The 124,576-nt window shown below is 38.8% G+C and overlaps 1 protein-coding gene and 1 long non-coding RNA gene across 2 annotated transcripts; both read left to right on the top strand.

Annotated features, from left to right (window-relative positions):
* Positions 1-14,536: 14,536 nt before the first annotated feature.
* LOC140151533 (E3 ubiquitin-protein ligase SMURF2-like) lies at positions 14,537-77,804 on the top strand. Its single transcript, XM_072173907.1, has 16 exons — positions 14,537-14,746; positions 20,730-20,768; positions 24,828-24,936; positions 49,699-49,832; positions 51,247-51,412; positions 53,960-54,043; positions 56,165-56,433; positions 60,157-60,406; positions 60,718-60,871; positions 63,023-63,241; positions 64,280-64,459; positions 66,565-66,701; positions 71,063-71,183; positions 73,191-73,392; positions 74,774-74,858; positions 75,977-77,804. Exons 1-16 carry the CDS (start codon positions 14,695-14,697, stop codon positions 76,074-76,076), a joined length of 2,301 nt encoding a protein of 766 aa, XP_072030008.1. The 5' UTR covers positions 14,537-14,694; the 3' UTR covers positions 76,077-77,804.
* A 19,985-nt stretch (positions 77,805-97,789) lies between these two features.
* Positions 97,790-116,961, top strand: LOC140151532 (uncharacterized). Its single transcript, XR_011858946.1, has 3 exons — positions 97,790-98,148; positions 115,923-116,089; positions 116,706-116,961. It is a non-coding gene; the product is annotated as an uncharacterized lncRNA (long non-coding RNA).
* Positions 116,962-124,576: the final 7,615 nt, after the last annotated feature.

The following is a 124,576-nucleotide window of genomic DNA, read 5'->3' as shown; positions in this document are numbered from 1 at the left end:
AGCGGAAGTATAATGTAGGCCCCCTATAGGCCTGTGAGGCCAAAAAAAGTTTGTTTCCTGCAGCGCGCATTAGGTTTTTGACGGCTAATTTTGCACATTGGGGTTTTTTTCACTTTTCAAAGGATGAAAAAAAAAAAAACGGAAAAATCACAAAAAAATAATATAAAACACTACTGGAGTAAACATTTACACAACAAACAAGCGTAGTGAAAAACTGCTGGAGAAACTATCACATATTTTTTTTAACCTTTTTTAATCTCAGTGCAGGTTAAAAGGGGATCATTGATATTCTTGAATATTGCTACCCACTGTAAATTCCCATTCCAATTTGCAGCAAAATGGTATTTTTGTCATTTGAAAACAAAAAACGCATTTCGCATTTTGACTTTTTTGACCTTTTATAGGAAACAAACATGTTTTTTTTTTTGGCCTGATAAGTTAAGGCATTGCTTGGCGGTCCTCTGTACAAAAGCATCCCAATGGGCACACCTGACATTGAAATCACGTTGAAATCAGGTTGAAATCCCGTTGTATTTGCAAATGGACTTCAACCTGATGGATTTCAACCCGATTTCAACCTCGGAGGTTAGTTAGTTGAAATCAGGTTGAAATTTCAACCTGATTTCAACTAACCTCTAGGTTGAAATCAGGTTAGGTTGAAACTTCGACGTTCAGTGTATCAACGTTGATTCAACGTCGAAATCCTAACCTGTGCCCACGGGGATGTGAAAACTACTGCGGGCCCGCCAATATGCAGGGCCCGTAACATTTAATATTTTGCAAATTGATTTCGGACCCCTGGAATTGGACCTTCATTTATACGTTGCTCATATATACTGGACTGGTTGGCTTGTTGGTAAAAGTAACCATTCTGACAATTGGAAAGACAATGGACAGCTGGGAAAGACCGCTGGCGCCGGGGAAATAGCCGGGTTGATCTAAAGACAGGTTAGCAACCTATAGATCTCCGAGTCATTGCAAATAAAATTCCTATAAAGAAAACTCACCCACGGTCCGTGCGAGAGCGGGGAAGATCGGACCACTAGACGGATATTACGGTAACGACCTTTGGACCTCTCTAATCGACGGAGAAGTTGTTCAGATACGGAGAAACCTGGTGCAACCTGTCCAACTTGTGGAAAGTCGGGTTTAAAGAATGTCAAGCCCCATCAGACAAAATGAAGGTGCATGATGAGCTCATCGCAGCCAAGCTCTTCAAACGAAGGCCAGCATAAGTCGAGCCAGTTGTCACACCCAACTCAAGAGGTGGGAAGACGGGGTAAAACCCACAGCACTTCTAGGATGACAGGCAAGAGCTTTCATCACCCGGGTCATCACCAAAGAAAGACCAAAGAAGCCCACTTGAACTGCATGAATAACACTGTCAAGGAGTACATTAACCCTGTTAACATACCAAATCCATCAGATGACAAAAGCCTTGGATGATCAACGGCTCTATGAGGAACTACCAACTGAAATAGGTGGCTCACCAAAGGAACAACTTACCAACCTTGAGAACCTTGTGTACAAAAGGTTAGTAGACAGGTTTGGTGTGAAGCCAGTATCATCAAGGAAGGCGAGTAATAAACCGAAATCTTCCAGGCAACAGAGAAAGCTGAGAAACCTGAAGAAGGAAACCAAACGTCAGTTCAAACAAGCCCTGAAGAAGGGAGACAATAAAATTCCTAGGGTAGGGAGCTGAAGAAAGATTTTCATAAGCTTATTAAATTACATAACAAAGTAAGGTAGTTGGAACTGAGAAAACTGGAGCATGGAGGATGCCTCAAGCGGCAAAGCTCACAATAATTTTAGAAGGAACCCACACCAGTTTGCCAAGAAACTTCTAAACCAAGATACAAATAGAAACCCAACATTTCAGAAGTCTGCTGCAGAAAAGTACTTAATTCTGTCAACAATGATAAGAAACGTGGCTACAAGTATCACCCACTGAAAGGGATGAAAAGACCGCCATGTCCTAAACCCTTCAATACCAAACCACAAAGTCTCACAGAACTGACCAATTATCTTATGAAACGAAGAAACTCCAGCGCTCCAGGAATCAATTGCATCCCTTACTTAGTGTGGAAGAAGTGCCCTAAAACAACGGAACTCCTCCACGAAGTAATCTGCAACATCTGGAGAACGGGTGACATTCTGATGAGTTGGCTGGTGGGAGAAACCATTCTTATTTCCAAAGATAAAAAATTACATCTGAACCTGCCAACTTCAGACCAATCACAATCAAGAATACAAGTGGTAATCTTGGAATGGGACTCCTAGCTCAGAGGACGAAGCTACCTGACTGAGAATGAATATATTGACAAATCCATCCAGAAAGGGTTCATGGAGAAAATATGTGTAGAACATACTGAGGCACTTTTTGAGATACTCCAAGACGCCAAAAAGAATGGAAACCCGATTGTGACAACGTGGCTTGACCTACAAAATGCATATGATACCGTGCCACACAATCTCATCCAGTTTGCATTAGATTGGTACCATGTTCCCGACCACATCAGAAAGATGATCTTTAACTACTATATATGATGAAAGCTACATATATGTAAAGACTAAGGAATGTACAACAGATTGGATACACTGCAGCATAGGAGTATTCCAGGGATGCCCACTATCTTGCATCCTATTCCTGGCAGTATTCAATCTTTGCCTTGATCTTCTTGATCAACACAGCCATCTGGGGTACTGCATGAAGGAATCACCCATCAAATCTTCAGTCAATAAACCCAGAAGACTGTCAGAAACTGGTCAACGTCGTTAATGACTTCCTGAGGTGGACTCGATCAACGAAGGCAAAGGCCAAGCAAATGTCGAACCTATGCCATGAAGAGATTTGTCCCAAATATTAAGAAACAAAAGCAAGAGGGACATAAAACCCAATATGTGGCATAACAATCCAAAGTTGACAATAGATGGAGAAAAGATTGCGTATATCCACGACCAACCCATGCGATTCCTCGGCAAGCTTATCTTCAAAGATCTGAAAGATAAGGAAATCAGAGAGTCTGTAAAGCAGAAACTAACAGACATGCTGAAAAAGACAGACAAAAGCCTACTCAATGGAATCATGAAGATGTGGATAATAATGCAATCCTACCCAAAATGACATGGGAGTTTACCATCTACAATTCCCAATTACATACATCGAGGGCTTGGAAGCTACCTGCACCAAATACTTGAAAAAATGGGCAGGAATAAGTAGGTGTATCACCAACAGTGCTCTATACAGTAGCAGGAAGAAGTATGGGCTTCACCAAAAACTCACCACTTCTGTAAAATGCATGCAAGTCACCAAGCCAGTAGCGTAGCCAGTGGGGTGGCGCCCCCCGACAAAAAATGAAAGAAAAACAAAATCTGGAGGGCAAAGGAAAAGAAAAGGAGCATGCAAGGGAGCGCCCTTTTCCACCAAAATTCACCCCGATCATGGCAAAAATAGTGATAGTGTAAAATACAAAAATTTGTCACAATAAAGCCCTTTTCATCCCAATCATGGGCAAAAATAGTGCAAAATACAAAATTTTGTAGCAAGATCTTGTAGCCGACTGCGAAAATAGGGGATGGTGTACGCACTATATACTTGCCAAATGAAATTGGAAGCAGAGGTAGTTACAACACATCGCTGACAAAATGCACCGCTGCTCTTGGAGTACCAAGTGGAAAGAGACGTAGCATTATGGATGTGGCTTCTAAAACCGCACTCAGAACATGCAGAACCAGCTATGCTATGTGATATGGTTTAATGCGGGCAAAGCAAAGCATTCCGACAGATAGACCTGATTCAAAGCTGGAAACCGTCTCCATGTGAAGATAATGAAGACGAACCAGCACAAGACACTCAGACCTAAATATGCCAAGTGACACTTATAAATATTCCTCAACGACATTTTTCATAGCTATACACTAGTCCTGCCTGATGCCTTACATCGCCCCGGTTGCTAGTGTAACAAGCTGATTTTGTTCGTTTGTTAATTAGACTGCAACAAGGTGATTTTTCCAATTTTGTCATCTTCCAAGAGAGAACTACACCAGGAGTGCTCATCTTAAGAATGGTGAAATTAGACTCCGAAGATGACCGTGCTGGTGATCTACCAATGGACTACCTCTCCAACTGATAGTAAGACTAGGTTCCTGTGACCAGTCATTATTTTATTGCACATCCCAGGGAACTCTGCCTAGCTGACTCTATAGCCCAAGGGTCTGCTGGGTAATATGGGGCATTGACTTGGCACTCTGGTTTACGCCACTCATACCAGCTGTTCCTAGCCTGAAAGTAGGATGGAGTGCCCAATCTCTGATGATGATTTAATTAAATCTATCTCTGAGGGAAGCGAGACAGTTGGGATCCCTTAAAACCGGTTTAACCCACCAGAGCCTGTCTGGTCCTAAAAGTCCAGAGACCTCAGAGAATTCTCGCTATTCGCAATAAGGGCGCCGCCAGCGGTTTGCGATGTAATCGTGATGTATCATGGGAAAATCGTGATGTATCATTGGAAAAGGTCGACATCAAGTCCGCGCAATACGAATATTACCATGCTATTACATAGGAACACGTGACAATATTTTTAGTTTGTCAATATAACGGTATTACACGCAAATCGATAGAAAAAAATTAATTGTGCACATTTCAAATCACATTATTAAGTATTATTGAGTATCGATTCGCGTGTAACACCTTTATTTTGACAAACTAAAAAATATTGTCACGTGTTCCTATGTAATAGCATGGTAATATTCGTATTGCGCGGACTTGATGTCGACCTTTTCCCATGATACATCACGATTACATCGCAAAACCGCTGGCGGCGCCCTTATTGCGAATAGCGAGAATTGTTTGATGCCTACCCAAGACAAGGAGATATGCAGTTCAAGTAATACTTCCTAAGACACCTTCAAAGAGGCATTATTGAGTGCTCATCTATATAAGGGTGAAATAAGGCTCCGAAGGTGACTGCGCTGGTGCTCTACCAATGAATTACTTCTCTGTGGAACCTGAGAGCACATCGGACACACCAAATTATAGGCCTATCGATATCAAATAAATTTGATTTTTTTAATTCGCGATAATACAACCTTTAACAGTCCTCGAAGTACCGGTATCGGTAAATAAATCATAGTCTAACGATAATGGTGCCAGGGATGTAAGTTTTCAGGATTGATCAGTTGTTTGGTCCAAATTTCCGCACTTTTATTTATTTTCAGCCCGTTTTGGGGCTTTTTAGCCCAAATTTACGTGGTTATATAGGGATTTTTCTCCAGTCTTGCTTACATCACTGCGGTACTTATAGTGTATGTAGGATGCAAAGCCGTCCATCATGAAAATTTTGATCTTTCGTATATCGAAGATAAAGACATGAAATTTGTAGGTGTTTTATAATCAGTTTAAATGGGGTCGCAATAAGGGGTAGTGCAATAATTATGTGTAGGCCTACCCCGATTGGTGAATTAAAGGGGACCGCAGATTTTTTAGCAGGTCGAAAGGGATGTTCCCGGGGGGCACTCACTAAAAATGGGTGACGGGGATATGCGGCCACATTGCCCCCCATTTTTCAACTACCTCTCACCCAATGACCCCCCTTTTTATTTTACTGAAATCCCTCTCACCCAATGACCCCCTATTTTATTTTCTTGTCACCAAAAGACCCCCGTTTTTTCACAAATTTTGGGGACATTTGTCATAATCTCGCACTAAATGACCCCGTTTTCAGTATTTTTCCTAAAATTTTTAAATAACTTGATAAATTTTTGAAAATTTGTTATCAACTTTAATATCTTGACCCAAAATTTTTCCCAGTCTCACTGAATGACCCCCTTTTTTGGCCAGATTTGCCCGGTCTCACGGAAAGATCCCCCCTTTTGGGGGCCTTCTCACTGAAAGATCCCCCTTTTTCAGTGTCTAGGCTCTCACCAAAAGACCTCTTGTTTCGAACTACTGTCCGCACATCCCCGTCACTTCCAAAGTCGACATCATGGTCATAGGGCCGGCCCGGGGAGGCACATCAAAAAATTTGGTGGGTATACCGGTCAGTGCTCCCCCGGAATTTTGAGGTGATGGGTCTTTGGCAGCTGACGGCGTACCGGTAAAAGTGTGTCTTTTGGCTGCGAACCGGGCTGTCAGTGGCGTACCGTGGCCGCTGAAGGAAATTCAATTTTGCCGGCCCTTCCTCAACAGCCCGAAAAAGTTGACCCAATTATTTTTTCGGTCGTTTTGAAGAAAAAAAAAAAAAAAAAGGATTATAAGCGCTAGCGCCCTAAAAGCAACACATTTTGATGTATAGTACAATTTTTCCAAAAATGTTTATAAATTTTTCCGCCCTTTTTTCTTTACTAATTCTTTTTGCCTCCCCTTCTTCTTCCCTTCTTCCACCGCCCCTTCGTTTGCCGCCCCTCGGGCTTCCGCCGCCCCTTCGTTTTGGCCGCCCCCTGCTTTTACCCCGGGGGGCTGGCGCCACCAAAGCCCCCCCCCCAAAAAAAAATACGCGCATGGCTGTGAACAAGTAAAATGGGGACTTTTAGGGATAAATTGTGCGGGAGCGGGGAGGAGGCTCTCCTAGGAAATGAAAGTCTGTCACAATGAGGAAATAATGCCTTGAGCAAATGCCCCCCCAGTCAGAACTCTTGCACCCCCTCCCGTTGCCCCCCCCAATTACGAAAATTTACACTTTTTGAGGCAATTTTGACCAAAATTTGTTGATTTTGCCCCCCCCCTGAAATTCACTTCCCCCCCACCCACCCCGAAAAAGATTCCTGGCGCCGCCACTGGCCTTGAGAAGAAAAAAAGAAAGCGCCAAAGAGGGAGGGAGAGGAAGAACTTGAGGAAAGAATGGAAACAGATCTCAGCAAAAGATAACAAGTTAATACAGGGCACAGTGACATCGCCCCGATATCTTCATAGTAGAAATCGCCATGGTAGGTTGAATCCACAGCCACGAAAGGTCATTTTATTCGGACCTTATGAGATGTATATTATTAGCGAAGTGACCTGACTAGACTAGGGCTACTGACAAAAGACGGGGTAATTGATTTTTCGCTCTGTGAGCAAGCTTGTATACGACATTGCGGTTAATGGTTATACTCTCTCCACTTGAGTGATCGTGAGTGCCGCTATAGCCTGGTGTGCGCTGTAGTCCATATACAGGACCAACGCAATATAAAATTGATAGTTTTGGTGAAATTTCGAGTTCAAAGCGCACGGCCAATTTTCAAAGCGCACCTAACGACTATAATATCTGTTCAACACGTATTTTCAAGTGTATGAGACCACGTCTGGTTTCTTGAGAAAAATTCATTTACGGGAGATATTCATCATTTTCGAACCCAGTATCCGAAGATTTTCGTCTGATATCAAAATCGTGCATAGCAATTCACGTGTATCGATCCCGTGTATTCATTTTAATGTCTCTGCTGCACCAAATAATTATTAGCCAGGCGATGTCGGTGTGCAGGGTGTCCCAGAATGATCTGTACCGGGAAAGATGGAATTTTTTAGGTATGAAGGGCATGTTGAATGGTCATATTGTTTTGCATTTTAAGTTCTACATATATTTAGCTTTCTCAGATTTTTAGATTTTAAAAATTGGACGTTTCTAGTAGAAGTTATAGAAGATTGCGAAAAAATGGTGAATTCTAAGTTTTGACAACGCAACCTATTTTGAAAATCTGTAACATTACTAACCGTTCAGCACAAAGTTATTTGAAAAAAGTTATGCAGGTATTTTAGTTGTGCCCTGTTCATATTTCCACTAAATAGCCGATATCTATCTATTATTTATGATGTTACGAAGCAATCATTATATGGAATTAAGGATTTGTGGCCTAATCCCATTCTCTCTTTGGCGGTAGTTTTAAATATTAGTTATTGTGGTGTGAGGTCCATGTCATTTGAAATGCTTGCAGAGATCGAACTGTTTGTTGTACAGAAAAGACGGCTCCTCAATTTACTGTAGGCCTACAGCAGCGTGGATTTCTTTCAAAAACTTACTGGCAAACCGGCAGCTATGTTGAGACGCAAAGAAGATTCATTAGACGATAGTGTATAACGTAAAGAAGTTTGACGAGCACGGAACTGTCAGGAATCGGCAGAGTGAAGCTTCAGGCACTCGTAAGACTGAGTACTCGAGCGAACATTGCAGCTGTCCGGCAAGCTTTAAGGTGCAACCCCAACAGTAGTTGTCGTCGAAATGCTGTGCCAAACATCCCACGTTCTTCATTTAATCGTATCGTGCCATTTTTCAAAGGTATGCGAATTGTTTTTCATCGATTTTACATTATTGCATGCCAGGCCAAAACAAATAAAGGTAGCGTGCTGAAATTAACAGAATACGTAGGAGACATGTCCAACATTATAATGCTGGTATTAAAAATAGATACACTGCCCGTCTTCTATTTTTAGTTATTTTTGCAAACACGGTACAAATCATTCTGGGACACCCTGTAGGTGAGGGCCGTGAGGCAGTGAAGCTACTGAATGGACTGGAGAGGAAATCTCAAGACACTGGTTGTGCAAAATTTTGAGGAATTCACAATCACTTGACTGTTCAAGAAATAAGAGCCCGCAGTATTGAAAAAGGCCGAAGGTGTATAGGTTAAAGCCAAGAATTCTCCGCGTTGCGGAAATTCCGCGAAAATCGCGGAATTCAGAGGTAAAGCGGAAAACGCATTTCTGAGAAAAAAATATAAAAAATAAGCAAAAATGACCTAGAAAAAGAAGAAAAAAAGAAAAATTGAAAAGAAATAAATAAAATACTAAAATGAAACGGGTCTTCAAAATTCATCAAAATAATAAAATCCGTCATAGATTTACCGTACAACGCCTGTCCTACCTCCCATTGCAGCCATCTTACTATAAATAGGGGAATGTTGTATGTATGTATGTATGTGTGTATGTGGCATATGTAAAAGGCTCTGTCAGTTTCGGTCCAAATGTCACCAAATTCATACGGGAGATCGAGGAATATACGGGAAATGGACTGGACTTTATTTCGTTGAAATCGGTCAAGAATTGGCTGCAAAAAAGAAAAGGCCCATGTAGAAGAAACTAAAAACAAAGAAAGAAGCTAAAATAGAAACGTAGGCCTAAGGATTGTCAGACTCAGATAAATAAAAATAATTTACCTTTTCAATGATTCTACCTGTTCAGTAATTCCTCCTGTTTTTAGTGAACGCTCCCATTTACTCATCTAGCGGGGACCCGCGCGAAGCGCGGGTGTCCCGCTAGTGATACCCAATCACCCATCCCAACAGCTCCCAACTTTGCAACATCGCAATCGGATCGTCACATTGGCCGGGCTGCAAACATGCTGCAATGCGTCATTTTCGCAGAAAATTACAAAGCGGAGAAAAGCGGAATTTAGCATATTTTGTAAAGCAGAAAATTCTAGGCTTTAGTGTAGGTGTTAGAATAACTTGGTAAAAATGCATATTTTGGGAAAATTATAATTCATCACCAGAGGAGGTATTCAATGTAATTCAAGGGGGAAAATTTGGTGAAGGCAGGTGGAAATATAGATCACATATCTGCGGAAATAGGCTAAAGGAAATTCAATGCATCAATAGGCCTACTAAAATCGGAAGTGCCAGTGAGGAGAGGACAACCTGGAAAATCTTCAGGAAATTTAAAGAGAAGAACCATAAAGCGTGTGTAAGTTGTTTTATCCTTAAAAGGATAGTCTTTAAGGAAATTAAGAGGTAGGCCTAAACATACCAATAACCAACCATGGTACCAGAAATGAAGATACAACTGAGGGTCGGCGTCCAGAACAATTTGATGAAATGAAAGGGAAACAAATGGATAAGTCTTAATTAATAAAAATACTTGGAAATGATATGAAGAGCTGAGATGCAAAACGTCCACCCCTGGCCGAAATTGAGTTATTGGTAGGCCTATAACGTTATAGTGTGGGTAGACTTCTCCGTAGTCCACTTGCCCATTTTGCATACTCTGGCTATTAGGCCAAGTAACAAAAATAACATGTATATCGTCCCCGCCCTCACCGATTGTTGGAGATTTTCAAATAGTTTTGTTATTTTTCCTATTTGCTCCCTTACTTTATTTCTAAAATTGTTGTGATGAAAAGACATGTTCAGAAGTTCTTGGTTATCATTTATAAACACATTGCAAACACTTTCTTCAAGCTAGGGGTAGGGCTTTGGGGAAATAACAAAAATATCTGGGGGCCTCCCCGGTTTGATGATTTGTTGACAAACACTTTGCAATTGCAATTTTACACAGAAATGAATGGTAAAAAAATAACACAATAACAAATAATAAATACCTCCTACACCAATTTTTGAAAAAGTCCGGACGATATACATGTTATTTTTTTTTTTTACTTGGCCTTACATTTAAGCATAAAACTCTAATTTATATTGATTTGTGTGCAACTGATAGATTTTCACATCTGTATCTGATCTTTTCAGTCACCGCCCTCCCTCTGTTTGTTAGCCTCCCAAGTGGGATTTTCGGGGTTCGCTATCAATAAACTGGTAGATTCCAAAATCAGAATTTTCCAGTATTAAAGTGAGCCATTATATTTATAATTATGCAAGATAGTGTTGCATTCAATTACTTTTATTGTCACTAATAATCTGATATTTTTAACTCTTTATGACCATTTTACTATTGAATACTTTAATTTTAATAAACATCAGTATAATTTTGAGTTCAACGAAATGGGTTCATCATGACTATAATAATAACACATTTTAAATAAAATTCGACTATGGCATAGTCTATAGTGTGGGTAAAAATACACATTTTGGTGGTTGTTTGACCTTCGTACCACCTTCCCTTCCGGAGATATGGTATATTTTCCCTTCGGAAAATCTTCGGGAATTTTCGGAAATCTGAACTTAAAATGAATATAACATTTTAGGAAAATAGTTTTATTTTAGTTTTTTGATGTTTTATAATAGCCTTGAATGTTCTTTAACTTTTAAAACCAAAAGGAACTGTTTTTGGGTCACTATGTTTGAAAAAATTAATTTTAATTAACAAAAGTTGTACCGTATCTTCGGAAATACTAAAAAAATGGCCGAAAATGACATTTTGGTGAATTTAATTAAAATTCATAATTAAAAAAGTAAATGAGATATGATTGCAAAGGTGGTTTCTAGAAAACAGCTAAATTAATTGTGCTGCAAAAGGGCTTACATCCACAAAAGGCACGATATAAAAGAAATAATAAAATAAATAAAAAGGCTTGAAAATTGTACCAAACCTATTCTTTTAGCCATCAACACTTTATCCAAAACCAAAATGAATCAAATTCGAACAAGTAATAATTGCACAATTAAAAAAAGCTGTTTTTCTCAAAAAGTCAAAAAGTGGATGTAAGCCATTTTGCAAATCAGCTCTTCATATACAAATTTGATGAACTATTGATGCAAAAAAAAATTGTGAAAACCAACGGCATGCTACATGTAGGTGGGATATAGATGCTAAGCAAATAATTCAATCTTAACTTTAATTGTACCTTTCAATTGATATTGTTAGAGAACACTCAGGACTAGAACAGTTACCTCACCATTGCTGGACCACTCATGATGGGGCTTTGTGTGTGACGTGGTAGGCCTATATAGTCTATATCAAAAAGAGACCGACACTTTTGGGCTGAGACGGATACCTACAGCTTTTCAGTTGGGCGGGGTATCAATATTGAGTGTTTTACATAAATTATCTTAAATGCTCCACAACGCCGTTAATGTGGTCTTTTCTCATAAAAAAGTACTTAAATTCATAAAACCTATAATCATGATAATATTCAATATTTTATATTATTATATAATACGAAGCTTTTAGCTATACCACACATTTTTAGTACTGCACGGTAACACCGTGCAAGATAATTTTGATACTGAACGGGTGCGCACACTTTTGCTTGTCGCTCGCAACTCGTAGCGCGTTACGCGGCATACCTCGCGCGCGGAGAACCAAATTGCAAAGCAGCCGTAATTGATTGAGTTACGCAGTTTGTTGGTTTGTACCGCCGGCAAACATGATGAAAATTATTACACTAAACGACTGGATTCCAAATGGCACCCAGCATGTTTAGTTTGATAATTTGGTACTAAACATGCATAGAAAAAGCTTCATATTATATAATAATAATGATATTGGATGGATTTATTTCGTGTTGTATAAGAATATACTGCACTTGCCACGAATGATATTCAACTCGCCGTACCGGCTCGTTGAATATCATTCATGGCGCGTGCAGTATATTCTTATAGGGCCTACAACCCTCAATGCCATCCAATATTATATAATTGACCGATTGGATGTCAGCAGGAACATGTGTAAACACCGTACCAGTGTATAAACATCATTATACACGTGGAAGCTTTTATGCACAAAAATTAGGTTTAAAAAATGGCTTAGGCCTAAAGGGATGGGGTATGAGCGTTTGGACAATATTTTTGTGGGAGATGAGAGCACACCAGAGATATCGAATTGCATTCTGAATATTATGAAGAATGTCCTTCTGATATCAAAGAATTTTGATTGTTTGAAATTTGCATATACATTTTATGGTAATAAGTTGATATTTTTGATAGGCCTACTTAGTATTTAACAGTCCTCGAAGTAAATTCTATAAATCTGATGATATGTACTTAAAGGGTATGTAGCTGGGATGAAGCCAACGATCAATTAGAAAATTTGACCTTTCGTATTGAAGATATGGATTTTTTTCCCCAAAACACCAAAAGAAATTAGGTCTTTTTGAGAAAAAAAATGTATAGGCCTATCTTTAATATGAAAGGTCAAAATTTTGCAATTGATCGTATACGCTTTAAAGGGGCATTTCGTGATCCACAGCCTCATCCCCCACTTTTCTCAAAAAAAGTTGAGATTTTTATATCACTGGATACCTCTGGCTATATAATGTTTATGTACAAAATATTTCTTGCAGGGTGTCCCAGAATGATCTATACCGGAAAAGATGGAATTTTTTAGGTATGAAGGGCATGTTTATTTGTCATATTGTTTTGCATTTTAAGTTTTACATATATTTAGCTTTCTCAGATTTTTTAGATGTTAAAGATTGGACGTTTTTAGTAGAAGTTATAGAAGATTGCGTAAAAATGGTGAATTCTAAGTTTTGACAATGCAACCTATTTTGAAAATCTGTAAAATTACTAACCGTTCAGCACAAAGTTATTTGGAAAAAGTTATGCAGGTATTTTAGTTGTGCCCCTTTCATATTTCCACTAAATATCCGATATCCATCTATTATTTATGACGTTACGAATCAGTTAAAGAATGAAAGTTGTTTGATTGACATTAAATGTACATAAAAAGATCCATGAGTTGATCAAGTGTGTTGTGCCATTTTTCAAGGGTATGCGAGTCGTTTGCGCTGAAAATGAAAAGCAGGTTTTTCATCGATTTTACATTATTCCATGCCACGCCAAAACAAATAAAGGTAGCGTGCTGAAATTAACAGAATAAGTAGGAGACATGTCCAACATTATAATGCAGGTATCAAAAATAGATACACTGCCCGTCTTCTATTTTTAGTTATTTTTGCAAACACGGTACAAATCATTCTGGGACACCCTGTATCGTGAAATTTGAATTTCGTTCTGGTATACCAGAACGAAATTACAACGCATTGTCTATGGAGCAGTGTAATAGGCCTACACATAGTAATCATGCATAACTCGCAAACGCAAAATCGGAATCAACTGAAATTTTGGGAATAAGCTTTTTACGTGGATATGTACTAAAAAATGTCATAAAAAGTTTTGGTTCTCGTCCAGAGGATTTTCATGAATTGATGAGGGAGGGAGGTGTGTTTTTGTTTTGTTTTTTTTCAATGTAAAATTAGCATTGTCAGTAGTTTTCGGTCTTCTCCAACAGTGCTCGAGGAAACGATGAGGCCCTTTTTTTTTCAAATGTGAGATTCTGAGGATAAACCCCTAGAGTACCACAAAAAGACTTGGAAGTGATGCTTGTTCTCTAATAAACTTATTTATATGTATGAAGATTTCATAAATCATTCCAAAGTCTAAAAAATTGAAAAATCTAAAAAAAAAAAAAAATCTGACAAATCCCAGAAATTGAGGAGGGAGGGACGAGAACCAAAATATTAATTTTACACGGCCTTACCGGAATACCGTATATCAAACATTTTAAAAATATCAAATTTTAATAATTTGCCATAAAATTTGTGTTGTATATCAGAAGGACTTTCTTCGTATTCAGAATGCAGTTCGATATGTCTGATGTGCTCTCATCATGTCCCACAAAAAATACTGTCGAAACGCTCATTCCACATGACCCCCCCCCAAAAAAAAAACCCACGAGACCAAGCATGCGTAAAAGTCTACAATTACTTTCCTCTTTGCAGTCAAGCTGTCTGCATCAACGTGTATACACTTTAATTGATTTGCGATTGAGTCTAGCAATTTTCAGCTGACGTCAGTGGTGATTTGCGGTCATGCAGATTCATAATGTCAACGGCGCTCCTTTACCGGTTATTCACCCTGTATAAACCATGATAACACAATAGAAGTATTTCCACGAGTATCAGCAAAATGTATTCTTCCGATCTTTTCATCGTCGGGGGTCACTGGTATTGTATCGGCGATTTGTATACAAAATTCATCCTGTAGTTTTTCGTCTAGGCCTACATTCTTTCGAAATTGGCCGGCCAAAATAAGCAAGAAATTTTGGCCATGCCAAACCCGCCGGTGAGAAGAGATGGGCCCATGAAACTGCGGCTTACAGGTATGTTCTATCCTACTAAACCAAGAAAAATCAGATGATTTAATCATTTAATTTTCCTCATCATCACAACGAACGGGGAATCGCTAATATAATAAATGACTTACATGACTGAGGGTGCGGCAATGTCGTCTTTGTGAATCGTGACATTGGAAAGTCTAGAAAGTATTGCATGTTTCACCTTCAGATGAGGGGGATTGTTTGTTAAATTGCCCTATCCTGATTTTGATATAATAGTAGGTATTCAGGAAGTCGGACAACTAGCGGCGCCGTTCTTACTTAATATGCCAGACTAGTGAGTGGTGCTGTAGCACTGCACAGACAGTACAGCAGTGACAGTGAGTCTGCCGGTCAACATATCATGATATATCTCCCCAGTGCTCTATCCAGCTCCCGTCAGTCATAACCTGACAATCCAGTAGTTCACATGGATATTGCAATAGGAGTTTCTTATGATTGTAGCTCATGAGGTGATACTATAATCTTAAATCTACTACCGGTACTAATTCCAACATGTTTTCATCTCGCAGACTGCAGTTATCAGGTTTGATGACTTCCTTGTTCATGTGATGTTGATTAGGCTTAGGAATTATGCATGCATGGTTTATACTACAACATTTTTGTCAGTGTTACTAGCCTAGCGCTGAGTGTAGTATGGGCAATATACAAATGTAGATGTTGATAAAATTACCGGTACAAAACTTGTGTAATTTTTATGCATTTTTTATGTACACAGTGACTACACACTGACACTGCACTGTTACTGTGCATGTGGTACCCAATGTATTTAGCATATATGTAAAACCTCCCACCCAAAGGATGGCCCCGTCCATCCTCCCTCCCCCATTAATAGCGGGCAGTTTATGCCAAATATACATGCATGTAGGGGAGTTCGAATTTTGCCCCAGCACTCCTTGTCTGACATGCCACTGCACCACTGAGCAGAGCGAATACACAGGAAATCCCACTCCTGCCACCACTTTAAAGGACATTTCATGATCCACAGCCTCATCCCTCCACTTTTCTCAAAAAAAGTTGAGATTTTTATACCGCTGGAAACCTCTGGCTACATAATGTTTATACATGTACAAAATGTAGCTGTACCGGTACCAAATATTTCTTGCTTAAAATTTGTTGAGCAATTTTGTGAAATTTGAATTACGTTCACCAGAATGAAATTACAACATATTGTCTATGGAGCACTGAAATACCGTACAATTACGCAAAATGGAATCAACTGAAATTTTGGGAATACATTTGTTTTTATTGTAAGATGAACTGAAAAATGTTATAAAAAGAAGGATGTTAGTGCTATATATGCATGCATGTGACTATTTTTGTCTCATTGGCGACTAGGTTTTTTTCTGATAGGACTACATTGTAAACCTTCAATCCCTGGTGCCAAGGGCAACCAACTGTTGAAGCTTTTAATCGCCAGCAAATAGGATAGGATAGGTCAAAAGTACTTGATAAGATGGCGTGAAAGCAGGGACTGTCTTTTGAGGAGAGCGAGAGCAATCACTCTATCTAGCTCTCCTTAAATCTCATAGGAGAGTGATTTTTAGCTCTGCTTAGTTGACCATTCTGTCCTTAAACATTCTATTGTAAATGCTCTAAACAGCTCTCCTTGAAGGCTTCAGAAGAGCAATTTAATGCTGCAAATTCCAAAAGACAGTCCCTGCATGAAAGTCAAAAAGAAATTTGAATTTGATGAACTTTTTGGGAACAAGGAAAAGGATACAGGGTGTCTCAATAAAAATAGGCCCTATGGAAAGTGGTGCATAACTTAAAATATCGGCAGTAAAATAAAAAAATTCTTAAAGATTCAAAAACCATGAAGTGTCTGCTTAACAATGGTGCAAAAGTGTGCAATATTGTGCTGGGTGACAATATCATGAGAAAATATTAATTATTGGGATACAATAATTCTTACCTTTCATCAATGAACCCAAAATAAATTAAACAGCATCATGTTTCTACTGAGCAAATGGTTGTGTGTCCAAATTCAGGGTGATGCGAGGAATAAGTAGCAGAAACAGATCAGGTGATTATGTGAGTGAATTTTAAGGTGGTTTTAGTGGTGAATACATGGTAACATTAGCAGTAGAAACAGTTCAGGTGACAATTTTGTGGGGTGACACCGGAAATTAGCCTACTACAATACAGTGCGCACATTCAAAATCTGACCTTGAAGGTCACGAAAACTATTTTCTGGACTTCCGCCTTCTCCTACTTAAAAAGTGGGTAGTGAATTGTGTAACTTAGAAAGGGCCTGATGAAAGTGAGAGGACTAAATGCGGGTGAAGGTGAAAGCGTGGTAATGCGAGGTGCTCGGTATTTAAACATGCTGATAGACTCAACAACTGCCAAATGAAAGCTGAATAAAGTCGCCAACTTGGCGATGATATTTTATTTAAGTTTGCAGTGAGATTTTTACCTTTCTAAATTAACACCTAAAGTAGATAGAAAGTCCTCAGTTATGTAAAGTGTCCTACATGTACACTGAGTGTACCCCTGATCTTGTTATGACAATTTGATTGATACGGTCATGTGCAGAATCTTGTTACATTGTACATGTAGCTCCATTTTGATACCAAATTTGCTACCAAACACTCTAAATTGACAAAGATTGATACCAGTATGAAAGTTGGTGCATTTTCAAAAGTTGCAAATCAAAACGCTGGAAGTGGTCGAAACTTGTTATGATAATGGGAAAACCCAGTTAAAATAAAGTCCATGTTAAAGTTTGAACAGCTTTACCCATGCGAGCCAAATGTGCTCTAGAACTGTTACAACTTTTAACTGAAGTTGCTTTCTACCATTCAAGACAGCATGGTACATAAATTAAAAAGCATTTAAGAAGATTCGTAAAAGTATGTTTTCAGATAAAAACAGTGAAAAACTTATAACTCTGTTCATAACTTTAGATTAAAAAAAAAGGAGAACCAAAAGTGTCATTTGAGTCGTGCTGGTTTGTAGCTGTTTGTAAAAATGGTTCAAATCAATATCTTGTATGCCCACCATTGGTGTTTACCACGGCCACACAGCGGTGCCTCATATATCTTGTATGCCCACCAGTGTTCGAATTTAGGAAAAATAAATGGTTGTCCCACGGACAACCAGATTACAATTTCTGGTTGTCCGTCTAAGTTTTTGGTTGTCCGTAGGCCTACAAATGTGACTTTTGGCTAGATTTATGGTTGTCTGGCGGACAACCGAATCAGTATTTTTGGTTGTCCGGCGACTTTTTTAGTTGTCCCGGGCAACCGGACAACCAAAATTTCGAACACTGATGCCCACCATTGAGTGTTTACCACGGCCACACAGCGGTGCCTCATATATCTTGTATGCTCACCATTGAGTGTTTACCACGGCCACACATCGGTGCCTCATATATCTTGTACATGTATGCCTACCATTGGTGTTTACCACGGCCACACAGCGGTGCCTCATATCATATATCTTGTATGCTCACCATTGAGTGTTTACCATGGCCACACAGCGGTGCCTCATATATCTTGTATGCCCACCATTGGTGTTTACCACGGCCACACAGCGATGCCTCATATATCTTGTATGCCCACCATTGGTGTTTACCACGGCCACACAGTGGTGCCTCATATATCTTGTATGCTCACCATTGAGTGTTTACCACGGCTACACAGCGGTGCCTCATATATCTTGTATGCCCACCATTGGTGTTTACCACGGCCACACAGCGGTTCCTTATATATCTTGTATGCCCACCATTGGTGTTTACCACGGCCACACAGCGGTGCCTCATATATCTTGTATGCTCACCATTGAGTGTTTACCACGGCCACACAGCGGTGCTTCATATCTTGTATGCTCACCATTGAGTGTTTACCACGGCCACACAGCGGTGCCTCATATATCTTGTATGCTCACCATTGAGTGTTTACCACGGCCACACAGCGGTGCCTCATATATCTTGTATATCACCGGTGCCTCATATATCTTGTATAGATCTTGTATGCCCACCATCGTAGTGGATGCCGGCATCCACTACTCAAAATATTGGCCAGCCCATCCATTATGACACGATATTTGATATATCTTTTATTCTCTGACATTAATTGTGATAAACATAAGTATAATTTTGAGTTCAACTGAATGTGAATAATAGCTGGTATAATATCTTTCCGCATTTAAATCGCCCCATGGTGGAGGCATCCTAATCGACGCCTTGCATTGAAAACCGAAACATTTTTTAGGGGTGGGGACGAACATATTTTGTTTTCCCCCAACAGACCTGAAATTTGTCCTCTTCCTTTTTTTATGCCTGAAATGCCTCCACCGGAGGTATTATGTTTCCTGGTTGTCCGTCCTGTCGGGGTGTGTCCGTCTGTCCGTCCGAGCTTGCGAGTGCAATTTCTCGGAACTGGTAAGGCGTATAGTGATGCAATTTGGTGGAGGGGTGGCAATTGGTGGTCTCCAATATATGGTAATTAAGGTACCTAATTTGCATAATTTATGCATATGAAGCAAAATAACCTTGTGCACAGATTATCTGGAGATCTGTACGAGTTACAGTGATGAAACTTGGTGGAGAATAGCACAGCCAGAGGTTCTTGACCTGATTTGCTTTTCAGCGCAAAATTTGTGTAATCGCAAGGTCATTGTGACGTCATTTGGGGTCATCCGGGGTCAAATCGCCATATATTGTTGCAGGTTCATGAAATTTGGTGGGAACGACTACAGTAGGAAGAAAATAATGTCCAGGTCATTTTGGGGTCATCCGAGGTCAAATTGCCATAGATTGTCGCAGGTTCATGAAATTTTGTGGGGAAGACCACTGAAACGAGGCAAAATGTCAAGATCAGTTTGGGGTCATCTGGGGTCAAATCACCATAGACTGCTGCAGGTTCATGAAATTTGATGGGAACGGCCACCTTAGTGCGGCAAATAATGTGACGGTCATTTTGGGGTCAAGTGAAATTGCACAGGTTAAAATGATGGGCGTCAAGGTGGAGGCATTATGACCCGACGCTTAAGCCGAGAACCGCATAAAATTCTAGTTTAAAGTATTTTCCTCTTTTTTCACAAATGTGACACGATCAAGGGAAATGAGTCGGATGTCGCTAATATTGATTTTGAGATATTGGCAAAGAAAGTGTTAAAATTCTTTTGTTTTATATTGTTTTCAGCAATTGATAAATTGACGTAACTTCACAAGGAAGAGTCGTATCAACATGGGGTTTTCAGTTTCTGAAAGCTCTAAATGTCCTCTTTAGAAATGTGTGTAAAACTCATTTTCGGCCAGAGCCGACATGTGACTCATTCCCCTTGATCATGTCACAAATCGTCTGTCGCAACACATAGTGGCGTAGAGTGATTTTCAAAACTTTCCGTTTCACATAGTGGCGTATAGGTTTAGAGCTAGCTATTATCCTATAATATTTATTCCTTGTTAACTATTAAAGATATTAGATATATAGTTTAATAGTTCGAACCTTAAACTTCAATTACAAATGAAATCGGTACACTGAGAGATAACAGTGGAGGAGTATCGACTCCGTTATTAGTAGCATATCCTTCAAAATCGTTTTGATCATAAACGTATTTTGTCCTTCATGTACGCCACTATGTGTTGCGACCGACGAAATGTTCAGTGGATCCAACAGAAATAAGCTTCAAAGAGGCTTTCTCAGGTTTTCCAGGGATGTAATTCAAAAGCCAATGAAACTAAATCACATGTCCTCTTGATGACAAGCGTTAAGCATACCTGGGTATGGTATAATTTGCACTATTCTTTTATTCCTTACATTTTTAAATGTTTACCTGCAGAATGAACAAATCATCAGACCTTCGTCCAGTTTTCGGTCAAAGTACATGTCTGAGTCTGCGAAGGAAATCAAGTCCAGACGGCTTATAAAAATTGGCGGGTCAATGAGGGCATCACTCTCATTCATAGCTTGACATTGTTGTTGATGATTGTTTCTTTCTATTCTCATTTTATTTACAGTTTTGTGTGCCAAAAATTTATCCAAGAAAGACTTTTTCAGTAAGTATGAGTAATTTCTTGTTTAATGTTTGTTTATGCCAAGCTCTAGTGTTAGGACTTTGCAGGCAAAAACAGGTTTTTGCTCGTAAAAAACAAACCCTGGTGCATGAATTAAGTTTTTTTAAGTAGCTGATTAGTCGCCACCAAATAATCACAATTGTGGCAGAGAAGATATCTTGCATTTCCCACAATGCATTTCTTCCCTGTTCTACTGATTTGCTATTCTTTTCAGAATAGCAAATCAGTACAGGGAAGAAATGCATTGCAGGAGTGCAATATATCTTCTCTGATTTGGAGGTCAAAATCTGAATTAGAGCTCAAAGTTTTGCATGCACATAAACACTTAAAAGGGGTGTGCAATTTAATTGTCATGGAGACAATAAACAGTGAGTTATCACCAGGTATTGATGTATGGTAAATTGTAAGCATTCCATCACAATCTTTGATTTCTTTTTTTGTACACAAAAGCCAAACACTTTTTTAAATTGCTAAATAGACAATTTTCTCACTGTATGATCTACATGTACCTTAAGATTTCAAAAACTGCAAAAATTTAATTTAAGCAAATGTGATCAAGCAAAATCAGTCGGGAGTCAGATATTGATTTTCAGATATAGCCAAACAAAGACAAAAATTTCTTTTGTTGCATTTTGTTTTTAAAAGAAACACTTCATCTGTTCATATCTTTGGAAATTTAAATGTTCAATTTCAATTGGGTTTTCTGCAAAATGTAGCTTTGCAAATGCTTTATTTATAATGTAGGTTCATAAATGTGTATCACTTGTTGGGAGTGAAATTGTACAAAATAATGAACACATACTGAGATGTTGATGCGTCTAATACACAAGAAAAAAAAATCACTGGATTTTAGCTATTTTATAACAAAATTGTCACTACAAATGTTGGAAAATGCAAGCAAATTTTATGCATCCACCCACAAGGAAAATGAACACGTCCGAAAACACTGCGCGTACTACGCTGAGTGTGCGCCCGTGCAAATTATACAATATTTATGCACAGCTACTCGGCTAGTAATTTACTAACAGGTGCTCTGATTGGTTCTTACTATCTATAGAGTGGAAACAATCATCAAACTGAAAATTGAGACTGATTTTGCTTGATCATAATGTACCATGAATAATGAAAAGTGACCACATAGCTCCAATTGATGTCCAACAGGAAACTAATTAATACTTTCATCTGGCCTATGTATAGTGAGTAGGCATTAATCACATTGAAGAGACAAATTCAGACAATAGTCGGCAAAGTTTAGACAATTGGGAGAAGTAATAATGAGTCGGCAAAAAATGAATCAATCAATATGACTTGTGCAACTGTCTACAGCAAATTATACCTGTATAGATTGCAGGTATGGATACAAATCCTATATTTCAACAATTGATGTTTTGACTAGGTATTGTTTTCAGCTTGTCTAGACACAAATGCTTATTGTTACTACGTTAGAAACAGATTTTTTTCTCACTCCTTCCCTGTGGACTTATCATGACAGAGGTGGGCAACCTTTCTATGGCTACAATGAATAATAATCAAGTTGGGCAAGAAATAAGAAAGACAATAACAACAGGGGCAAGTGAATCAGTGGAAATTATTTATAAGGTTGGATGGCCCAATGTATTTGTTATCTGTTTCTAGTTTTAATTGTGATTTTATTTAAAAAAACTTGTGACAATTGGAAGCAAATGGGATGCCAGTGCATAGCAGTCTGTCATCAATTGTGTGTGCTTGAGACAATATGTAGAGCTGAGTACACAAACTTCTTTGGTTAGTTTATTTAAACTTTATTGCAGGGTGATTGGAAAATAACTGAACCCAACTTCAAGATGAAAAATAAAATACTTGTCTGACATTTAAATCATTTCTTAGGCTGTACACTATAAAGGATAGTATGTCTCCTATTATTGGTGAAAAAAAAAAATCTTGTCTTTACCTCTAATAGGTTTTACGATGTTGTACACGGCCAAGTATTTTAATGACACTTCTGTTCTGCAGCATTTTGTGCTCACTCATTTGATGTCTCACAGTTCAACATAATATAATTTATGCTTTTAAATATTTGAATATAAAAATGTTAGTAATTGATGTTGAATAAATAAATTATTCCGAAACAGTGAAAGCAGAACTTATTTTGACTGTATTGGCTGTTTGCTGTGACTTTGATTGTACTTTCAAATGGTACAATACTTGATACAGTAATTATTTTATAAAATAATGCATGCAGAGACAGAAATCCACCAATACCATTAGCAAACCTGAAATTGTAATTGATCAGTTTTGACTAGGAATAATAAGTGTGCATATATGTACAGAATAACAGCATTTAACTTCAGACCTATCAAAATTCATAAATTTGATTTAAAAGAATCTTACAGTGCCCCTACACAATTTACAACCTCAAAACGGTACCCCTGAAAATTCCATAGTTTAGGCAAAAAAAAGGGGCACATTTTCTGGTTTTCCCCGGTGTCTGCACTGAGGTCACTGTATAAGAGAAATTGTGTTCTACTATAGTTTTTGTCTCGCCTGATAAGGCAGGAGACTATATGATCACTTTTCCGTATGTGTGTATGTATGTGTGTGCGTGCGTGCGTGTGTGTGTGTGTATGTGACAAATTTGGTTAAAGTTTTGGTTAAAGTTTGCCTTCCGCCTATTTTCTCGGAGACTAGGAGTCGCACATTTCTCAAACTTGGTGGGTGGGTGCACCTTGACCCGAGACAGAACCAGTTTGTATTGGTTAGTGGTTCAAAGTCACTGAGGTCATCCAGGGGTCATCTTAGGTCAAATTAGTAAAAACTGTCGTATGGGTATGAAACCTGGTGGATACAGTCAACATTTAAAGCCAAATTTTTGGAAGGTCATTTCGAGGTCACCAGAGGTCATCTGAGGTCAAATTAGTAAAAACTGTCGTATGGGCATGAAACTTGGTGGGTACAGTCAACATTTAGAGCCAAATTTTTGGAAGGTCATTTCGAGGTCACCAGAGGTCATCTGAGGTCAAATTAGTAAAAACTGTCGTATGGGCATGAAACTTGGTGGGTACAGTCAACATTTAAAGCCAAATTTTTGGAAGGTCATTTTGAGGTCACCAGGGGTCATCTGAGGTCAAATTAGTAAAAATTGTCGTATGGGCATGAAACTAGGTGGGGACAGTCAACATTTAAAGCCAAATTTTGGAGGGTCATTTCGAGGTCACCAGAGGTCATCTGAGGTCAAATTAGTCAAAACTGTCGTATGGGCATGAAACTTGGTGGGTACAGTCAACATTTAAAGCCAAATTTTTGGAAGGTCATTTCGAGGTCACCAGAGGTCACATTAGTAATAACTGTTGTATGGGCATGAAACTTGGTGTGTACAGTCAACAATTAAAGCCAAATTTTTGGAAGATCATTTCGGGGTCACCAGGGGTCATCTGAGGTCAAATTAGTAATAACTGTTGTATGGGCATGAAACTTGGTGGGTACAGTCAACATTTAAAGCCAAATTTTTGGAAGATCATTTCGGGGTCACCAGGGGTCATCCGAGGTCAAATTAGTAAAAACTGTTGTATGGGCATGAAACTTGGTGGGTACAGTCAACATTTCAAGCCACATTTTTGGAAGATCATTTCGGGGTCACCAGGGGTCATCTGAGGTCAAATTAGTAAAACTGTCGTATGGGCATGAAACTTGGTGGGTACAGTCAACATTTAAAGCCAAATTTTGGGAGATCATTTCGGGATCACCAGGGGTCATCTGAGGTCAAATTAGTAAAAACTGTCGATTGGCATGAAACTTTGTGGGTACAGGCAACATTTAGAGCCAAATTTTGGAAGGTCATTTCGGGTTCACCATGGGTTGTTGCAGGTTCATTTACTTCTATCAACAGTAATCGCGAAAGCAGGCGGTTGCGAAATTCATTTACTTCTACTGAAAGTAATCGCGAAAGCAGGCGGTTGCAAAAGCAGGCGAGACTCGTGGTTCGAGAACCGCCTTGTTTCATTATAGGATTGCATGTCACTTTTGTTTACATCACGATCATCATTGTGTTCTTTGTTTGTCTAGGATTGCCGGACCCATTTGCCAAAATAGTTGTAGATGGCTCAGGACAGTGTCATTCCACAGAATTCTGCAAAGGAACATTAGACCCGAAATGGAATCAACATTATGATTTGTAAGTATTCAATTCAAAATAATGTCTCAACAGAGTACAAAATCCACCAATACCATTTTCGCCCTGATGTGGCAGTGACGCCAACATGTTGAGGCCGCTGTTTCATGCACACATCCATGCAGCGTTTTTAAGCCTATGCGGGTGTACGCCAACACTTTGAGTGAACGCTAGCGATTCGAAGCTGCACCTACATTTAATGAAATGTGTACTGATGTCACTGCCACATCAGGGTGAAAAATATATGGTATAGACTGGAAGGAACCGTACCTGGAACCGGCTGGAAAATGTGCATGACACATATCTGCCCCTGCCCCCCTAATTAAAATGCATTACCCATTTGCTGTTGGGAATGCTCAATTCAGGCAAGGTTACAGCACCATTGGTGCTCCTGTTGAAATTCCTCAGTACCAAAATGGGCCAAGCAATGATGGAGGGTGATTTCATACATGTATGCTAAAAATCTGAAGGAGTGAAGCAGAAAGTTTTGCTACCTGGGTACTATTAAGGAACTTTTGAGACTCAAAACGCAACCGGCAGTGACATGTTTTCAGGATGTCTAGCGGACAGGTAAGTCAGCAAAATAATGAGTCCAATGACAAAACAACTCAGCTCAGACATTCGCCATTTCCCACACTGTCACATACAATTTGATTACTTGCTTCATATTTAATGAGACTTTATAACAAAATTTTAAAACATCTCTTGTGATTTCTAGAAGAAGCAATAAGAATGTAACAACTGTTTTATCACATTTGTTTGATATGATATGATCATTTATTATATTTTCTAACAAAACATTAATTTTCTAATTTTTAATTCTAGACTTGGACAATTTACCAATAGGTTTCACACTGTACACTGATATTTTTAGCTATTTTTAACATTGATTTTCCTGTCTTTGTAAAATTATTCAGCTTTATCAGCTTTATTTGTATGCAAATTGAGGTGCATACAAATTTATATATTTTTTATTAGATTTAACCAGATAATTTGAGTTGTTCCTTTCATTTCATGATAAAATGTTTTAGAAAATTTCCTTACTATTTGTTATTCATTTTTGTGATGTTTACAGTATGGTATATACAAGTGTCTACCCCTTGTAAATATGCAAACAAGATTTAAGATAAATTGTGCCATCAGTGTTAAAATCAAAGTGCAATTACTTTTTGGTATTTTGACAGCGTAAATGGAACAGTTTGGTGTGGGGGCGTTTAAGGGGTGACTTTTAAAATTAGAAGAATACGGTACATAGTGTTGGATGCTTGGATTGACAGTAAAAATAGATCTAGCAAAACCAATGAAAAGCATTTGAATGTTCTATGTACAACAACTGTCCAACACTTGAATGTTCATGTTCATCTTTTGAGTGAATAACAATATAAAAGTCCTTGATTCTGTCCAAATTTAAGGTTTCTTTTAAAAAAGTGATTGAAAAAAACAAAAAAAAACGACCCAAGATTTCCAATTTTTTGGGTTGGTCGGTTGAGGGCAACCAAACATTTTTTAAGCCTTATGTCACGATGTCCTATAAACTTAAGGTAACAAGTTTTGTTTCATAGCTGACCCCTGCCCTCTCCATCTGCATCGAAACTGGAAGTCAGTCAAAATATCATTGATGTTTTATAAGAGCATTTAAAGAGAAGAGTAATTGACATTTTTTACCCCATCTCTCCTTTCTACGATGTTATTGATCTTAGTTCCATAAGTTGGACAAGATTTTACAAGGATGGTTTGTTGGAGCAGGATGAGTGTAAGAAAATCCCTCTGAAAATTGTTTCCTGTCTTGATGTTAACATGGATAACAGCACACTTTTCACATTCTTTTGTTGGCAGCTCCTTACTTTTTTAAGAAAAAACACACATTGACTGTTGAATAGGCAATAGAGCAAAACATTCCATTCCCTGATCTCCGATATGGCTCACAGCTCCTAGTGACGTAATACATGACATTGGGACTTGCGTTTTTCTGTCTTGGTAGTACAAAAAAAAAGATGTGTGAAATATTAATTTGTTAAGTGGATCTAAAAATACTTAATGATAACAAAGAGTATTTGAAGCATTTATATTGAACCAAAAGTGGTTACGTTTGTTGGATCTCTCTTGCTCATCTCCCAGGGGTAACATAATAGAAATTCAATACATGTATGCTATTAACATTAACATTATAAGTTTATATTTAAACGCAAATGCGATGTTGTTGTTTTTTGTGATGTCATCAGCTGTGCCATGGAAAATGAGACCATTACAGCTTACGAGCGCTTTCTTTTAAAAGGCAAAGAAAAAACATTTGGGTGTCTTCCACAATAATTTGTGATACGGCAACAAAAAAAACACTCTGCTTTACGGGCAGACAGACTTTTAAGTAGTGTTGGTCGGTTGGCATTTTTTTTAAAGCCTAAAAATTATCACACAACACAAAAAGACCACTAAAATGCATCCGATTTTGAAATAAATTTATAACACTCACCTCTTTGACAATGGGATATTTATTGACATAGTTCCTCAGGTAATTCTTCACCCTCTCTGAAAAAAATGAATATATGAAAGTGTCAGAGGATGATTTAAGGAAGCCCCATCATGCACTGTAAATGTGTTATCACTAGAGTTTCAACTGCCACTTTACTTTTCAAATCCCATTGAACTCTGTGCAAAAGATGTTGTTTTAGAATTGCCCGTGTGTCGTCATTATTTGGTCGATTTCAGATCTAAAGTGATGTATGCATGAATGATAATTCACACCTTCTGTAGATAACTTAAAATGTGAAATCGACCAACTTTTTGAAGGTGTATTTATTGTAAATATATCTGTCCAAATTTATATTTAACCATGCACGTGTGTATGCAGTGGGCGGGCAGTGGTGTCATGTTTACGCACACAGCTGTGCTAACCGCAAGACTTGCTGGGAAGTGCTTAAATCATCCTCTGTGAAAGTGTAAGGGGCTGTGCAATAATTATGAGTCCTGGGGGAGGGTGAAATTGTTATTAGGAAAAGAGAGGTTTGTCTCAGAAGACTGCACATTTGTAGTTTTTAAAACTTAAATTTCAGCGCATTATTATTTGAGCATTTTTTTTTTCATTAAGATTGAAAAATCTGACAAAAATTTAGATTTTTCAAGACATTTTCAAAACATATCTTGAAAATGTTTTGAATTTTTTTTAATAACCTTTATATCAATAAATTGCTGATTTTACATGGTTTTAGCAAAATTTTAAAAACAGTCTCCCCAAATCTCCCCAAATCCAGGTCAGTCGGGCCCGTAAAACAAGACTATTTTTTAGGTTCCACTTTTCATAACTTTTGAATGTACAATGTATGCTATGCTAAACAACTGGAAACTAAGAATGGAAAGAGAATGAAACTTTTCACATTTCAAACTTGTTCCTAAGATAGACAGAGTGTTTAATACCGAAAAAAAAACCCAAACAATATGGAAAGAAAAGAGAAATTTTGGATATTACATGACTTATTTTAGTAGCCGTATGTCTCATGTTTAGTCCATTGTTTTAAATAATAAAGCATAAAACAAAAACAAAAACATTTTTGCATTGTTTGGAAAATTGAGATGTGTTTTCCTCCTGGACTTAAGAGAGATTTTCTGAGAAATACTGATGCCATGGGAAAAAGGTGGAAGATGGGGGTCAGCAAATTTCAACCATATTTTGGCAATTTAATAAGTTTGGATAAGTGTTCATAATAATCAGTATAAAAAAATCTGCTATGCCCCCTCCTGGGAAATATGGGCCCCCTAAAATATGCCCCCTACCACGTATTTCCCTGACTTGTAAAATGCTGTTTTATGCCATTTTTGAACAAATTTTTGGCACCTAAGACAAGCATCTATGAAAGTAAATTTTTCTACACATCGTCTTTCATCCTTTGTCTTTATCAAAAAATATAAAACAACAAATGTTTATATTGGGATGTTCCATTTATGAACAGGGTTAGGGGACAATATTTCACATTTTACAACTTTTGAAAAAAAGTGAAATATCCCTCTACTTTGTGACGTCATTGTAGGAGTTCCTCAATCTTTCTCAAATTGTTCATTACAGGAGAGAACCTCTGTACATAGGTCATTTATATAATGCAATAAAAATCATGGAGACTTTTTTACTTTTCATAGAACACAAACATGGATATTCCCAATATGTGAGATTGGTATAATGATGCTGTATATAACGCCAACATCAAATATAATATCTTTTCACTGTAGCAGTCCCTTTTCTTGAGCCAATAGTCAGTTATTCCATTGAGGAGTTAAGAACCACATTTAAGAATGCAAATCAAGGGGTAGGTGTTTCTCTTTTACAGCATATTGGTAAAATCGGCAGTAGATAGGCCTAATGCTCCTTGAATATGAGCCCCTCTAATGTCACAAGCTCGTATTCATACATTTTAGTGGTATTATGATTATTATGAAAATCACAAGCTCCTATTCTGATTCTTAATCATTTCACATGCATCAGTACTTAAGCTATAGGAACTAGGCCTAGTAGGGCCCCATACCCCAAAGTACTAAATCCTAATAACCTGGGGTGGAACTTAATGCTAGGAGTGGGCTATAAATGGGACTTGTTTTGTTTTGCTTCGGGATAAGTTTTTTGTATGTTCTATTTAACCTAGGCTTATCTCAACATGAAATTACAAAATGTTAAGCCTGTGTTTCAAAAAAGAATGTGCACAGCAAAAATCCAAAATGGCCACATTTTCCCCTGAAAATCACATTTTTAGCCATAACTTTGTCATTTTTGGGTCTTTTTACCAGGTTCTGGTGTCTAGTCTATGGGGTTTTTTTTGGTCAATCAATCTATTTATGCAGTTAGAAGTAGTCTCAAATCTTCATGTGTTGAGTTACGACCATTTCTGACCCAATGCACCTTTTTTACCCAAATTTTGAACCAGGCCCATAGACCTCATATTTAAATTACAGAAAAAGCTAGACAACAGGTAAAAACTTCCATAACACTATAAATTGGAAAAAACGAAATAGACACACAACATACGTTACATCAAGTAAAAAATGTAGATTTTTGCATTGCAGACTTTTATACAATTTTGATAGTTTAATGGATTTTATTGTATTTACATTTTTAGCAATTTCTTGCATTACAAAAGTTACACTTTATATTACTGATTATATGAGGCTTCTTTAATTGTGAGCTAGGATAATTCAAAGAGAAGGCAGTTTCCATGGCAACGCCATATATACTAATTTTAAAGCAAATTTCCCCAGTAACATTTGACAAATTCCCTCATCATGTGAACATGACCTATACATTTTACCGAATAGCCAGTATCAGGGATAATAAATTCTCTTTTCCTGGTCTCTTTTTTTTAAACTGTCAGTATGGAAGAGCTCCAACTAAGCCATGTGTATTGACCCTTGACCTTCTCACGGTGACAGTGGTATGTTAAAATAAGATGAGGAAAGAAAATTTGTTATCCCCAATACTAACTATTTGGGAGTAAAACTTTAAGGACATCTCCACAATATGAGGTAAAATTTACAAAAAAACCCATAATATAAATGGCTACTTGTTATGTTGCTACGGAAACTGATAAGTGTCACAGGCACAATCTCAAACTGCTGCATGATAGTGTCCTAGATATCATCATCAGTGCCATGTTGTCGCTGCTAACTTTCATCTCCAGTATCAGTACCAACGCGCATCAGGTGATCCACTCAAAGGTTTTGTCCCCCCGCGTTTCATCCCCATTATCATCAAGGAAAAACCCAATATACCAACTTTTGTTGCCTCCCTCATCCCAGATGACAGCAACAACATTTTGAGCAATTTGTTGCATTAAAAAGTTTGTATTACACTTAATGAGTATATTATTGATATATGGATTCTTTAATTTTAAGTTACATGTATTAGGAGATTTCAAAGGGAAGGCAATTGCCATGGCAATGGCCATTTATTCTAATATTTAAGCGAATTTCCCCAGTAATCTATGATCTTTGTATTTTTGGGCAGTTTGGCCCCAAATTGACCCATTTTCTTCATTTTGAGCAATTTGTTTCATTAAAAAAGTTTGTATTACACTTTATAAGTATACTATTGATATACATGGATTCTTTAATTTTAAGCTACATGTATTGGAGATTTCAAAGACAAGGCAGTTGTCATGGCAATGGCCATTTATACTAATATTTAAGCGAATTTCCCCAGTAACATTAAGCAAATTCGATTTCACAAGAAAAGTATAGGCCCTCTCCGAATAACTGCTAACAGAGCCCGTTTTAGTACTAATTTCGATGTTGAAATAGCAGCATCACTTTCTAACATTTGTTAATAAAAACTGAACCTTACCTGTAAAGATAGACAAAATTGGAGCTTAAGTGAAAATTTAGGCTTTATTTAATACAGCTAAAAATAAAGAAAACTATTGTCATGCGTGGTAGAATTGCCGCTTAAAAATGTTGATTTTTACATGCTTTTCACTATGATGGAGAGGTTATTTGGTGGTCTGCCCTTAATAGACAGAGGTCACTCAGATGAAAGAGAGCAGTTTACTAGTATATTGACCATCAAAGGATCCTCAATACAAACCCCAAAATCCATATAATATGTCGGCATTTTTGGTATTTCAAAATCGAGAATCATAGATACATAAGCGCTTTTATGTTTAACACAATAACACCCCTACTTGATCAATGTAGTGTTCCAATATATTATTGTCTTTGTTGTTAACTACATAGTGATAGAAAATAATTATTGTAGGCCCTACCTGTGTTCCTTGGAAGAAAAAGGTAATATTCATTTGAGGGTGCATAAAGCATGATGCAAAAAGGTTATTTTTAAATCAGCACAGACAGAATTTTAGTACTGACTCGGGGTACTGAACCCCTTTATAGAATAGTCCTGTTCTATAAGCATTTATCCAACATAATTTAGGCCCCAATTTATTATGTAATAGTTTTGTTGATGATGTTTACTTCTGATAGGCTCCCTTTTCATCAAATTTCATTTTTAAACTTAGAAAAATCACCGTACCTGAGTTTAGCATGAAAATATCGCAATTTTGCACTTTTCTGAAAAAAGAGCATAAAGTAAGATGTGCTCATTTTAAAACGGAAAAAGTCTCCACGATTTTTATTTGCTCAATTGTTCAACCTATATCTACTTTATCCAACAAGTAAATAACTTTGACAAAAATATTGAGGAACTCTCACAATCATCTTGCAAACTTTGCTTCAAAATTAGTATTTTGCACTTTTCTGAAAAAGAGCATAAAGTAAGATGTGCTCATTTTAAAACGGAAAAAGTCTCCACGATTTTTATTTGCTCAATTAATCAACCTATATCTACTTTATCCAACAAGTAAATAACTTTGACAAAAATATTGAGGAACTCTCACAATCATCTTGCAAACTTTGCTTCAAAATTAGAATTTTTCACATTTACACAATTGCTGAAAAGGGCATTACACCCCTCTCTGAATATGGAACAATCCAAATGTTGTACAAAGAATTTTTAATTGTTATGTCGAGACAAAATGTGTATTATTACTGTGAAGTATAAATAAAATGTCTGCAGATGCGCGTTATTACGTGGCTCTAATCAAAAGTTTGTGCACATTTCAAAGTTTTTGTGTCTGAGAAGACAATCATGGGGGTCAATTTGAGGGGGTCCAGTATCTCCCAGTGGGGGGTCCTCAAAATTTTTTAATACCTCCACTGTAAATACTCATGGACACATGTTTGATTGACAAAATATGAACAAAATTTGCTGACCCCCATCTTCCACCTACCATCTGAGTCTATCGGATAAACCCTCTTAAAATTAAATTCACACTACTGTAAGTAATTACACATCTATATAATAATACGCTATTCTCTGTCTGTAGATCTGTAGATCTGTCTGTCTGTCTGTGACTGCTAATGTGAGGCCGCCGTAGGTCATACGGGGCTCAAACTTGGTGGGTGGGTGCAGCTTGGTATGAGACAGAAGGAGTTTATATTTTTAAAGGTCAAAGGTCAAGGACGGGGTCAAGTTCAATTGAAGTCAAATTTCAAATACTTTAAATGGCAAATCTAGCCATGCCATTGTGTTGACCTTGGACTGTCAAACAAAAGTTTCCACGGTGACCTTTTCGTCAGACCAACGGTTAAGAGGTCATAGGTCAAGAAAGGTAACAATTTCAAATTGCTCCTATGGAGCTCAAACTTGGTGGGTGGGTGGACCTTGGACTAACAAACAAAAGTTTCCACGGTGACCTTTTCGTCATACCTACGGTTAGGAGGTCATAGGTCAAGAAAGGTAACAATTTCAAATTGCTCCTATGGCGCTCAAACTTGGTGGGTGGGTGGACCTTGGACTAACAAACAAAAGTGTCCACGGTGACCTTTTCGTCATACCTACGGTTAAGAGGTCATAGGTCAAGAAAGGTAAAAATTTCAAATTGCTCCTATGGCGCTCAAACTTGGTGGGTGGGTTGACCTTGGACTAACAAACAAAAGTTTCAACGGTGACCTTTTCGTCATACATACGGTTAAGAGGTCATAGGTCAAGAAAGGTAACAATTTCAAATTGCTCCTATGGAGCTCAAACTTGGTGGGCGGGTGGACCTTGGACTAACAAACAAAAGTTTCCACGGTGACCTTTTCGTCATACCTACGGTTAAGAGGTCATAGGTCAAGAAAGGTAATAATTTCAAATTGCTCCCATTGAGCTCAAACTTGGTGGGTGGGTGGACCTTGGACTAACAAACAAAAGTTTCCACGGTGATCTTTTCGTCAGATCTACGGTTAAGAGGTCATAGGTCAAGAAAGGTCAAAATTTCAAATTGCCCCTCTGGAACTCAAACTTGGTGGGTGGGTGGACCTTGGACTAACAAACAAAAGTTTCCACGGTGATCTTTTCTTCAGACCTAAGGTTAAGAGGTCAAAGGTCAAAAAGGTAAAAATTTCAAATTGCTCCTATGGAGCTCATACATGTACTTGGTGGGTAGGTGGAATTGGACTAACAAACAAAAGTTCCATTGTGACCTTTTTGTCAGACCTACGATTGAGAGGTCATAGGTCAAAAACAAAGATTTCAAATTGCTTATGGAGCTCAAACTTGGTCGGTAGGTGTAACTTTGGCCAAGGAAGCCCAGGTTTGAGATCTACAAAAGCCAATAACTATGACAGCCGAGAACCGCGAAATACGGGTAACCGCCTAGTCTATATAATAATACGCTATTCTCTGTCTGTAGATCTGTAGATCTGTCTGTCTGTCTGTGACTGCTAATGTGAGGCCGCCGAGGTCATACGGGCTCAAACTTGGTGGGTGGGTGCAGCTTGGTATGAGACCGAACGAGTTTATATTTTTAAAGGTCAAAGGTCAAGGACGGGGTCAAGTTCAATTGAAGTCTAATTTCAAATACTTTAATCAGCAAATCTAGCCATGCCATTGTGTTGACCTTGGACTATCAAACAAAAGTTTCCACGGTGACCTTTTTTGTCAGACCAACGGTTTAGAGGTCAAAGGTCAAGAAAGGTAAAAATTTCAAACTGCCCTATGAAGCTTAAACTTGGTCGGTGGATGGGACTTGGAATAACAAATAAAAGTTTCCACAATGACCTTTTTGTCAGACCCACGGTTAAGAGGTCATAGGTCAAGAAAGGTAACAATTTCAAATTGCCCCTATGGAGCTCAAACTTGGTGGGTGGGTGGACCTTGGACTAACAAACAAAAGTTTCCACGGTGACCTTTTCATCATACCTACGGTTAAGAGGTCATAGGTCAAGAAAGGTAACAAATTCAAATTACTCCTATGGAGCTCAAACTTGGTGGGTGGGTGGACCTTGGACTAACAAACAAAAGTTTCCACGGTGACCTTTTAGTCATACCCACGGTTAAGAGGACATAGGTCAAGAAAGTTCACAATTTCAAATTGCTCCTATAGAGCTCAAACTTGGTGGGTGGGTGGACCTTGGACTAACAAACAAAAGTTTCCACGGTGACATTTTCGTCATACCCTACGGTTAAGAGGTCATACCTGTAGGTCAAGAAAGGTGAATTTCAAATTGCTCCCATTGAGCTCAAACTTGGTGGTGTGTGGACCTTGGACTAACACACAAAAGTTTCCACGGTTACCTTTTTGTCAGACCTACGGTTAAGAGGTCATAGGTCAAGAAAGGTCAAAATTTCAAATTGCCCCTCTGGAACTCAAACTTGGTGGGTGGGTGCACCTTGGACTAACAAACAAAAGATTCCACGGTGATCTTTACTTCAGAGCTACGTTTAAGAGGTAAAAGGTCAAAAAGGTAAAAATTTCAAATTGCCTATGGAGCTCATACTTGGTGGGTAGGTGGAAATTGGACTAACAAACAAAAGTTCCATTGTGACCTTTTGTCAGACCCACGGTTGAGAGGTCATAGGTCAAAAAACAAAGATTTCAAATTGCTCATGGAGCTCAAACTTGGTCGGTGGGTGTAACTTTGGCCAAGGAAGCCCAGGTCATCCATGGTCAACGATTTTGAGATCTGCAAAAGCCAATAACTATGACAGCCGAGAACCGCGAAATACGGGTAACCGCCTAGTTTGTAATAATACACATTACCATAGGGATTAGTTGTAATGCACTGAAATGCTATCATCATATGCCAAGTTTTAAGAACAGATGTTAGTTTGAATGTGAGATGACTAGACTCAGTACACCGGTCGATCTTACCGTTTCCGATGTTGATTAAGATACTTCTTGCATCGATCCCGAGATGCGGAAAAACCAATAGTCATTTTGTCCCACATAAATGAATAAATAACAAAAACCCCGATCCCCGGTGGACTCACCCAAAAGGTGACGTCACACCATATGATAAATCCCTTATCCTCCTTGGTCTCCGACTGACACAGGCGTGCCTATCGATTGTTCATAGCACTGTGTATCAATTTCTAACCAAAGGCGAGATATACTGGTTGTAGTTTCACACCTTAGGTAAAACCAAACCGGTATTGTTCGGCTGAGGATAGTTTTGACGGCATTTTCTGGCTTAAAAAGTGACAAAAACGATCCAAAACTTAGCTACATATCGTGCCTCCGTTTGTATACGGGACACACGAGCAATTCAAAATGGCCGCTCGTTGACGCCATTCATTTTGTTTCCCACGTAAAACAACCATTGCAGCCTGTAAGTTACAATAGATGTTTGTACATACACATTGTATTTCATGTACGGTAGGTTATTGTTGCTATGTTAGGGTGATTACTCTATCGTTATGTCTTCATTACCGTCCAATAAAGACGAGTTAATCAGATATTCATACGGTGGGGATTGGTAGGGACCCGTCTGACATTTTAGTAATAAAGTTAGCCAGTCCTTACTTTACCACTAACGTTAGCGACCAGCCTCCGTGCTCAGGTTTGCTTACTGGGCTTGAGTCGCGTGTTGGGGGGGGGTAGTGCCCCCTCCCTTTTCTCCTCGCTTCGCCTCGGCCCTGTCGGGCTTGCCCTTCCCTGGTGACGGAGCGGGACCCACACCCGCTCTGTTTCACCCACAGGAGTGCTCACGATCTTCTAGATGTCTTTCTTTTGCTTAGGACTCTCCGAGTTCCAGCTTGACGATTGGGATAGGCTCCGTCATCGCCATAAGACGAAGAAGAAATCTACCAAGGGCACTGGTAAGGTCGGTACGGTGGATGCTGGGGTGACAGCCCCTATGGGTCATGGCAGGTCTGCTTAAGGGGCTCCGGTCCCCGGACAAGCAGGCGGTTCCTTCGGGACTGCTAAGGCGTCCAAAGGCTCAGCAGCCAGCGAAAGCACTGACTATACGTCGGAGCAAAGTAGCAGGCAGCAGAGCGGTAACCACCAGCGAAAACCCTAGCGGGTTTTGCAGCAGGAGGATACCAGTCGACACGGTAGATTCTGCTGTGACAGCCCCTATGGGTCATGGCAGGTCTGCTTAAGGGGCTCCGGTCCCCGGACAAGCAGGCGGTTCCTTCGGGACTGCTAAGCGCGCCCAAAGGCTCAGCAGCCAGCGAAAAGCACTGACTATACGTCGGAGCAAAGTAGCAGGCAGCAGAGCGGTAACCACCAGCGAAAACCCTAAGCGGGTTTTGTAGCAGGAGGATACCAGTCCTCTAGCGAAAACCCTCACGGGTTTTTAGCAGGAGGACACCCGTCTGTTGCAGGCATATCTACGGGCTCAAACAGCCACAGTAGTAGCCAGCAACGGGCAGCATGCAAGGGTACCCCGGGCTTGCCTGGGTTGAACCCTAGCATGCATGGGTTCAGCAGAGACGATACCGCGGCTAACGCTGTGGGTGTAGTCTTAGCAGAACCAACTGGGGTTGTCACACGGCAGCGTTCCATGGCGGGACCGCCGAGTGATACCCTGGGCCCTAGAATAGCTGCTGGCTGTCCACAGGGACTGGCTGGCGATTATTCAGGGGTTGGGCTGGCAGTCTCTCACGGGACAGCGACCCAGGTGCATTCGGTGGCAGCTACAAAGACGAGCTACGGCTTGACTTCAGTGGTAGCCGCTATGCACCCGCCCATAGCTGCCGTGAGTGGTCCGCCACACACAGCGACCTTGGGCGAAGCTCTAGAGGGTACAGTAAGTAGCTTGAACAGCCTAGCTGATCAACAACCCACTTATGTCCTCGAGAGCCAGCGGAGCGTGGGTGATCCATTACCGTCAATGGGTCAATTACCCTCTCTTGATCGATCACTGTCAAATCAACAGGGCATAGCTCCATTGATTGACGCTGCCTATTCAGGTGGCGAGGTGATTGATTGGGGGTATGCACGCTCAGCTACCCGTGGTACTAGGCAAGCTCCCTCTAGCCAAGGGACAGCCGGTATAGCGGGGTACCCATACACACGGCTTGATCCCCTTGCGGGGAACGCAGTGAGGCATGGGTACAGTGGTACACAGCCGGGAGCCCTCACGGGCACCTACGCTGGACCCACGCATACAGCGGTACACAACCGGGAACCCTCACGGGTACCCATGCTAGTACCGCGCCGGTACCACGCCAGCACACAGCTTGATCCCCCAAACAGGGAACGCAGTGTGGCGAGGGTACAGCGGTCCACAGTTGGGAACCCTCACGGGTACCACGCTGATACGCGCACCGGTACCGCAGCACGCTTTAGTCGCCACAGTCTCTGTGGCAACAAGGGGGAGGCGGTGCTGGTACTGCAGTACCATGGGGTTACCCTGGTGGCGGATCCTTTCAGGGTCAGCTGCCGGCTGGGTATGCCCGTGGTACCCGCCGCAGGGTGTTTCTTCCACGGCCTAGCACCGTGGCAAATGTCGCCTAGCGCTGGCCACGGAGTACCAACCTCAGCTGTTGCCCAGGCCAGCCGGCATGGGGCTAACCCAGATCTTGATCAGGGTAGGCCCCGTGCTGCGAGCCCTAGGACGACGGCTGCGAGAGCATGCGGACCCAGTGGTGCCATGGCGGATACCTCAGGGTCTTGCGGGAGTACTCCCTCTTCTGCTGGCAGGTAGTCGGCGAGCCACACAGTGGTTATGCCTTCTTACCCGCTTTCAGATGCCCGTCCTCAGTTACCGTCATCATCGGAGCATGATCACGGATACTGTGGGCGAGGGAAAGGAGTCGGAAGCTGAGTCCGTAGTGACATCACTACAATCTCCTTCCCCGCTGCCCGCGAGGGGAGCAACAGCACTGATCTTCCTCCGGACACCCCCTAAGGGGGAGTCCATGGAGGAGGACCAGGGGATCCTTTCAGTAGGATGCTCAGCTGCTGCTTCCTCACAGGGGACGCCTGCACTCTCATTCCCGGCAAACCTCGTCCAAAGGCTCAGCAGCCAGCGAAAGCACTGACTATACGTCGGAGCAAAGTAGCAGGCAGCAGAGCGGTAACCACCAGCGAAAACCCTAGCGGGTTTTGTAGCAGGAGGATACCAGTCCTCTAGCGAAAATCCTCACGGGTTTTTAGCAGGAGGACACCCGTCTGTTGCAGGCATATCTATGGGCTCAAACAGCCACAGTAGTAGCCAGCAACGGGCAGCATGCAAGGGTACCCGGGCTTGCCTGGGTTGAACCCTAGCATGCATGGGTTCAACAGAGACGATACCGCATGCTAACGCTGTGGGTGTAGTCTTAGCAGAACCAACTGGGGTTGTCACACGGCAGCGTTCCATGGCGGGACCGCCGAGTGATACCCTGGGCCCTAGAATAGCTGCTGGCTGTCCACAGGGACTGGCTGGCGATTATTCAGGGGTTGGGCTGGCAGTCTCTCACGGGACAGCGACCCAGGTGCATTCGGTGGCAGCTACAAAGACGAGCTACGGCTTGACTTCAGTGGTAGCCGCTATGCACCCGCCCATAGCTGCCGTGAGGGGCCCGCGACACACAGCGCCCTTAGGCGAAGCTCTAGAGGGTACAGTAAGTAGCTTGAACAGCCTAGCTGATCAACAACCCACTTATGTCCTCGAGAGCCAGCGGAGCGTGGGTGATCCATTACCGTCAATGGGTCAATTACCCTCTCTTGATCGATCACTGTCAAATCAACAGGGCATAGCTCCATTGATTGGCGCTGCCTATTCAGGTGGCGAGGTGATTGATCGGGGTATCACGCTCAGCTACCCGTGGTACTAGGCAAGCTCCCTCTAGCCAAGGGACAGCCGGTATAGCGGGTACCCATACATGCGGCTTGATCCCCTTGCGGGGAACGCAGTGAGGCATGGGTACAGTGGTACACAGCCGGGAGCCCTCACGGGCACCTACGCTGGAACCACGCATACAGCGGTACACAACCGGGAACCCTCACGGGTACCCATGCTAGTACCAGCGCCGGTACACGCCAGCACACAGCTTGATCCCCAAACAGGGAACGCAGTGTGGCGAGGGTACAGCGGTCCACAGTTGGGAACCCTCACGGGTACCCACGCTGATACCGCGACCGGTACCGCAGCACCGCTTTAGTCGCCACAGTCTCTGTGGCAACAAGGGGAGGCGGTGCTGGTACTGGAGTACCATGGGGTTACCCTGGTGGCGGATCCTTTCAGGGTCAGCTGCCGGCTGGGGATGCGCCGTGGTACCCGCCGCAGGGTGTTTCTTCCACGGCCTAGCACCGTGGCAAGTGTCGCCTAGCGATGGCCACGCAGTACCAACATCAGCTGTTGACCAGGCCAGCCGGCATGGGGCTAACCCAGATCTTGATCAGGGTAGGCCCCGTGCTGCTAGCGCTAGGACGACGGCTGCGAGAGCATGCGGACCCAGTGGTGCCATGGCGGATACCTCAGGGTCTTGCGGGAGTACTCCCTCTTCTGCTGGCAGGTAGTCGGCGAGCCACACAGTGGTTATGCCTTCTTACCCGCTTTCAGATGCCCGTCCTCAGTTACCGTCATCATCGGAGCATGATACGGATACTGTGGGCGAGGGAAAGGAGTCGGAAGCTGAGTCCGGTAGTGACATCACTACAATCTCCTTCCCCGCTGCCCGCGCGAGGGGAGCAACAGCACTGATCTTCCTCCGGACACCCCCTAAGGGGAGTCCATGGAGGAGGACCAGGGATCCTTTCAGTAGGATGCTCAGCTGCTGCTTCCTCACAGGGGACGCCTGCACTCTCATTCCCGGCAAACCTCACGGGTAGATATCGTAGGGCTGTCGAGCTCAGTAGAGCTATGACGCGCGTGCGTGCTTGCACGCTTCCTCTGCGTGTAGCGGGAGGACCACGGGACCTACCTGAGGGGATCCGAGAGGGACCCAGATGTCGTCAAGCGTATCACGCTCAGACAACATCTGAGCTCTTCCGCGAGGTGAGCCTATTAGCGGTGCTAACAGCTAGCCTCAACGAGAGCTCCATGGGCCTAGCCCATAGGGTGTCCACTCAGCGCCGGGGAGGGGCCTGCCACTCCAATCGCTCAACGCGATGGAAAGGCAGGGTCCTTTTCTCTTTGGATGCTTCTGCGCCACGGTGGAGGACCGTGCAAAGAAGCTACCTACGGGAGCACTCTGAAGAGGTCGGCAACTCCCCTTGCCATGGGTAGGAGCTCCGACTTCAGCAGGCCGTGCACCACCAACAGTACCCGCGCCCACTACCTCTGCAGCACCCATTTCTGGGAGGCGCAAGGGTAGCACAGGAACAGCTGGCAAGCCCCGAAGAAGAGCAAGCGCTCTTCCAAGGGAAGCTAGGCAGAGCATTCCCTGGGGGGATCTCCCAGTGGACGACCGCTTATGGCTTTCACCCAGAGGTGGGAAACCATCTCTTTGAGCGCCTGGGTATGGTCAGTGGTGAGTGGGGGTTACAGACTGGCAACCCAGTCTCCCCACATTCGTCTGCACATTTCAGAGGTCCACAGTAGTGCCGTCAGACGGCCCCCAGCGTCGGGCACTACTGACAGGGATCACACAGCTTCTCACGAAGCGGGCGATTGTCCCGGTCTCACCCGAGCGGGTGACGAACATGGTGCGGTGTGCCTGACTCTTGGCCGAGTCTCGGGCAAAACCCGCTGTGGCATGGATGAAGGTGGTAGGCCTAATGGCCAGTATGGTAGACCTCGTACTGTACTGCCGTTTCTACGTTAGGCTTACCCAACTACACCTTCTAGCCTGCTTGCAGGCCCAGTCGTCACCAATATCCCTCGCGGTTCCGTTGTCGGAGATCGCGAGAGGAACTCTGGTGGTGGACCCATCAGCCCAATTTGACCCAGGGTGTCAGGTTTCCTGCACCCCGGTATGTCACGTAGTGGCGACCATAGCGTCAAAAGCGGGGCTGGGGGTCCACATCACGGAGACTCCGTCTCGGGCCTATGGGGCCATAGAGACAGAGTTTCACATCAACCTCCCTCGCTTACGAGGAGGTGATCGTGGAATCACATACCGTTGTCCTGACGGATAACACACCCGTGGTAGCCTACCCCAACAGACAAGGGGACTCCGGGCCACCACGATTGAGCCTGCATGCACGACACCTGATAGGGTGGTGCAAGTTCAGGCAGATTACGATGAGAGCGATACACATCGCGGGCGTCACCAGCATCCTCGCGCACAATCTGTCACGAGGAAGGGTGTCGGGACCAGCAGAATGGTCCCTTGCTCCGCGAGGTCGCTCAGGCGATCTTCAAGGGATGTACCACCCCTCGAAAGATCTGTTCGCATCTCATCGCAATCATCCACTGCCGGTGTACTGCTCAAGGGTCGCGGACCCCCAAGCATTCACCGTGGACGCTCTGTCCATAGACTGGGGAGGGATGACAGCTTATGCAGTCCCTCCGATCTCACTACTCATGAGGGTGGTGGCCAAGATCGGGTGGGAAGACTGCATTGTCATTCTGCTAGCGGCAAGGCCGCTGGCACTCCCAGTACCAGATCTACTCCGGATGCCGGAGCGGAGGTACCAGTCTATCACTAGAGCACCTGCAGTTAGCTGCATGGCCCTTACCAGGGAACACGCTTTGGCGGAGGGATACTTTTCATCAGAAGCTGTTTTTCTCATCGCCGGGGCTAGGCGGAAGTCTACCCTCCGTGCGTATAGCCAGAGTCTGGCTCCATACTACGCTTGGTGCAATGAGACAAATAGCTCTCCCGCTAGAACCTCTGTGCTGCTAGTTCGGAGTTTCTGACAGAAAAGTTCCAAGCAAGACTTCAGCGGGCCACTGGGGCCAGCTATACATGTAAGTCAGCTGTCCTCTCCATTCACCGAGGTTTGAGGCGGATTCGACTATCATAGCCGATGGTTACCTTATTAGTCTACGCCTCGACGGTATGTTCAGCAGTGTCTACCAAAAGGAAAGTGATCCTCCTAAGGATCCCAACACAGTCTTAGATTACTTTAAGGGTCACCCTTTTGACCTTCCGTCAAAAGCGGCGGCTTAAATCGTAACTCTCAAGATGGCTTTCCGGTTTGGCGTTGGCTTCGGGACGGCGGTGCTGAGTTGCACACGGTCTCGAGGTTAGCTTCCGTGTTCACAAACACTGGAGCGACACTGTTTGGCGCTCTGTTCTCGTGACTACTGAACAGGCGCGGTGCATACCGACATTCGTCCCTCTCCAATCCCCAGGGTTGGGCAAGGTTCGCTGAAGCCAAAGATAGGCTGGGGTGTCCGATAAAGGCGCTGCAGCACTATTTCTTCCGAACACAAGCCTTGCGAGGGACTCACAACCGCATTCATCACCCTTACAGAGCCTTTCGGTCCAGCCGCTGTCGCAATGGCTGGTCCAGGTGTTGGTGGGGTCCGGGGGCTCGCGAAGGTTTCGCGTCCCACGACCCACTCGACTGAGCTATCTCATCATCTTGGGTATACCGTTCGGTTGTCCCTTGAGGAGATCTAGCAGGCGGTGTCCCGGAAGCCACCTTCGCCCTTCTCTACGATACTTCCGTTTACGTTAGTAATCAGAGCGGGCGGGAGGTTTACCGGGACATTGTTCGGGCGATCATAATACGGTGGTGTACGGGTACCAGGTTTTCAGACTATACAGAATACTCAGCATGGTAAGAACCAGTGTCGCTATTCTTAACCACCAAACTTATTAAGTAAGGAGGTTTATGTCTGTGATCGCGTGGTCTTTTTGTTTCCCGACCGTTGGGGAAAATATTTTCTGACCTCGCGAAAACCATCGTTACCGCTCCCGATCCCTGATCAGATGCTGACCAATCTTGTACCTCCATCCGCCGGTTACTTGCTAGATCGATCTTTCAGATGTTGATGCAAGAAGTATCTTAATCAACATCGGAAGCGGTAAGATCGACCCGGTGTACTGAGTCTAGTCCCAAACAGAAATGTTTGGTAGACTCATAACCGGTCGCGATCTTACCTTTCGATGTTGATTATCCCGGACCCGCCACCCCTACAAGTTTGGTCCGGTAGGGGATCCCAAGTCGGATAAGGGGCGATCATATGGTGTGGACGTCACCTTTTGGGTGAGTCCACCGGGGATCGGGGTTTTTGTTATTTATTCATTTATGTGGGACAAAATGACTATTGGTTTTCCGCATCTCTGGATCGATGCAAGAAGTATCTTAATCAACATCGGAAAGGTAAGATCGCACCGGTTATGAGTCTACCAAACATTTCTGTTTGGGACTAATTTGTCTCATAAGATTAAAGTAGGGATACATGTTTGGTTCAATTTGAAGTGATTTTATTTATTTTGTTTGTTTGTTTGTTTGTTTATTATTTATTTATTTATTTATTTATTTATTTATTATTTAGTTAGTTATATAGAGTCTCTGGCACTGCTTTCCAAGAAGGCCCTGATTTACAGAAATATAGAGACATGAAAACATACAAATTACAATTTAAATTAAAAATATATATATTTTAGACTAGATGTATACATAATACAGATAAAGAAATAGCTAATACCCTGAAGGTATTAAAACATGACAACAGGAATAAATGTTTAATTTAAACAGAATGTTTTTGAATTTGTTGGTTAAAAGCGTATTTGAAAGCTGATGTCTGGTTGGGTATGAGTGAATTGAATTTAGTTTTTAAAAATTAATTTAGAAGTTAGATAATTTGGTGCATTGCCTTTGAGACATTTAAACACATAAATGGGAAGTTGATTTTAAAATCCAACAATTTGTAGTTTAACAACTGACAAGATCTTAAAAAGTATTAATTAAATAAAGACAAATTTGCTTTCTTAAAGTGGGAACTAAATTATTTTATAATAAATTTATTTCAAGTCACAGAGATTAATAGGATTTCAGTAAATTGTAGTTTTAATTTAGTATGTGTATATACTATTTAAAGTTTTGTAATTTTTTTTCTACCTCAGAAGAAAAAATAGCACATATGAATCAGTCCGAAGATGGATCAAAAACAAATTCCACAATTTTATATTTCTACAAGTAGGAATTTGTTAACTTGATTTCACTGAAAACCCCATGTTTCTATCATCTATTGTTGCCAAGTTATTTCAAAGTTTAGTCATCACAAAAAGCAAAGTATTACATAAGAAATACCGACACATTTTCCCCCATATCTTCAAACTAGAATTTCTGGCTTCCGACTGATTTTGCTTGATCACATAGCATAGAAATTTAATCAAGCTTTACATTTGTATTGTAAACCACTTGCTAGACCAAAGCTCTGACCAACAGAAAAAGAATTAAAGTCGTTAGACTATAGGGCATTTCCCCTGTCCGGCTAGCTCACAATAGCCTGGACAAAATGTATTTTAAAAAATTTGGCAAATTAAATTAGGCCAAAGTCTAGACCAGAAGTCAGTAGACTAGCTTACTATATGCCAATCAGACTACTGAAAAGCTGATGATGGTCTGTCACAAAGTTTGCTTAAAAAAATATTTTTACTATTATTAATTTCATTTCTTGTATTTATTGGATTATTAGGCCAAATAAAAAAATAAGTTTGCCTCTGGTCATGCATGAGATTTCTTGAACTTCTTGTCATTTCTTTTTTAAACTTCTGAACAATTATTTTTTTTTTAAAAACAGAACCTATGAAAATTGAAAATCACTTTCATATGTGTTTTCAATCTTGGGTACCTTTGTTGTATGCTGCACTTAATGGTCGGGTCTGTGCAATAATATCGCTAGTGGCATTTTGACAGTTATTAATGGATAATGAAAACATGCAAGTACACAGTAGGAATATGCATTATTTTAAGATATAGTCTTAGAAGCAATTAATTGAACAAGTAATTAAATAGTTAAAACATTAAGGGAACTGGAATGAGCGTTTTGAGCGTTTCGACAGTATTTTTTGTGGGACATGAGAGCACATCAGACCTATCGAATTGCATTCTGAATACGAAGAATGTCTACCTGATATCAAATAATTTTCATTTTATGAAATTCACGATATAATACAAATTTTATGACAAATTATAAAAAATTGATATTTTTCACATTTTTGAGATATAACAGTCCTCGAAGTAAATTTTATAAATTTAATGATATAGTCTTAAAGTGTATGTAGCTGGCAGGAAAAGCCGACGATCAATTGAAAATTTTGACCTTTCATATTGAAGATATGGATTTTTTCCCCAAAAAGACCTAATTTTTTTTGGTGTTTTGGGGAAAAATCCATATCTACAATCTGAAAAGGTCAAAATTTTCAATTGATCGTCGGCTTTTCATCCCACCTACATACACTTCAAATATAAATCATCAGATTTATAAAGTTTACTTCAAGTACTGTTAAATATCAAAATATCAATTTTAATGATTTGCCATAAAATGTGTATTACATTGTAATTTCAAAAAATCAAAATTATTTGATATCAGAAGGACATTCTTCGTATTCAGAATGCAATTCGATATGTCTGATGTGCTCTAATGTCCCACAAAAAATACTGTCCAAACGTTCATACCCCTTCTCTTAAAAAACATTAAATAAGTAAACAAATTGAAACACAAAAATTAGGCTTCTGTAGAATCACTTTTTCAGGTTCCATTTTCCAGGAGACTGATTTAAAAAGGTCACAACCTGATGCTATACATCATAGTCTCACTGAAAAATTCTGAGGTAGGGATTATTTCTTGTGTTTGGATCAAAAGTTTTGAACTTAATCATTCAATTTACAAACACATATAAACTTACATTTATGAACACAATATTAAACTAGAGCAACTGTGCCCTTTGCAAGGGCACGAGGTAAGTTAGGCGGATGATTGTGACGATCTGATAAAGCAGCAATAGGCCTACTGTGCTGGATAGTATTAATTTTAATAAGACTGTTTCATTAATTGCCATTTTAATATACCTTGATCGTGGAAAGCTGGTATTTTGAAAACTTGACCTTTGCCCCCTTAATGACCTTAAATGCATTTCAAAATATTTAAAACATGTTAAGAATGTCATAAGGATCATTGCATTTAAATTTCAGCTCAATTGAAGCATTTTGAAAACTTGACCTTTGACCCCTTTATTGCCCCTTAATGACCTGAAATGAATTTTAAAATATTTTCAACATGTTTAGAATGTCATAAGGCTAATTGCATTTAAATTTCAGCTCAATCAGGGCATTTTGGAAAACTTGACCTTTGACCCCTTCATGACCCCTGAATGACCTTAAATAAATCTTAAAATGTTTTTAAAATGTTTAGAATGTCATAAGGATCATTGCATATAAATTTCAGCTCAATTGGAGCATTTTAAAAACTTGACCTTTGACCCCTTTATGACCCCTTAATGACATTAAATGAATCTTAAATTTTTTTTAAATGTTTAGAATGTCATAAGGATCATTGCATTTAAATTTCAGCTCAATTGGAGCATTTTGAAAAACTTGACCTTTGACCCCTTTAATATGGCCACTTAATGACCTTAAATAAATTTTAACATGTTTTAAACATGGTTAGAATGTCATAAGGATCATTGCATTTAAATTTCAGCTCAATCGGAGCATTTTCGGTTAAAATGACCTTATTTGACCCTGTGACCCCTGGATGACCTCGGACGAAAAACAAATCCATAACTTTTGTAGCCAGCTACCCAATACTGCTTGTGACTGAGTTTGGTGAAATCCGATCAAGGATGTGGGAGTAGTAGCAAATTGTGAGAAAGAAGAAGAAGAGGAAAGAAAGAAATGGCAAGAAAAAAATAAGTTAGGCTGCACGCCTAACTTAAATATCTGACTTCGATTATATCACGTAAGAATTTTGATATAATAAAATATTTTACTTTGATCTAAATATTCTTAGAAAGCTATCTCATTCTCTAAAGAATTTGTAACATATATCTTGTTTTTTTACATAATTATATCATAAAAGGGCAAGAATGCAATTTTCAGAAAATCTTGAGAAGTGGCATAAAATAATTTGGGATGACTTGTAAAATGTAATAAATTGTCACTAAAATGGCTGCATTTGTCACTTTGTTTTTTAAAAATGCACAAATGAACTACATGTACATGTAGTGCATTCAAAGACTATTTTCGAAGACAGAAATGTTTATAAACCACCTTTAGTAAATTAATGATACTACATGTAGCGGTCACCCTTCTTTTCACGGTCACCCATCTTTGCAGTTGGGAAATGGTACTGATTGTGATTAGTGTTGAATTGTAAAGTATACATCATGTAGCAAATGAACACTTGTAACTTAATTCACATATCCTTACAGAAATACATATAACAAACTGTCCCATGCACAGAAATATCTGACATTTGCTCAAATTGTCTTTTTGGTTCCCAGAAGAGCAAAATCTATGGCCTGCCTACACAAGTACACATACATGTAATATACAATGCCTATTAATTTCAAGGAATAATTATGGTAAATGTGTGTATTAGGCTATGAATGACGATGTGAAATGGGATATATGTGTGACATTGTAGGATGATTGACGAGTGTGGAAGTCACATGGGGGTGGGTTGGGGTGTCATGAAATTGAACATGTCTGCAGCTGATGAGATTGTAAAAGATGATTTATGTGTATATCAAGATGAATCAATAACCGTGGGAAAAACAATGCTGGTGATATCATAACAGGAAGCAACCATATAGCAAAACAGTGAGCCATGAAAGTATAGCTACATTCAGAAATAGACAAATAACTTGTAAAAGCACTCAAAATTTAACAGTTATGAAGAGTACATCTAGCATGAATTTTGAGATTTAAGAAATAGGTTTTGTTACTACAAAAATGTAAGTTGATTGACATTTATCTAAACGAACCTCTATCTGAATGTGTTGCTATCAGCCAAAGAGTGAAAGCATGTAGCTGCTTGCTTGACTGTTATGTGTTATGATGCATGCAATACTTCATCATGATCATACATAGTTGTCAAAATCTCATAGGGGCCTAACCTTATAGGTAAGCTGTTAAAATAATCATCAAGTTTGTGAGTGTAAATGTTATAGCTTCTCGTTAGCTCAGTTGTATACATATCATGCACAACATGTTTAAATGCAAGATCACACATGTTTGAGTTCTTGTTTGGCAAGTTGCAAAAAGTTGGAAGTATTTTATTTTATGTGTACTACTGCACTTGGAGCCTATAAGACCTGGCCCTCATTTGAACACAGGAAGTAATAGTAGAAAAGAATACTTCCTCTGTCTCCTTATTATCAGCATTAATTTTTGTGACAATTATTAGTCTGTTAATTTCATCCTGAGGTGTAATATTATTAGGTTTACATGATAAACTGGGAACAGCCTGTTAGTCAGGTTAGGGTTAGGGTAAAGTTTAGGGTTAGGGTAAGGATTACAGTTAGTATTGGTTACTTATGACTCTAAAGCTTAAATATAAATCAATATTGATATTGCTTGATCAGGGTACACTCGTTAAATTTGTGCAGTGCTTAGATAAAATGTTCTTCAAACTAATGATCCACCAACTGCTCCTAAGAATACATGTATATATGAATTGGGATTGTGTGGTTATTTTTGTTTGTCTGTTTTTAAATATTGTCCTGTAGCAGCTTGTGATATAGTTTACATCTTCAGAAAAAGGGGAAAATTCCTGACACATGAGACTATTTCAGTATCCATGTCTGATCTTGCAGCTTTCACTCTTCTTCTGCCTTTAATCGCCTTTAACATTAAAGTATGGAACTTGCTTCCTGTAGACATCAAGTTTTCCATAACAACTTCTCACATCAAGAAACTTTTAAAGACTCATTTGTTTGCTTTTAAATAAGTGATTTGTGTATTTTGTTTTTGTAAACACCATGGTATTCTGCAGTAAATAGCATCCTAAATTGTGACCAGCCTTATCCCCATTTTTCTTCATCAAAACTGATAAATCAATTTTCCTATTTGTGCAGTAAACAGCACCAGGCAATGTGAGGCTTTGCAAAATACTGTAACACACATGACTTCTTGTTTCCTATGAATTCCACCCATTAACTCACTTGACTTTTTGTTTTCTATTTTACAGATTTGTAGGTAAACATGATAGCATCACAATTAGCATATGGAACCATCGAAAGATTCACAAGAAGCAAGGTGCTGGGTTCTTAGGGTGTGTCAAAATCTTATCCCATGCAATACAGAGACTCAAAGACACTGGATGTAAGTACAATCAAGTTTTATGAAATTATCTCAAATTTTTAGTCTGGTGCAGGATGATGATGATGTCAGCACCTCAAAGTTGTGATGCAAATGAAGCAATTTTCCCCAATCCCGATTCAAAACCGATCTGACTGACATTGGCTTGATTCAGAAGCTCCCGATCTGATTGGTGAATCACTACCTCAAAGCAGCTGTCTGGCATGAATCTCTATGGGGGCCATCTGTGTGATGTCTTTATGTTTTGAGTAAATGCACATAAATTTCAAGTTCCATTCAATGAAGTGCATTTTGTGTGAATGCTCGCTATTGGAAGTTTGCTACATGAAATGTACATCACTGACTGCAGTTGGCATAATAATGTTGTGGAGCAGGTTACAAGAGGGGAAGTTTGTGTGGAGGGCAGATTCATCTCAAAGTGACCATGGCACAAGACCTGTATTTAATTAAAAAGAAAGTCTGAAAAGACGGTATTTTATTCACTCACTTTGCTTTCACTATAATTGATCAAAAACCCTTCAAATGGCCATTATATACATATACTTCAAAAAACTATGGGGCTTACATTCCCATTTAAAATTATGGATAATATTTAATAGATCTTGATAATTTGATATAAATAATAAAATTCTACATCATACCAGATAATTGATAATTTGATATAAATAATAAAATTCTACATCATACCAGATAATTGCATTGAATGTGGCATATTTTAATATGTAAAATTCCTTGATGCATGAATCCATTGCATTATATTATTTGTAATCAATGTACCGGAACGGAAACATAGTTTGAAATATATGTGCAGGAGTAACAAAGTCATGGGTCATGACTAATAGCAATGAATACAATCATCATTACACAATGATGTCCCATTGCTTTGTGTCTGTTACCATTGTGGCACTGTTACCAACAGACAACAAAACCAAAACAAACAAAAAACGCATGCATGAACATAACCATCATCTTCAACTGTAATATTTCATCAGATTAGTGAAAAAAAATTTTTGGGAACTTTTCTGGGAACTTGTTTGTTATATTTTCTGTGTCCGTAGACACAACCCTTAGCAGGTGGGGTGGGGAACCTCTGGGGTCTAGGGACAAAACCATGATGGGGTCCAGAGGGCAGCACCCTTGGAAGCTCCAGAGTTTGATGCAGTGATGCTTTTTCTTTGGCAAAAATCAGCATGCTGACTACACTGAGGCACTGTTATTTGCATTTTAGCTCCTGTATTTGTGTATTTTTGACAAATTTACATTTTGAGAATGATGGTGTTTCCAGAAAAATTTCATAGCCACAGAAAAATTGGAAGAACTTATTTTTTTCTTCTGTGGCTCCAATTGTTTTTCTGGAAACCCCAATACCAAGATACTGTATTTTGTAGCTAACCCTGTATTTCATTTTCTTATACAGATCAAAGATTAGACTTGTGCAAACAGAAACCAGAAGACAATGACAACATCCGTGGCCAAATAGTAATCAGTATCACATCCCGTGACAGACTTGGAGGATCTCAAAGCGGTGCTGTAGTAGATTCCAGAAATATACCACCCTCAGATCCTAATGAACTACCAGAAGGGTAAGTGTTACGAGTCTTACTGACTCAAGGCCAAAATCACCTTTTACCCAAACTCACACGAATGCACAACACAAATACACTGTTTGATTAAGCTAACAAAATCTAAGTCTTTAATTGAAAACAAAGTATGATTAGTACATATAACAACAATATTGCATATACAATAAAATCACACAATCAGTTTTATTCTATCCCTACTTAACCAGCGGTCTTTTTGTTAGTGATCCTAGAGTTCTTGCAATGTTCTGGACGACTGATGTAATATATCCTTATTCACTTGTCCTGCGAAAATCAGCGAAGTCCATTGTACACTTGCGTTTATAAATATCCTTGCGTATGAAATCTGCACACGAAAACGATGATGCTTTCTCCAATCACTTATCTTCTTGCGCTGTTTTCTCCAAAAATATATACTTGCCCTGCTTTCTCCAAAATGGTGTTTCTTTCACCAATCACTCTTTCTCCAGGGAACAAGTTTCTTTAACACAGCTCCGCTGTATTTGACAGATGTGTGGTTTTCATAAACCCAGCAATGCGACAGAAGAACTTTAATCCTTTGATGAGGAAGAGCACAATCAACACATTCACATACTCATAAATCTCCTTCGTTGCTGTATTAAAATAGCTCAATCATTGGCTATGTAAACTGGTTAAAATGCACTTCTTTTTTTAAGCACGAAGACCATCACACACATGTGGAGTTTTGCAATCTCCCATGACATTCTGTCAAGTCCAAACTCAAGCCTCCAGGTTTTATACACCAGAAAACCCAAAATCTATTAATAGACCATTCTGTCACATTTACTTCCTGGGGGACTTTCCAAAACGATCTCCATTTCACAATCCAAGGGATTTTCCCCTGATGGTGCAACTATGCACTGAATATTGAGTAATATGGAAAATCCCCTACGATATTAATAACTCTGATTCAGTTTGTTCTGATCACCTGATGAATGAAAGGGAATTCCCCTAGAACATACCATAACACACAAACTCTTGCACGTGCAAGGGAGTTTCCCATCTCATGAAATACTTTCAGCTTGTAAACAAAGTTAAATAATTAAATTACTCAGGGCACATCACATAAGGCTTTAATATTATAAGACGTTCCAGCTACGGTGTTACCTTGTGACGTTATGCTGGACACATTCCATTCCCTGTCAGGAGGTTTGTGGGAGAAAATACATTGGAGCAAATAAACATGTTATCAATACAGCATTTATTTGCTAAGAATTGAACAGGGCACCTTTCTCATCAAATCACTCCAATACCTCTTAGGATCACGAAATACTCCTTTAAAGGAGAAAAAAAGACATTTTGAAATATTCTTTATCAACAAGAAAGAGTTTTTAAAAATATCAAAATGTTATCGTAAAGTGTTTTTGCAAGCACTATTTTGGTAACACTTAAATTTCACAGTGGTACGATGTTTGTTGCAACTTTGAAAAGCGTTTTGAAAATTTTTATAACCCTTTAATGACTTTAACATCATCTGGTAATCTTTTGAAAGTATTAAATATTTATATATGCTTCACCATAAGATGGTGTAAAACTATGAAGACACAATTCCAAGAAATAAAGGATATTTTCAAATGTTACAAAAATATACCTACTTAGTGCCAGACAAGTCTAGAATTACTGAGACTTTGTAGATTTACAAGGTAATTATAAATTCAAGAAGTGTCTGAATGTGGCTGCTTTGCCTACTCCCTTTCCACTTGCACTCAATCTTTGTACATACAACATGATCATGCCTAAAAGAAGAAAATTGAAGAAATGCAATTTAGACAAAGCACATTGCTAGATGCTAATGCATATTTCAAATAAACATGCCATGGTAGGCCCAGGAAAAATGAAGCAACTTTATTGCTTCCATTTGTAATAATTCTATGGTGCACAGGGGACCTAATTTGTCGCAAGAGTTTGTAAAGACTTGTAAAGTTGGTAATCAAACTACTATAGATTAATATGTACAGCAGAACTTTAGAGAAATAAAAGCACCAACTACCTACTATTATACATACCCAAGTTTGCAATGTCAAAAGGTGTGAATAAAGCCTGAAATATAATAAAACTTATTGATGAGGTGTGAAACATTTGAAAAACATAAATGTTATCAAGACTATCTGGCCCAACTATTTCTATTCCTTTGTGTTTTCACAAAAGACCTGTTTAGTTGCAGAGAGAAGGAAAGATCTTTAGGCAATGACATATTTGACTATTGCTTTTCGTTTGGATTGGTGTAAAAATAGTAAATAGGCAAAAAAATTGGACCACACGCCCACCTTTGAACATGAACCCTGGTCTATACGTAAATGTCAAATTCATAGCTTGTTACCTGATGACCATAAAAAGACTTTTCTAATACGTTTGGGAATGTAGGATAATAATAATATTGAACATGATATATTGATGAAGCCAGTATCTATTTTGAACATGATATATTGATGAAGCCAGTGTCTATTTTGAACATGATATATTGATGAAGCCAGTATCTATTTTGAACATGATATATTGATGAAGCCATTTGTCTATTTTTACCAACAGGTGGGAGGAGAGAACGTCCACATCAGGCAGGGTGTATTTTGTTAATCACCTCACAAGAATAACACAATGGGACAGACCAACAAGGTTGGTACAAGTCACCTACTTAATACTGTAGATGCAATATACACCATGTGCTGCATTCTATGTGTTATTTTTATCAAGATTGTAATTCTATCAATAAATTTATATAACCCTGACAGACTTTCCAAGTAGGGTTGGTTGGTCAGGATTTTTCTGGCAAAAAATTTGATTTCTTTTTGCAAAGTCAATCAATTTTGGCTAAAACAACAGCTGATTTTACATGACTTAAAAAAAAAAAAAAAAATTTAAATTATTTCCAAAATGCCGGGCCCTTAAAAGAGGTATGTAGAGCAGCATGACCCTCTCTAGCAGTAGTACTAGTAATACCAAGCAAATACACAAGGCAGGCATCCTTTAGAAAATATACAATATTTGCATCTAAACTTTTCAAATGCTCACTAGGAGTATGTTGCATTTATTAATAGCCTGATCATTTGTTAACAGTTGATGAGCTATCACCACCTTTTCAAAATATGTGATTATTAAGCCTTAGATTTATTTGCTTTTGTGGGTTTGTTTTTGTTTTTTCCTTTTTACCAATTCCACATTAGTTTTATCCATAATTTAATGGTATTCCAAAATATTTTTGAGACTTGACAATTTACAAAAAGATGCTTAATCTGAGTTACCCTTACAAAATGTGCATAAATCATATTCCCTTACATTAAGTTTTAACAACGGACTATTTGTTCCTAAAATGCTTTGGTTTATTTTATATTGGAACCATCTGTACTTCGAATCAACAGAAAACTTCAAATTTAAAAGGCATTAAATGTTTCCATGTTCCTCAATTTCTATATCGAATTCTAGTTGCCACTTATTACCCGATTGTTTCATTCTCTTAGCGCCTGCCTACAAAGACATCATAGAATAGCTTAGAACCTTTACAATAACTATTTGAACAATAAGTCCATATTACTAGATCTAAAAGGTGACACTAAGCCTGTTAAGCCTAAGATAATGAAACGTCTTATATATGGCAAATCATTTGGTTTTTTAAAATACTGACCCCCACAGAGCTCAAAGCATAATTTTAAAATACTGACCCCACAGAGCTCACAGCATACCCTTTGGACTTCTTGCTCAAATCCATTGCAGATAGGTAAAATATATTTATAGTGAATCCCTGTTACCAATTTGAGCCTACACCCCACCCATTGATCATAATCATCCCATCTGACTCATATACTGTGAGGTGAACATCTGTTGAAATTAATTGTGAGCATGTTGTAATTATAAATCATCAATAATGTTCAAATAAATGTTCATTCAAAAAGAAAAACCCAACAACAGGTGGAAGATTATTGTTCCACGCACTAGTACTTATTTTTCTGCCAATACACACATTTAAGACTGGTGCTTATTCATCAGCACAATATGATGTTTTTTTCTGTGGCATAATTCACATAACTCACAATTCCAGCAAGTTACCTAACTAAATTAGCATCCAAGAGATGAAATCCTGCGATGAGATGAATAAAATATGTCAATCAATCAAGTTATGTACTTTGAGACAAAGTTACAGGTTAGTTACTCAATTGACAGCCACATATGTCAAAGCTGAGATTTTAGCATCTGTAAAACTGTTTCTCCTAACCCCAATGAAATGTTTAAACCTTAGATATGTTTCCTTTTGATGGTATGAACAAAAAGTGGTTTCCTCATTCCCCCCATGGTGCCACCCGTACTGTTCTATGGGACATTGAGATACACATTTGTGACATGATCAAGGGAAATGAGTTGGATATTGTTAATATTGATTTTGACATATTGTCAAAGAAAGTGTTAAAATTCTTTTGTTTTTTATTGTTTACAGCGATTGATAAAGAAAAGTCATATCAACATGGGGTTTAAGCTTTAAATGTCCTCTTTAGAAACATGTAAAACTCATTTACGACCATAGTTCAAGTTTATTTCACCATCATCATATTACATGATGAACAGGGTCGACATGTGACTCATCCCCCCTTGATCATATCACATTTTTGCTCCAAATATCCAAACTGCTTGAGCAATTAAAAACTTAGAATCAGATTGTTTTGGTGATATGAATCCAGACAGAAAACACCATTTGAGACAATCAGACCACCCACCTTGAAAGAATTATTTGAATATGTTTTGTAGGCCTGCATCTGAGATGGCCAGTCCAAGTACCAGTACTACAGGCATAAGTAGAGCCACGTCCAGCCCACAAATCCCTGTACAAGAAGTCAGCACAAGTAGCAGTGGGAGCAGTAGCAGTAATGGCGGAGGTCGAAGGTCAGCTTTGTCACGGCGGAGTCTCCATGAAGAGAGCACTAGCAATGCATTATGTAGGCGGCAATCGTCACGGCTACGTAACTACATGAATCGTTCAACCCTTCATCAGGTCATTGACCTTCCAGAGGGATATGGTATGTATCAAATAATGTTATGAGGTATCCCTGTAGCTGGAATGTACTATAGTATTAATTATTGCCTTTGAAATTTCACGAGAGAGAATTGGCTACGGCGATCATGGTATATAGATTGTAGAATATTGAAAACCCGGGTTGAAAACTTGATGGGGAACTAAAATGAAAGTGCAGGGAGCTGGACGTATTATGTGAACCAGATTTTCCAATGGAACAACAAAACTAGGATTTTCTGCTATTTGCTTGGTTCAATTTTTACGGGTCACACAGACCCATACCGTAGGAAATTTGCGGGTCTGCACCTACTTTCACGGGTATTTGTCGCACGGACGCACCTTGTTTCGAGTCTGTTGTTTTTAAAATGATGCCATTTTCTTTCTTACTTTTTTCAATCTCAATCTGCTTTTGTTATTTAAATTTAGCTTACTTGTCTTTTTTGTGTTCATCATGACTTATCAACAATCAATCAATAGTTAATTTCATTACCAAAATTAAATGAAACTGCACTTTATTTGAACATTAGATCTTTTGATTTTTTTTATCAAAAACTATATCTTTTTTAAGGGGTTGATAAGTTGGTCAGAAATAATTGATGATCTGTGTATTTCAGACACTAAACCCACAAAACCACTTCGCCAAATTTATTGTTTCCTATCAGTTCAGACATTTATATAAGGTACACCATGTTGATGACTTGTGGAAAAGGTTATCTATGAACCTGTGCCTGCCACACGATGTAAGCATGTATGTGGTGTGATGCACATGTAATATGTATATGCATTGAGTCGTGTGTGGTAAACTTGTTAAGAGATAAGAGTATACTAGGAAGGAGATAGTTAACAAGTTTGTCAAAATATTGTTGATGTGATAAGAAAACAACTTTATTCCAATTTTGAAAATCAAAGATATTTAAAATCTTGATTGCTACCTGATCTGGTAGCCATGTTTTGAAAGCCCTATACATATCAACAAAGTTATTTATAAACTGTATAAATTTGCATCACTGCTTGATTTCAAAAAATTTTTAAACTTGATGCAAAACTGAATGTTAACATCCTAAACTGAATGTTATTTAAGTATTGACAAAATAGTTTGCAAAAATATTTGCTCAAAATATTTTTCATGATCTTGATGTAACCAGACCTTTAAATATTATTAAACGTTTTTAAGAACATTTTTGTGTTGTGCTGGGTTGTTGACAATGCATATGGTCGAATCCAACCAAAAGTGTCCACGGGCCAAAAATAAAAATCCGAAATAAAAATGTCTCCACAATTTTTTCCTTTTGCCCATTGATTGATGACATATTGGCCTTATGGGATCCAAAAGTGCCATTACTAATCTTGAAAAATAAATCCAGGGACGTGTGATAGTAAATGTGATATCAAAACCCAATGTTACCTCTACGAATACCACTAGGATGCTTTCACTATCGCAATACTAATCAACCTAAAACAAATGGAATATTCCCATTAACGCTTTTTTTTTTTAATTTAGACCACAGGGTGTCAGGAAAATGCTAACTCAACCAGAAAATATTTATTTTTATTTTTATAACGCGATCAATATGATCTTTGTCAATTTATGCTAGTTTATGTTTGAAAATGAAGTTTAGGTCAGTTTCTGTATTTTATTTATCAAATGAGTATGAATCAATTTACACATTGTATAAGAACGAGTATGATATATGTTTTCAAGAATATTAGGAATTATACGCATACACCTAACGCTTTATACAATGAAAAGGTGAAGAAACCCGGTATTCAGTAGGTAACATGAGCGATTTAACAATATCTATATTGAGTTTATAGGTTTAAATTTTGCTATTATGGTAATGAATTAATAAAATTGTAGTTTTTAGATCTCTTTCAGATGGTACGTCCAAATGAATAAATGCTATACCTTAGATCAAAAATTTTTTGATGCTTTTAGCAAGATTTTGACCACTTCATTTTGATATACAAGTAGTTAATCAGCAATTTTACATAATAAATAATTGTTGAATGAATCCGTATATGGGTAATAATAGTGTCCTAGGGTACCGCTTAAAGTTTTTGACAATTAATTTCCATTGGTAGGGACACTTCATTACACATGTCATGTATTATGCTGTATTCGTAAGTAACATTTCAGTATTTGTAGGTAAGAATTAGACTTTTGGTGGATATCGCAATCAAAGCTTCCTTTTATAAAGCACTTTGAATGTATTATTTTCTTTATTGATACTTTAGACCCTATCATGTATTAGCAATGTCGGTTCACAGCGGTTGAAAGATGATTGAAGTAAGAAACAAAGGCACTAAAGTGACTTTAATTTGCTTAATTACACACAAATCGCTTAAAACCGTTATTGCAGACTTGTGAAGTCCATCTTGGAGTCAGTTGCGTCTTGTGGCCTTTCGTTTGAAGGCAACTTCATTTAGCTTTTTACCAGGGTCCATCAATGTCTTGTCTAGATCATGAGACAATGAGAACAGTCGTTTTTTCCATGGTATTCGTAGGTAACCTTAGCGTAAAAAGCGTCAAAAGTTACCTTCGAATAAATCAATTTGGACACAAATTACTCAGAAACCAGAAGGTCGGTAAACATTTAAAATGAAGCACACGTGACAGTTGACAAATCCCAGTATTTATCCCCTTCTAATCTTCTTTGAATCTGATTTTTCTTTCATATGAGCAGACCGTCGTCTATTTCAGTACATATTTTTCACCAATTAAGCCGTATTCAGTTTTGCATGGTGGGCATGTATGTGAATTCGCAACTTTCATTGACATATGATTTGATAGCAAACATACAGGCCTTCGTTATGTACCAATATGGGCATTGGCATGAATGGCGGTGTTTCACAATACTGTCATGATGTAAAAGTGTATTAAAGTAGGTAACATTCGGTTACCGAAATTTACCTCTGAATACTTGCTTTTATTGTTGACATCTCAGAAATATTTAAACGCAGGTTATTGAAACTTGGTAGAAATAAAGAGTGTGTTACCCTGCACCTATTGCTTAACTATTGTTTACTATTCTCTCACTTTGTGGAAATGGCACAGCTTTTAACATGTATTCGGAGGTAATGCATATTTTTTACCAAATCTACCTTTGTGCCATTTAGAATTTCTGGCAGCTTAACACAATAATAAAGATGTCCGAATGCAATGCATTTCAGTATTGGACATATCAAAGCTTGTATCAATTGCGCATTTATTAGTGATTTCCATTTTTAAAGATATATCTAGTGCTATGAAAAATTGTATTCAGTAGGTAATGTAAAAAATACCACTCAAAAAATTATCACAAAAATTCATAATTATGTGCAAATATGTAAAAAATTGAACAGGCAATCTTTGAATACACACCTTTCAGGAAATCAATTAGATTCAATCCAATGACTTCTTTTCATAACTGATTTAGATGCTTTTAAAAATACTTTAAGAAATATTTTGAAAAAATGGGTAAAAATAGCATGTTTTGGGGTCTATGTGTCTAAGTTTTTCACAGAAGGGGTCTTATTATATATGGCGCGAAAGCGTATGATCAAAGCGAATAAACACAATACAAAAAAAGAATGCCAATTGATTAATACTTTTAAGTTATGGCCCTGAACATGCCGTGTACACTTTTCGTTGGATTCGACCATATACAAGATTGGTAGTGACATCACCACATGTTTTAAGTTGCAGTAGCCATAACATTGGTCTTCTTTCGTTTTTGTCTCATCACAGAGCAAAGAACCACAGCACAGGGTCAGGTGTATTTCTTACACATAGAGACAGGCATTAGTACATGGCATGATCCAAGATTACCAAGAGATTTCACAGTCAGCGAAGATGATTTAGGGACGTTACCGCCCGGTTGGGAAACTAGACAGACGGCCACAGGACGGGTGTATTATGTAGACCATAATAATAGAACAACACAGTTTACAGATCCACGGTTAGACTCCAATATCATCACTAGAGCACTAACACAAAAGTAAGTTCAATTTCACAGGATTTCCTTATCTGGTGTTTGTCTGGCATACTGCTCATTTTATCCTTCAGTAATTGGTAACTAAACATCATCTTATCAGAGATCTAATTAAGAACCAAGAAATAATTTCGATTCTGGAGAGACATTTACAGAACTTTGTCATAAATTAACAGTAATTAGTCAGTAGACTGTTCTGTACTGAAATATCAAGTGTTGTGTCCTTGATGTGACTTCTATAAGGTAAAAACATAACACATCCTCTGGGGAATCTTGTCTGCAAGTTTTTATATTATTTTCCTTTCCTTTCCTCATAGCACTCGTGTGAATGGTAACACAGATTGTTCTCCAGTGCCTAAATACAAGAGAGACTTGGTACAGAAGATGAAGATGTTACATGCAGAACTCTCTACATTACAACCGCAGACAGGCCATTGTAGGGTGGAAGTATCTAGAGAAAATATATTTGAGGTATGATGCCAATTATTTGAGATACAAGTGTGTGGCAGGGTGTTTGAATTTAATAGACCTGTTCAACTATAGTAGGAATTACAATTGATTGAACGCAGCTTTCAACAGCTGTACTCAATCCAACCGCGATCATATATCGCATATTTCAAACTACAACGCGAACACACAACCTGGGATACAGTGCAAACCAATCATGAGTGCATTGGCATGGTTTGATTCACTTCCGTGTTACTCTCACACACTAGCGTACCCAAAAAATCGTCACACTATTGAAAGCTGTGTTCATTCAATTGGAATTCCCACTTCAGTCTAAACATGGTTAATGTTGTAGTTAGCATTCTTCAAAATATCTTTTGAAATCAACATCGGAAATGTTCAGAAAACCAGGTCATGTGTGTGCACCAGGTGTATACGTGTCATTGGCATAAATTTATAAAAGCGCTCATCAGTAACACGCATTACGCAAAAACGCGCCCATGGCAACTAGCGCAAGTGCTGGGCCCAACAGCTGTGTGACCCAGAATTATAAAATGTCAAAAGCAAACCACTCTCTTTGGAAAATTTTGATTTGAAAAGGTCTGCAATATATAACATTGAGATGTTGAACACACACAAAACAATCCAAAGTGAGGAACATCCATACACACTCCACATAACAATTGAGGCCAACAAATTCATACCATAAAAGCAAGACCTTGTCAGCATACACCCTATGCACTCTACGTTCAAACTGATGTATATTTTGCATATGTTTCTAACGAGGCCGTTGGTGTAATATAAAATATAATGCGGTAGGCCACTGGTTAAATAAAAGTTCTTGATAAACTGGAATTGGTTTGGTAGTGAATTTATTTCTTCATCACCACAACATCAAAATACAAAGTCATATCAAATCATAAAAATGTAAGAGCGAACTCATTGTGTGTTGGTTCGTCTAGAGCGTGAGTGAGAGAGAACGAACTCCTAGCATGCCACGGCTTTTATTACTGATTCTCCTATTCATAAACAAATATCCTTTGTCGATCATAATCGATTGGAATGATTCGGCAATAGCCATGTGTGAAAGGAATCGGAATCCTAAATCGTGAATTTCCCAACAAGAATGTCTTACAAAAAAGTAAGACTCCCGCATCAACATTCTACACTGTAACATGTTCATCATTGTGCATATAACATAGTGAAGACAGAAGATGCCCTTGCTATTACAAAATGTCCTCAATTTGAATGTGTGTATACAAGATAAGCCTGTGATTGTGCACAGGTACCCTATGTAATTTACGGGCGGGTACCCAGGGTACAAGTGTAACCACGGATCAAGTCAAATTTGAGTGCAAAATTTGTGCTTACTGTTTTAAATGGTCTCCAAACAATTGTGTGTATGTAGCAATGATATTTATAAAATATGTACCTTCCAAATATTTAATGTAAACAAGTTAAAAACAACAGTTTTCTTTCACATTGAACTCAGGCCTCATTGTAATTGAATTTGGTGGCTACTAGAGACCACAAGGACCAAGTTTATCAACTCACTATGTTACCATTTTAACTTTTCAGGCAAACTTTTCACGCAAATTGGGTCAAGGCAAGGCTTGTATCCTTCAGGTATCGAGCAGCTGGATTTTGTACCAGGGTGTCACAATTTTCAAGTGGGACTCGATTTCCTGGGTATTACTAACAGGCTTAATAATAATGCAAGATCTAGCTTGCTTTGTTTTGGGAAGCAAACCCAGAAAACATAAAATGGTTTTAAAAAATACTTACAAAATTTATTGAATGTGTATAAAATGTGTATCTCCATATCAAAAGAATATACTTGTCGGCTGCTATGTGAGTCTCTTTTAACATAAAAGCCAGGAATAAATAGGTCGCTTCAAATTATCCCCAAGTCACATGGTTTATGAATGTTCTCTATATTCCTAAACCATGTGACTTGGGGATGATTGAACTAACCCCATTTGAGATGAGTCTGCTATTTATTCTTAGCTATTATGTAAAAAAGGGACACTTGTAGCAGCCAACAAGTGCATCCTTTCGATATTGATGAGATTGAATTGAGGATGTGATCTTTTCCTTTGTGACAAATTTACATATGTACATGTAACTGATCTGCATGTTGCCATGTTCTAATACTCTCTCCCTTTCCATTTACAGGAATCATATAGGCAAATAATGAAAATGAAACCCAAAGATTTACGGAAGCGTCTCATGATCAAATTCAAATCAGAGGAAGGCTTAGATTATGGCGGGATAGCCAGAGAATGGCTGTACCTACTGTCACATGAGATGCTTAACCCATATTACGGACTATTTCAGTACTCAAGAGATGACATTTACACGCTACAAATTAACCCGGATTCAGGAATCAATCCTGTAAGTGTATTCTAAACTAAGATTTAATTAGAAAACCTGAAATATGGTAGCAATTTTTTGGGTGAAATTGTGATCATTTCTCCAATTGAATGTGAAACTCCCAAGTGTTAAAATGATGCCTCATTTGAAGTAAATATTCATGGCTCCAACAGTGGCTTTGAAATGTCCTTTCAAAGTACAAGATAGCAACATACTGTATTGTTTGTAATAAACGCTCCCCCTCTAATAAACGCCCCCTCCAATATTTCCATGAAAAATTGACAAAAATACAAACATTTCCATGTCATATCGTGTCAGCAAGCTTAAAACTTGCAACAGTCATGCAGTGACGATCGCTAAATTGCATGTGACAAAACCTATTATGACTCAAACTTCCATCCATTTCATTGCCTAATTATGGTATAATCTCACCAGATTCTTGCTTGATGATGCACTTACGGGTGTAATTTTGTTGTATTTACCACAAAAATATCATTTTCCACTGGGCAGCGCCATGGAAATAGCATCAGTATAGTCGTAAATCCCACCTTTCTACAGGAGCACCATTGGAAAATTGAACCCGATTTTAAAGTTTTTTCATTGACAATTCACTTCCAATAAACGCCCTCTTTTGGAAAAATGCAATGCCCAGGCGTTTATTACAAACAATATCTGGTAATCATTGGAATCCATTAACTTCTATTTTTGTGCAAAAAGATGTACAATAATTATGCTTGTGTTAAAATCTCTTTAATTTAAAAAGTTGTGTATTTTTTCACTTAAAAATTGCAAGATTCATACCAAATTGGCAGGTTTGGACCACAAAATGTTTGAATGAAAGTGTGGCAAATTAGGTGAGAGTGAGGTGACCTTTAAATTGGCACAGGATTATACTTCAGTCCGCACAGTATTTCCACTTTGTTACTTGTAACTGCAAAGTCAATTACAGGTTGTGGTTTGAACAAATTGAAACAATTCTCATTTTAGTCTCAAGAAATGGGAAAGAATGAACACTAAATTTTCAATTCATTTTGGTTTCTTTTTTTCCACCTAATCCAGGAGCATCTATCTTATTTCCATTTTGTTGGTCGTATCATTGGCATGGCTATCTTTCATGGTCACTACATAGACGGTGGTTTTACTATGCCTTTTTACAAACAACTCCTTAGTAAACCAGTGAGCCTAGAAGACATGGAATCAGTGGACCCAGAGGTGTACAGAAGTCTTGTCTGGATGCTGTAAGTGCTTGGTTGAAATTAAATTGTGGATAAGTACAGGAACATGTTGATCAAAATCCCCATGGTTTGATTGTTGAAACTTAAGTGTTTTTGACTGATCTAAGACACAAGGTTCTGAGTACAACATATTGAAAATTTATCGGAAATTGGACTTCTGTTCATAAAATATGGATATTTTCATGTAGGCAACATAGCCTTTAGATTTATAGGATGACATTACTCTTCTTGCCTTACCCCACCACATTAATATTGTACAAAATATTAGAAAACAGGATGTTTTCTTTGTGCAATTATGTAAGCAGGGCTGTGCACAGAATTTATTTATTAATTGATGTGTATAATACCACAGTGTATTAAATTTGGGAGTTGGCAGCCGTGTAAAACCATCTAAACTGCTGTTGCGTAATTGGAACAGAACTAGGTCATGTATGTTGCACGGTAATACATACTCTGATGGCAAAGTATGGTATGTTGTTCACATAGGTGGGGTGCTGGCAAAGCTTGCCCAGCACCAACCAGTACCCTGATGACAACTCCAAGCAGCACCTTGCTGATGACAGCTCCAACTAGCACCCCAATGACAGCTCCCGTACATGTTTTAATTAGAGAATAAAGGTATTGTTTTTAGCTGCTGGAGTGCATCTATCGTCTCATATAACACGGGCGACATCATTATTTTAAGTAAAACAACGAGGCGAAGCTGAGTTGTTTTACGCCAAAAATAATGTGTCGCCCGTGTTATATGAGACGATAGATGCACAACAGCGGCTAAAAACAATACCTTTATTCTCATTCTTAAACACTTCAAGTAAAAATATGATAAGTATTACAAATTTTGATCAAAGTAAATCCTACATTTTGCAAGGAATTATACCTAGGGCTTAAAATCGATCAGTCCTGTTGTTGCTATGCGCCTACGATTGGTTCAAATTGCGAGTACTCGTCTCGCGTTGATGCACACGCGCTGACCCGTGTGATATCGTGTCATATCACACGGGTAAAAACCAATAAGATTGCAGGAACATTCTCAAGTGTTTAAGAATCGATAACGATACTGCCCAAGTTTCACAGTTGAATGCCATTATCAGACAGTGACATGTAACATGCAGAGATAATCTGTACACAATTATTTGCCTCACTGTTCCAGGAGTTGATTCATGAGCATAAAAAGATCAATTTGAGAAGTTGCATGTTTGATGAAACAGGTCAAGCAAATCATGTTATAAGCAGGCATGAGAATTTCCAGTCAAAACTCTGGAACCAGTCTTTTTTGATGTCAAAATTCCTGCAGTTTTATTTATTTTCAGCCCATTTTCAGGTGTTTTTGTCCAATTTTATGCACTTTTCCAGCTTCTCCAGACTTTTTCATAAATGCGTAGTCCCATGCCTGTATAAGGCTTTTGTTGTTGGCTTTTTATTGTGCCTTCTGCTATAATTTGGTTCACCTCAAGTTCGACAGTGACGTACGTGCATATATTGCAGTATCGAAAAGCATGCACCGTAAAGTTAAATGTGCTGAGTTTACACACACGCATACAGGAGCGGTTTGTCAGCACTTGCGCAACATCGAAAAAGTATTGACGTCACTACCGAATTTGAGGTGAACCAAATTATAGTACATATGTGACCCGATCTGATCCACTCAGGCCAAAGTAGGAAATTTTGAAAATTGAGTTGCCATCACTAACTTACTCAGTACCTGCAGTCCTGCCCTTACTGATGCTGAATCTTCAGGCCTCTTGAATACTTGGTTGCCAAGTTTCCATTTTTTTATGTTTTTTCTTGTTGTTTTTTTCCTCACTTTTTGCCTATTAATATCTCAATTTCATTATTGTCGACTTTAGCCTGATTACATCAGATCTGGTCACATACAAGCTGTATCATAATAATTGGGACCCATCAGTTTTCAGTGATTATAAACAAGACTGCTTCATCAAAATAAAACTTAAGATTCACCTAATTTGTAGATAAATGTTGCATTTGCAGACAGCAGGCTTGTCAATAAACATGAAAATTGATGGGTACCAATCACTTTGATACATCCTGTTTATGTTTAGCAACAGTACTTAGCATTTAACAATATCTTGTATTTGTTTGTATATGCAGGAGAATGATATTACAGGGATCTTAGAAAACATGTTCTGTGTAGAGCATGATTCATTTGGTGAGATGCAGGCACATGAGCTGAAACCAAATGGCAAGAACATCCCTGTCACAGAAGAGAATAAGATGGAATATGTCAAGTAAGTAAACACCAATAGGCAATCTCAATTTTTGAAAACCTTATGAGGAATGCATTGGGGTTTTTTTGTTGGTTTTTGTTACTCAAATCACCAGGTAATATGCACTCATAATTTCACAGTATTCGAGATGGAAGAATTTTATTGAGATTTACAACTTAGGCTATTATGTCTGATGATGAAGTCAGCGGGAATAATGTGCAAAAAAGCGGGTGATTTTACTTATGGTCGTGTGTCTTGAGCTCGCCACCAAAAAAAAAGGTGGCGACGTTACATTTTGCCAAAGTCGACTCAAAACAAATGATGATATCTCTGTCAAGCAAGAAGTTATTGTCATGCTTGTGGTATCATTTTATTGCTAAATAAAATGCACTTTCAACCCTGCAAAAAGAAATACTTGAACTTTTTTAATACTAACACTGTGCGTCATAGAATTCAGAATGGGCAGGGTGGCGGTGGTGGGGGATGTGGTGGTGGGGGATGTGGTACACACAAACTCTATGGGATTGGTATTTTAGTGCGTAATCTGCTTCTGTAAAGGCTGTAAATTGGATTTGGACTCTATTTAGCACCTAAAAGACTCATGGCCTTACAGCTAAACAATTGTACTAATTGTTTTGAACAATCTAAGATTGGTTTAGTCTAGAAAATACAAACTTTTCCATACAAAACTACCCGTTGTCATATTAAACACTGTAGTAAGTAATGCAGATGTCTTCAAAATCTAAAAGTTACTGTAAAATTTTAATTACTTATCCTATCATAGTCAAAGTATAGATTTTCTGAAGGGAAATTTTGAGGAATCTAAATATGGACATATTTTTTCTGTATGGGTTAGGGGGAAATGTTTATGTTCAAAAATATGTTGAATTGTAAAAAAATCTAACATACTTTGGGACACCCTATATTCGAGATTACCAAACAGCTGTGATTTTGGTTTCTCTCAAAGTCAGTTGGCTCTCCATATCCTCTAACCAAATGAATGTTGTTTACTTCCAGTTTATTACTTTAAGTTGGTAATAAGCAATGCATTGAGTGACCCATTTTTTATCAAAATCGTTTTTATTCCACCCTGTATAACTTGCAGGTCACCCTGTATAATGAGTTAAAATGTAAATATTTGAATTGCTTATGCCTTCAGCTTTCCAAAAATGTATACTTTTGCTAGTTTAGGGTTGATGATTGTTGAGATAATCTAATTAGAAACCCGGTTGGTGTAAAAATTCATAATATTTGTCATGTAACGCTAAGGGTGGCGAGTTCAGGACACACGGCCTTATAGCTGTGGCTTTGAGACAAAGTATTATATTAAGATGGCCTTTTGGACTTGGTAAATTGAATACTGAAAGGTTAGATCCAAAGAGTACTGATTCAAAATTGCCCTGTGTGTAAAGTAAATCTGCCATTTTAGTTTGTTGCTTATGGACTGCAAATAATGTAGGTCGGGTGTAAAGCCCAAGATGGAATGATAATTGGTGTCGTTAAGCTACAGCATTACAAGAGATTGCACATGCAGTGCTAAGTGGGAATTTAAATTTACCTGGAGGTACACTATTGTTCTACTTCATTGACTAAATATAAGAGGCAATTCTAATTACCGTAACCACCCGGGTATAAGCCCACCCCCCTAGATAGGCGATTTCACTCAAAAAATGAGGGTGGGCTTATACCCGGGGAGGGGCTAGTATAGATGGAAAAAAAAAAATCCAAATATTTAGGCCTATGCCTGATTTTGTTTTAATTTAAAAAAAGGTGATCATAATAAAGTTATCAAGTCAAGCAAACCATGCACAGTGTCATTGTATCAGCAGTCATACACAGACCACACCCCCCACCACCACCACCACGCCAGTATCCAAGATAAAACCCGGTTCAAGTTTGTGCTATGCATGTACCAGTACAGTACATGTACAATAAAATGTTTTCATTATGCTCCCCACACCACATTTTCCCAGACCTGAGAAGCCCCTGTAGACGGACCACAAGGCCGGGTATAAATGCCCAGGGTTTAGCTAAGGCCAAGTAAAATAAAAAACATGTTTCATGTCCAAAAAAAAAAAAAAAAGGAAGAAGAGGGGACTTTTTATTTTTTATTGCAAAATCGGTGTAAATACCCATAATTAGAGTTGTTTTAGCGTATACAATAATGCGTGGAAAAGGAGGCCTCTTTTTATTTGTTGTTCTGAGAGATATATCCCCTCTAACTATCACAAAACCTTATAAAAGTGTTTCTTGTATATTAGCAAGGCTATTGAAAGCATATGTACTTCATAGACATTTTTTTTAAAGTTATAACTGAATTTCAAAAAATAAAAATAAAATTTAAGAAACCTCAAAAAAGGAAGCGGGAGGGGACGTGAAACATATTTATTTTTTTATTTGGCCTTATGTCCACGTGCAGCCCAAGAGCTAAATGCAGCCCAGCCAATCAACACTCGCGTTTTAGTGGGTGTAGCATAGTGATTGACAAGAAGCACATGTGTAAACAGATATTCACGTGCTCAGACCATGCAGCTCGGCTATTCAGCCAATCAATACTCGGGAGGGTCACTGGGCGGAGCATAGAAGCATGAAGCTGTAAATCAGTCCGGTCATTGACATGCAAAACATTGCCAATTGATAATGGAGCAAATCCAGGTGCATGACCTTTCATGGTCTTGTTTTGGCATAATACAATATTTTATTATGAAATGCATGAATGGGGGTGTTAAAACAAATTCAATTGGGATGCCATTAGAGCAGGGAAGTGCCACTACCCTAATTTATAGAGTAAACAAACACTCAGACAGACTGTTTCTTGTTTTCTTGCTAACATTCATTTTCAGTAAAAAAGGATAATTGAACAAAAATAGACCTGCTACCGTCTTAAATGTTTTGGTGTACTTTTTGCTTTTTTGGTCAACAAAAAAAATGGGAAAAAAAATGGAAAAATGACTAAAATAAAAAAATTAAATCATTTTAATCTGCCCCGGGATGAACTTTCTTCATTTTTTTAGTCTTTGATCCGCCGGAAAGTTGCAATAGCTCCTCGTATTTCTGCTCCCATTCTCGAACAGACTTGCGTCCACAACCAAATTCATCTGCTGTTGCAGTCTGGTTACTCCCATTCATGCGATGCCACTGTATGATGTCTACTTTTTCTTTTACTGTCCATGTTTTTCTCCGTTTAGGCATAATCAACAATAAAAATCCACTTGAACTGTATCAAATTGAACAAAAAGCAACTTTTGTAATGATACCCCAATAGATTTAAGAGAGCGGTTGATGTGCCAAAATGTATGTTAATGAAGCATAACATGTGCCAAGTGGGCGAGGCTTAAAGGATGTTATAAACTGTCCAAAGACGTGTCTACTGGGCGGGGCTTAAGGGCATACCTGGAGCATCGAGCGTGTGGTCTAGCAAGCCACTGAGTTTGGGTGATTTGGGGAAATACCCTAGCTGCTCACATATCATTATCGTAACTGCGTTCACTGTAGCTCACTGTTGTTTACAAATTTGAGCATAAATTGGCTTAATAAATCCTCAAAATAAAGAGGAAAAACAAACTTAAAATGAAATTATTCAACAAGCTTTGTTCAAGAGATATCAGATTTATTCATTCACCATTGATTTGATGGTAATCGTATTTGGTCAAAATTAGTACTGGGCTTATACCCGAGTGCACCCTAGTTTCTCAAATATTTCAAAAAATAGGGGGTGGGCTTATAACCGAGAGTGGGCTTATACCCGGGTGGTTACGGTACTAGGCTAAGGTACAATAGGTATTGTACAATTTGGTTAATAACAGCTTTGTGGAATTTAACTTTATTAGATGTGTAATGTGTGGAATGTATCAAACCTGGCAGAAATAGGGTTGATTTCTTACAGACTCATAAAAGTCAGAGACATTTTGAAAGTCATGGATTTTGGTTGGGGTCGTAGAAATTCCAGAGAAAGGTGAAAAGTCATGTCTTTAAATAGAAATTGAGAATGCAAGTTTAAAAATATGATTGGTATAAAAAAAGGCAAGACAGTTCGATGAAGGTTGGACAGAGGTGCAAATATGTGACCATCCACCATGAACCCATGTCATCAGTGCTTATTCAGAGATGTGTACCAAGAAGCTTTACAAATATCAGTAGAAAACAAAGGAATTTCAACAGCAAAATTGAATTTTGAGCACTTTTTTCCCAAGCAGTTATTGTTTAATGAAGATTTCAACTGTTTTATTATCTATGATACTCAAAAGTGCGACTTTACACCAGATTCGTTGTGGATGGTCACATATGTTTTACATTGCCATATCTATAATTATGTCACCTCTAGGAACTATTTCATGTGACCATATTAACCCTTTGTTGTGCATTCATCCTGTACCCAACAGGTTATTTGTCCAGTGGAGATTTCTACGTGGCATAGAGCCACAGTTCCTAGCATTACAGAAAGGTTTCAACGAACTCATACCACAACATTTACTCAAGCCTTTTGATGAGAGAGAATTAGAGGTATGTATCAACTGCAGTGATGATTCCAAAAATAAATTATGAATATTGTTGACTGTTTAAAAAATAGTCTGCTATAAGGCGACGAAAAAAGGAAACCTGTTTTACAAAGTAGGGTCGGTCGGTCTGCCTTTTTTTTTTCCTTTTTTTTCTTCAGAAATGACCCCCAAAAATCACCAAAATCTGTAAATAATATGCAATTTGAGAAAATACAAAAAAATTTGGGTCGGCATTCATTTGTACAGAAAAATGTTTTTTCCCAATTTGTTCAAAATCTGGGTCGGTCGGGCCTGTAGAACAGGGTTTCCTTTTTTCGTCGCCTAAAGGGTATTTTGTAAGTTGATGTTAAGTTCCCATCACATATTTTCTGACTCTTTAATGAATATTGGGAGTGTATTTCATTATTACGTATATTGTTGATGTATGACCATGGCAAAACAGGTATTAATGCTCAGATCATCTTTACAGGCATTTTACAACAGATTGAGAAAAGATTTGAGTTTGTTTTTATTAACATGAAAAGACATTTATAATTTTTGTAATCACCAGGAACATGATGAGCAAATTCAAAAATGTTCATTCTTGACTACGTCCTCTACCGCAAAAGCAAACTGCTGAAATGATCCAGCAGGGCATGTGTGACATTTTGAGAGTTTAAATTTGATTATTTCCAGCTCAATTTTAAGATAATGAAAATTTGGGCTAAAATGAAAATGTGATGTTGGCAGGTAAACGGGAATCAACTTTGATCAATTTATTACACTTTATCACTGGCACAGAATTACAAAAATATAATATTGCACATAAGTTACATCAAAAATTACACAATATCATAAAAAGAATAAAAAAATTTTTAAAGTCCAGTGAATGCACCAAATCCAAAAAAGAAGGGAGGGAAAATAAATTAGAGGGGAAAGTGCATGATGATGAACCTAAGCTGACTTGTGCCTTCCCCCTTTCATTGCAAGCAGATTCATTGTTTTGCTTTTGCTTCATGAGCAGTAAAAAGAAGTGAGACAATACCTGCTATTTTATTTACTACATTTGTACTTTAGGACCTGCCTGATTAAAAAAAAAACCAGACAAGCTACAAGAGATTATTTCTCTCCTTTTCAGTCAACATATGGAATGCCCTTCCTGAACATACTGTAACTATAATAAATTCATTTTACCTTGACAGTCGCGGGGAGTCCTTTAGAACGTCTCAATGATGAGTCAAATAGGGCCCAAACTTTCGCTATAGTGAACACGATTATGCGATTGATTTTCTGACACGTAAAAATACAGCCAATTCAGAGAGAAAATCATGTTTGTCGTTTAGGTCCTATTATATACTTTTTGTTGGCTGCTGAGCTACACAAATGCATATCTTTTCACTAATTATAGATACTTCATTTCATGTTGAAAGTTGACAAGCTATTTCTACTTGCTTTAAAATGAACACAAACATGCACACAGTATAGACAATTGAATGAAGACGATTTATTTGTACTAGGATTTCATTCAATCAAGAACATAAAATATTGTTAAGGCCATAAATCATGTAAATATACACACTTATGCATAGGGAGACAAACATGATAAAGTTAATCTGTTCTTTTCATTCTAGATTGTTAACCTTTGGAACATTTCACATGCATGCTGTTTGTCTCAATGCCTTCTCGGGCCATATAGTAATGTAAATCGTGAAACCGTAGAATGATCTGTTGGTCAGCATAGATATTGAATAAAATTGAATCCCATCAATTCAAAGCTACACCCTTTTTGAAATACTTTTTACCAGCGACTTAAAATGTATGTACTGTAACTAGCTATGCAGAGTTTTAGACTTTTAGCAGATGGTGTACCGCTATCTTTGCACTTACATGTCAGCATTACCAAGTAACAGGTAACTGCTGTAAATGCCTTGATTAGCCTTGACATCAAATTGAAACTGTGTATGTTAGGCCAGAATTGTTAATGTTATTGATTGAAATTATTAATATATTTTTTTCTTTGTGGCCTCATCAGCTTTTGATCAATGGTCTTGGTAAGATAGACATAGAAGATTGGAAGTTACACACACGGTTGAAGCACTGTACTCCAGACAGTAACATAGTCAAGTGGTTCTGGATGGCTGTAGATACATTTGATGAGGAGAAGAGAGCTAGATTGTTACAATTTGTAACAGGAACATCTAAGGTGCCATTGCAAGGCTTCAAAGCATTGCAAGGTATGTAATGGGTTAATGGGTAGGAACATCTAAGGTGCCATTGCAAGGCTTCAAAGCATTGCAAGGTATGTAATGGGTTAATGGGTAGGAACATCTAAGGTACCATTGCAAGGCTTCAAAGCATTGCAAGGTATGTAATGGGTTAATGGGTAGGAACATCTAAGGTACCATTGCAAGGCTTCAAAGCATTGCAAGGTATGTAATGGGTTAATGGGTAGGAACATCTAAGGTGCCATTACAAGGCTTCAAAGCATTGCAAGGTATGTAATGGGTTAATGGGTAGGAACATCTAAGGTACCATTGCAAGGCTTCAAAGCATTGCAAGGTATGTAATGGGTTAATGGGTAGGAACATCTAAGGTGCCATTGCAAGGCTTCAAAGCATTGCAAGGTATGTAATGGGTTAATGGGTAGGAACATCTAAGGTACCATTGCAAGGCTTCAAAGCATTGCAAGGTATGTAATGGGTTAATGGGTAGGAACATCTAAGGTACCATTGCAAGGCTTCAAAGCATTGCAAGGTATGTAATGGGTTAATGGGTAGGAACATCTAAGGTGCCATTACAAGGCTTCAAAGCATTGCAAGGTATGTAATGGGTTAATGGGTAGGAACATCTAAGGTACCATTGCAAGGCTTCAAAGCATTGCAAGGTATGTAATGGGTTAATGGGTAGGAACATCTAAAAGGTGCCATTGCAAGGCTTCAAAGCATTGCAAGGTATGTAATGGGTTAATGGGTAGGAACATCTAAGGTACCATTGCAAGGCTTCAAAGCATTGCAAGGTATGTAATGGGTTAATGAATTTCTACTATGTGTTGGAAAGTAGCTCAGATAGATTATGGTGTGCATACATAGAAGCGAGAGTTACCTTATACGGCCTAATCAGTGCCCTTAACCTAATTAGTGAGATGGGGGGATTTTTGACACAAGTGTGATGACTTTGGAGTCTTATTGAATATTTTAAGTGAAAGATATTTGTTGTGATCTGTGAAACCCTTCACATGGTGACATTTTTAATTTTTGTGTCTTGTAGACAGAAAACATGGAAATGTAGAACTCTTTTAAGAACTATTTTCATTTTGTACCTGTGATTTCAACATCAAAAGTTATAAAAAAAAATAAAGAAACAGTTTTATCTCTATAAAACAAAATGGGATAATGCAGCATGTGAATGGTTTTCATAGGTCACATCACATATAGTACAGACATATATTTAACTATAAATGTTGTTTAAAATCCCAAGAAAAGTTGCTTTATTTCAATAATTGTTCTTCCAGTGTATATAACCTTTGTAGAAAAATAAAGTTCTGTTTTGTGTAAGTGGTTTTGGTACAAATAGGAAGTATTTGAATTAATATTTGACTTTTCCTATTATTTACAGGTTCTACAGGTGCACCAGGACCTAGGCTATTCACAATACATCAAATTGATGCTGATACTAATAACTTACCAAAGGCACATACATGGTAAGTGTAGAACCCTCTCTACCATAAAACACAGCCTGTGCCTTGCAATTTGTTTGGTTCTCATGCTAGTATGCTAATATTAGGGGCTCAAAAGGGTTTTGTTTTTCTTTGCTTGTTTTTTGTTTTTCAAGACTCAAAATGATAAATGATTAAATCGACCACCCTTGCCTTATTGGTTTTGTGCAAGGCCTTATTGGTTTTGTGCAAGGTGTTCATCTTATTTGTCCTTCTTTAGAGACAGTTGTGTCTATGTATAACTTAATCCTTAGCCCGATTTACTTCACGTTCTTGGAAGTGAAAACCACAGTTTTACTGCCTTAAATAGAGGCGATGGTTGGGGAGGTTACTCTTGGCAATTAAATGGATCTAAAGTTAAGTATGTCATTTTGTTGTCATGTCAGGTGCTCAAACAAGTGGCAATATGGAACTGGTCCTCGCGAGTTTGACACTCCGAGGACATTAGCTACTTAGTATTATAATAGAAGTATATGATAGGGTAATAAGATCCTCAATCTTCAATATGCACTACAGTATGAATTTCAATTGAACGAACACTGCTGCACTAGATCCAACCGCGATCGTATATCGCGTATATCAAACTACAACACGAACACACATCCTTGGATTACAGTATTAACCAATCACGAGTGTGTTGGCATGGTTTGATTCACTTCCGCGTTACACAGTCACACACGCAGTTTACGCAAAAAAATTGTCATGCTATGTCAAGCTGTGTTTATTCAATTGAAATTCTACTTTACAGTCCGTCTACTCTGAAGTTCAAAGTACCGACGTGGACACACACATTGTGCCGACTTTGCAGGCACGCATACCTCAGCAGAGACGCAGCACTGCACACTGTTTACGCGCTGTATACGTGCGTGTTGTCACTTTGTACTTCAGAGTGGACAAATTGTAGGTTCTTGGTGTGTTGTTTAGGTGAAGATCTCGGGAAGTAAGTTATGGAATACAAACGCACACCAGCTGTAAATGATCAAGTATAGTGAATATCATCACCAGAAATTATTTTGGTATTGTAACTAGTAGTAATATATTTCTAACCTTATTTAATTTAGTAGTTTTTCTAATATCTTTAAATTTCCTTTTGAACCTTCCAGTTTTAACCGGTTGGACATCCCACCATACGAAACGTACGAGAAGTTTCTGGAGAAGCTGACTTGTGCAGTAGAAGACACGTGTGGATTTACTGTTGAATAAACTCATCCTCTAGCTAACTACTGCCATAGCCTCATCCCTAGACAATGCACAATACTGTATCCTACATTAAAGCTTTTGTACTATGATGTTTCACCCCTATGGGGAATGGATATGATGTTATGTACCCTGATGCTGAACTTCTCTGGCGTACATACGTTCTTGTGGAAAGGTGATGGAACTTTTGAAGTTGGGTATGAGAATGTATCGGTGGTATTTGATGGCCACCATGTTAATGTATAATGAGTCACTAGTGTATATAAAATTATGTCATACAACAGTATTTCTGCATTTTTCTTTTTAATATTTATATTTTAGGACAGATATTTGTATTTTTTTTTGCAATACTTGTGCTCCATATTTTTATCACAGAGAAGTCAGCCCTCAGTGTTTATGTTCATGTAAAGGTTGACACATTCTAAGTCCCCCCTTAAGACTTTTAAAATAACTTGGAAACAGTTATTATTAGCCTATTTTGTTTTACACACCTGGTCCAATTTACAATGTCATACATTGTTATGTTTGTTTGGTCACAATGGCCTATTATTTAAGGAAAGATGCAGTAGCACTTTGTCCATTCAAATCTCACAAAACATGCAGAATATAATAGGCCAGGCCTACTGCATTGTTTTACAGTTGAATGGACCCAAGTGCAAATTTTAAAACTGCATCTTTTCTTACATAATAAACCATTGTGAACAAGTTATATTGATAATTAGATCAGCTGTGTTAAATAAGCTACCAATTCCTTATATTTTTTGTTTTTGTTGTTGTAATTTTGTAAAAACAAAATTAAGTTATTCTAAAAAGTCTTAGTGGGAAACTCAGAATTTGTGAACCCTTGATCATTATCATACAGAGATGATGATAAGAACAGTTTCTCATCAAAACAATGTGAATCAAACATTTGGTTATTATTGAGTGGATGTTCACTTCCTGGTAGATAAGATTTTTGGTATATTGCTTTTAAAGTAATGCTGGTTTCATACTTTCCTGCTGCTTGCTGCTTTGCCCTGATGATGATGATTATGCTTCACTGCGCAGTCACATCAGAAATGCTAGTGGTGACCAGCAGCAAGCTGATATATCAATTACTCCACTGTTTTGCCTAAAGAAGCAAATTGCTTGGAGTTCACTTCAATTCAACACAAGAATGGGGCCACTCGGATGTATGAAAACAGGATACAGTTTTTGGCCAGTAAGCACTGAGCGGTAACATTGGCTTTCAGAGTCATGCTGGTGGGAATTTGCAGAAGTATGAAACCAGCATAAGGACATCAATAGATAAAAATTATCCTCACAGAGTCATAAAGAATGTGCGAAATGGAAAGAATTGCCATGACTCAAATCAGATAGTTCTGGTAAAAGGGCTGGAATTGAAAATATATTTTGGCGAAAATGTTTGTTAGTAATGTTATATAGCCTGTATTGTCTCAAGTTGAGAGTAATGCCATGTTGGATTTTACAGTGGCATCTTCAAATCATGCATGCTAACTTATCCTGCTGGGGGTATTCACACACATAGAATGGCATTTGTTCATGCGCTGGTGATGCAAATGCGTAAACGCACCAATTCAAATCTGCCACTGCGAAATACAACATAGCATTACTCTCATCTTGAGACGAGACAGACTATAGCAAGTAGCTCATGTACACAGTGACTCATGTACACGGTGACTCATGTACACGGTGACTCATGTACACGGTGCCTCATGTACACGGTGACTCATGTACACGGTGACTCATGTACACGGTGACTCATGTACACGGTGACTCATGTACACGGTGACTCATGTACACGGTGACTCATGTACACGGTGACTCATGTACACGGTGACTCATGTACACGGTGACTCATGTACACGGTGACTCATGTACACAGTGACTCATGTACACAGTGACTCATGTACACAGTGACTCATGTACACAGTGACTCATGTACACAGTGACTCATGTACACAGTGACTCATGTACACAGTGACTCATATATAATATTGGTCAAACCAAATGTATCAATCATGGAATGCAAACAATATGTCTGATGCATGATGACAGTATTTATTTATTTTTGAATACCAAAAAATGATGATAATAATAATAATAGAATGGTATATATATGATATTTGTATTATGTACAGCTTGCAATTGCTATTGTTTAATATTATGCCAGTGAGTGAACTGATTGGAAGGAATTCTTGAGATTGAAATGAGATTTAAGCTTACTGAATCAGGGCATCGGATGCTGTATGGCAAAATATTGTTTTGGAGGGACTTCCATGTGACTGCACTCTTAGAGATTCTGATTATGGGTTGTAAATCCTGGCAAGCTTTGGTTTAGACAGTACAGGTCTTGTACTCATGTCATTTTGAATTGGTTGTTAATCCTGGCAAGCTTTGGTTTAGACAGTACAGGTCTTGTACTGATGTCATTTTGAATTGGTTGTTAATCCTGGCAAGCTTTGGTTGAGACAGTACAGGTCTTGTACTGATGTCATTTTGAATTGGTTGTTAATCCTGGCAAGCTTTGGTTGAGACAGTACAGGTCTTGTACTGATGTCATTTTGAATTGGTTGTTAATCCTGGCAAGCTTTGGTTTAGACAGTACAGGTCTTGTACTGATGTCATTTTGAATTGGTTGTTAATCCTGGCAAGCTTTGGTTTAGACAGTACAGGTCTTGTACTGATGTCATTTTGAATTGGTTGTTAATCCTGGCAAGCTTTGGTTGAGACAGTACAGGTCTTGTACTGATGTCATTTTGAATTGGTTGTTAATCCTGGCAAGCTTTGGTTGAGACAGTACAGGTCTTGTACTGATGTCATTTTGAATTGGTTGTTAATCCTGGCAAGCTTTGGTTTAGACAGTACAGGTCTTGCACTGATGTCATTTTGAATTGGTTGTTAATCCTGGCAAGCTTTGGTTTAGACAGTACAGGTCTTGTACTGATGTCATTTTGAATTGGTTGTTAATCCTGGCAAGCTTTGGTTGAGACAGTACAGGTCTTGTACTGATGTCATTTTGAATTGGTTGTTAATCCTGGCAAGCTTTGGTTTAGACAGTACAGGTCTTGTACTGATGTCATTTTGAATTGGTTGTTAATCCTGGCAAGCTTTGGTTGAGACAGTACAGGTCTTGTACTGATGTCATTTTGAATTGGTTGTTAATCCTGGCAAGCTTTGGTTTAGACAGTACAGGTCTTGTACTGATGTCATTTTGAATTGGTTGTTAATCCTGGCAAGCTTTGGTTGAGACAGTACAGGTCTTGTACTGATGTCATTTTGAATTGGTTGTTAATCCTGGCAAGCTTTGGTTTAGACAGTACAGGTCTTGTACTGATGTCATTTTGAATTGGTTGTTAATCCTGGCAAGCTTTGGTTTAGACAGTACAGGTCTTGTACTGATGTCATTTTGAATTGGTTGTTAATCCTGGCAAGCTTTGGTTTAGACAGTACAGGTCTTGTACTGATGTCATTTTGAATTGGTTGTTAATCCTGGCAAGCTTTGGTTGAGACAGTACAGGTCTTGTACTGATGTCATTTTGAATTGGTTGTAAATCCTGGCAAGCTTTGGTTTAGACAGTACAGGTCTTGTACTGATGTCATTTTGAATTGGTTGTTAATCCTGGCAAGCTTTGGTTGAGACAGTACAGGTCTTGTACTGATGTCATTTTGAATTGGTTGTTAATCCTGGCAAGCTTTGGTTTAGACAGTACAGGTCTTGTACTGATGTCATTTTGAATTGGTTGTTAATCCTGGCAAGCTTTGGTTTAGACAGTACAGGTCTTGTACTGATGTCATTTTGAATTGGTTGTTAATCCTGGCAAGCTTTGGTTTAGACAGTACAGGTCTTGTACTGATGTCATTTTGAATTGGTTGTTAATCCTGGCAAGCTTTGGTTGAGACAGTACAGGTCTTGTACTGATGTCATTTTGAATTGGTTGTTAATCCTGGCAAGCTTTGGTTTAGACAGTACAGGTCTTGTACTGATGTCATTTTGAATTGGTTGTTAATCCTGGCAAGCTTTGGTTTAGACAGTACAGGTCTTGTACTGATGTCATTTTGAATTGGTTGTTAATCCTGGCAAGCTTTGGTTTAGACAGTACAGGTCTTGTACTGATGTCATTTTGAATTGGTTGTTAATCCTGGCAAGCTTTGGTTTAGACAGTACAGGTCTTGTACTGATGTCATTTTGAATTGGTTGTTAATCCTGGCAAGCTTTGGTTGAGACAGTACAGGTCTTGTACTGATGTCATTTTGAATTGGTTGTAAATCCTGGCAAGCTTTGGTTGAGACAGTACAGGTCTTGTACTGATGTCATTTTGAATTGGTTGTTAATCCTGGCAAGCTTTGGTTTAGACAGTACAGGTCTTGTACTGATGTCATTTTGAATTGGTTGTTAATCCTGGCAAGCTTTGGTTTAGACAGTACAGGTCTTGTACTGATGTCATTTTGAATTGGTTGTTAATCCTGGCAAGCTTTGGTTTAGACAGTACAGGTCTTGTACTGATGTCATTTTGAATTGGTTGTTAATCCTGGCAAGCTTTGGTTGAGACAGTACAGGTCTTGTACTGATGTCATTTTGAATTGGTTGTTAATCCTGGCAAGCTTTGGTTGAGACAGTACAGGTCTTGTACTGATGTCATTTTGAATTGGTTGTTAATCCTGGCAAGCTTTGGTTTAGACAGTACAGGTCTTGTACTGATGTCATTTTGAATTGGTTGTTAATCCTGGCAAGCTTTGGTTGAGACAGTACAGGTCTTGTACTGATGTCATTTTGAATTGGTTGTTAATCCTGGCAAGCTTTGGTTTAGACAGTACAGGTCTTGTACTGATGTCATTTTGAATTGGTTGTTAATCCTGGCAAGCTTTGGTTGAGACAGTACAGGTCTTGTACTGATGTCATTTTGAATTGGTTGTTAATCCTGGCAAGCTTTGGTTGAGACAGTACAGGTCTTGTACTGATGTCATTTTGAATTGGTTGTTAATCCTGGCAAGCTTTGGTTTAGACAGTACAGGTCTTGTACTGATGTCATTTTGAATTGGTTGTTAATCCTGGCAAGCTTTGGTTGAGACAGTACAGGTCTTGTACTGATGTCATTTTGAATTGGTTGTTAATCCTGGCAAGCTTTGGTTGAGACAGTACAGGTCTTGTACTGATGTCATTTTGAATTGGTTGTTAATCCTGGCAAGCTTTGGTTTAGACAGTACAGGTCTTGTACTGATGTCATTTTGAATTGGTTGTTAATCCTGGCAAGCTTTGGTTTAGACAGTACAGGTCTTGTACTGATGTCATTTTGAATTGGTTGTTAATCCTGGCAAGCTTTGGTTTAGACAGTACAGGTCTTGTACTGATGTCATTTTGAATTGGTTGTTAATCCTGGCAAGCTTTGGTTTAGACAGTACAGGTCTTGTACTGATGTCATTTTGAATTGGTTGTTAATCCTGGCAAGCTTTGGTTTAGACAGTACAGGTCTTGTACTGATGTCATTTTGAATTGGTTGTTATAAGATGTACTGTGATGAGTATCCCATCATGCACTGGTCCAGAGAGTCTCGTACTAATATCTCTGTGCATGACTTTGAAGGTGGTGCACGATGTGGGTATGAGAGGAATTGAGCACATTGGGATTTCAATTTTTAAGTGATAGGATGTCAAAACGGCAATGGTTTACTAAACTTGACCCAATTAGGCAGACTTTGGAAGATTTCCCCATAGATGGCAATGAATGAAAAGAAAAATTTGGCAACTTTTCAACAGTGGCTCTTGTGATTTTTAGTTACTACCTGACCAATGGTCAAGAGAAAAATTAGGTGACTTTTTGAGCACTTGCCCCATGATTTTGGGTGGTAACCCAACCAATGAATATATGACTTTACCTCTGCAAATTGCTTTATAGTATACTGTGGTTCGCTTCAAGTTTGGTAATGATGTAGGTACATATTTCCCTAAACACAGTATACACCCAAGTGAAAGAGCAAGTAGGAAAGTACATCATAACAATATTCATGTTTAGACAAAAATATGAATCAAATACTGGACTCCCCAAAGATTTTTTAGTAACGTTGCGACCCATTGCACCGGGTCCTCATTAGACTGTGCAGAGACTTGACTGATGGTTTGGTCACATGATGGTAATCGATGAGGAAGTGTTATCGCACGCCTGTGACCCCAACATGAAACTACTTCCTCACCAATTACCCTCACATGACCAAACAATCGGTCAAGTCTCTGCGCAGTCTGATGAAGACCCGGTGAACGGGTCGCAACGTTACTAAAAAATCGTTGGTGAGTCCAGTATTTGATCCATATTATTGTCTATTTTATACTACTGGATGACTCAAAACATGCATAACCTAATATCAATTATGATCGTTTAAAACACTAAGTTTGTTAATGCAAATACACAGCAGCATAAACTTGGCATGAATGTTCGTCTGTGTTGGTGACAACAAAGATTACAGCAGCATAAACTTGGCATGAATGTTCGTCTGTGTTGGTGACAACAAAGATTACAGCAGCATAAACTTGGCATGAATGTTCGTCTGTGTTGGTGACAACAAAGATTACAGCAGCATAAACTTGGCATGAATGTCCGTCTGTGTTGGTGACAAAAAGATTAGACCCAAAGAGTACTTACTGACTCAGAATTGCCCTGTGTGTTACGCTATGGTAAATCCGCCATTTTTGGTTTGTCGCTTATGAAGGATAAAAAGTGTACCTTATATGTGTTTATTGGCTATAGCCCCGAATCGGATCGAAAATTGGCATGTTAGAAGATAGTGTCCAATTTTGAACCAATCAAGGAGGATATTAATAAGATCATTTGCAAATGCAAGTTTGACCATAAATAGTTAAAAGCCTTGTCATAATTTGCAATTGAAATGAGCGTATCAAGTTATCAAAGTTTACCCGACGCATAGCAAAATAATCAGGAGGCTCACTATATTGGCCCCCATTAGCGACACACAAACATGGAGGAGTCGGTATTCTTTGGTTCCACCTCATTGGTTGGTAATCAGATATGAAGTTTGAACTAACATATGTGATGAACAAAGTTCAATCTTCATAAATACAGCATAAGTCTGCATGATAAGCATTATTATGTGTCTTTATAATGTTTAAGCCTGAATACTATTATAATTATTGTATTTTTACTTTTTGTACTTATATGTGTCTGTCAAAACATGCGCAAAGCTTGTGTAATAGTTCCAACTAATTCAAGAGAGTTTGCAAAGCAATTGTAAAATAAACATAATGTGGTAATTAACTCAGCATATTGGGCTATTCCAGTTGCAATCCATATGCCCCCTATGGAAGACATGATCTTAATCTCCTACACAGGTGTAGATTTCCCCGTTCAGGGAATCCCATTTGAAATTCACACGCTGTGTGAAAGGTCATGTCTTCCATAAGGGATGTATGGATTTCAACTGGAATAGCATATTTCCGAGTCCTATCAAGAATCTTGTTTACATTGGTAAATATTGTTATGTGATAAATCTTCCTGTTGGTATTGATGTGGTCGTGTATCTCCATAAACGTACATAAAAAGGTTAAAGGAGTATTTTGTGATTCTAGCATCCTCCTTTTTTGGTATGTTTCAGTAAATATCCATGAATAAGGCTTATCCCCAAAATTTCGGTTGATTCCGAATTTGCATTTGTGATGCTTGATTATGTGTATTACATAACATAATTATCAGAAAATATTACAAAATTGACGATAGTTTTGCTAAGCGAATGGATCTGCAATGAATTTTTGTGTGTAAACGTTATATAGCCAGCGGTATAAAAATCACAACTGTTTTTTAGAAAAGTGGTGGGATGAGGTGGTGGATCACAATCGTGCATCATTGGAGCAACAACCAATATTTTAAAACGACGACCAATATTTAAATGGTTTCATCAAAACCATGGCAGGATCACACAAACAATAATTGCAACCAATCTTGCATTTAAATTGATAGGGTCTTGCCTGTGATAAATCAAGCATAATCGTAAGTCTTTATGAAATGGGCTTCAGATTGATGAAATTCTTGATAGGAACTGAAATATTTTGAAACAATATGTCAAGGGATTCGTACAAGAATTCGCTCCTTTTACTATTGCATTAAAATTGCCTTTCTATATTTGTCTTAAACCCATGTATTTCTTGTACAAACTAAATCACAACTGCCATTGCGACTGAATTTGACAAGTTCTTTATATAAGGGCTTATATATATTGCTACACTTCCAGTTTTAACCATGGATGTCTGTACACGTAGGCTCCTTCAAAATACAATAATTTGTAGAGCAAGCAAATATAATGATCTGATGCAGCAATTCATAGCATGCCAAATTTGACTGATGGTATCACAAATATTGAAACTGTTAAAAGGGCCTCCCACTGCACCCAGTCACTTCATCACAAGCAATCTGGCTTACTTAAAGGGGCCCTCCCACCACACCCAATCACTTTATCACAGATAAACTGGCTTACTTAAAGGGGCCCTGCCACTGCACCCAGTCACTTTATCACAGACAACCTGGCTTACATTGTTATTTTCAACCTTGACTATAATTCCCTTGCACCAAAAGTGTGATGGTCTCATTAATAATTTATTCATTGTGGATGCCCAATATACTGGGGATAAATGTTTCAGGACATGGTTGTCTTATATGGTCATACAGGGTATTCATTAGACTTATCAGCATTAGCATTAATCCACTCGGCAACATAGCTGTATCAAAATGACTGGAATCAACAAATAAGGTGGATATATTTTTCATTTTGGTGTGCCAGCCTTGTCCATAATCATTAGAAACTGATGATACCAATCAGTGTGATACAGCTTGTAGTAGCGACTGTGACGACTATTTGGAGGTCAAAATTTTAATCAGAGTTCATGGTAGTTTAGGGACCATTCAGTATTTATGCCAGGGGGGAGTGGAAATCCCATTTTGTTTTTGGTCTTAAGGGAGAATCTAAGAGGAGAATGTTAAGTTTAAAATGGAGAGAAGGGGTAAACAAAACAAGTGGAGAATCCTGACATTTTAAGTGAATACGAAATCTATTTGTCAAAACTCCCACTTTGCCCCCTGGTGTAAATATCGAATGGTCCCTTAATAGCTGAAATTTAAAAAAGAATGAATATTTGATGGTGTAAACAAAGTCTTATAGTTATTTACTCCCAAAACACACTTATTATTACATACTTGCATAACAAAGATCAGTTTCAACATTTACATTGTCGTACATATGGTTTAAATAGTTGATCATATCGTTATGAACACGGCAGAGTGCCGAATACGCAAAATTGTTGTTCTGAGTAAATGGCATTTGAAAATCTTGGTACCATTCCATTGGTCCTTCTAAAAATTGAGAACATTCTTGAGCACTCATTTGAAATGTATATTATAGACGTGAATGTGCACGAATTATTTGCAATAATTAGATGTCCTGAAATAATCGATATCATCCCTCCAAGCGGGTATTTACAGCTATTCGACTTTATGCTGAATCCAAAATGTCTCTACCGCTGCGCAAATAGTTGTATACGAAGTCGAATACACATTCAACTACGTGTAAACCATAGCACGCATTCTTGATTTGGAGCTTTCGTGTAGAAATTACTGGTTGTCCAAAAGCTGTAGACTTTACATTTGATATATAAGTTATAAAATAGTCATCCCTGTAATATTTAGCAAAACCCGAGTATTTAATCCAGAAATAACAATATTGGGCTATATTTTGCATACAATTGTTTGGATTTTATGAGGGCGCACTCACATTATTAAGCCATAGCGATATCATGTGGGGAATGTTTGTACTTATATTGGTATCACTTGATAGAAGACACAATAGCTATCCATTGGTATCAAATGTAATAGTATAGGACATTTAATATAGAAAATTCAGGGTTTTCAGCTATACAATACTACAGATCAACCCGATTTGTACAGCTAAGTATACGATTCGTCTTTTGGTCGAATTCATTAATTGCACTCAGGCGCGATTCGTCCAAATCAAAATTTCAATATCTACGTCAGGGAGTAACATTTACCATTAATTTTTGGTGGAAATAAAAGATCATCTGAAACATAATCACAAGCATACAATAACTCAATTTACTCAAAATTCTCGATTCGTCACTCTGCCAAATTCATAACGATATGTAAGGATTAGAGAAATGTTTGAATTATGTGTAAATGGCATTTTCAGTGGATCTAGAGCTGTAACACTCTCATATTACTGTCTTGCAAACAATGTCACTTTCATCAGTAACTGGGAGGTTTTATCATAAAATGTGCATGTATACATGTAAACCTGACATTGTACTGTGTCAATGGGCTATTCCAGTTGAAATCCATACACCCCTATGGAAGACATCACCTCAATCACCACGTTCAAGTAATTTGAAATTCACATTTGCTGTGTAGAAAATTAGGAGCGTGTCTTCCATAGGCGTATGGATTTTAACTGGAATAGTGTAATAGTGGAACAGACTTGTCCCATGATATTTGATTGACAGGTGTTATGGTGTACCCAGTTCTTTGTTCCAGATCTGCAAGTGCAGTTATGTTTCTAATGCAGTGGAATGTATATTTCTTCTTCAAAATAAATTTTGTTACAAACAAATGTTATGCTCATTGAGATAATATTGTGCCTGTATTTTACTTATTTGTTAAGTTTCTTGCTTTGTGATGCATGATGAAGGCAAATTTAAATCAATCTGATACTCAGTCTTGTTAAGTTTCTTGCTTTGTGATGCATGATGAAGGCAAATTTAAATCAATCTGATACTCAGTCTTGTTAAGTTTCTTGCTTTGTGATGCATGATGAAGGCAAATTTAAATCAATCTGATACTCAGTCTTGTTAAGTTTCTTGCTTTGTGATGCATGATGAAGGCAAATTTAAATCATTCTGATACTCAGTCTTGTTAAGTTTCTTGCTTTGTGATGCATGATGAAGGCAAATTTAAATCATTCTGATACTCAGTCTTGTTAAGTTTCTTGCTTTGTGATGCATGATGAAGGCAAATTTAAATCAATCTGATACTCAGTCTTGTTAAGTTTCTTGCTTTGTGATGCATGATGAAGGCAAATTTAAATCAATCTGATACTCAGTCTTGTTAAGTTTCTTGCTTTGTGATGCATGATGAAGGCAAATTTAAATCAATCTGATACTCAGTCTTGTTAAGTTTCTTGCTTTGTGATGCATGATGAAGGCAAATTTAAATCAATCTGATACTCAGTCTTGTTCAAGAGACATTCAAGAAATTGGCGAAAAAATTTGTGCTGAACCCCATATTGATAGTTTGATGCTTTTTTTTTATCAATGATCAATTTTCAAAAAGGCTTGCAAGCTCTCTTTACTGGTCTTGTTGATTATGTCTACTGCTTGGATCACAAAATTTTAACTATAATTGAAGACAAATGTGACACGATCTGCTCCATGGGGGCCAAAGGAGGCATTATTGAAAATTGAGTTACACAAACATTAGACTATCATATACTGAAAACACCAAAGGTCTAACAAACTTGGTTCTAAAGTTCCGAGATTTTGTGATGTGTATTTTCGTAGGCGTTTTCTGCTCCAAGCAACCTTTGCAGAGCTGGTTTGTGCACTTTGCAGTAGATATTATTGAAAATTTCAGTTGCTATGGAGAAGAGTGACTGACTATTCAGTGGAATGATTCATAGGTTGACATGTAAAGTAGTCCCTCCAAATGTTTGTGTATTTTCTATGATATCAATTATATGTATCAACTGCCATTGCTAATATTAAATTTTTGTACCTATAAATGAAGAAATGATGGGCATGTTTGTTATATTTGTAAATATTGCTGTAAGAAATGGGCATTTTTATTTATTTGTAGTAAAATAATAAATTTCTCAATTTATTTGATATTTTCTGCAATGAGAGAGTATGAATCAAGGGCGCAATGCACTATTCATGTATTTCCCATCCAAGATAAAGTGAGTGGGACATCGGTGGGGATTGTAAGCTTACATATAATTTGGTTCACCTCAAGTTTGGTAGTGACATCAATGCTTTTGCGCGACTGCACCGCAAGCGTGCCGAGAAGTTGCATCTGAACGCGGGTGTGTACACTCAGTGCGTTTAAGTTCACGCACGCGATTAGATACTGCGGTGAGCGAAATATGCACATACATCACTACCAAACTTGAGGTGAACCAAATTATAGGCATTAACTGGTTGGTTAAACTCTACCACAAATAGATTATCTTGAAATCCCCTCCCTCACTCCATCTGTGATTTTTTGAACCTGGAACCCTGGTGTTGGATGGTACTAAATGGCAGGATAGTGGGGCCATGTGATGCCTACAGGTACAGGAGTTGGGAATTTACATGCACCATCATTTCCCCACATTCCCCAGGATGGGGTGAAGTACTTGAATAGTGCAGGACTTGTTGAACACACACTCTCATCATGATAATATGATGATATATTTTCCTGGTGGTAATTTTGATGATTTCCATAGTGATAATACATAGACCAATATGTTTCCTATATGGACATCATTTATTAGAAAAGGCATCGAGTGACTGCCCTTGCTTTCCCAATATCACAGTATCAAGTATTCTAATGGTGGTATTTATTGATATACGAGTGCATTGAAATATCTCCAGAGTGGAATTGCAAGTAGTGCTCACACCTGTTTGTCCAAATCTATAGTTAAATATAAAATATAGACTTTACAAAATTGCCACATGGTCCGTCATTTCCATCCCCAGAGTACACAGTTAATTATGTCATATACCTATATGCATATCATCTGCTATACTAATCCTAAAAAGGGTCAATAGGTCATGGTGCTACAATGATGTAGATAATTATGTATATCCCTGTTTTGTGTTAATGAAAGCATTGTATAGTGTCACTATTCACTCACTAGTATAGTGCTACCAAATATGATCTGTAAGCATGAAGGGGTACTACAGCCTGTCTCAAAAAAAATTGTGCAAGTGAAAAGCACCCTCTGTGGCAATTAGAAAATACAGTTGTGACATAATGCTCACATCAACGTCAAGGGCATAGTCTTATCTCTCAAATGCCGTTTAGTCTGTTCAATTTGCTTGTTGTAATCTCGAGATATGCTTACTTAACAACGAAAGGGTAAAATCACAATTGTGCCACTTTTACTAGGGAATAGGGCTGTACATGTAAATCAATGATAGCTAATGTAATGGACTCCCCCTTCGGGGCTCGTGCATTAGACGCATCAACACCAGCGCGCGTGCATTATTTTGTCTAATTTCATTAATTGGTCAAATTTCATGAACTTTTCAAAGGTCATTAAGTGTGCAATATTTGTTTGTCTTTTAACATGTCTTGACTGACAAAGAGAACAGTATTTACCATGGTAAAATCATTGACATGCACATGTATTTAATTTTACAGCAGAATGTGAAATATTTATTTATCGTTTAATTTGTCGTAAGTGGAAAAAGAGAATCATTATACCTTTATCATGATAAAACGTTAAAAGCAATTTTGTATTGTTGTGTAATTGATGCATTCTTTTGATTTCACGAAGGAACTCTTGATAAACTTGATGCTATCATTGATTTACATGTACAGCTCTCTTCCCTAGTAAAAGTGGCACAATTGTGATTTTACCCTTTCGTTGTTAAGTAAGCATATCTCGAGATTAAAACAAGCAAATTGAACAGACTAACGGCATTTGAGAGCTAAGACTATACCCTTTACGTTCATGTAAGCAGTATTTCACAACTGTATTTTATAATTGCCCCAGAGGGCGCTTTTCACTTGCACAATTTTTTTTGAGACAGGCTGTATATTAAGATATTGGGGAAATTCTACACAATGTGTATTCAAACCCAGAGAAGATATATTACCCATCCCAGAATCCTTTGCAACATGATGTATCACCTCATAAAATGACACTATACATTGATTCACTTTAAGTTCGGTTGTGACATCAATGCTTTTTTGTGAGGGGCGTTGCATTTTCCAAAAGCGGGCGTTTATTAGAGGACATTTTTAGAACGATAATTCCTGATCAATTCATTAGGAAAGTTTAAAACTTGCGCTAAAATGACAAACTATGAACTTAAGAACGATGACTTCCGGTTTTACGACCAGATTTTTGCCAAATACCGACGCCATTACCAACTATGACTTGTGTGCACCTTGGTCAGCTGACTACACAAGACAGTATGGAAATATCAGCATTTTTGGCTTATGTTATCATCTGAATGGTTGCCTGGTTGTTTGTTTGGCTGGCTGGCTGGTGGGGGAATTTAATTGAAGGGGTGACTATTCGAGGAAATATGATATGTCACTACCAAACTTAAAGGGCATATCTATTGCAAAAACAAGTTTGACTCCATTAGAAGAGAATAATTATTACATTACAAGTTGACACTTGTTGCAATTTTTTTATTCATATTTCTCCTGAAAAAAGACTAATTGTGTTGGTGAAATGCTGGCTCATACGGCGCTTTTCAGCGTTCAAAGCGAAATTGATTTCCAATGCTGCAGACTGATGATATACATTTCATGAAGATGTTCATTGATATGTGCGACCTTGTACATGAGAAATTGGGAATGGACAACAAAAGATTAGTCCGGGCCATAGAAATTGGTTATTTGCATAATAAATATAATATTGATATGTCATGCTCAAATTCTATGCTCGTACGGTGAAATTGATCTAAAATATTTATTTTTTATTTTTAAGTCGAAGTATTTCTCATCAAGTTGATACACATATGAATTGTAATATCACAATTTACTAATATATAATAAAGAAGCGGTCTGATTTTATCCATTATGTGTAAAAACCATTAAATTTGTAATAATTGACTTATCTTCTCAAAAAAGGAGTCATTTTCATTGTCTTCATAATATTAACTTGCCAATGATATGATGATATTGTCCAAGCAATATATTATATGCCTTTTAAGATGAACCAAATAATAGTATTGCATTACTTTGTACAGGTTCCCTTTGTTTTTATGTTGAGAATAGTCTGGCTACACATGGGTCGATAGTCGAGAAATTGAACACATCTTGCAAGATCTTTTTGTCACTATCGACCCATGTTGTACTAGATATCAAATCAGCGCAGAAAATTGAAATGGAAGAAATGCATTGTGGGGAAGTGTAAGATATCTTCTCTTGATTCAAACCTGTTACTCCTGTTGGTTTAGTTAAGCCCATGTATTAACATTTGGCTAAGGTGTCATTTTATGTGTGTTCAAGATTACAGCTTAACAGCCGCCCACAGTCAAGTGGTTTTTGGTGACCCATATTTTGGCCCAGTCAACAAAACTTTGGCTAGCTTCGGTTGCCTAATTGGTGGACCCATATTTTGGCCCAGTCAACAAAACTTTGGCTAGCTTCAGTTGCCCAATTGGTGGACCCATATTTTGTTTAACTTGTGAAAAACTGAATACATATTTTTTTAGGAAATGCAAACAAAGTGCACGTACTCCTATTTTAAAACAACTTACACATTTCTTCTTTCCCCTTTTTTATTGCATGACCCAACCTGTCCTAACTATGCCCCAACTGGACATCAGGAAATTTACCGACGCTTCTTATAGCCAGTTGGCCTATGAGTGTGATACAAACATATATAATACAACTCAATTCAGGGCTCCATTCTGTGGCACACAGTGCATGAATCAAAATTGATTCTCACAAATTCATCTGGCAAGTGAGATTCAACTGATCATTGTAAGTTTGTGAAGATTAGCCATGATTTGTGGAGAATTCATTTTGATTCTTGCAATCCAAATTTAAAAGATTGCTAAAATCCATTTTATTTCTTAAAAAACCCAATAACTCGATTGGTAGGCTCTACACCCTGCCAACACAAAAATGTTTATAAAACATAACATGTTATAAGCGCGCTTCGTTTTGGTCAAAACGTTTTTATGAAAAAAAAACAAGAATAATTTTATTGCGAAACTTTTTTGCAAAATATTTTGTCAACACTTGATAACATTATGTTAGAATGTTTGGCATCAATTGTTCAAAAAAGTTTGCTGAACACCTAACATTAAAACATTTTTTGTAAAGCGTTTTGTGTTTCCTGGGTATTTTACACAAACCAATAGCTAATCCAGCAAACAAAACATTTTACAGAAAACATTTTAATGTTATTATTATTGTGTTAGCTAGCCACCCATTATTTTGGACAGGGAGTTTAGGCAAAAGTGATGCCTTCGACATATGCAAAAAAAAAAAAAGCTTGAGTAAGTTCTGTGAATAAATAAAAGGCTACAGCAATTGCTATTTGAACTGACTGAACCCCCGGAAGGGGCGGAAGTCTGGTTTATGTTTTCATGGTCAAATTTTGGACAGGCAGGTTTGGTGGAAATGACAGGCACTTGTCAAATCCTAGCTAAGACCTGGTATAAAACTTTAATAACATTCAGAAAACTTTTTACAATAAAGGTTATTAAACCGGTTTGAAGGTTATTAAAACTGTTTTTTGACAAAATGTGTTTATAACATGTTTATACCATTTTAAAAACATTTTAGTGTTTGCTGGGAATGAATCTAGTCAAAAGGCTTACGTGTTTACTGTAGAAAGTCACTTTGAAAATCGTCTTTAAATGGTGTATATCAAGCGATTCGACAAATCAAATTAGTCAAATTGTGTAGAATTTTCTCTGTTGGGATGTACAGGTAGCCACAGCTTTACTATAATATTTGTAATATATATCATATTTGTATCATACGTGATAAAGACAAGGCTATGCTACATTACAGCCTAATAGGCTTATATAAGAGCTTCAAATCTTATGTTGATATGCGTTGTATCATATACAGTAAGCCAAAGAATTAAGGTATCAGTTATGTTCACCCCCTGTATATCCTAAACGAAGACAGATATATCATAATTGGAACCAGCAGCCAATAGCTGCATCTTTTAGCTTGAATTTAAGACCTCATTCATTGAAATTGTTCAAGAAATAAAGACATGACGATCCAAAAAGTCAAGGAAGATGCCAGTTTAAAAGTTGCAGTTTGCTCCATTCCATGCCCTATTGATTTGTACACAAAGCATTCGCGAACAAGATAACTAGCGCGGTGCTCCTATTGATTAGCACATTTAAACTAGGATCCCGTTTCATTGATTAGAACGCAAAAGTGCACCTTTTGATTTCGTTTCTTCATTAGGGTTTTGATAACCATTTCTTTAAATTTAATTCTCAACCAGTTTCAACAAATAAGGTTGTAAATCACTAAATCAGAGCTAACGAGTACAAGTATTGGCTGTTTGTTTTAATGTTGACATATTTGTCTTTATTTAGGATATACAGAGGTGAACACGACTGGTACCTTAATTAGTTGGCTTATTGTAGTGTATTATGAATCAAGTGTACAAAATAACAAAATAATGTCACAAATCAAGCACTTTGTCTTTTGTTGTCTTTATTTTTATTCATTTTCAACTGTACATATAACATTAATGATGTCTTGGTTATCTAAATAATTATAAAAATTTATTACAATTCTCTGCACATTTAATACATAAAATATGCCTTAAAACCAGGTGCAGTAGGGAAACAGGGAAACTAATTGGAAGAGCTCCCTTAATATAGGTTGCATAAAACATGAGATATAAGATGAACAAACGTAATTTTGACCCTTAGACGTTTGTAATTTATATTCTTTTTCAGTAATTTTTTCACCAAATACTGAACTATTCTTAATGTGACAATGGACCTTAAAGCCTTCTTGAACAAATTCGCCAGGACTGTTCATAGTAGAATTGCTAGTTGTGGTTTCATACGACTAGTCCAATAAACAGCTGTATACAGATCGTCATTACAACAATAGCATCGAAAAAGGAAACTGACAGTTTGCGAAACGTCTGCAAGTAAGTGGATATTTTATTGGACTAGTATGAAATCACAACTAACAATTCTAACAGGACCTTAAAGCCATATTGTAACATTTACTGAGGAGGACACCATCGATATTTTTAAAAATACTGTTCTTACACAATTATAATGTACTTTAGTAAATACCCTGGAAAAATCAAGACTTTAGGTGTTGTAGTTTTGTAAAAATCCGAGATTTTGAATAAACCATCTGAACAATACAGTTTATTATTACGATGGAAATATTAGCCAAACACGTACGCACTGTTCATAACACAGTACATACATGGTGTGCGGGATGGTCATACACATCAAAGGACCGTACCGACTGACGTAGTGACATGCATTTGCGTCACCGGCACTGGTAGTAAATTCCCTTTTTCTTTGCTTTACCTCAGTTGTTCGTCTCAAAATTAAAAGGGGGACATATCGGATAGTAAAAGCTAACATTTTATGGAAAAGAAATACTAATCTATTTTTCATGGAAACGTTACAATGTGGCTTTAAAGGAGTATTTCGTGTCCTAGCATCCTCTTTTTATCTTTTATACATTTTTCAGTGGATAGCCCCAAAAATGTTATGCCCAAAATTTCAGCTGATTACGGGTAGTTAGGTGAAGTGCAGAAGAGAGATGGGACAGTCCCCTCAAGTGACAAAGAACTACTTCCTGAGTGGTATGACCACTTCTGTGCCTTGCTGAACAATGACAATGGACCACCATCTGATCTCCCACCACCCGCCGATCAGAACTTATCGATTTGTACTGATCCCCCTACCCTGGAAGAGACAAGAAAAGCCATTCAAGCAATGAAAACAAACAAAGCTGATGGAATGGATTGTGTGATTACTACTGATGCACTCCAGTGTTGTGATGGAATGGACTGTGTGATTACTACTGATGCACTCCAGTGTTAGCTATGATAGACATCAATCCCAAAGAAATGCTGTGTCATAAGCTTTGGCGCAAAAGAAGTACCAAACCATAAGTACACATTCTGCAGTGAAGAATTGGATGTGGAAACTTCTCATCCATATTTGGGCGTTCAACAAGCCATCACATTAGAATGGAACATTCAAACCCAGCATACAGTTAAAGGTGGGCAACCTGATTGACAATCTCATCGCCCCACTTTACATCATCAAAATGCTGATTTTGGTATCAGATGAAAGCTCATATTTTTCTCATAAACATATTGAAATTTGGCGTTTTAAAGAATTTGATTTTCCAAATATATCAGGTCACCTTCATTTAAAAAGGCCCTGCGAGTTTTTGGTATCGTCAAAAGAAATCTTTGGAGTTGCCCAGAAAAGGTGAAGACAACTGCCTACTTGACGCTTGTTCGTCCCCACTTGGAGTATGGTACAGCTGCATGGTGTCCTTACAAGAAGTTAAATAAATCTGCTTTGGAAAGAGTCCAACGCCAGGCTGCGAGATTCTGCAAGAGGGATTACGCCAGAGAACCTGAGTCTATGACCAAGATTTTGCAAGAACTCAACTGGAATACATTGGAAGAAGAACAGGGAAACGGCTCACAACCTTTTACAAGATGGTCAACAAGCTCATCGATGTTCAGATGGATGAGTATTTAACCCCAAATATCAGGCTTACCAGAGGGCACCAACTCAAGTTCAAACAAACATCAACCAGACTAAATAGTTACAAGAACTCCTTCTTTCCAGCCACTACCAAGATGTGGAATAGTTTGCCCGCATCTGTTGTCAATTCAGCAAGTTTAGGGATTTTCAAGAATAATGTTATGGAGCATATCACAAGAAATAGGGGTCAAAATTAATTTGCGTCCTCGGTGCGAGTGAAAGGTCAACGTTGGTTTAGATGTGTTGCAGCAACTCACCGTTACCGACGAAACCACATTGAGATTGAGAATCCAGATCAGGAAGAGGGGGCGAGGAGTAATGAACAGAGACGAAGGGGTCTACAATTTAAGTCACGTGTACGATCCACTTTTGAAGACTGCTAGCAAGACTAACATAGCTACCGGAAGTGACATAACTTCCCGCCAGTCATCAGCTGTTGGATCATCACAACAACATTTGAAAAAGTCAGTGGCTCACTGACGAAACTGTCAGCAAGAAAAACTAATATGTTTTCTTCAAATTGGTTTTGACAAAAGAAAAACTCTCTTGAACCATCCATAAATTCTGGGTAGAAGTTTTTACAAAGCTTACGACGCTGGAACTGTGGATTACCAATGTTATTTTCCCCTTCCAAAGAAAGGAGACCTCAGCCTCATGAACAACTATAGAGGAATCACACTGATGTTAGTTGCTTGCAGCTAAGGTGTATAATAGGATTCTACTGAATAGAATTATCGACCATGTTGATCCTGTAATAAGAAGTACAGTTTGTCCACTCTGAAGTACAAAGTGACAACGCACGCGTATACAGCGCGTAAACAGTGCGCAGTGCTGCGTCTCTGCTGCAGGTATACGTGCCTTCAAAGTCGGCACAATGTATGCGTCCGCGTCCGTACTTTGTACTTCAGAGTAGACTGACTGTAAACAGGCCGGGTTTAGATCAGGAAGAAGCTATGCACAGCAAACACATATCCTCCGTATAGAATCATAGTGGCTTTCCATAGTTACCAACTCCCACTTACTATAACATTCATTGACTTCCAGAAAACCTTTGATTCAGTCAACAGGAAGATGTTTTCTGTTTTGCGGCACTATGGTATCCCAGAAAGCATCGTAAAGGCAATATACGTGTACTGTATAATAATTAACAAAGCGCCATATTGGTAGATGGCAACATCTCGGATCTCTACCTAGTGACTACTGGAGTATTGCAGGGGAATGTTCAAGCTGCATTCCTATTCATTGTGCTCGTCGACTATTTGATGAAAATGGCTACCGAGGGGACTGACAGCGGTGTTGAAACACATCCACGTCGTTCCAGGTGATATTCTGCCAAGGTTTTGCACGACTTGGATTTCGCTGACAATATTGCCTTACTTGAATCTTCCATCCCGCGGGCACAGGCACAGCTGCTCAGAACAGCAGCTGCAGCAGAAAGCCTGGGTCTCATCATCAATGTTCCTAAAACCGAGTACATGACCATCAACTGCAATCCACAGCCACCACTCCAAGTTTACGGAAAACTCATCAAGTATGTCACCGATTTTAAATATCTTGGCTCCATGCCATGATGGGCTCTAGTATCAGTGACCTCTCGCGACGGGAGGCCCTTGCATGGTATGCATTTTGGAAACTGGAGCATCTATCTGTGGAGAAGTCCAACAATTACTCTTGCAACAAAAGTCAAGCTTTTTCACACTATTTGTGTTACAGTATTGCTCTACGGCTGTGAGTCCTGGGTGATAGCTACTGACATGGTAAATAAGATTAACGCTTTTGGTACATCATGTTGCAGGATAATGCTGAACATCAAGCGCATGACCATGTTAGTAATGCAGGGATCTATACCATCACCAACACCGTGCCTCTTATCAACTCTGTCAAATCACGACAATTACGATTCCTGGGGACATATCTTGAAGATGCGGGAAGATTAACCATGCAGATGATATACTCACGACACCCCATTACATGGTAACAGAAGACCTGGAAGGCAAGAACATCCTACTTGTCTTATGTGCAGAAACTGTTGGGGGACGTTAAAATATTATTATATTACGTTATTTTACTGCCAGATGCCATTACCACTTTGGCTTCAAATTTTAGTACATGGAGAAACTTTGTAGTCGACTACTTCGCAGCCGAATGAAATGAAATGAAAATGAATGGTCTTCCCTTACTTCTTGTTTGTTTTGCTCCAGTTCAAGTTCAAGTTGATATATACTATATAATATATCTACTATATTCCGGGACTATATTATCATGATTATAGAGAATGGTCATACACTAATTCTGTTCCGGGTAGATAATAAAAAGTAAAAGCACAATGTATAAGATATGAAGGATGAGGACAAGTCGGCCTGGACAAACGATTGTGACTAACAATATCTGCTTTAAACAGAATAACAGTATCTGCTTTAAACAAACATCTAAATTTACTTTAAAGCTATCTGGAGCGCGTGGGAATCATGGACAACGTGTTCCGTAATGTGTGGGAATGGAACACAAACAAGAAGACGTCTGTGTGGTTATGGCTTGCAGACAGTATCATGTGATGGAGAAACCGTACAGCAAATTGAATCCAAACCATGTCAACATGAATCAATCTGCCGTAAGTATGAAGGCCAATTTTTTTTATTATGACCCAAAAAGGAAACATGTGCTAAGATGTTTTAAAAACATGTTAAATATATCACCCCGGTGTGGGGTTTTCATCATCAACAGCCCCTGTGCAGCTTTCGACTATATAAATCGGTTGTATAGGTATGATTCTGACAAGTAAACAATAATCAGTTTGTCTCATCTTTATTTGATCACGAATTTAATTTGCACAAGATTTGCATGTTCCCCCTGGAAAATATAATAGCAGCTCAACCTTCAATAATCATTAATTTAATAAAACGAAGCCAACTTAACGATGCACTCATGCATAAATAACGACTTTTTGTATCCAATAATCAGGATATTCGTATTAAAAATTAATCAACATGACTTTCTTGTGAACTCAATCACATCATTAAATTTGAACCGTCGCGACGCGGCGTCGTGGATTTATAAATAATGAACGTATACCGTAGAAACCCGTCTATAAGGAATAGAAGCGACTGTGATGATAGCATATTTCACGCTAGCGCCCTCCACAATATTATATCATTATGGAATTTGAGCAAATCATTTACCGACACAAGCAGGTATACAATGTATTATTTTATCTTTATTTCGCATCTCACGAGCATAGCTCACTTGGCAAGGCATAAGACTTTGGTTCTTTAGATCGGAAGATGGTGAGTTCGAGCCTCATCACGGTCACACAAACTTTTATAAACAAAATATTGTTCAAACTTTTCATTTATATTTTCTTGCATTTTCTAAAGACTCCTTTCGTGATCATTTTTTTTCATATTTAGTTTAATTTATTCTATTGTTTTTCTTTTATTGTTTCTTTTCTTTGTCTTTTTTTCTTGTTTAATTTTATTTTTCTTTATTTTTCTTTGATTCATATAATATTGGCAGGATAAGGAGAGGAGGAACTAAAGACCCATTCAGTGATTTGCTCATCCGGACGATCGTAAAAATCATCAAAATTCACCTTTGTCATTGTCATAGATGTGGTAACATAGCCTGCTAGTGGTTCAGCAGAAAACCGTGTGACACATAATATACATTTGGCTACATTTTATTATACGATAAATACGAATTTATTAAACATGGTAACAAATATTCTCTAGCAGATCGGTTATACGATGGAACTGGTAGGCATAGGCCTATTATAAATTCGGGATATTAAATATCTTCCTGACGAGACAGATCTGCGCATGTGGTCAAAGACGATTCCTTACTAGCCACAGACCGTCCGCTGGAATTAGTTGAATCGCTATGGCTGTTGGTCGGACCTCTCATCTCTCCACATCGATTGTGACCTATCCCCGACATTGCCCTTATGAACTCACATCCTCCTGTTTTATTTCAATACGCTGGCGAAGTTACGTAATAATCGGATTAACTACCATAGCAATAGGTGAAAACAATTTTTGAATATACCGCGTTATACACTGATACGTTCAGGCGGTACCTCTTCATTGAACCATATCATGCTGCACCTGTAAGATCTTTGAAAAGACCAGTATTGTATTCAATCTATGATTGCAGACATACACAGTACAGGTGATGAGTGTAACCTGCTTGTAGCGCAGCGCGATATGTTCAAAATTGTTTTCACCTATTGCTATGGTAATTAATCCGATTAATTACGCAACTTCACCAGCGTATAATGGCCGAATAAATTCTGACCATCACTTGGCTTGTTGGATTCGTCTATACTACAATTCGCTGTCGAAGTGACGTAATAATCGCAATAACTACCATCAAGCAGATTGCACTAATCACCCGCGTATGTCACCAAACATAGACTGAATACCACTCTTTTCATAAATACTAATCTTACATGGCGAGTGATTAGCATTTCTTTGACAACTATGGTTTAATGCATAGGTGCCACGTGAACGATGAAGTGCAGGGATATTCGAAATTGTATTCATCAATTGCTATGGTAGTTAATCCGATTAATTACGTCACATCGACAGCGAATAGCCTATAGTATGGGTTCAAGTGGAACAAAAAATAGTGTATGTCCATTGCTAGCTATGGTAATTAATCATGTTAGTGTTTACATCACTACTTCGGTGAAGACAAGAGAAGTGTGCCTTCTCTACCAACGCCTGTGATATAACAGGTGCAAGCGAAACAAAATTGAATGACCAGAATAGTTTCCTTTGTCAGATGAATTGATTGAAGTTTTTGAAGACACTCTATTCTTGATGGGACAATAGATTCAAATATGGAATAATTATTATTCCTCATCTATTTTTTTGCAACAGAACAATATTTATTTTGATTTCATTTCAAGTAGAAACAAAATCGTGCTTAAGCCAAAAACGCACCCTACCTCAAGAATTGGGATGGCACAAAGGTGCAACATAGGCTTTTATTGCAAAGACGAGGACAGACAAGTAGTTACAACACATCTGTCTAACCGTGGGTTTCGCTATTATTTAGAATAAATGCTTTTACTAGTTTCTATAAAACCACAAAATTAAAAAAAACTAAAAAAAACTAAAAAAAAAAAAAAAAAAAAAAAAAAAAAACGCACCTAAAATTAAAAGTAGAAAGGTAGATTTGAAGAAAGATAAAAAGAACATGTCAAAAAGTTAAAATTAAACGAGAATGAAAAAACGGAACCGGTGCCCGGACCATGCTCTCTTCAGCATGTCTTCAGTTCCAAAGTCTGACGCTCTATCAATTGAGCTATACGATCCTGATATACGAAACAGTCGTTATTATGTCAATACAATTGATTGGTGTTACAACATACTTAGATGGAATGCATAGCCACCCAGTGCCAGTATATATTTGCTCAAACTCCAAATACAACAAGCAACCAATTTTATTGAGGGCGTTTCTTGGGTATATCCTTGTAGACGGGGTTTTACGGTATACTAGTTAATTGCGACGGGTTGTAAATACCCAGGGCCAAAATCGTTGTTTCCACGTGCACTCAAATACACACAACAAAAACACTGATATTATAATTACAACAAATGAAATATATTTAATAAAAAGTGAAAATATAAAGCATATACAGCCTGTCTCAAAACATTGTGCAAGTGAATAGCGCCCGATTTGGCAATTAATACTGTTGTGACATGATGCTTACATCAACGTCAAGGGCGCAATGTTAGCTCTCAAACGCCGTTTGTTTTGTTCAACTTGCTTGTTTCAGTCTCGAGATATGTTTATTTAACAACGAAAGGGTAAAATCACAATTGTGCCACTTTTACTAGGGAAGAGAGTTGTTCATGTAAAATCAATGATAGCTGATGTTGATGTGTCTAATGCAATCCCCCTTCGGGACTCGTGCATTGCACGTATCAACAATTCAGCGCGCGCGCATTATTTTGTCTAATTTCTCTCCCAACAAGTAATACGCGTTCATTAACCTATAGGCTAAGTGCACAATATTTGTTTGTCTTTTAACATGTCTTGTCAATAAGGGGAGGTACTGTCCCAGTGTCGAGGAGCTGAAAATAACCCTTTGCCAGCACCTGCACCAGTAGGTGCAGAAGCTGGATTTTGCCCTCATGGATTTATCTATGGGGGGTGCTCCCAACCTACTCATCTCTATGTTTCACCTTTCACTCTTTCTATAATCTTTTCTTGCTATAATGTTTCATTTCGCAATCCAGTTAGCAAGGATAGGCGAGTCAAACTAGTTGGCTTGGTAGGATGGTTAACATCAGGTTTTGTCTAGGACAATGGGTTTTGTCCTTAGTATAGGGTTTAGCGCCTGATTCCAGGGGCGATTACCGACTGTAATATCATTCTGGGGTACAGGATACAGATCCCCAGTTTGATGGTGAAGGCGAGCGCCACATGGGCACCTTCTTGTGTGCCATCCCCTGTACACCGTGTTCAGTTATACTGTTTCACCGTTTACAGGAGCAGGCAGTGTGGACGCTAACTGGTATTGTGTCTATATCTCTTTCATCTTTTCTTTCTTTCTCTCTTTCTCCCCAATCATAGAGTAAAAGTAGGTTGTTTTTAACATCTTGGGATGTGAATGTCTGACCAGGGAGTTCTTTGGTCATGGAGATCAAGGTTCTTGCTGCTACTGTGGGGCGACACCAGGCCTAATTGCCATAATGGTGAGTCAGTATTGCCAGTTAGCACCACCGCCGACCACCGAGCGGCGGTAAATAAAATAACCCGACCGACTCAGATTTTTCTGAGTGGGTTTTTCGTCAACACCCTGATAGAAGAAATGCTATCTAAAGGTAGACACATGTCGCAGGGCGACCATCAATGGGCAGCAGCATTGATGTACTCATTCTTGGTGGAAGAGCTATCAGCCAACAGCAGAATGATGGAAGCTGGCAGTCGGATGATTTGATCTTTCTTATGACTGGCAGCAATGGTCGAGTTAGAGGACTACTGTTGGTGAAGAAGGAAACGGGAACCCACTTCACTATTTTTCCCAAGACAACCTAAATGATGAAGTCTTCTAAGAGTGGGGCAGTCACCAGCCCGGCAAACCAAGGTGATACCTCTGGCTCCGGAGGGGAAAGGAACGGGAAACAAACGTGTACCTTTGGAAGGTCCTGTAATGACGCTTTGCAGGCTGATGAAAGGGCTGGAACAAAGGACAAAATCTTAAACTTAAGGCATATAATAATCGTTTTGGCACATGGAATGTGAGAAGTATGACAGACGATAGCAAACTGCACATTATAGAAAGAGAAATGGGGAGATGTAATATTCCGATCTGTAGATTAGCAGAAGTCAGGTGGACTGGCAAAGGTCATTTCTCTCTTGATGATGGACATACTGTATATTATTCTGGCACTGATAGACTAAAGAGGAATGGAGTAGGTTTCATTCTATCAAGAGAAACAGCAAAATGTGTCCTCGGCTACAATCCAATCAGTGACAGACTGATAACCATCCGTCTCCAAGCAAGACCTGTCAACATCTCAGTAGTTCAGGCATATGCTCCAACCTCGACAGCAGATGATGAGACAATTGATTCCTTCTTCCATGAACTCCAAGAAACCATCAACAAAATTCCTAATAGAGATATTACCATCATCATGGGGGATTTCAATGCCAAAGTTGGAAATGACCTGGTTAACAATGATGCCGTTGGAAAGTTTGGACTGGGCAAAGCTAAGAGAGGGGAAAGACTAGCTGATTTCTGCAACGAAAATGAGCTGATCGTAACAAACACGCTATTCCAACAGCATCCTAGACGGCTTTACACCTGGATATCTCCAGATGGGAGGACCAGAAATAAGATAGATTACATCTTAATCAAACGAAGATGGAGGTCGAGTGTAAAGGTAGCAAAAACATACCCAGGAGCAGATTTTGGCTCAGATCACCAGCTTCTGGTTGCTGAAATTCGATCAAAGCTTAAGTCAGTCAAACGGGACACTCCTCCACGTAGATATGATGTTAATCGTATTAATGATCAGTACCGAGTGGAAGTCAGGAACTCTTTTCAGATACTCCTCGAACAGGAAGAAGAGTGGACACCTAATGAATTATGGGAACAAACCAAGAAGGCAATCTCTACAGCAGCACAGAACAACTTGCCGAAACCAAAGAAAACCCGATCGCCATGGATATCAGAGGAAGTGGGTACAATGGCAGACGAAAGACGACAGGTGAAAGCAAGAGGCATACTAACGGAGAAGGACAAAAGGCACTATAAAGACCTAAGCAGGAGAATTCAACGCAGAACCAGACAAGATAAACAGGATTTTCTTGAAAGGAAATGCAAAGAGGTTGAATCACATTCTTCTACCAACCACTCCAGGGATCTCTTTAGAGCAGTGAAAGAAATCACAGGGAAGAAAACACCAAAGCTGGATGTAATCAAAGATGAAGATGGTGAAATTCTAACTGAGAGTGATCAAATCAAACAGAGGTGGCAACAGTACTGTCAAGGGCTGTATGCAAGTAAAGATGGTTTAGGAGGTGCAACAGAACCAATTGAGGTTGATGAAAATGAACCTGACATACTGAGATCAGAAGTGGTGATGGCAATGAAGAAAATGAGGACAGGTAAAGCACCAGGATATGATGATATCCCAGCTGAGTTGATCAAAGAAACCGGAGACGAAGGAGTGGATGTGATGCACAAATTATGCAATCTTCTATGGAAAGACAAGAGCTGGCCGATAGACTGGACCAGATCAATATTCCTACCACTCCCCAAAAAGGGCGACACAAGAGAATGCACAAACAACAGGACCATCTCTCTAATCTCCCATGCAAGTAAGATCATGCTGTACATTACGGTTGAGAGGATCAAACAGCACATGCGTCGTGAGATTCCCCCAGAGCAGGCCGGTTTTGTGGAAGGCAGAGGCACAAGAGACCAAATAGCAAACATCAGAAATATTACAGAGAAAGCTATTGAATTCAACCGTCCAATCTACATGTGCTTCATCGACTATTCAAAAGCATTTGATACTGTTCAACATCAAAAACTGTGGGACACCTTAGTATCAATGGGCTTCCCAAAACATGTGGTAGAACTGCTTAGGACACTCTATGACGATCAGGAATCAATTGTTAGAACAACATGTGGTGACAGTACCTGGTTCAAAATCGAGCAAGGGGTGAAACAAGGATGCATTTTGTCTCCTCATCTGTTTAATGCATATGCAGAGTATATTATGCGAATGGCCCTTGAGAGTTGCAGCATTGGAATATCTGTCGGAGGCAGAACCATCAACAACTTACGGTATGCGGACGACACTACCCTATTAGCAGACAGTGCTTGTGAACTTGAGGAGCTGATTGAAAGAGTGAGAACGGAGAGTGAAAACTTTGGGCTTTTTCTAAATGTAAGCAAAACCAAGGTGATGGTCATCAACCAACAAGAAGAGAACACCACTATTCATGCAGGAAACCAAGCAATTGAGGTTATCAAACAGTTCAACTTCCTTGGATCCATGATTTCAAACCAAGGCGGATGCTCTACTGAGATCAGACGTCGCATAGCAATGGCAAAAACATCAATGTGCACCATGCACAAGTTATGGAAGGACAGAAGCATCAGCAAGTCAACAAAGATTAGACTTGTCTCCTCTTTGATTTTCCCGATCGCAACATATGCATGTGAAACGTGGGTGATCAATGCGGCAGATCAAAGAAGGATTGAAGCGTTTGAGATGTGGTGCTAGAGAAAACTTCTATGCATACCATGGACCGCCAAAAGGACAAATGAGAGTGTTCGGCATGAAATAGGAGAGAAAGTCTCACTCATCAACTCAGTGAGGAAACAGAAGTTACAGTATTTTAGACATGTTGCCAGGCGAGAAGGAGTCAATCTAGAGAAAGTGATAATGTTCGGAAAAGTTGAGGGGAAGAGAAGCAGAGGAAGACAGAGACTCAGGTGGACAGATGGAATTGTTTCGTTAACCACAATGTCAATTTACAGCTGTTACACCAAAGCACAAGATCGACATGAGTGGAGAAACTTCATCAGAAAGGTCACGAATACTCAGATATGAGTAGATCGACGACGACGACGATGTCTTGTCACTTAAAAGTGACTAAGAGAACAGTATTTACCATGATAAATTCATTGACATGCACATGTATTTAATTTTACAGCAGAATGTGAAATATTTATTGATCTTTTTATCTCTTTTAAGTGGAAAAAGAGAATCATTATTCCTACATCATGATAAAACAGTAAAAACAGTAAAAAAATGTACTGTGTATTTGATGCAGTGCAATTGCGGCGTTAACTTGGTAATGCGACGAGTTACGATGAGTTGCACGGCTTATTAAAAGTGATCGATATATCGGAAACGCAACGTAAAGCATCGCAACGCAACTGCAACGTAGTATGAACGGACCTTTAGAGTGACATGGAGATATCTTGGTTTGACCAGATGCTGCTTTTTAGTCACTCAAATTCCGCAGGTTGCTAATCTGGTACGCCGTATGACATCGACCTCTAACTGTGGACACATTGTAATACACAAAAAAACAAAGCCTTCCGCTTTGGGATGTCTTGTTGGTCTGCAGACATGATTTTGCATATCGTGAGGGTAGAGCTAATTTTCATCCCCATCGGAGATTTTCAAATAAAAATTCATGAAGTATGTGCATTTTGCCCATTGTTTTTGCGCAAGTCACTAATCTCTTGATATATGGTTTGGCACTCAGAATTAAATATATTCATACGGGATACTAATGCATGGAATCTTCTTTTGAGGAACTGTCCACATTTTATATCTGAAGCGGTGAGTTGCGTCTAGACATTTATATCATTACCATGATTACTCAAATATGATCTTTGATCAGTATTTGATCAGTACTAATATGTCATGTACTAAAACAACCTTACAGTTGTTATCATAAAGATATAGCTAGATAATCATCTTTATAACGTTAAAGGTATATAACCTGTCATCAATTGTCACTGTATAATTCTGCGGACGTTCAATGCTAATTCATAATCAGCATATCGACTTGGAAAGCATTTTCTCAACTCTCTTAGTCGTCATGTTTGCGATTATACCACTAATTATCTGCTTTTTATCCATTGTTAATACCTGTCATTCCTCAAAATATTGTCCAAATTCGACGGATGATCTCCTCCCAGGCTGGCAGCATGCACCGGGCACTCTGGATGACTTTCCTCGCATACATGGAATAACGCATATCAATCCGTGGAGTTACATGGAACGCTTAGGTTTATATAAGATCATGCTAAATGTCACTGACCATCTCATACCGTCGTCACTTGACGAGGATGTTGATGATGATGATCCGGATGTTGATGAAAAACCTTTGAACCAGGAGAATATACTATGGGGGTTACCTGTTCAATTCAGTTGGCAGTTCCAAACTCACAGATTGCAGGATTTCAGTAATAATTCCAACAACGGGACTGGCATACTTCAGACTTTAAATGAATCCGTCAACTGCATTTCTTCCAACAGTTGGTGGGGTAGCATGAATTATTATCTTTCTGTAATACCGTTCCTAGGAGCACTAAATTCCGGTATCATTCCTCAAAGATACCCAATCGTGATACAAAAACCACCACAACATTCAAATAACTTTTGCACAAGTTCAAAAGAATGCCGGACATTTGTTCCCGAAGCGATGCAGTTTTGGACAGAATTCTTCCAGGAAATGATGGTACAATCGAGGAAGGGGAATTCGATTCTTCCACCACCAACTTTGAGTCCACGGAAGAGCAGGCTTCTTGAGATGATGTGGAAAGCACATGTGTCTTCATTGCATTCTGTTGTTGATGTTTTCAATGGTGTTCTTGGTTTGATGTCGAAACCAGAGCAACACCTTGGATTGTCATGGGCTAATGTGGTTGAATACGTCGCTTTAACAAGGTTAGATGTTGTGTTAGTATTATATACGCACACAATAAAAACATCAAAAGGTTCCAGTCTATGGTTACCGTACCCATGCAGCCATGCGCCTGATACATACACTAAACGTAAGTATTGCAACATCTCCAAAAATAGAGGTTTTCTGTTAAAATGAGTAAACACTCAATCGGCTTCTATCAATTCTTTATTACGTCATACGGTAGGCCTATGTGTCAAGAATCTTCCCATGAAAATTTTTTACTTAACTATATAGTCACAGGGGAAAGTGTTGTCGGATTTGATGGCAAAATACTTTAAAATGGCGGAAGTTCAAAAAATTGTTTAATGACGAGAGTGTGATGCTTTGATCCATAGAATAACCGGAAGGCTACAGTGCAGGAGCCAAATGGTTTATTTAGCTTGGAAATGGTAACTTTTGTTGCACAGAATAGGTGGTCAGACGAAACCATCATGGAAAGAAGACAACAGTATTCCAAAGATTGCAAGACCGCGAAAGACTGAAAATCTTAAACTACAATAATACGGTCACGTGACAATCGGTAAATCCCGTACAGGATAGTACGAAAAATCATTTTCACTGCTCACGTGACCTATCATTTGCAGTCGAAGATTTTCATAGAACTGACCCAGTTCCTCAGACAACGAGGCCGTGCGCGCTAACTCTAAGCGCTATAGCGGGTACAGGTCTCGGCACTGGTTCCAGTGATAAGATGTTCAGTCTCGCAATCTTAGGAATACTTCTGTCTTCTCTCCCTGTGGGTTTCTTCTGATCACCACTTCTGTGCATCTTTCTCCCGTCACCATTCTCCTGGCCACACTTCCCAGGCCAAATAAACCCACTGGCTCCAATATTGAAACCTTTTGGGTATTCTCTGTACCAAAAAACCTCGCCCTCTTTGCGTTAGACGATTTCTTGCACTTCCGCCAACTCGAGTATATTATATACATTCATAATATAACAATTTCTTATAAGGAGCAATATCCAGTTTGATCAAGGCGCCATACAAAATACAGCCTGTCTAAAAAAATTGTGCAAGTGAAAAGCGCCCTCTTTGGCAATAAGAAATTACTGTTGTGACATGATGCTTACATCAACGTCATGGGTGTATTCTTAGTTTTTAAATGCCGTTTGTTCTGTTCAACTTGCTTGTTTCAATCTCGAGATATGTTTAGTTAACAACGAAAGGGTAAAATCACAATTGTGCCACTTTTACCAGGGAGCAGGTTTGTACTGTACATGTAAATCAGTGATAGCTGATGTTGATGCGTCTAATGCCCCCCTTTTTTTTCGGGGCTTGTGCATTAGATGCATCAACATCAGCGCGCGTGCATTATACAGGGTGTCCCAAAAATGAGGCCCCTCATTGCGCCCTCTTTTTCTCCTATTTCTGAAAAGTTGATGGAACATATTTTGGTATGTAACGAAACCTTGAGTCGTTAGCTTTAATAAACCAAAACAATTATATCAATCGGCTCACAACTTATGAAGATATGCTCTTTTAAAGAAATGTACCCGTTTTTCACTCTGTCCACGGAGAAGGTTTGGCTCAGGGGCTATTTTAGATGAAAAAATTCACTGCACGTTGGCGATGTAAAGTCTTGGTGATCAACCAGCGGCAACAAGCTTGCGGGGAGGGGTGTTGGAGGCAGGGGTGTAGGCAGGATAGCCCCCCCAAAAAAACCAAACAAACACCAAAGGCCAAAAAGTTTCAATTTGCGAGCGTAGCGAGCATAAAAAACATGTTTTTTATGCTTTTTCTGTCAAACAAGATCCAAATTTGCCCATTTGCAAGCGTAGCGATCAAAAAATTCAGGTTCTTTATACTTTCTTGGTCAAAAAAAGTCCAACATTTGAGAAACGGTCCATTTTTTCCTAAGGTCCCATTTTTCAAAATCAGCCTCCAAAAATAAAACCTGGCTACGCCCCTGGTTATAGGGGAATTTCCTCCTTCGAGTTTGGGAGATTTTATATACAACATCACCCATTTAAGCGACTCATTTTTGACCGTATTTACCATATTTACCAGATTGGACACTTGACACTCTTGAGTTATAAAGCAACGTTAAGCCTTATCTACAAACAAACCTGCAAAATACTCTTTTTTGCTCTTATTTTGTTACTTTTTGAAAACGAAATGAGTGCAAAATACTCTTCCACTTTCACACAAAAATCACCCTAACATTGTATTTAAAAAAAAAAGCAACTTGGCCGAAGGCCCAACAAAATGATTTTAGGGGGGGGGGAATTTCTGCAGTCCAACACTTTGCTCACTTATATGGATTATAGGGACTATTTTTTATTGGCAGGTTGATCAATGTTGCGAGCTCAAACGGGTTGGATGGGTCCTTCGATCCCCTGGTGGTGTCGTGTATCAAAGCCCCTGGCGGGGGCCCAGGGTGTAGAGCCCCAAGCTCACCACTAGTTTTTACATTTAGGCCTTTTCAAGGTATCGGACCGTAGAGCTTCCCCAGCACTCATATTGATGATTTATATAATTTAGAAAGGATGGAACTATGATCTCTGATTTTTGAAGAAGTTCGAGATGAAAAAATAAATTTTCAAAGGGATAAAAATTACGAAGCCGGTTCGCTGACCTGCGCGAAGCGCGAAAAAAAAAGCATTTTAATGCTAAAATGAGCTAAAAATTGGGTTAATATCACTCTCTTTTTCTTCGCATGGGCGTAGATTTCAGGTAGGATAAAATGGCCAAATATGAGGTTAATTTTGTCAGAAACTCACTCACGGGGGTCAACATAGGGGATGATGATTGTGACCATCCCCAATATAAAAAAATGGTGGATCACCCCCCCGGTATCTAGGCCTCTGTCTTTTTGTTGCGATCTCAAGCGTTGCCCATATAGCAAGCATGTTAGCAAATGGAAAGCTGCCAGACCTTGTTTAGATTGTGAGCAAAGCGTGAGGGAGTTGATACTAAGTAGCGGTACGCCAGCTATGCGTATAATAATGCATAAGGCCCTTTGAAAATTGGAGTTTTCAAGAAACACAAGGAAAGGGGTGATGAAGTGTTAAGTGCGCGCAGCGCGAAAATTTTGAAACTTTACCAGAAAGTGACCATACGGTAGGTGCTACATTTAAGGCATCCCTATTGAGTTTGTCGAATTGCATCGAATTTTTTTAAGCACGGATTTTTAATTCTCACTGCACGGAATTTTAATCTCACTGCACAAACGTGCCAGGAGGCACGTTAAAATAGCCCCTGGTTTGGCTACTTCAAAGATTGAAAAGGAGTACACGTACCATGCATGAATATCAAACATTCCTCAATGAGAACTTTATAAAATAACTTTATTTATGGAATGGGCTTTACCGGTGGGTTTAATGGATGCCGAATGGGACTTCTTTTGCTTTACTTACAATTACTTATTTTTTCTTGGTTATTTATGCCTTTTTGTTTTATTATGTTTCTTACTTTCTTACTTTGTTGTTTCTTGCTTTCTTTTTTATTTACAACATCTCTCTTTTTAGGATAAAAGGTAACCCTAAAAGACTGTTTGGTTTGTCTTTGGTTCTTCTGAAGTGAGTTTACTGTGCTGCTCTGCCCTCTACCTGGTTGCCTCCTTGGCGAATACAGGTTTCAGCCCTAGTCCTCATTTCATCAATTGCGTTGCGTACCATCATTGTGCGCCGGATACTTGCGAATGCATTCAGTAATACGTTTGCGAAGATCTTAGATTTTGCCACAAAGGAAAAAAATCAAGTGGTGTGAGGTCTGGTGATCGTGCAGGTCACTCCACAGCATGAGCCATCCCAACCACTCTGTTTGCTATCCGCGGACAGAGTGAAAAAAGGGTACTTTTATTCAAAAGGGCATATCTTCAAAAGTTGTCAACCGATTGAAATATTTGTTTTGGTTTATTAAAGCTAACGTTTGAAGGTTTATCTACATGCCAAAAAATACATGAAAAAGAGGGCGCAATGAGGGGCCTCTTTGTTTTGGGACACCCTGTATTGTCTAATTTTCTCCCAAAAAGTAAGTTTATTAACATTTAAGTGTGCAATATCTGTGTGTCTTTTAACATGTCTTAAAGCAATAATGTGTGATATGCATAAAGAATAGATTCCTATTTAAATGTTTGAATTCACTGATCACATTATCCCCTTTTAATTTTGAGCCAAACAAATGAGGTATAACGAAGAAAATTGCGATTTCATTCCAGCGCCTACAATGCATGTACTACGCTCGGCGATCGTAACGTGTAATAGTGCACGGAGCATCGCGCTCGACGTGTGAACTATGTTTTGATATAATAAAAATTCCTTTAAAAAGGAACAGGGCGAACAAATGAGGAAGTGTCAAGATAAAGGTGTAGTTATTTTATTGTTTGAACTGTTTCTATAATTCGCATCGATCATTATCGAACCGGTATCGAACCCCAACGGTTTTTGTATTTATATTATTTATTAACATAGGCCTATTTGTTTGTGATATTTCAAGCGTTTTAAAATTTCAAAATAATCCCATTCAATTACACGGTTGACGGTGGAAATTTACTGAATTTAGAGAATGCACTGCGACCACCACCTGAGACTTATCAAAATAATATTATTAACTAATCCCATAACTGTTCAAATAACAGCCCTCACTTAACAGACATTAAGTCTCAATTGACAGGGTCCGTAAGTGCTTAAGTAAATATATTTTCTCTTTATCGCCTGCCTAAGTTTCCCCATTTAAGGGATGGGGTATGAACGTTTGGACAGTATTATTGTGGGACATTAGAGCACATCAGACATGTCGAATTGCATTCTGAATACGAAGAATGTCCTTTTGATATAAAATAATTTTGATTTTTTGAAATTCGCAAATGATGATTTTTACTTAAAGTGTATGTAGGTGGGATGAAAAAGCCGACGATCAATTGAAAATGTTGACCTTTCGTATTGAAGATATGGATCTTTTTCCCAAAACACAACAAAAATTAGGTCATTTTGGGAAAAAAGTCCATATTTTCAATATGAAAGGTCAACATTTTTCAATTGAACGCTTTTCCTCCCAGCTACATACACTTTAAGAATATATGTCATTAGATTTATAAAATTTACTTCGAGGACTGTTATATATCAAAAATATGAAAAATATCAAATTTTAATAATTTGTCATAAAATTTGTAGGCCTATTAGATCGTGATTTTCAAAAATGAAAATTATTTGATATCAGAAAGACATTCTTCGTATTAGGAATGCAATTCCATGTCCCACGAAAAATACTATCGAATCGCCCATTCCAGATCCCTTAAGTACTCTCTCTCATTTACTCAAGGTTGTGTTTGTATAAATGAATTCAGTTATATAAACACAGCCTTGTGAAAAGGTCATGTTGACATAAATTAATTGACTGTGTGGTTAAACATGTTAAAGTATCGTTAACAGATTCTATACGCTAGATAGCAGAACAACAAGCACATACAGGCAAGTATTTTGCCAGTATCAATAAAACTATAATGAGGCTATTAATGTAGCCCAACTGTACGTACAATCTGGCAATACCGCTAAATCTTAAAGAAATGAAAAATATCTGTTGCAATTTTCGGATTTGCATAAAAGTAATTCTAGTTCATCCAAGTTGTAAAACAATTATTTCTTTTAATACAAACACATTCCTTGGTAAGACATCTTTATAGCACTGTTTGAATATCAACATGAAGTAGTAATGACAAATTTAAATGTACACTATCGCCTCTGTAGTTTCCTGATTACATAGACAGCACGATTATTTTATTTTTATTCTGCAACGCTGTGAGGAAATAAGTATGCCAAAACCCATCGCAATCAGGACGCAAAATGCTTCGCATTTTTCGCCCAAAAAGTTAAATTTTACTATTAAAGCACTTCAGGCTTAGTCTTTTACGTGGTATTTTAGTACACCACTGGGCATTATAATTATGCAAAAAGTAGAAATCCGAGTAAAATTGAGGGCGTCGCTGTGAAGCAAATCACACATTCTGGCTTTAAGTGACAAAGAGAACAGTATTTACCATGATAAAATCATTGACATGCACATGTATTTAATTTTACAGCAGAATATGAAATATTTATTTATCTTTTAATCTGTTTTAAGTGGAAAAGAGAATCATTATACTTGCATCATGATAAAACAGTAAAAACAATTTTGTATTGTTGTGTAATTGATGCATTCTTTCGATTTCACAAAGGAACCCTAGATAAACTTGATGCTATCACTGATTTACATGTACAGCCATCTTCTCTAGTAAAAGTGGCACAATTGTGATTTTACCTTTTCGTTTAACTAAACATATCTCGGGATTAAAACAAGCAGATTGAACAAGCACATTGAATATCGTTGTGTCATGATGCTTATATCAACGTCAAGGGAGCAGTCTTAGCTCTTAAATGCCGTTTGTTCTGTTCAATTTGCTTGTTTTAATCTCGAGATAGGTTTAGTTAACAACGAAAGGGTAAAATCACAATTGTGCCACTTTTACTAGGAAAGAGGGCTGTACATGTAAATCAATGATAGCTGATGTTGATGCGTGTAATGCACTCCCCGTTCGGGGCTTGTGCATTAGACGCATCAATATCAGCGCGCGTGCATTTTTTGTCTTATTTCTCTCCCAACAAGTAAATACGCGTTCATTAACCTGTAAGTGTGCAATATTTGTTTTTCTTTTAACATGTCTTGAGTGACAAAGAGAACAGTAGTTACCATGACAAAATCATTGACATGTACATGTATTTAATTTTACAACAGAATGTGAAATATTTATTTATCTTTTAATATGTTATAAGTAGAAAAAGAGAATCATTATACCTGTATCATGATAAAACAGTAAAAACAATGATTTTGTATTGTTGTGTAATTGATGCATTCTTTTGATTTCACGAAGGAACTCTTGATAAACTTGATGCTATATCATTGATTATATGTGCAGCCATCTTCCCTGGTAAAAGTGGCACAAATGTGATTTTACCCTTTCGTTGTTAACTAAACATATCTCGAGATTAAAATAAGCAAAGTGAACAGAACAAACGACATTTAAAAGCTAAGACTACACCCTTGACGTTGATGTAAGCATGCATGTCACGACGGTATTTTCTAATTGCCGAAGAGGGCGCTTTTCACTTGCACAATTCTTTTTGCTGTATTATATTTACGTATCTACCTACTTACCTATTTTGAGGATGTTGCATATTGTAAACTTATGTTGAGTGTAGGCCTATGTATTGTATGTATATCACGGGGTTCTATACGTCATGTTGTAGTTTACTGTTACCAGCGCCTTGTATAAAACTATGTTACAATGTGGGGTCTTATAAGGCTATAAGCCATGTTTTACTAATGGTTAGCCATCGATATGGTTTATGGTTTATACAAAAAGATAGTTATACCCAGCGCAATGGTAAGACAACGTCTTGTGAGGTTTTATAAGTTAGTTGCATTTATGGTTTATGGTTAATACCTAGTGCCTGAAAAGACGACTTGAAATTCTCATGGCTTAAAAAGTCGTAATTTAGTGGAAAGAAAGCGTTATATATTTTGGACCCAGTACTGTACGTCATGTTTGAACAACATTTGTTAATTGGAGTCTCCCGTTTTAGGATTGGCATCATGGGGCAGGAAAACCTCTTGTGCGCATTGGACCTTTGTTAAGGGATCTAAAATGAGCGTTTATTGCGTTTCGACAGTATTTTTTGTGGGACATGAGAGCACCTCGGACCTATCGAATTGCATTCTGAATACGAAGCATGTCTTTCTGATATCAAATAATTTTCATTTTTGAAAATCACAATATAATACAAATTTTATGACAAATTATAAAAATTTGATATTTTTCAAATTTTTGATATATAACAGTCCTCGAAGTAAATTATATAAATCTAATGATATATTCATAAAGTGTATGTAGCAGGGAGGAAAAGCCGACGATCAATTGAAAATTTTGACCTTTTATATTGAAGATATGGATTTTTTCCAAAAAGACCTAATTTTTTTTGGTTTTTGGAAAAAAAATCCATATCTTCAATACGAAAGTTCAAAATTTTCAATTGATCGTCGGCTTTTCATCCCACCTACATACACTTTAAGTATAAATCATCAGATTTATAAAGTTTACTTCAAGTACTGTTAAATATCAAAAATATCAATTTTAATGATTTGCCATAAAATGTGTATTAAATTGCGAATTTCAAAAATCAAAATTATTTGATATCAGAATGACATTCTTCGTATTCAGAATGCAATTCGATATGTCTGATGTGCTCTGATGTCCCAAAATAAATACTGTCCAAACGTTCATACCCCAGCCCTTAATATACATGCCTCACAAATCCGAGGTCCTCGCTTTTATCACCGGGCGAAATCAATATGTCACCACAGCGAAATATCACATTTTGTTTCTGTCATCAATATTATGTAGTTTCATAGTACAATATATATTCATAATTAGGTTATTAATTGCTTCTTTTCTGCCTCAGATTTGAGTTGAATTACAATAAGTCCGTCCATCTTAATCAGCTGGTTTTACCACCGAGAATTCTTGAGGATCAAGATCGTCCAGCACCATTTATTAAGGGTTTATCAATTCAAAATAACTTTGCAATATGGCTGATGGAATCCATGTATTCTGTCGACTGGCGTTATGGTAGGTGTGACAAAAAATAATTTAACAATGAAATTTCATTCAAAAAGAAATCTTAAATCTTTAAATTTCAGTATGCGACTTACATTAGTGGCAACTGGAACCATTCCATTGACACCAAAGGTCGGCAGATCATAATTCGGAACGATGGTTTTGCCAAATGAATTTTCTAGCTACTCTTCTAAACAATAACTACTTGTTGTAATTATTACAGTAGCAGCAATGACGACTACAGCATCAACCTTCGAGTAGGGATTTAGCACGATTCGAAGCTTGTGTCGAATTTCTGTAATGTGTACTTTTTACGAAATTTTGACATTTAGACTGCGCCATCTGAATTACGTTTTGAAATTAGCAAATTGTAGAAATTTCGCAATGTCTTAAAAAATACAATACAAAGTAAATTGTTCATTCAGTATCAAAGTTTTGTAACGTTTCGACAATTTTCAAGATAAAGTCACAAAGCACGAAATTCTAACCAACGGTAGAAGTTCACGAAATGTTAGCAAGACAATTTACCAACATTGTTATTTTTTGACAATTACAAGTCTTTGACGCAGAACACTCAGACAAAATAATATTCCAGTCACCAATTTGCATTTTCTTTTTGTCTCTGTAGATGATGCGTTGAAGAAGGCTTTCACTGGCATGATGTGCACTGAACGCATCCGAGCAGACGCGCGTTATATCATGGAACACCTCTTGTCAGATCCCTGGAAGATTTTGACAATATTGCCGAGTTTTGTTTACAACATTCTGACACAATGCAGTGACATAGGATTGAATTGGGTTGGAAGTTCGCTGATTTCATTTTGCATGCAGATTGGACATGTAGATGTGTCCTAATAAACTTATATTTTGTATGATGTCATTAATTCTCGATCATGTGAACGTCATAGTACATATTATGTTAACAATGTAATCAAAATTAATTAAAAAGGTCTGTAAATATTCCCGGGGGGACACTCAATTTTTTTTTTGGTAGGGTGTGCCACCGCCAGTTTCGAACTTGAGGTCTAAGGAACTGATCGGCAGGTCAAAAGGGGGTCTAGGGAACTGATCGGCCGGTCAAAAGGGGGGTCTTGGGAACTGTTTGACCGGCCAAAAGGGGGGTCTTGGGAACTGATCAGCCGCCAAAATCTGAAAAATCTCGCCGGCAACTAAAACCATGCAGGCCAAACCAGGGTTCAATTTTGTTGCGTTTTTGCCACAGATTTTTGAAGGAATCGATTTCACTTTGAATTGTGCATTGAATTATTAAATCAGGAAAACCATTAATGCAAAATAGGTCTGTTTTGGCCTATTACGATGAAAATCTCAGCAAAGCAAAACAGCATTCGAATCAAAATTACTAGACCCTGCAGACCTACAATCTATGCTATTAGCCTACTGATAATTATAGCAGCGTTACATAAAAGCCCACCATAAAAACAAACCCACAAGAATATTTTTTTCAGTGCCGAAAAGAAAAACATTTTGACTACCGCCAGTTGATTCATAGTTGTGTGCCCTTAAGGTGCACTGAGCCTGGATGGGCTCTCTCTCTCGGTCTCTGCACTCGTGGAAGCTACATGTGCCTGGTTGTGATTATCACATTAGATTAATCCCTAATCCTTTTATTGGCGTGGTGCCAGCTTGGATTCGAAACCAGTCATCTCTGAAGTCTCTCAGCTGACCTTCCTGACGAAATTGGTGGTCATCTTGAACCCTAAATGTGTGATCTTTCACAAGACTGTGAGCGACCAGTAAGCTTAAAACAGTAAGCTTAAGCCTGCAAGGCTGCATATTAGCTTTTAATCTGGTTCACATACACGAGTGTAAAAACAATCAGCAATGGCCACAACACATCGTGCGCCGAAGCAATGGCCTTTAACAAAGAACGAAACAATAAACTCATTTGAAAGCTGGAAACATAACCTCCAGTATACACTGTCATTAGACCCAAGCTTTTCTCCCTACTTGGTTGAAGGAGCGGTATGGGGCAAAAAGTCAAAAGCTTCCCCTCTTCGAGGTCTCACTAACGATGGTGAGGACATACAGGAAGCCCAAAGGAAAACAGCAGTCCAGAAAAATGCTGCATTGGAGCTTATGCTTGGACAAATAGCCAACTATTGTCCAATTATCTCACGAAATACAATACTCAAAAACTGCACCAGCCTGAACAAGATATGGCAAGCCATCCGTCTCCATTTTGGCTTCCAAACAACAGGTGGCCACTTCCTGGAGTTCAACAATATTAGCCTTGGCCCTGATGAACGCCCAGAGGACTTGTACGATGAAGATGAGGAGATTACGCCTACACTAGAAAACTTTGTAGTGTTAACGTGGTTGCGTCTTATAAACCCTGAGCTGCCCCGATTAGTAAAGCAGCGGTACGGTACAGAGCTAAGATCCCGCACCTTGGCTTCTATCAAAGCCAAAATTTCTCAAGCTCTGGATTCGCTCCTGGATGAGCTGAGCTCAAACGATGCTGCTCGCAGCATGCGCACTAGTAGTCAGCGTAGACCGATGCCTAAATTGAAAGCTAAGAAATCATTTGGTAAATCCTGCCCTCTGTGTGAGCAAGCTGGTCGGCATGACCATGCGCATTTCTTAAGCGAGTGCTCGTACCTCCCTGAAAAGGACAGAAAATATCTGGCCCGCGCTCGTCAGCTTAACATCCTTGATGGTTGTGACAGCGACTCAGATTTAGCATGTGCCTTTGTTGACCAATCTGACCTTAGTGCGCAGCCCAATGTTCAGACAGCGCTGCGAATTCATGTTGATCAGTCTCCTTATGTAGATGCATTCCACAAGCACCATGCGGTCCGCATCACCATTGACAGTGGATCCACTGGTAATCTCATTCGCGAAAACACTGTCCAACGATTAGGATGCCCCATTCATCAGAGTTCGCAGTCTGCCCGTCAAGCTGATGGGTCATCCCCTCTTAAGGTAGTTGGGGAAACAACCCTCACTTTTACACGTGACAGACACTCCTTTGTCTTTAAAGGTCTAGTTGTTAGAGACCTTGACGAAGAAATCCTTGCAGGTATTCCCTTCATGAAATGCACTGATGTCGCAATTCGCCCTGCTAAGAACCAAATCATCTTGAAAGATGGTACAATTATCACTTATGGCGCCAACAAGAGCCCCAAATCCCAGCACACTGTTCGTCGTGCCCATATACTTCGTGGACCTTCTCAAAACACTACCAGGCTCATACGTTGAGGTAAATCTCCCTGCAGACATCGTTGAATCAGATGCTACTTTTGCCATTGAGCCCCGTGTTGATACCCCGCTCGGTAGGTTCCTACCGCCCAAACAAGCCTGGCCCAAGCCTGATGTAATCACAAGTATTGCAGGCAGGATTCGCATTCCCAACAATACTGGTGTGCCACTTGTCATCAGAAAGCATGAACATCTTGGCCAGATAAACACTGTTTATTCACCATCACTAACTTCTAAGCCATCACACACTGCTGCAGCAGCATCAGTCAATGTCCCAAAGCCCAGTTCACCGGTTAACTACTCAGCTGCTGTTGCCCTTGACCCAGATGGTATACTTGGCACTTGTGAGCAATCCAACTTCCGCAGTCTTCTCGATGAGTACGATGAGGTTTTTGACCCTAGTTTCCCAGGTTACAATGGTGCTGTCGGCCCTTTCAAATCTGTGGTTAATATGGGACCGGTCCAACCCCCCCAACGCAAAGGTCGTCTCCCATTGTATGCACAGGATAAACTCCAAGAGTTGCAATCAAAGTTTGATCAGCTTGAAAAAGCAGGCGTCTTTGCTAGACCTGAAGATGTCGGTGTGTGTGTCGAATACCTTAACCCGTCCTTTCTTGTCAAGAAGCCTAATGGAGGCTTTCGTCTGGTTACTGCATTTGCTGATGTCGGTAGATATAGCAAGCCACAACCCTCTCTAATGCCCAATGTGGACTCAACATTGCGTTCAATTGCCAAATGGAAGTATTTGATTGCCACTGACTTGACTAGTGCTTTCTACCAAATCCCTTTATCCCATGAGTCCATGAAATACTGTGGTGTTGCAACTCCCTTTCGTGGGGTGCGTGTGTATACACGGTGTGCCATGGGTATGCCAGGTTCTGAAACAGCCCTTGAGGAACTGATGTGTCGTGTCCTTGGTGACCTCTTAGAGAAAGGTGTCGTAGCGAAACTCGCTGATGACTTGTACTGTGGTGGTAATACTGTGGATGAACTTGTTGAGAATTGGCGTCAAGTTTTGCAAGCTTTGTCTAAGTCTGGGTTACGTCTTTCTGCTTCCAAAACAGTCATTTGCCCCCAAAAGACAGTAATTCTGGGTTGGATTTGGTCAAATGGAACCCTTTGTGCTAGCCCCCATAGCATCGCCACACTTTCCAGCTGCTCGCCTCCAAGCAAAGTTGGTGGCATGCGGTCCTTCATCGGTGCATACAAGGTTCTGGCCCGTGTCATTCAGAATTGTGCCAGTCTGGTAGCCCCATTAGATGATGCTATTGCAGGGCACCAATCAACTGAAGAGCTTACATGGTCTGATAGTCTGCATACTGCTTTTCACAAGGCTCAAGCAGCACTGCCTTCCGCTAGGGCAGTCACACTTCCCCATCCCAATGATCAGCTTTGGATCATTACTGATGGATCCGGGAAGAAACATAGCATTGTGTCGACATTGTATATTTCCCGCAATGACAAACTCTTCCTCGCCGGGTTCTTCAGTGCTAAATTGCGTGATCGACAGCCAACATGGTTACCCTGTGAAATTGAGGCGCTGTCTATTTCTGCCTCCACCAAGCACTTCAGTCCCTATGTTATTCAGTCCAAACACAAGACATGTATCCTCACTGACAGCAAACCTTGTGTTCAGGCATATGAAAAGGTCTGCCGGGGTGAGTTTTCAGCCAGTCCTCGCGTGTCCACATTCCTCTCCACTGTCAGTCGTTTCCAAGCATCTGTTCGTCATCTTGCAGGATCAGCTAACACCCCTCAGACTTTGCTAGTCGTAATGCCCCTGACTGCACTGAGCCCACTTGTCAAATATGCTCCTTTATCAAACGTGAAGAGGAAGCAACTGTCCTTCGTGTTTCCGCACATGACATTCTGTCCGGGAAAGCTAAGCTCCCCTTTGCCAGCAAAGCAGCCTGGCATGCTATTCAGCAGGAATGCCCGGATCTGCGACGAACACATGCTCATCTAGTTCAGGGCACTCGCCCTTCAAAGAAAGCTACTTCCGTCAAAGATGTGAAGCGCTATTTGCAGGTTGCATCTATCGCTAGAGATGGCCTACTTGTTGTTCGTCGTGATCAACCATTGTCCCCAACTCGCGATTGTATTGTTGTTCCCAGACAGGTCTTAAATGGTCTTCTCACTGCCCTGCACATCCAACTTGACCATCCCTCCAAACATCAGCTCAGTTTGGTGACCCAGCGTTACTTTTATGCTCTTGATATGGACAAGGCTATTGATCAAGTGACATCAACTTGTCACCAGTGTGCTTCTCTGTCCAATGCCCCTAAGGCATTGATCGAGCAGTCCTCAAGTGACCCTCCCGATGCAGTTGGCATTTCTTTTGCAGCTGATATCCTGAAGCGTAGCCGCCAGCTAGTCCTTGTGCTGCGCGAAACCTCAACGTCCTACACAGCTTCTTGCATTGTCGAGAATGAACAACATGGCACATTGCGTGATGCCCTGATTCAATTGTGCATTGAACTTCGTCCACTTGATGGCCCCCCTGCAGTCATTCGTACTGACCCAGCACCAGGGTTTGTTCGACTCGCCAATGACAAACTTCTCACACGTTACCATCTATCGGTTGAGATCGGTCGTATTAAGAATAATAACAAGAATCCTGTTGCTGAGAAAGCCATTCGTGAGCTTGAAGATGAGTTGCTCAGACAAGATTCTACAGGTGGTCCGGCTACAGCATTATCACTTGCCATTGCTACTGCAGCCCTTAATACTCGCATCAGATCCCGAGGTCTTTCAGCCCGTGAGATGTGGTTTCAGCGAGACCAGTTTACCAATGAGCAGGTTCCTTTCACTGATTGTCAAATGATTCAAGCCCAGCATGCCTTGCGAAAAGCCAACCACCCACACAGTGCTCATTCAAAGGCCCCATTAGCCTCTGCCTCCCCAGCAGCAGAGTTGGAGGTTGGTGATCTTGTCTACCTCTACTCAGATCGCAAGAAATCTCATGCTAGAGATCGCTACTTAGTCACTACTATCGAAGGCCCATGGTGCAACATCCGCAAATTTGTGGGTTCTCAGCTTCGGAATACTTCTTATCGTATCAAGAAATCTGAGTGCTTTAAGGTCCAGTATTATCCTGACCTGGATTCTCGTCCCTTTCCCAAGTCGTCTCCACCCACCGAGGATTCCGAGTTTGTTGAAGTGGTCCCTGAATGTACTCCTCCAGAGCCTCCTTTCATACCTGGCGAGTTGTCCACACCTGCTACTTGTGACCCCCCTGCCCAGGAATGCTAATCACTCGCACCCCAGTTCTTAGTCAGATCCTCGCGATCCCTTGCGCGATAGCGGTCATAGCTCCAGCAATACCTCCGGTTTGGTTGCACAGTCTAATCCATGTACCGGTAACAGCAGTGAGGTTAGTGAAAGTATCCCCCAAGCTAGTATGGTTGGCCCTGAGATCATGCCACACGGTTGTTTGATGGGATCATTTATTAGTTTTTCAAACAAAACATGTACAACCAAAGTTTATGCTTAAGCAGCTAAATGTGATATCATGCTAATGTATACTGATACTTTTGAGTCATTTTCAACTTTAATTTCACCTCTTTTACCAAATTATTCACTTTTATAGCATTTTTTAAAGCTTTTTATGATATAAAATGTATCTATTAATGACAAAATTGGTGGCGCTATATAGTAACAGGAAATTACTCTTTCAAGCTTTTAATACAATTAATTCCTTTTATTGTTTGATAAAATATGTTTATAAAATTGCCTTGTTGCTTGTTACCCCTATTCCAGCTGTTTTAATGACAGTATTAATCACCTACCCTTTGAAAATAAAGAAATATGATTTAGAATAAATAGCGCCATCTGTAGTTTGCATTTAGTTAATAATGAAGCCAATTCTATATACATCAAACAACCGTGGCCACCATTGCTCACACAAAGGCGTTCCGCGCGCCCTCACAAACTTCCTGAGCACCTGAAAGACTACGTGTTAAACTAAATGGACAGGTCACTGTGTACTATGACATTTTAATCCATCACCGGTGTCCTCCTATGGTCACTTCATTGAACTTTGAACTGATTTACGTATGTCATTTGGAATTCTAAAAGAAAACTCTGGAACTGACGTTTACTTCTTTGAACTTTGAACCATTTTACATTCATGTTGAATGTCAGTTTGTCATTGCAGACAAAAAGACTCTTGAACTGTTGATGTTATTGGCTGTTGGCACATTGCCTATTTTGAGTGTTCTAACCAACAGTGTCTTCATTCACATAAGCTGTTAGATTGGTTTCTGCAAGTCAGTTGTTAGTAGTAGTTGTTTAGTAGTGTTATCCTCACTTCCTTGTGAGGAAAGTGATCTTGGTTTTTTTCTCTCTCTCGGTCTCTGCACTCGTGGAAGCTACATGTGCCTGGTTGTGATTATCACATTAGATTAATCCCTAATCCTTTTATTGGCGTACATTGAACTGCATGAGATGATTGAGTGAAGTGTGCAGAATTTGACACCATTCCACTAGACCAGTAGATCGTAAATTACCTTTTAATTCACTGTTATGGCCAGCTGCAAGGATGTGCACACAATTATTTGAGGTACTTTTCCTCATATTTGGCAATTTTTTTTCCCAAAAGAGATCTCAAAATCATTTATTTCTAGCAAAATGTTCATCAGCTGAAGGCATCTCGGCAGGCAGTGCAGTGCTGTTTATAAACAACAAACTAAAGGAGCCCAAAGTCCCGCCCAAAGTTCACCTTATTCCTAATACAATGTGTTTCAATGGGGAAGAAATTTATGGAAAATTCCCTTTGAAGTTTTTGGGCTCGCAAAAGTAGCTTTTGGGCTTGAAATAGTAGGACAGAAAACACGCCTGTCAAGATGCCAATGAGAGCGGAAATCGATGATCTGAGGGTCTATGGAACGGCTAGAAAAATTTCGGGACTTCAGAGCGAGCAATCAATGAATTTAGAGCTCTGAAAAAGGGGGGTCGTCGCCGCGGCACATACCCGTATAGCTGGGAAATGTGAGTGCCCCCCCGGGAAATGTTCCTCCATACCAACATAAATAGCATGAAGGACAGACGGACGGACAAACTCTTATGGGTGGTGCAATAATTATGTGCACCCCGGGGTGGTGAATTCTCAAAATGGTCTACCAAAATCCCCCCCTTTGGTCGTGCCAAAAATCTTTGCCCTCCCTTTTGACGTGCCAAAAACCTTCCCCCCCCTTTTATGTGCCAAAAAATCATTGCCCCCCCCCCCTTACACATGCAAGATTTTTGGGAACCTGAATTTAAACCTTTTAAAATTGTCTT

This window comes from Amphiura filiformis, chromosome 4 (assembly GCF_039555335.1).
Source record: "Amphiura filiformis chromosome 4, Afil_fr2py, whole genome shotgun sequence".
NCBI lineage: Eukaryota > Metazoa > Echinodermata > Ophiuroidea > Amphilepidida > Amphiuridae > Amphiura > Amphiura filiformis.
The sequence above is the reverse complement of the archived record's forward strand: the minus strand, read 5'-3'. Positions and strand labels throughout refer to the sequence as shown.

Bases quoted from the DNA above. Each gene is read 5' to 3' on its own strand.
- LOC140151533 (XM_072173907.1), top strand. From the start codon at position 14,695: ATGCCAAACCCGCCGGTGAGAAGAGATGGGCCCATGAAACTGCGGCTT. The intron at 20,769-24,827 runs GTAAGTATGAGT...TTGTTTGTCTAG, and splicing joins ATCCAAGAAAGACTTTTTCA to GATTGCCGGACCCATTTGCC. The intron at 24,937-49,698 runs GTAAGTATTCAA...TCTATTTTACAG, and splicing joins TGGAATCAACATTATGATTT to ATTTGTAGGTAAACATGATA.